Raw genomic sequence first — 114,885 nt, 5'->3', positions numbered from 1 at the left:
AAATACTAAACAAATACAAATACAGTAAAGTGACCGGAATTAGGGGTGAAATGTCCAGCATTGAGCTACATAATAGTTTGCTAGGAGTTAGCTGGTCTCTCACAGAGATCTCATTTGTAGCCCTGTTTTTACCTGATACTTTCATAAAAGTACAAACACAGTGAGAGGTATATACATGCTTAAACTTAATTTAAAACATGGTTAACCTGAAGCAGGACGGAGTCATGACTTATAACACCAAAGCAAGGCTTCTAGCTCAGGCTAGCTAGCGTTAGCAAATTACCTTCAAAGTTGCAAAGAAATGACGAAACGTAAAATTTGAAGCCTTTATTTAATTTGCTACATGGTGTTGTACTGGATGGCCGGACGACCCTCCGTATATCATTAACAGATACTTTAGGCAACTCCAGCAAACACCTTGTAAACTTCATCTTTGCCATCATAACAGTCTACTGTCACTGTCTAATGTTTTCTTCCGGTAACCGGGAATGTCCAAACATCCTTACGCCAATGCGTGCATAGAGCTGTGAAGTTTGCCGGTGTTCGCGCAAGCGTAGAACTGATCAGGCAGTGCACAGAATGGATTTTACAGGCGGTACGGATCGGGTACTGACAAAGGAATAAGATTTATACACACTTTTAATTTCCGAGTTCCAGCTACATCAAAGAAAATCGGATAACGAGATTGTTTTTCGTTTTCCGTTTTTTAATATCAAAACAAAAAACGAATAATGGGTTGTTTTCCGTTTTTTGTTTTCCTATTTACTAATGGTAATTGGGAAACTGGCCATTTTTCGTTTTTGTTTTTTTCCTTTCAAAACGAAAATCCGTTGGCCACCAAATACACGGACCATCTAGCTAGGCTACCCTTTGCTGCACCTTTACTTATCATCAAGCTGCCATACTTCCTCGTAACACATCCTGCTGCTGCAGGCTGCAGGCATGATGGAGAAAGACAGCAGCAACACAATTCTGAATGCCGCTTTTTATTTTCCAAAACTCCCGGACGGCTCAGTAGACAAGTCGAAAGCCATATGCACATTGTGTAAAGCCGAATTAAAATATCACCGAAGCACGTCAAGCTTGAGCTGCCACCTACGAGCTAAGCATAGTAGTACAGTTAACGTGACTCAGGTTGATGCTAGCAGACTCAGGCAAAGCACTATTTTGGAGAGTGCTACTTGCCGACCTTGTGGATGAAACCAAATCCCAAAAAATTACTACAGCTCTTGCAAAATGGGTGCCAACTAACTGCAGACCTGTCAGCATCGTAGAAGACTCGGGTCTTAAAGACGTACTATGGTTGGCATGTTCTGAATTGTGCAATAATGACAGATTCACACATTTTTCTTTTGTTTACAGTAAATAAATAATAAACAAATACAAATCTTAAAGTCAAGTTCATAAAGCAACTTTCTTTGCATTCATTTGATGCAAAATAATAGAATTTTAATCATGTGATAAAACACGCGATTATCCATCCATCCATCCATCCATCCATCTTCTTCCGCTTATCCGGTAACGGGTCGCGGGGGTAGCAGCTCCAGCAGGGGACCCCAAACTTCCCTTTCCCGAGCCACATTAACCAGCTCCGACTGGGGGATCCCGAGGCGTTCCCAGGCCAGGTTGGAGATATAATCCCTCCACCTAGTCCTGGGTCTTCCCCGAGGCCTCCTCCCAGCTGGACGTGCCTGGAACACCTCCCTAGGGAGGCGCCCAGGGGGCATCCTTACCAGATGCCCGAACCACCTCAACTGGCTCCTTTCGACGCGAAGGAGCAGCGGCTCTACTCCGAGCTCCTCACGGATGACTGAGCTTCTCACCCTATCTCTAAGGGAGACGCCAGCCACCCTCCTGAGGAAACCCATTTCGGCCGCTTGTACCCTGGATCTCGTTCTTTCGGTCATGACACGCGATTAACTATAGAAATTCAGCGATTAATCGCAATTAAGAAAAAATGAATCGTTTGACAGCCCTAGTTAAAAGTGTTTTGTCTGAAAATATATTAGATCTGCTTTACCTCAGGACCACAATTGTATTTAATGTTTAAAATAATGAATTTAAACCACTTCAAAGATTGATGCAAGCTGGATCTTGAAACAACAATAACTTCCTCTGTTTCTCTAGTCTCCCTCTGCGTTTCTGGATCAATATTGTGAAGAACCCTCAGTTTATCTTTGATGTCCAGGCATCGGACCACGTGGATGCCGTGCTTTCTGTCATTGCCCAGACCTTCATGGACTCCTGCACCATCGCTGAGCACAAGCTGGGACGGGTGAGGCTGGATGGGGGAGGAAGCCAGTAGAAGCTTCAGGCACATTAGAACTGATTCAAAACACTTTCCATTATATGTTTTGTTATTTTAAATAGTTGTGTGTGGTTTTCAGTCTACAGTCACAATTGAAACTGAACACAAATGATGAAAGGCAAGAAGATGCTTCAAAGGGCTCTAAATGATGTTTCAGTTGCAGGTGGCGACTTTACAGCAGTCAGAAATAGTTGACATTCAGACAGCAGCCTCCTGTTCCTCCTTCTCTCTTTGCTTCTCATTCCCTCTTTTCTTTGTCAACAGGACTCTCCCATTAACAAGCTGCTGTATGCCCGAGACATCCCCCGCTACAAGCAGATGGTAGAAAGGTTGGTTGGGATTAAAACTTATTCTAAAACAGCTCCTTGGCTAATATGACTAACAATTCACACCAAATATAATTTATGCATTGGAATTTAATTATTTAATATGAATTGCTCTATAATATAATAAATCTAATGATTTTATCAAAAATTCTGTTTGGCTAAATTTTCTCTACATTTATAAAAGATTTATTTTTTAGTATGAAATCAGCTTTCATCAGCTTATTAAAATAACAGCGTCTTTATTGATTTTTCACTCACAAAATGTTATACTAATAAATAGTCTAATACTAATAAATACTCCCATTGATCATAATTGCATTAATAATATTAATGTTATTATTATAATCATTATTGCAGGTACTATGCTGACATCCGGCAGACCATCTCAGCCAGTGACCAGGAGATGAACTCTGCTCTGGCTGAACTGTCCAGGGTGAGTGCAGCCAAACCTCAGAGCCCACAGTACAGAGACATGCAGATACAGAGGTCCACATCTCACCTCAATGCTTTGTGTTTCAGAACTACTCTGGAGAGCTGAACTACCTGGTCGCACTGCACGAGCTTTACAAGTACATCAACAAATACTATGACCAGGTGTGTATATCACTCAGTCGGACTCAACAGTAGAGATGTACAGTATATCATGACACAATATAAAGATGTGATGATGTGCACAGTGAAGTTGTAAAATGGATAAAAAATATAAAAGTAGGTTGTTCTTCTGACTTTAGTCGTATAACACATTGTGACACTGTGGCAGACATTTAAAACATGTAATTGCAAAGGTCTTTGGTTGCCTTTTGTAATGTGACCGACCAATCATGAAGTTGTTAGATTTTCACAGCCAGGATGAATGTACGAATAATACTTATTCAGTGGTGGGGTTCGTGTCTCAACAAGAATGGAATTGATTTTTAGTTTTACTCTTAGTTAATGTGTTATTTTTGCAGTTTGGTTAGGTTTAGGAAAGAAAATTGGCTGCAAATAGTGTTGTTGTTTGCTTCTGTAGCCTAAGTCAGTTGCATACGCAAAAAAATGCAACAGGCCTGCGGCGAAAAGTTGAGACCGACTCAACTTTTAGAGAAACACAACCCCACGTCACGCTGCGGTGACCAATCATGTAACCGGTGATCAGACTTGTCAGTCAGTTTTGAGGCGCTGTGAGAGTCCCGTACAGTAAACAGGAAACATCACTGTCTCTATCGCTGCCACAAGAAAGTTTTAAAACACAAGCACAAGTTTGTGTAACAGCTGAATGTTTGCCAAACAACAAAGCACAGTTGATCTGTCTCGCTCATCTCTTTTCTTTCACTCTTTCCCCGTAAAAGTAAGCTGCCTTTAAATGCAGTTGGTACCTTATAGTTTATATCCACAACATGTTTTGAAGCAAATTTGGATCGTGCAACAAGGCAGGCCTGCTTGGTTCTTTCAGGGAATGATTGTAAAGATTTACAAAGAATATGTTTACGGTGTTGGCCCACTTCAACCCCTGGTGTTTTTGCTAAATGTAAGTTATGTAAACTCCCTCAGCCATTCCTGTCGGAAACAGGCCTCTTCCTCGTTTTTCAACAAAAATTTAAAATTTTCATCAAATTTGCAGGTTGCACATGTGCGAATAGTTGTAAAAAATACTTGCCTTGTCTTAAAAAATGGTTGGTTGCAGTCTGGAGCCCTGCTTGCATTTGTTTCGGAAGCCTTTCCACCTTCTGTGCTTTTTTTTTGAATCAGAAAAAACAAACGGGAAATACAACTACTACTTTTTTCCGTCAGTTTTAGAAGATTGGTAATGGTGGTTTATGTGTTTCTTTCAGTATTTCTGCTTATGGGAATGGTACAACTTATTTGTGTGTTTGTCACATCTCTTTTCCTCCTCTTAACCTCTCTCTCTCTCTCTCTCCACCCATCCTTGTGCCATCTTCTTCTCATCAGATCATCACAGCGCTGGAGGAGGACCCCACAGCCCAGAAAATGCAGCTCGGCTACAGACTGCAGCAGATCGCAGCCGCTGTGGAGAATAAAGTCACGGACTTGTGACAGAGGAAACACCCATCAGAGCTACAGCAATCGAGGAGGCAAAGAGTGGGACACTTAAACCCTGCAGGTTGAACTGAAAAGCAGAAAGCAACCGACAGACAAATTGGAAGACAGTACCAACCTTTGTTTTAGGAAGAAGGTTTGGAGTCAAGGAGCTGTGAGTTTTTTAAGAAACTTTTCAGAAGTATCGGAAGATTCAGCTTAGCATTGAAGTTCACATCCCAGCACCTTCAGTCCTTTGTTGGTGTTGGCTGAGGATGCATCAGTGACTTTAGTCTGAGCTCTCTGTAGAAGCAGGGCACTGAACAAATCTGGACAAAGAAAGTGTAAAAGACACCAGTCAGGCCTGCTGTCCCTCTATTAACTTTATAAAGAGACATTTGGAGGAAGAACATTGTGTTTTATCCAGGGTACAAAATTAGTGTCTGGTAGATTTGCTTTCTCACCAGCCAAAAAAACAATAGTAATCTATTGAGTGTCTGGTAAAATTTGAACAGTCACTAGCCATTTGGATGGTGGACAAAAAAGTTAATTTTGCACCCTGGTTTATTCGCTACAGAACAGTGCTGGACTTAAAACTTAATCTTATAAAGCAGCTGTTCCACAGTCAGCTGATCTGACTAAAGACTGATTACATTTTCCCTTGAGTGAATTTTATAAACCGGTACCTTTTTATGCCTTGTGTGCTTTTCGCTGCTGTCTAGTCAGAAGTTATTTCTGCGTGCGTGCGTGTGTGATCCATTTTTCCCTGGTTGTCAATCTACATCTTGTATTGTCACATTTCTGGTTTCTAGTACAAAGTATTGAAATAAGTGGTTATTATATTTTAGACGTTAAGACATTCACAAAACAGTGATCTGAAATGTCTCTGAATGTTTAAGAATGAAACCTTGATCACAACATTGTTCATAACCCCTTTACACAAAGCCAATCGCTAAGAGTTTAATAAGTCACTGCCACTCTCTACCTCAGCCTACAGTGCTGCATCAGATACTCTTCAGATATTTTTTCAGTGATGTTGTTCGCAACACTACTATGTACATGTTAACCAGCTACAACTACCAGTACAGTAGCACAGCAAAGATCTGGCCTAACTCCAGCTGGACTCAATTGTAGCAGTAGGCCTACAAACACATTTTCTTTCCTGTGTGATTGGAAATCAGAGCATGCTTGTTTTAAGGTACTTAAACCCCAACTGAGTGACAGTTTACTCTGTTTTTGTTTCTTGCTTTTAAACTTATTCATGCAGATTTGTCTATAGTGTACAAATCATGGGAAAGATGTTAGAGGAAAAGAAAAACTCCTTCCATAAAAAAACTCCATGAAATGGATTCTTAGTGTGCACCACAGTGTTTTATTGTGTAAGTCAGTCATATGTCTATTTTGTATATTTTTAACATTCCTTTTGGGATCAATACAAAGTAATCATTGTGGGTGGAACGGTACATGTATTCGTTTTGAACCGAAACGATACGGGCGTCTCGGTCCGGTCCATGAATTTACACGCAGAATACACGGTATAAAAATAAATAAAACTTGCGTGCAAATTAATTAAAGCAGCCATATTATGCTCATTTTCAGGTTCATAATTGTATTTTAAGGTTGTACCAGAATAGGTTTACATGGTTTAATTTTCAAAAAACACCATATTTTTGTTGTACTGCAGTGCTCTCTCTCACTGCTGCAGATCCTCTTTTCAGCTGGTCTCTGTTTTAGCTACAGAGTGAGACCTCTTTTCTTCTTCTTCTTCTGTACTATCTTTGATTACACTTGCACATGCCCAGTAGCTCAGATGTAGATCATGTCAGCTAGCTAGCTCCATAGACAGTAAAAGACAGGCTGTTTCTACAACTTTGGTCAGTTACAAGGCAGGATTAGCTGGGAGACTTCTAAATGAGGGCGCACATGTAAGTAGTTCTTTTGTAAATTATGGTGAACTTGTGTGTGTTGTAGCAGTGCTTTGCTATTGAGAACGAGGTAGCATGCTAGCGTTAGCATTAGCGTTAGCATGCTAACGAGCTAATGGTTGCGGTTAGCCTGCTCGTTTCGGCTTGTGACGTCACAAGCCGTGCCGATTTTGAACAGCTCACCCAGAGACTGAAAGCAGGACACGTTCAGAAACTGTATCTCACTCTAAACAGCATGGATGGATTTTTTTCAAAGTTTGTATGTGTGTGGAAGCACCAGAGACACAACATAACACCCCAAATCCCAGAAAAAGTGATTTTTTCATAATATGGGCACTTTAATGTAATGCGGAACTACTGTTAGACACGCGTTCCTTAGGGACACCTAATCTGTAGCCCTGCCCTTAGCTCGGAAGCTCCCGAGCTCTGCCTACATGTTGAGTCAGTAATACATCTGTCGGTACACGATCCGTTCTGCCTGCACGATCCGTTCTGCACATGCGCAAGATAATACTGTTTTACCGAGGATACGACCTGCACGATCTGTTCCACGCTAGCCTATGGCTAGCCTCCACCGGGAAGTTAACGTTAGTTTAGCTAACAGATAATTCGGCTAACCGCTAGCTGACAGCTAGATTCAGTCTAAAATAACGTTAACTCAAACGTAATGGGAAAAGCAGGCTACAGCTAAATTAAGACTTCACAGTAATAACAAAGACAAGTATTGAGTGATTGTATTTTAAATGAGCACAAGTAAAGTAGAACTGACGTAACAGCTGTTATATATGTTAGGTGTTTGTTATATATGTCAACGTTTATTTTCAAGTTTTATTTTGAGGGTCTTTTAAAGTTATTACATGCTGTCTCAGCTAGCAGTTAGCCGAATTAGCTAGCTGTTAGCTAAACTAACGTTAGCTTGCCTGTGGAGGCTAACGGCAGACCGCTACAATCAGCTAGCGGTTAGCCGAATTAGCTGTTAGCTAAACTAACGTTAGCTTGGCTGTCGACCGGAAGCGTGGAACAGATCGTGCAGTGTCGTAAATCCTCGTACAACCGCGCATGCGCAAACATTTTGCGCATGTGCAGAACGGATCGTGTACCGACAACATCCATGGAGTCAGTCAGTCCAGTGAGTCCACATGAAGCAAACTAGTCCCTCCCATATACAACCAAACACGGACGTAGCTGTATCCCTTCTCGCCTCGACCACAAATGGTCTCCAGGTCCGTTTGCTCCGGTATTAGCTGTAAGCTCCGCCGTTAGCTCTTAGCTCCGCCGTTAGCTGTTAGCTTCGCTGTTTGCTGCTAGCTCCGCTGTTAGCGTGTGAAGCTAACGCCACAATTTGCCAACTGCTCTGTGTAACCGAAGCTGCTCTTTTAACACCCCTGCTCTGTGCATTCACATATGAGAGCAGCGCTTGTCTCCCATATCACACTACTAGCTGATTGTCTTATTTTGTTTACAAGTTACAGATGGAGTCTGGAGATGATGCAGGGTAGGCCTACTTATTGTGTACTGTTTACATCTTACTTTACACACTTCAAGCTGTTACAGCTAGCTCAGTGGACAGTCTGAGACATGCACAATAAAAAAATTTGCCTTCTGCATTTTTGTCTTGCTTTTCCCTCCATTGTACCGAACCGAACCGTGATGCCTGAACCGAGGTATGAACCGAACTGTGACTTCTGTGTACCGTTCCACCCCTAGTAATCATGGTTCACCTTGTTCCACTCCAAGCTGAGGTGATGGTACGTGTTTTTTGGTATCGACATCATGGTTGGTATACAGTTGTATTGAACACAAGGTATTGCTTCATGTGCTGAAGCTGTGTATGACATTTTATTTTTGTCAAGTTGATACAGATTATGCATTGATTATACTACTACTGGTTCAGAAGGTATATTTGTGCTCTGAAATCAACAGTGTCACAAGATCAGAGACATTATGAGCTCATGTTTGCTGATGTTCTCATTTAAAGGTGGAATCTCTGATTTTAATCAAATAGGCTACACTTTTTGTCAAATTCAGCAAATATCTCCTCACAGTCTGTTTGCTGTCCGTCCATACACAGTCCTGCTCTGTGAATGGGAAACAAGCAAAACAACACTGTGTTGGTGCTGGTGCACAGGACGTGGGAAAGGCCATGATGTACACTCACCTAAAGGATTATTAGGAACACCCTACTAATACCGTGTTTGACCCCCTTTTGCCTTCAGAACTGCCTTAATTCTTCGTGGCATTGATTCAACAAGGTGCTGGAAGCATTCTGTAGAAATGTTGGCCCATATTGATAGGATAGCATCTTGCAATTGGAGATTTGTGGGATGCACATCCAGGGCACGAAGCTCCCATTCCACCACATCCCAAAGATGTTCTATTGGGTTGAGATCTGGTGACTGCTGGGGCCATTTTAGTACAGTGAACTCATTGCCATGTTCAAGAAACCAATTTGAAATGATTCAAGCTTTGTGACATGGTGCATTATCCTGCTGGAAGTAGCCATCAGAGGATGGGTATATGGTGGTCATAAAAGGATGGACATGGTCAGAACAATGCTTAGGTAGGCTGTGGCATTTAAACAATGCCCAATTGGTACTAAGAGGCCTAAAGTGTGCCAAGAAAACATTCCCCACACCATTACACCACCACCAGCCTGCACAGTGGTAACAAGGCATGACGGATCCATGTTCTCAGTCTGTTTACGCCAAATTCTGACTCTACCATCTGAATGTCGCAACAGAAATCGAGACCAGGCAACATTTTTACAGTCTTCAACTGTCCAATTTTGGTGAGCTCGTGCAAATTGTAGCCTCATTTTCCTATTTTTAGTGGAGATGAGTGGTACCCGGTGGGGTCTTCTGCTGGTGTAGCCCATCCTACTCAAGCTTGTTTGTGTTGTGGCTTCACAAATGCTTTGCTGCATACCTCGGTTGTAACGAGTGGTTATTTGAGTCAAAGTTGATCTTCTATCAGCTGGAATCAGTCGGCCCATTCTCCTCTGACCTCTAGCATCAACAAGGCATTTTCGCCCACAGGACTGCAGCATACTAGATGTTTTTCCTTTTTTAGACCATTCTTTGTAAACCCTAGAAATGGTTGTGCGTGAAAATCCCAGTAACTGAGCAGATTGTGAAATACTCACACCAGGCCGTCTGGCATCAACAACCATGCCACGCTCAAAGTTGCTTAGATCACCTTTCGTTCCCATTCTGACATTCAGTTTGGAGTTCAGGAGATGGACGACACCCCTAAATGCATTGAAGCAGCTGCCATGTGATTGGTTGATTAGATAATTGCATTAACGAGAAATCTTACAGGTGTTCCTAATAATCCTTTAGGTGAGTGTATAAAGAGAAAGGTAGTGATGGTAAATCTGGCACATGAAGGAGCACTGACGGGAGTGGGTTATTTGTTTGGGTGTAGAGTTAAAAAATAAACGTCTTTCTCCAGAAACAAAGACTCCACCTTTAAATGACAAAGACTGAGATGGCTTCCTAGGGGTTAGTAGGGCTGGGTGTCGAACTCTGTTTCCCTTTTTAAATAGTGTCCCCCATAGCACTGCCCTCTGTGGTTAGGGCTGAATTTCAGTTAATATTTAGGTTATGGCTAGGCACTGCAGAGATAACTGGTTGGGTTCAGGTGAACAAAAGGGGAAACCCAGATCCACAAAGATACTGACTTTGTGCCAACTTTGATACTTGAGTTCGTCAATACTCAAGTCAGTGCTTTAGAAACAGTATAGTCTCTACTTTAAAAGTAATGAGGTTTTATACCCAGCCCTAGTCATCAGTGACCAAAAAAGATGAGTGTTGAAGAGTGTCAGCTGAGCGTAATGCCTAATATGTGTCATTCCCAGGTCCAGGCTCAGCATATCCGAATGTAGCCCGTAGGTTTATTACTACATTACCTAACACATACAAGCAACTAATGACTCATATGAACAGATGGTTTGTTCTGTCACACACTGTCAGTTTAGATAGTGGTGAAAGTTCAGTGATGATAAAGACAAGCCATTTGAGGGAAAACTATAACTGTTATTAGGCTGTATAAATTTGGCAATGTAGAGCAGGCTCTGCAAGGAGCAGTTTTAAGGGTGTTTCTTATTCTTATTTTGTGTGTTAATATCATTGTACATATTGATTTAAAATGTAACTAGTGATTTACCTGTTTAATAAGAGAATTGATGCTAATTATCACAGATACTGATGTAATAAAGTATTCTTAAAATTATTTGTTGTGTTTTTCTTTTGAAACACTCACTTGAATCCCTCAAGATGTACATATGTACGTGTCTGAGTGTATCAGGGCTGCAGGGCTGCAGTAATAACGTACAGGATGCCTCTGATGGTAAATTATCCGGGGCCAGATCTGGTGCTATGCGTGTTCATGATGCCGGGATCACCATGGAGATCAGGAGGCAGAGTCAATACCTGTTTAACAAATATATGGAATTATCGTTACTAAACTGCAACAGTATAAAAGCGTAAATACATTCTCACCTGTTCACAGGTTCAAAATATTGGAAGGGATTGTCATTGTGGGTTTAAAGGTCCAATATGTAATATATTTACTGTAATACATCCAAAAATGACCCCAATGCGTCATCAGATATAAAGGAAACATGCTAAGTTGAAATAGCCTACTATCTTTTCTGACAGCAATGCTAATACCAGTATTTTCTCCTTTTGAAATTTCAGTTCCGTGACGGAATTTCTGTTTGTGTTTTGGCCTGTTTGTTGTTATCAACTGCCCAGTTTGATAGCCAGGCCGGGTTGCCAGATATACCTGTAAAAACGTAAACCCAGCGCGCTGCAGCTATAAGGTTAGTACAGCCATAAAAGCAGCAAACAAACGAACAGGATCAACGGAGATTGATTTTACCCAACAAAAAAACCGGCATGTTTCTAATAATTGCATGACCAGATAACAAACCCGTCTGGGTAAATACTGGATATGTAGGCTATTTGAAAGATGGAGACAGCTTAGAGCCCAAAAGGACGCAGAGTTGGCTAATTTCCTCCTGAACAGGTAAGCGTTAGCTTCAGGCTAATTTATCACAGCTACTAGGGACGGGCATTTTATGTCATTTCAACATTTGTGTAGCTACTCACGTTGAATTATATAGCTAGAGTACCCGAGTTGGTTACTCGCAAAAACATTTGAGACACGACCAGTGAAGTGATCCCGACTGGTCCTGGCTAACGCCGCCATGCTAACGTTACCGGAGGACCAGGGACCTATTCCATCAAACAGGCTAAAGGCAAAGCCAAGCTTAAATGGCCAAGTCTGGCTAATATGAGTGAGAGTTCGGTTCCATCAAAGAGGCTGAGATTAGCCCCAACTCAGTAACCATGGAAACTATGACTCTGGCTAAGCCTCAACCATGGCTAAGCCAGCCTCAACCCTGTTCCACCAAGGTGGCTAATGTGAATGCCAGCCAAGTAACCATGGTAACTTATGCTGCCGGGCAAACCTGGTCTGTAGCAGGCTAAAAGTGAAGCTTAGCACCATCTATGATCAAAGAATGTCCAATAGACAGAAACAGAGTCACACAACTGTCATGGAATGATAAAATAATATGTAAAACATAAAATATATAATATTTTGTTTTTATTATTTATACTAATAATCATATATTATCTATAAGTACATTAAAGAACATTATCACGAAAATAAAATATAAAAAATAAGACACAAATAAATACAAAATTAAACTAATTAGCAAACAAAATATAATAAAAGGAAATTGAGGCATTGAAAATAAAGGATTGAATATGTACACCAAACCAATTAGATGTAAATGCCCTCCAATCTCCACCCCCACACACCCTCCTTGCCTCCTATTGGCTGGCAAAGCCAAAGCCAATTGAGGTCAATTGACAAAGGCCAAGACATTTAAGCAGTGCATTCAAGAGAGGGAGAGGGACACAGAGAGACAAAGAGAAAGAGAGATTGAGTGAGACATTCCAACATGGCATGCCCATTCATTGACAACCCAGTGAATGAAGAGGCCCGGATAATTCAACGGGCCTTCCGACCACCACCAGCACCAAGGGTCTTCCAGGACAGGACCAACCCGTTTACCCACACAGATGCGTACCTGTGGGAGAGGTACCGGTTCAGCAGGCAAAGCATTGTGTATTTATGCAGTTTGATTGAACCACACATTATGAGGGTCACTCGCCGCAGCCAGTCTCTGACCACTGTGCAGTCAGTCTGTATTGCACTGCGGTTCTTTGCCAGCGGTACATTTCTCTACAGTGTTGGTGATGCTGAGAAGTTAAGCAAGGCAACTGTTTGCAGAGAGGTAACAATTATATGTACTCTATTCATTTGTGAGTATCACATGAGGGTGTCCATGATGTCATATTGTCATAGGCCATGACTAATTGGAAACAGAGACAGATGGCAATGAAGTAATATACTTATTTAAATAAAGTAATTTCCATAGTTATCTTTCATATTTATACATTAAACATGACACAGAGCAAACACATTACAGGTAAGAGCAGTCTACCTGGCCCTGAAGCAGTTCCTTAACATCTACATCACCTTCCCTGGCCATCATGACCCACAGCGGATCAAGGAGACATTCTATGCAATTGCAGGTTTGTGACATTCAAATGCATTTGATGGAAAGTGTAAAGTGGCCCACAGGTTGATGATGTTGTAACTTCATTTTTCCACATAGGCTTCCCCAATGTCCTTGGCTGCATTGATTGCAGCCATGTGAGAATTGTGGCCCCATCCGGACCAGTGGAAAGAGATTATGTGGACCGGAGAAATCACCACAGTCTGAATGTACAGGTATGTAGCCTACTACTGAAGCCATGATTGTCCCAACAGTAGTCTCAAGCATAACTGATTGTTACCCTACATGCTGACAGATGATCTGTGATGCCAATTATTTAATCACAAACATCGAGGCAAAATGGCCTGGGGGGGTACATGATGCCAGAATCTTCAGGTCAAGCTCAGTGGCACAGAGGCTTGCTCAAAGTAAGAGAATATCTTAAAATTAACATTCATTATGTTTCAATGTGTCATGTCACGTACATGACATTCATTCCTTTCTCACCCTGCAGGGGAGTTTGAAGGTATCCTCCTTGGAGACAGGGGTTATCCCTGTCTTCCTTACCTTTTAACGCCATACAGCGATCCAGGGACTGAGGCAGAGGAGGCCTTTAACGGTGCCCTCAATTCCACCAGGGCACGAATTGAGATGGTTTTTGGCAAACTAAAGTCCAGGTTCAGCCTCATATTCAGATAATAGCCTTCAAACTACAATACTGCCCAGACAACCCTACAGTTTCAAATGTCTTTTTGCTCCAATACCTACAGGTTCCAGTGTCTGAAATACCTATGTAATGAGTACAGCAAAGTTAAACGCAGTTGGTCATAGGTGGGTTGGTGAACTGTCAGACTTCCGTTTTGACATCAGATACCGGCCCGGAAAGTCAAATGTGGACGCGGACACTCTGTCTCGCCTCCCCCTGGATATGGAGACCTACCAGATGACTTGCACAGAGGAGTTCTCAGATGAGGCAGTGCGGACAACATGGGATGGAAGTCACACAGCTAAATGCAAAGATGTGGCCTGGGTGGCAGCACTCAACACCTCCTCCCCAGACCATCACCAAGAGCCATATTCTGACCTGCCAACGATCAGCCATGATGATCTTGTAAAAGCACAAAGAGAGGACCAAGCAATAAACCGGATAATCGAATTAAAGGTGTCAAACACCAAATTGACAGATGAAATACGGAAAACTGTAAGTGGGGCCGCTCAAAAGTTGTTTCATGAGTGGAGCAGGCTACATCAGGAAAATGGCCTCCTTTATCGAAGAACGAATGGACGGAAGCAGTTGGTTCTCCCTTCCAAATACAGACCACTAGCTATGAAATACCTACACAATGAGATGGGCCATGTTGGCACAGAGAGAGTACTTCACCTTGCTAGAGAGAGATTCTACTGGCCTTTTATGGCAAAAGAAATAGAGGATTATGTCACACGAAAATGCCCATGCATTAAAGCCAAGAAACCTGTCGCACACGTTCGTGCTCCTATGGGTAGCATTACATCTAGCTTCCCTTTAGAACTGGTGTGCATTGATTACTTACACTTGGAAGCCAGTTGTGGAGGGTATGAATATATTTTGGTAGTGATTGACCACTTCACCAGATTTGCTCAGGCATATCCCACAAAGAACAAGAGCGGAAAAACAGCTGCCGAGCGTATTTTCAGTGACTTCATACCCCGATTTGGATATCCATCCAAACTACCTCACGACCAGGGCCGTGAATTTGAAAATAAGTTATTCGAAACATTGCAACAACTGTCTGGAGTTGGTCACTCGAGAACATCACCCTACCACCCACAGGGAAACCCCGCTGAGCGGTTGAACCGCACCATACTTCAGATGCTGAGGACATTGACTGAAAGCGAGAAACTGCGGTGGAAGGATCACCTCCCGCATGTTATACACGCTTACAACTGTACCAGACATGAATCCACGGGCTACTCACCCTTTTTCCTCCTCTACGGCCGTCATCCACATCTTCCTGTTGACTTGCTGTTTGGGTTCAGAGAAGAAAAGGAACCATACTCACCCAGAGGATATGCCGAAAAGTGGGCTGGGAGAATGTCAGAAGCCTACCAGATTGCTAGTGAGAATAGCAAAAAGTCCAGTGCAAGAGGGAAAGTAACTTATGACAGGAAAGTCAAGGGAATGGTGCTGCAACCAGGAGCCCGGGTTCTGGTCAGGAATCTCAGTGAACGTGGAGGCCCAGGCAAATTAAGATCATACTGGGAGAAGACCGTTTACAAGGTCAAAAAGCAGCTTTCTGATAGTCCAGTGTACATTGTCTGTTCTGAAACCGGAGACCAGGGAAAAACCAGAACACTGCACCGTAATCTCCTATTGCTGGTAAATGATCTACCTGTTGAAATCATCTCACTTCCGGAAAAGAAGCAAAAACATAAACAAAGACGAGAAAAACAGACAGACATACAAAAGGGAAGAGATGAGAGCGACAACTCGGATTCAGATGATGACTGTGCCTCAGGTTACTGGTTGAGGATACCGGCAACAAGAACAGACAAGAGACCGCTTACCCTGCATGAACAACTGACTCTGCCTCAGAGAAATCCTACCCGTACCTCGGTAACAGATCCAGCTGCTCCAGAACCTGTAGGGATGGAAAGCCATACTGTACCTGAACACTTACCAGACCATGTCCTGTTACCTACACAAGATGAAACTGAACAAAGCATTGATGAAAATCTACCTGACCCCCCCAGGCCCGAAGAAGAACATGGAGCCAATGGGCAATCGGACTCAGATACTGAAAGCGGACCCTTGACTCCTACTGTTGAGCACAACCAGACGGAGGTTAGAAGGTCTGTACGTGACAGACGACCACGTAGATTCCTCACATATGACTCATTCGGTGAGCCGTCAGTGGAGTCACATGCTAACATCCATTCAGTTTCTATTCACACAGATCCATGCTCACCTGCTGCAGTTGCTACTGAGCACACTTCATCTCCACACTCACTTGTTCCATACGTGCTGCCTTGCATACCGCACCCACGCCATATCATATACACCCAGGCACTGTACATGCCATATATTTACCCTATGCAGGCTGCATACATTCCCCCTGTTGTGCTTCTAAGGTGCACTCCCAGGTGAGGACTTCTTCACTGTAATAGATAGTAATAACTTCACAGACACAGTAAGTTAAACACACAATAGGCTTCAGCTGAAGGAGAACAACACTTCTTTTTACAGGCTCCGCAGCCTGCCCTATCCAAGTGAGTTCTGGTCTCTCTTCCTCTTACCGCCCTTTTTATTGGGGTTCAAACACACACACATACATTATAGGCTACACCCATATGTTGAGGCTCGGGTCAAAAGGGCACGACATGTTCTTTAACCTACTTCAAACCAGTTTTATGATACTTCCCTGCTCGGACCCCCTGTTGCTACATCCTGTTGTAGATGAAGAGAAGAGATATGTGTGCATGCAATTAAGTGAGAGCAACATATAGGAACTGAAGAATATATAATAAAACTGAAGTATATAAGAATATTTGATGTATTATATTCCACAATTCCCCCTTTTGAACTCTACTAGAGTTCAACCAACTCAGAGGAAAGAGATCAAGGAAACAAGATAGAAAATAGAGAATCCACATCTAGGTAATAAACATTTCATAATATTTTGTAAAATCATTCTTTGATGATAAGCTAGTTAAGAGTTGATTATAGTTCATCTGCCCATCCTGATTCAATAAGGTTTCACACATCACTTCTAATGAGAATAAGGTCAACATATCAAACATTTGTTTCAATAAAGCATGTCAACAAAGCGAAAAACAACCTGAAAAGAAAAAGTTCAAACACCCCCTTTTTGACTCACCTAAGTGAGTCAACAACATTCACCTTATCTGCATCGCAACTCCATTAACAATAAGGATACAGATAACAGTTACTAGTACCTTAAGGCACATTAGTCCTTTCAATGCTATAGGAATGCAAGCTTAACTTTTCTCCGAACGGTCTTCTAGTCTCAAGTTCCTTATAACAGCACCGCTTTATAAGTAAGGTTACAACCCTCTATGCTTGGACCCCGTTCAGAAAACTCATGCAATTTTCAGCTAGATAGAGTAGTATACAATGTAAAACATGAATAACACACGATGATGCGATAAGAAGGTATTATTGGCGCTCGGTGGTAGCTTGGCACGCTACATGTAGGAGAGAAAGCGCTTATTTCACCTCTCTCTCAGGTGATTCTCTTCTTCAGGTCACAGGGGTAGACTACCCTGGACCTTGTTGGACACTGGAGAGGATTATTCTGCCTCTTTTTCCCTAGTGTCTGGCGGAGAGCCCTCCGCACTGGCAGCCAGATCCCTGGCTACTTCTTTGGTGGAGCGCCCTGGCTCCTGTGTGGCAGCACACTGGCTCCAGTGGTACCACTGTTTACCTTTCCCTCCGAGTTGCACTGCGTGGGAGGTTCGTGCAGTCACTCTAAATGGCCCCAACCACCGAGGTGCAGACCACTTCCTTTTGATTACTTTCAACAACACCCACTCGGCGTCAGGCGCTGGTTTTGGTTCTGCGTCCTGGTTTACCGCAGCTACCTGTCTAGAAAACAGAGAGACTGTGCCTTGTAGCTGGCGAAAAAAAACTTTATGAGAGATGGTAGTGGAGGGAGAGTCAGTGAGTGGAAGTTGTGACCATGGTCCTGGAAAACACCTCCCTGTTTGTAGTTCATATGGAGAGAATCCTGTCCTGCTGTTAACAGACATTCTAACTGACATGAGAGCTAGAGGCAGGGCTTGCACCCATTTCATTCCTGTTTTGCTGCAGATTTTGGCAATTTTGTTTTTTAGGGTCAAATTCATTCTTTCCACCTTACCCTGAGACTGTGGATGATACACTGAGCCAAACTTGTGTTTTAGTCCCAGCATGTCTTCCACTTTTTGCAGGTCCTTGTTCCTGAAATGTGAGCCATTGTCTGATTTCACTCGTTCAGGGAAGCCATGTTGGGGAATGTACTGATTGATCAGGAACTTTATTACTGTTTGGGCATCTTCGTGTTTTGCTGGGACAGCTTCTGGCCATCCTGTGTACGTGTCCACACATACTAACATATACCTGCAGCCCTGTACTTTGTCAATCATGTCAGTATAATCAATCACAATTTCTTTTCCCGCCATGGTTTCTAGGGGATAGTGTCCCCCTTCTGGTTTTACTGCTGACCTGGGGTTAAATGCTTGGCACTCTGTGCAGGTCTTGGTGACCTGTTCAACCATGGGTTTCATAAATGGATGCCACCAGTGTTGTAGATTTCTTAGCATCTGGCTAACCCCTACATGTCCTACCCCATGAGCCTCTTCCAAGGCTGTTTCCCTCGCCCCTGGGGGCAGAATGGGTCTGCCATCTGGGCCTCGCCACAGTCCTTCATTTTGTGTGGCTCCCCGGCTTTTCCACACTGTTTTTTCTTGAGGGGATGCTAGTGCTTGTAATTCAATGATTGTTTCTCTGTTAAGCTCAGCTCTTTTCTCTAGGTCTGTGGTTACCACCAGTTGATGTGCATGATATCCTGCTGCGGTTTTTGCAGCACAGTCGGCTGCTTCATTTCCTTTGCTCACGCCGTCTTGGGTGTTGCTATGACCTTTGCACTTGACTATTGCTACCTTGGCTGGTAGGAGGATTGCTTTTGCTAGCCTTCTCATTTCCTCCTCATGTTTGATAGGTTTTCCTCCCGCTGTTAAAAACCCAGCCCTCTGCCATTGTGGTAGTTCAAGGTGAGCTGCCCCTATTGCATAAGCTGAATCAGAGTAGATGGTCACTAGTTGTCCTTCCCCTATCTCCAAAGCTCTAATGAGGGCTTTTACCTCTGCTCTTTGTGCTGATTGTGCGCCCTGCATCCTTTCTGCCTCTAGCGTTTTCACTTCCTCTCCTGTGTCCTCTACTACTGCGTATGCTGCTTTCAGTCCCTCTGTCTCATGTCTGAAGCAGCACCCATCTGTGAATAGCACTCTTCCTTCCTCTAATGGTTGTGCAGCTAGGTCAGGCCTGACTTTTTCCACTTTCCTGGTTTTGTCCTCACACTCATGTGGTTCCCCTTCCCCCATTTGATCTGCCATATTGATGCCTTCATGTGTAAAAGTTAAGTTCGGGGCCTGTAAGACTTTGCTGATTCTTCTTTGTCTGGTTGGGGTGAGCGAGAACATGGCTGAGTTGACGAAGGACACTATGCTGTGAGAGGTCAGTATTATCAGTAGCGGTCTGTGGGTTACTAGGACGTTGAACACCCTTAATTTTAGAAGTATTCAATGCAGAAGAATGGTCTGCTTACCTTATTTTATGGCGCCAGATGTTCAACGTGACTTTTCACCCTTGGACCGAACTTTTGTCAATCAAGTCGAAGAAACCTCTTTCCTACAAATCCCGGATGAGCCCCCAATTGTTGTGCTTCTAAGGTGCACTCCCAGGTGAGGACTTCTTCACTGTAATAGATAGTAATAACTTCACAGACACAGTAAGTTAAACACACAATAGGCTTCAGCTGAAGGAGAACAACACTTCTTTTTACAGGCTCCGCAGCCTGCCCTATCCAAGTGAGTTCTGGTCTCTCTTCCTCTTACCGCCCTTTTTATTGGGGTTCAAACACACACACATACATTATAGGCTACACCCATATGTTGAGGCTCGGGTCAAAAGGGCACGACATGTTCTTTAACCTACTTCAAACCAGTTTTATGATACTTCCCTGCTCGGACCCCCTGTTGCTACATCCTGTTGTAGATGAAGAGAAGAGATATGTGTGCATGCAATTAAGTGAGAGCAACATATAGGAACTGAAGTATATATAATAAAACTGAAGTATATAAGAATATTTGATGTATTATATTCCACACCCCGCAGAGGCTTGGCTGTTAAGTAGTGTTTTAAGTACCTGAGGTTTCTCTACATAATGCAAAATGTTGTGAGTTTAAAGGGGGCATGAGCCAATTTTAATTGAAAATGTCGGGAACCATTTTTGTCTGTCGGGATGAATGTGATACTCACAAAAAGGGTTTTGTGATACAAAGGTATATTTGTTTTTTTTTAAGAGTTTATTGTTTTGCTTTGAAGATGGATTTTCATATTTTTGGGTACTTTAATTTATAGTTTGATCATTTAAAAGTAAGGAGAAAAATAAGCTAATCCATATTGCGCCAGTAGGTGGCAGTAGTAGCTTTTCACAGCATCTGGTATACTTTGGGAGTGTCGTACGTGAGTTCATAATCCAGTTGAATGGAGAAAGAACAACACGTCGTTGTGTCTCACTTCTTGATGTGTACTTTTTCCTGCTGTTACAGGTTAGTTTCCACCACATAAAACAATACAGACATTTATAAGCTGGTCCTAGTTATAAGCAATATGGTATCGGCACACTAATGTGCTGCTAATTAAGTTGAAAGTAACGGCAACCTTGCATGTCCCGTAATGGCGTCATGTCTATTTTCCCCGTTTAGCTACATGGTTTTGTTTTCTACTGTGTTTTATCTGTCAGTGACTTCTGGACATTGTTAAAATAAGAGTCAATGTGTAGCAGCTTATTGTTGCAGCGGAATGTGTATTAGGTTTTAGTTGTTTACCACGCTAATCACTGCTATTTCTGTTCCGGCTACAGTAGCTTGAGCTAACGGGTTAGCCTATTGTTCTTGTAGCATTTGCTGTTTAGTCATTCGCGCCAGCGCCGTTTCAATACGGGCTTACTAGGTTTTTCTTGCTTGTGTATTTGGGCCTCGGAGTTACTCTATGTTAGGCAGTTAGTAGGTAAATGTTTTACTATTGAAATGTGTTGATCGATCTCAGATGTAAACTCAGTCTCTTCTGTTATAAATAGTAATAAATACTAAGAGAAATGGTGAAAGTATTCACATTAGACACCTTAATGAGAAGGTTGATGTGTTACTGTACTGTATATTACATTTGTAGTTTCAATGAAGGTATAATATACAAAGACAGACATATATGTTTTGTGTAGAAAAGGTTTGTATTTTGTATATCAATGATGAATGAGTATGTTTTGTAGCTATGTAATAGATGCAAATTGATCTATGTACCGCTACATTCTCTTGTAAAAAGCTATATCTGGTTTTGACCAGTGCATTTATGCAAACATAATATAACAGAAAGAAGAGTATTCATGTGAGAAATAAACATAATCCAGTTGAATGGAGAAAGAACAACACGTCGTTGTGTCTCACTTCTTGATGTGTACTTTTTCCTGCTGTTACAGGATTATTACAATAACCTGCTAACGGGTGCCAAGCCGGTACCCGTTACAATAGCAACAGTCCTCTGAGAGACCTTGGGTTCCGGAAGTAAATTTCCCATTCATTTCTCCCATTGACGTCTGGAAAAATCCGTATATAAAGAGTTTTAGACCATGCCTTAGGCTAACCAGATGGTACGTGACTCATAAGCATACAACGTATCATTAAACAGAAAATCCCAAAAAAGTAAAAGGTACAAGACTGTGTACATATTGTCATCTCAGAGCGAAGGAACTACTCATCCCATAAACCACCACGCACCACTGAATAAAGGAAGCTACGTTAGTTTAGCTAACAGCTAATTCAGCTAACTGCTATTAAGACAGCATGTAATAACTTTAAAAGACCCTCAAAATAAAACCTGAAAATAACCGTTAACATATATAACGGCTGTTACGTCAGCTGTAGACGGCTTTACCCAGTGTTAAGTTTGAGTTAACGTTATTTTAGACTGAATCAAACTGTCAGCTAGCGGTTAGTCAAATTAGCTGTTAGCTAAACTAATGTTAGCTTCCCGGCAGAGGCTAACGTCAGAAGCGTGGAACAGATCGTGATTCGTGCAGTGTCGTAAATCCTCGTGACGGAGCGTGCAGGCAGCAGAGATCGGGTACTGACACCCCCCCCTCTGTGGGATTGTGGGATTGTTCAGGATTGTGGGTAATGAAGTACTTATCCAAGACATCGCAAATAAAAGACATTTATCTCAAAACAAGGGTAGTGCCCCATGATTTGTGGTGTCTATATGAGCATATACAATCGCTGAGTCATGTCGGCATGCTGGTTTTAAGTCTATCAACGATGGTTATGATTTTATGGCTTATACCCCAATTTGTCAATGGAGAAATTGCATTGTATTTTTACTTCCGGAACCCACTGTGGGCGGGACTGTTGAGCTCTATTACTCCACAGCACAGCGGAGTAGCTAACGTTTAGGGCTGCAACTAACGATTATTTTAATAATTGATTAATCTGTCGATTATTTTTTCGATTAATCGGATAAAAAAACAAAAAAGCATTAATTTACTAACTCAACTCAATACATACTTACATACTTGTTGTTTTAGTTAATAGTTGTGTAAAGGTAAGTAACCAAAGAGCAGATACAGAACGAACACACACACACACACACACACACACGTTCACTTGAAGCTTATTTATTAAATTATTACCATCATTGTAGTAAGTGCAAGTTAAGTTCATTTGTACACCACATTTAAACACAGCTTAAGATGCCCAAGTGCTATAAAAGAACTTTAAAATGAAATTAAAAAGTAAAACACACACAAATATATTTGTCAACAATAACTGATATGGGACAAAGCAAATAATATATACATGACAATAGATTGAAAAATGAATGGGCCAAAAAAGGCGAGTGCATAAAAACGTGTCTTTAGTCTTGCAAATCATTCCACCCCTGCTTTACTACTGTTATTAACGAGCTAACGCTAGCTTGTCAAGCTGGATAACGAGTAAACGCCACACCAGCCAAGAGGTCCTAGCTGCAGGCCTCCACTGTGAGGTAGCCACCGCCGCACGCTCCACTGTCAGGACAAAAAAATGCACGGGATACATTTCAAAATAAAATCGCAAATGCACTTCCGGTTGAATTGCTTTCCTCACAAATGCATTAATTAGTAAACAATATGACGTAAAATCTATCAATTCCTTGTCTATAGTATATATCGTTTTTATTTATATAGTAAACTTTTGTTTTGTTTGTCATTTTTGTTCTGTGTTTTCCTTTTATGTTGCGCATGAGCCCCAACGTGGGCATTTTGATTTATTCTGTCCAAATCTAGGACAAAAAGCCATCCATAACCTGTATTAACTCAAAGAAAAAAATAAAGCTTTTGATTTGGACAATTGAAGCATTAGCCTTTGTCTTTTCAAAACACTTCTCATTAATGATTGCCATATATGTAGACTAATATACACTGCGTAACTTTACAACTTAGTCATTATGAAAAACAAACGGTGGGTGATATGACGGGGCTCAATTGTCTTTGTGGCCTACTATAAAGCTGAGGATCTTGAAAAGAGGAGGTAAAATAGTTGATCAATGAAAACAATGTAGGGCAGGAATAACATTGGTCAGTGCACAAATTCTCTTTTAAGTTATTACTCATATTCATAAGCCAACATCTCATAAGATGTCATAGGCCTATACATTTTGTGTACTATACCGTATATACAGTACTTGCTGCCTTTTCATTATCATTTAACTGACTATCAGTTTTTTTTTTCAATTTTTCTGTTGTATTATTCTGTATTTTTATTCTTACCCACCATAAATTTCATTTTCGGTTCTATGTTTATGCTAATTATGTTCTTGTGCTGCTGGAACACCTAAGTACCACTAGATAAAACCCTAACTCTTGATATCTACAGTATAATCCAAGTGAATTATTAGGTGATCAATGAGAAAAACATAAAAACACACCAAGTCACAACATGATCAAATGTTCTGTAGCCCTTTATTCTCGAACACAAACTCACTCATCTGTGTGACATTCACAATAGGCCAAATTATTTCTTTTGTCCATTATTTCCTCACAGAATTTCCACATGTCCTCAGTGCTGTAAAATGTGAATTTGAAGGGCTCCAGGATTGATTCATTTCATGGTCATCCACTTGATCCTCCCATACTGCAGAGCTGTCTCAGCCTGATTCTCCTTCCCCATGTACAGAACATCAGACAGGTCCACTTTGGCAGAGAACAGTTGTTGGCCTCAACCCACTCTGCTGCATGTCTGCAATCGCGAAGAATGCGATCTTCAACCGAGTCCTATGGAAAAGTCGGATGTACCATAGCTGCTGCACCAACAGTATCTGACCAATAGATACTGCTGGTAAAGCTTACCCCTTCCACTGGTGTGTCCACGTCGGCAGGTCTGACTGAGACCTCAGCCTGCTGCTCTTCTTCCTGAAAATATATAGATAAGCAAAATGACCAGTTGTAATATTCAAAACACAAGCTCCAAAAAGAAGAAGATCCCATCAGTGCCCTCCTCTAATATGTCCACCTAGACATATTAGAGAGCTCAACAAATGTTAATTTTCCAATCATGCATTATCTAGACACTTTATTTTTAAACTGCAGACAGCAGGTCTGACCTTAACTTGTGAATGGCATATTCTTTAAAGCGACCCCACAATTGCAGTACAATTGGAAAAAAGATTGGTAGGTAAAAAAAAATAAATAGGGAAATGGAAATGCTGGTTTCTGACCTGAAACAAAAGAAACACTCAAACAAAATTAAAATCTGACCTCAGTTATGTTATCCACCTTCCTTTTCATCAGCCTAAACAATGGTGGCACCTCACAGGAGGGCTTTTGATGCATCTGTCCAGTGGGTGAACAGCTTTCCATGGCTCAAAAAATGATTAAACAATAGAAATAAATAAAAATTTCTTGTAACAATTTCAAGTCACTCAAATATCAAAATCTTTGCGGTCTCACCTTCCAAGGTCAAAATTTTCCAAAAGGATGATACACCACCACTGTCGCAAAAGTGGCATGTCCATCTGAAAAATGAAGATTTAAAAAAAAAAAAATAAAAAAAATAAACTCACACTATGTCATAATAAATGTTTTGTTGTTGTAATTTCGAGCTTACTTTGATTGCATGAATCAACTTACAATAGAAAAGTCATAGGGAGCATCCAGTGTGGTGTAAAGGGCATTCTAGGAATAAAACATAGTAATTTTAATTTAATGCTGATTTCTTTAACGCACACAGAATTACACAAATAATTAATATATAACAAATAATGTCTGCTACTATCAACATGAAGATGGCACAGTCGATCCCGTACGGTTGTCGTGGAAAACCCTAGATATCAGAAAGAAGTCAATTATGTAATTATTGTTTTACAGTATTAAAGTATTCAACTATTAATATACATACATTATATATTATACATAATTTATACTCTGTGGTGGCAAAATTATGTTTAAGCATGATTCTTTATATTTTTGTCTTATTTCTGTTTTAATTTGTCTCACAATGCTGAGGGTTTTTTTCTTCTCTTATTCTCACATGTTGAAAGTAAGAGTCACCAAGTCTGGGAACGTAATATGTACGCTGAACAGATAGGGACTACAAGGTCACCTTAAACTATCTGTTATTTCTGCCTGGATAGTTGAGACTTCTCACATAGTTGAGATAAACGGGATGTCTAAACTTTGGGGTAGAAAGTGGTACAGAGGGGAAGAAGTGAGGTGGCTCCTGAATGTCTGACTATGTTTGATTGTAAGAAATGTGTGAGTCATGTTTAGAAAGAGGGGCATGCCTTTTCTGTCTCACTGAAGATGCATATAAACTGTTTTCTCTCATTCGTCGAATACACTTTCCCACTGTGCTGTTGTACTTGTGAAACCGTGTTCCTATATTTGCAAATATAAATAAATACTCAAAGACTAAACTTTGGATTCATTCTCAGTAACTTAGTTTCATTTCTTGTGTTTCTAATCTACCCTCCTGCTGTTAATAAGAAAACTTCCACTACAACTCTTACCTGCATTTGTAATCCAGTTTTCTCTGTCCAGTTGCCAGGATTTAGTGACTGGGAAAGGTTTCTAAAAGACAGTTGCATAAAAAGATAAATAATAGTCATTAAAATGATCAATATGGGCTCTTTACATGAACATGCGTCACTGGTTCCGATTCGGGACAGACCATCCATGCATCCCTTTCCATGCAGTCACACTCCACACATTTTAAAAGGCTTTTTATGGTGCCAGTTTCCAAGTAACTGAACATTCAACCTTTTTCAGTTTGGATTTTGGACCTTGAGTCTCTTGGGCAGTATGTACAACAGAAGAGGAAACCAAAGGAGAAGACAATGTCATATGTGTGTCTGCTGAGGAGTGGATGGTAGATGTTTGAATTGATTGGGCAGAGGAAATAGTACATGTGGTTGTATCTTGTTGCACAAGAAGGTCTGGAGATGGGGATATTATGGTTGGTGGAAGCAGAGGAATAGCAGATGAACTTGGTTGCAGGGAGGGCAAGGATGAATCCTGTCTTCCATGTCTGTCCTAATAACGGTTTTGTCAATAGGACAATGATAATGTCTGCAGCGGCAGATCTTATCTAAGAGTAAGTCCAGAAAATGTTCATATTAGACAATGACAAACAAGTCACATGAACACACGCACACAAATCTGTGTGTGTGTGTGTGTGTGTGCGCGCACACACGTGTGTATCTTTTAATCTAAAATGCAATGGCATTACCTTCAAATGCAATGGCATTTTTCATGTGGACCTCCAAATGCCGCTGAAGTCTGGCTGGTTGGCTTGGTTTAAACATGCCTTTGGGACAAAGGGGGCAGTGGAACTGACTGCAGCATGTTGTGCAGCGTTCCACTGCAGGCTTCCCACCACATGGAATGATTGAATGATGCATCTAAAAAGGATATAAAATGCATCATGTTTGAATTATAGTACATGAACTTCAATTCAAATGAATGTATACAGCCTGCTAACTTAGATTGTCTTTGCTTACAGGTAAAATGGCCACTTGCACCAGGTAGTGTAAATGAGGCTTTACTTATGTATAAGTAGTAATAATGACTACGAAAATACTTCACTACGGGTTAAAGTCCGGCATTCAAAAACGTACTTAAGTGAAAGTGGCTAAAACAAGACACTTGAGTAATTTAGTATGTTATGTTAGAAGCAAAATATATTCAAGTATCAAAAATAAAAGTACTGATGGTGCAGAGGCATGCTATTTCTCAGTAATTTCAGTTACTATTTGTTTGGTTTATATACAATAGAGGTGGAAAAATAAAAAAATAAAAATGTGCCATGTAGTCCAGCCACATTTTGATTCCACTTGTGCACTTAAACAGGTGATATCACTAATTAGCTAGTCGACCTCTGGCAAAACATCATGGTGTGTTGCATTGTGTTGGTAGCTTGGCTGTCTAACATATCACGTTTGTGAGTTCAGAAAGACACGTTTTCAACTTTGTGACGATGCCCAGCTAATGCAAGGGGAGTTTACAAAAATGTTTTATAATGTTACATACAATCAAATGCGAACAGTTACTTTACGTTATGCACTAAAAAGTTAATAATCCCTGAGAACTTAAGGTGTTGATGCTAACCGCCATTGGTGAAAGTTAACTTTGACGTTATCTAACTTAGCTAACTAGCTTCAAAACGACAACCCAAACCGACATGTAACATTCGGTAATTTGCATCATTAATGACTTCTATAACGTTACTATTTCACGGCACCTATATTGACGAAGAACACAAGAAACCATGCATTTACTTTCTGTGGATAAGCAAAAATCAGCTACTCACTGCTACTCGGGACATATGCTGACTCGCTGGTCTCCCTAGATTTAAAAGGCAGGTGAAATCGACATTTAAACGTCCTCACTCTCTTCTCCTCCCCCCCCCCCAAAAAAGGCCGCACTTCCCGTCCTGACAGTGGAGCCTGCACTGGAAGCGACCTCACAGTAGAGCTGAAGATCTTTTCCCGAACCCGACGGGACCCGACGGGTTCGGTCTTAATTTCTATCATGTTACACGGCTCGGGCCGGCGCTCCTGGTTGCGCAGTAAACGAGCGGTCAGGTGAAGCGTTTCGATTGGCGTGTAAATGGATGCTGAGGAGGTGAAACAGAGGCTGGCTTCTAGAGGACTTATTTTATTTCTTTGTTCCAACTTCCAACTGGCCGATAGCCTCCGTTAGTCATGAATAAATGATGTTAAAAAAATGTATAAATTACTCATTCTTGACGGAAAACAGCTGTTTGCGTGCGGCGCAGTCTCTTTTTTCTTTCTCTCCCTTTTCCGCCGAGTGGTGCGTGTGCCCGCTTGCGGTGTGAAGAGCTATTTTCCGACATGCACTCTAATAACTGCTCTAACACTGCTGATAGACGGCCTTTTGTACAGTCGGGCTGTAAACGGGTTCGGGCTTTTAAAAATCTGTCACTCAAAATGTACTGGTCGGGCTCGGGCCGAATTCTGTCGGGCTCGGGCCTTGTCGGGCCGAACTTTTAAGGCCCGATTACAGCTCTACCTCACAGTGGAGGCCTGCAGCCAGGTGCCTCTCACACCAGCACCACTGGAAGGACGTTACGTTCCTCACTTCAAAACGGAACAAAAGTAGGATTGTGTAGTGACTTTACCCTGCTGTTGAACTCCCTTCCTCCTCATCAAGGACTCCAACATGTTTACGTTTTAGGTGCCGAATCATCACCGTGGTGCGCCCATGCCATGCCGTGTCGCTTTTGCTTATCTTGCAATTAACACGTTTTCGATTTATTTAGTGTGAAAGCTCCCACACCTTGGATGACTTAGGTCGTACTGATTTCTCTGCCTCCGCCATGTGTTTCAGAACAACGTTAAGGGTCTCTCTCCATATTTCCTCTACCCCCGCTCTGCTCTTTTTTTTTTTCTTTCGCTCTGCACGGCACTCAACTCAATTGCTTTTATCTCCGTGACTGAGTGGCGTGTCGCGCGACACAACGAATCGATAATGAAATTCCTTGCCAACTTTTTTAATAATCAATTTTATCGATTCGTTGTTGCAGCCCTACTAACGTTAGATGCTGGCTATATTGACAGTCATAAAAGCCCGTGCTCACGTGGAGCTCTACGGTCCGTGTACTTGGTGGCCAACGGATTTTCGTTTTGAAAGGAAAAAAACAAAAACGAAAAACGGCCAGTTTCCCAATTACCATTAGTAAATAGGAAAACAAAAAACGGAAAACAACCCATTATTCGTTTTTTGTTTTGATATTAAAAAACGGAAAACGAAAAACAATCTCGTTATCCGATTGTCTTTGATGTATTTGTAGATGGAACTCGGAAATTAAAATACGTGTATAAGTCGTATTCCTTAATTTTGCATTGGTATTTTTTTCGTGACCGGAAGTTACTCCCGCCACGCCAAGACCCGCCCTTCAATAGCATTTATTGGCCAGTACCGCCTGTAAGATCCGTTCTGTGCATGCGCATAATTACGTAGTAGAAAACTAACAATGTCCCTGTGCGATTTGTAACTGTCGGTACATGATCCGTTCTGCCTGCACGATCCGTTCTGCACATGCGCAATCTGTTCCACGCTTCCGGTCGACAGCCAAGCTAACGTTAGTTTAGCTAACAGCTAATTCGGCTAACTGCTAGCTGAGACAGCATGTAATAACTTTAAAAGACCCTCAAAATAAAACTTGAAAATAAACGTTGACATATATAACAAACACCTAACATATATAACAGCTGTTACGTCAGTTCTACTTTACTTGTGCTCATTTAAAATACAATCACTCAATACTTGTCTTTATTGTTATTACTGTGAAGTCTTAATTTAGCTGTAGCCTGCTTTTCCCATTACGTTTGAGTTAACGTTATTTTAGACTGAATCTAGCTGTCAGCTAGCGGTTAGCCGAATTATCTGTTAGCTAAACTAACGTTAGCTTCCCGGTGGAGGCTAGCCATAGGCTAGCGTGGAACAGATCGTGCAGGTCGTATGGATACGTAAAACAGTATTATCTTGCGCATGTGCAGAACGGATCGTGCAGGCAGAACGAATCGTGTACCGACAGTAACCATAGACTGTATATAAGTAACGTGTCAACACTTTACGACCAAACATTACAACTTTTTTATTAAATCTTTATTATACAATAGTCATAGCTACAAACATTCGAAACTTGTCACTGATCCAAAACCGTGTAGCGACATCGTTGTTGTGTTGTTTACGTTAATGTTTTTACCTAATACTTCGTCTTGACTAATAACCATAGACTGTCTATTATTAATGCTTGTGAAGTGTAAACGTACATAAGTGTCCTTTTGAAGATGGGATGACAGCTCTCCCAGCCACCACTGCTGTATACCACTATAGTAGCTACATGCTAACGGCAGTAAACACTATAGTAGCTACATGCTAATGGTCATCTTAGCTGGCAATGTTGTTAAATTCTCCCCAATTCCGAGTCACATTCCTGCTGAAACATGTCCGATTGTGTAGTGTTTGGTCTGCGATTTTTGACGTTAGAAAGTGCTGCTTCGTTCCACTATAATCTAACGTTAGCATACTCATAGCTAACTATTGTAGCTGCATGCTAACGCGACATAGCGGAGCATATATAGCTAGCTATGTACGTATGTAGCAGGACTTTGTACCGTAAAAAATCACCAATAAAGGCTTCTAAACCAAATACTAAACAAATACAAATACAGTAAAGTGACCGGAATTAGGGGTGAAATGTCTAGCATTGAGCTACATAATAGTTTGCTAGGAGTTAGCTGGTCTCTCACAGATATCTCATTTGTAGCCCTGTTTTTACCTGATACTTTCATAAAAGTACAAACACATGAAGTGAGAGGTATACACATGCTTAAACTTTATTTAAAACATGGTTAACCTGAAGCAGGACGGAGTCATGACTTATAACACCAAAGCAAGGCTTCTAGCTCAGGCTAGCTAGCGTTAGCAAATTACCTTCAAAGTTGCAAAGAAATGACGAAACGTAAAATTTGAAGCCTTTATTTAATTTGCTACATGGTGTTGTACTGGATGGCCAGACGACCCTCCGTATATCATTAACAGATACTTTAGGAAACTCCAGCAAACACCTTGTAAACTTCATCTTTGCCATCATAACGGTCTACTGTCACTGTCTAATGTTTTCTTCCGGTAACGTCCAAATATCCTTACGCCAATGCGTGCATAGAGCTGTGAAGTCTGCCGGTGTTCGTGCAAGCGTAGAACTGATCAGGCAGTGCACATAATGGATTTTACAGGCGGTACGGATCGGGTACTGACAAAGGAATAAGATTTATACACACATTTTAATTTCCGAGTTCCATCTACAAATACATCAAAGAAAATCGGATAACGAGATTGTTTTTCGTTTTCCGTTTTTTAATATCAAAACAAAAAACGAATAATGGGTTGTTTTCTGTTTTTTGTTTTCCTATTTACTAATGGTAATTGGGAAACTGGCCGTTTTTCGTTTTTGTTTTTTTCCTTTCAAAACGAAAATCCGTTGGCCACCAAGTACACGGACCCTCTACCCAACTGACAGACACGCTTTTTCAGCTTAGAATTACCGTAGGAACTGCTAAAAAGTACCACAACCTCGCCATCCTCTCCACTGCCAGACAGACACACTTCCTCGGCTTAGAATTATGATAGGAACCGCTAAAAATACCACTACCTTGCCGTCCTTTTCCACCCGACTGAACACACTTTATTGGCTTAGAATTACGGCAACAATTGCTAAACACACTGCAAACTCAAGGTCCTCTCTTTCCGATTTACAGCACACCTCTCTTGGCTTCAAATAACTCACAGTTGTCGGCTACAGCCGCTGAACAGGCTACACGTTGTAAACAGCCGTGGTTGCTTGCCTGGTCCTCCGGTAACGTTAGCATGGCGGCGTTAGCCAGGACTAGTCGGGATCACTTCACTGGCTGTGTCTCAATTGTTTTTGTGAGTAACCAACTCGGGTACTCTAGCTATATAATTCAATGTGAGTAGCTACACAAATGTTGAAATTACATAAAATGCCCGTCCTTAGTAGCTGTGATAAATTAGCCTGAAGCTAATGCTTACCTGTTCAGGAGGAAATTAGCCAACTCTGCGTCCTTTTGGGCTCTAGCTGTCTCCATCTTTCAAATACATCTCCAATATTTAACCAGACGGGTTTGTTACGTCTCTGGTCGCAACTATTAGAAACATGCCGGATTTTTTTGTCGGGTAAAATCAATCTCCGTTGATCCTGTTCGTTTGTTTGCTGCTTTTATGGCTGTACTAACCTTACAGCTGCAGCGCGCTGGGTTTACATATCTGGCAACCCCGGGCCCTGTTTCACAAAAGCAGAATATATAAATCCAGGGGCCTGTTTCACAAAACCAAGATAAGGGATTAAGCCGGGATTTATCAGTTATCCTGGATGATTTAAGCCTTGACTCGGTTTCACGAAAGTGGAGGCACATAAATCACCATGGAGATTTATTCTGTGCAGCTAGCCTGCTCCCGACCAGGCTAACAGCCAGGATTTATTTAATCCTGGAGCCTTTTCTGATCACCCAGCAGTGGTTTTACCCTATTGTTATCAGCCTGGATTAAAACACAACAAGTGCATATTGCTGTTCATTTAAGTACTGTTATTATTTAAAGTTGGGACCATAATTTTTTTTAATAATTATTCATGTGACAGTCATTGTTACTGTTATATTGCTATATGAAGACTGCTGTTCATATTGTTGTTAGAAGTTTGATGAATATATTATGGCAGTTATTGAGATAATTAGAAAAGGCTGATAAAATTTCAAATGTGTTTTAAATTAAGTCTATTACTAAGGGCAATACATACAATGCTGTACATTTCTATAGTTGACCAATGCACCTTGAATTAATTTAGTTGATTCATTTTTTTAAATTCTTTAACAATAAGGATCATGTTTGTTCCACTTCCATGTGCATTGTATTTGGCATTCTTAGCACACAAATTGTGTTGTCCAGTAAACTGGGACTATAATTTGGGAGGATTGTACAATTTAAAGAACATATCCTAATTGTACAATCCTCCCAAATTATATTCTTAGTTCACTGGACCAGTAACTATCTAGTGATGTAGGCTACTGTACATTCATGTTACAACAGGGAGAGGACACCTCAATGGTTTTTGACCTTATGTTTTGCTGGGGGGGGGAAATAACTGATGAATATACTCTGTTCCATTCATGTTTACAGTGTGCATGGAATTTATCACTTAATTATCTTTATAGTTTCTAGATTTTAGAGTCCAGTTTCTTCAGTGTCTTTATTTTCTATGTCCACAAGGGAGCAAGGCATATAATATGTAGAGAAGGAAACTCGTCCTCTATAAAAAAAAAATAAAAAAACGCGAGAAAAAGCATGGCAGATAATAGCAGACAGACTGAATGATAGTCTAAAAATATACATTGATGAACTACTGCTCTTAACCGAAACCATTCAATGAGTCCCTTGTCATTTGCAAAAGCAAACAGTTGTACACTTTGCATTAAAAGCGAGCAGTGGAAGTTAATATGACTTAGGAAATTTATATTTTAGCCCATGAAAGAGAGGGAGGAACAGAGTGAATTGTTTGTTCCACATGGAAGTGGAACAAACATGATCCTTATTGTTAAAGAATTAAAAAAAATGAATCAACTAAAATAATTCAAGGTGCATTGGTCAACTATAGAAATGTACAGCATTGTATGTATTGCCCTTAGTAACAGACTTCATTTAAAACACATTTGAAATTTTATCAGCCTTTTCTACTTATCTCAACAACTGTCATAATATATTCATCAAACTTCTAACAACAATATGAACAGCAGTCTTCATACAGCAGTATAACAGTAGCAATGACTGTCACGTGAATAATTATGAAAAAAAATTATGGTCCCAACTTTAAATAATAATAGTACTTAAATGAACAGCAATATGCACTTGTTGTATTTTAATGCAGGCTGATAACAATAGGGTAAAACCACTGCTGAGTGAACAGAAAAGGCTCAGGATTCATAAATCCTGGCTGTTAGCCTGGTCGGGAGCAGGCTAGCTGCACAGAATAAATCTCCATGGTGATTTATGTGCCTCCACTTTCGTTAAACCGAGTTAAGGCTTAAATCATCCAGGATAACTGATAAATCCCGGCTTAATCCCATATCTTGGTTTTGTGAAACAGGCCCCCGGCCTGGCTATCAAACTGGGCAGTTGATAACAACAAACAGGCCAAAACACAAACAGAAATTCCGTCACGGAACGGAAATTTCAAAAGGAGAAAATACTGGCATTAGCATTGTTGTCAGAAAAGATAGCATTTCAATTTAGCATATTTCCTTAATATCTGATGACGCATTGGGGCCATTTTTGGATTTATTACAGTAAATATATTACACATTGGACCTTTAAGTAACATTTTCAATGCAGGACTTTTACATGTAACAGTATTTTTATAGTGTGTTATCAGTACTTTTACTTAAGTAAAGGATCTTAATACTTCTTACACCACTGCGTGGGGCACATGTGCATCATGCACACGCATCATCATCACTCAAGTTACCACATATCACCAGATCTGTAACACCACACTCGACAAGAGGCAGCATCCTGTGCCAACAATCAGAAGGGTCCAAAATGGAGTAACGTTAACGCTGAAGACAGTGCAGTCGGAATTACACTTACTGTAATTTCCCATTCACACAGAAATTGTTCTGTCGCAGGTGAAAACTAATACTTCTAGAAATCGCGTCGTTGTTTTGCGCAGAAGAACAGGTAACTAACTACCATGTATAAATATGTGTATGGGTAACTGCAGGCAAGCTGCTGGACTGAAGCTAACGGTAGTCCAGTTAGCAGTAGCGGCTAATGTTAGCTACCTCTGTACCAACAGCTGTTTAGCAAGGAAGGATGTCCTAACGTTAATCAACTGTCAAGAAAGCATTAGCTTTAAGCATCGTAGTGCAGTTATTATTTGTATTCTCACTGAAATAGTTTAGTAGTCTAAACGAAAGCTAACGTTGTTATGGTTAGCTGCTTTGTTTGCGATGCTAATTTTAATGGTATGTAACGTTAGCCATTGTTGTGTGTGTGTGTGTGTGGCGCTAGCTAGCTACTTAACGTGTGTGTGGTAAGCTAACATCTGTCAACTAGAACCAACGTTAGCTAGCTTAACGTTGTGTTTCTACAGCTAGCTCAGGACTTGTGTTTGTTACACTTTGTGGCCGTATGTTAGGGGTTTAGTTCACTTAATATTTCCTTCTCGCATATTAAGAGAGCGTTGTATCACACTTTCTTAAATCTTTAATACGGCCTTGCTCGGTAAAGTAACGTTACCCTAATCTACAACGTTTTCCAAAATTATACAATTCAATTCATATCTAGGTTAAAACACAGTGTGACCGTTTACCAGTAACGTTAGATATGCATTTACGATATGCATGTGTATTTCAAGGCTGCAGACTTCAGTTTAAGAGCCTGAGGAATACATCTGAATATGCTTTAAATGTCTCTCTAAACAGCACACAGTCGTTGATATGAAAAAATATCAATTGTGGACCTGAGGTATATTTGTCATTTTTAGTCTAAGATGGTCAATTTAGTTGATAATAGTATCCTATTTAACGTGGGTTAGTGCTGAGCAGGATGTTCAGTGTTACTGTTTTCCTATTACAGTCAAGAATGGAGCCATCAGAGCAGTCAGGCCCAGACTCCGGCTCTCAGGATGTCAACCCTGTTTTTCTGCAGCAGCTCAGAGAGCTGGACATCCCAGAGGAGGCAGCCAAACAGGTGGGACAGTACACTCAGGGTGGGCAGCTGGTTTTAGCATGTAGGCCATATTTACATAAACATTCAATAATTTGTATGAATGGCAATGTAGCATGCTCCCATTGCTGACCTCCAATGATCCATACTATATAATGTGTGAACACTGCATTACTTGACTGCTTTCATGCTAAACATTCCAATTCACCGCTGTTAGAATATTACCTCATCAGATTAATTTGAATAGCATACTTTTAATAGCTGGAGCATACGATAAGATACAACTTTACTATCAGTTAACACTAAAATTAATTTTGTGTTTCCGAGCAGCTCTGCTCAAAAAAAGAAAAGTACTCACAAAGTTAGACAACAATTACACATATAGTACAAAAGATGAAAACACATCAACAGCTATAACAAAGAATCATGCATGATATCCTGTGATCCAGATCTTAATTCGCAGCACAGTGGTTATGGTTTAGCAACAGGATAGACTGATGTATAAAAGAGTTCTTGAGCCTGTTGCATGTCTAAAAGAAGGGACTCTAAATCGCCTGTTAAAAGGCAGAAGTTGGTATTCATAGTTTAAAACATGCATGGAGTCAAAAGAGATGCTGTTAGCAAGCCTGAGCATGCTCTTCTTGTGGGTTGCTTGAAAGGCGTGTGCAACAGGTTGACTAATGATCTTAGCACAGACTTTGAGTTGATTATATAATTAAGTTTTCAGTTTTGCAGATAGGCTGCTGAGCCAGGCTGTGATGCAGTACAGCATGACACGCTATGTGTCCTCAGGGACAGTTATACCAGGATTGACGTATGATACAAGGCTAGAACCTCAGCTAAAACGAAAAGATGACTAAGCTGACATTGTGACACTTCACCTGGATGAACAGACTTGTTCAGATGCTGTACACTCTGCTGGCACCTAGCTGGTTGTGCAAGATCATCGGTTCCTGGGATTTTGATACCACTGCTCAATCAGGTCGTAGCTAGGCCTGTCACGATAACAAATTTTGCTGGACGATAAATTGTCCCAGAAATTATTGTGATAAACGATAATATTGCCGTTCTGAGACCATTTTCATCTAATATAATGATAATGGCATAATAATGCAGGTACACCTTTTCAAAGATCAATATGCTTTTATTTCTAAAGAATATTTAACACTGGAACTGGAAGACATTTTAAATATCAACAATATTTCTTTGATCTCCTTTAGTATGTCGTCTTTCACGTTGTTGTACAGTTGTGGAATTGCCGTTTGTGACACGTATGTTCTCCCAGGCAATTCGTACTGGCTGTCAAATGTTTGCAGCATTCGTCGAGTGTTTGTGCGATAGACTACAGACTCTGTACTACATTTAACAATTATTTATTAACACTAAATAGTCAATTTAAATAATATATAATTAATAAATTATATCTATCTATATCTGTGTGGCTATCTGCCACATGGCGAGTAAATGTTTGTACCAAAATAGTTCTATTTTTCAGTCTTCATTTTGGTGAAGGTGCAGCTACTTTTTTCCTGCTCCTCTGCTGTCTGCAGGTCGGAGCTTCACGGGGGCGGGCCGACAAACACACACACAAACACTGGCGCCACTTTCCTGAAACTGCTTGCAAGACATAGTCCACAGCGGCGTGTATGTCCGAGCCTGTCTCCACCACCTCCATCTGCAGGTTGTCAACTGTGTGCTTTGGAATGAAAGGGAGAAAACAGGACGCCGAGTAACACGGCGGATATCGCTCGTATAATTTTATTTATTTTTTTGACGGCGCCTTAACTGTAAAGTAAACCCTGCTCCAACTTTCAACTAGCGTTTTCTCTTCTGTCTCTCTCTCCGCCAGGAGTCCCGCCTCCCTATACAAAGACCATGCGACTGACAAGAGGGTTCACTCCTCGTTGCACTAAGGAACCGAGAGTGGTCATCCAGTCTCTTAGAGAGAGAGAGAGAGAGAGAAAAACAAGCATGCAAATGGAAATTATCGCGGCCGGAAAAATTATCGAGCTCATTTTTCTTATCATGCGATTAATTGATTTATTGACTATCGCGACAGGCCTAGTCGTAGCTAGGCTTTTCATTAAAGGAGAATTCCGGTTGATTTCAACACGTAGCTCTGTTGTTTGTAAATTTGGAGTGCTGTCAGTAGTGAGAAAAACGAAAACAATCGGTGTTGCCTACACCTTCCTCCTGCTAGTGTTAGCACCCAGGAGGCTGAAACCGGGCAAGTTTTAAACAAGCTTTTAAAATATTTTTGTATCTCTTTTCGGTGTTGTTCTTTGTAGACGGTCCCTAAGCACTCGTCTTGCCATCTCAACACCGGAACTAAACAGAGCTAAATTAGAACAACTTTTATGCATTTCTTTCACATCTAGCTACTGCAGTCAGATTCACTGTGTTCACTTGGAAGGAATCACTTCACATGGGTAGGCACTTTTAGTGACATTTCGAACATGTTAAGAGGCTAAAAGCATGTTTAAAACTTGCCCAGTTTCAGCCTCCTGGGTGCTAACGCTAGCAGGAGGATAACACGGTTTAGGCAACACTGATTGTTTTGGTTTTTCTCGCTACTAGGGCTGGGCACCGAACGTCGATACTTTTATGGCAGCAAAAAAAAATACCGGATCCTATGAGTATTAAAAAATGATTTATCTTTCGGTGCCAAATTTCGGTTCCGACCGACACACACACACAAGCACGCGCGCGCGCGCGCAGAGGTGTGGACGGAGTAAACTACGTCGGCTCTGCAGTTTTGTTGAAGTCACAGTGAGTCACGGCAATGCCGATAAAGTGGTTTCAAGTGTGGTTACAGTTTTCAAAACTTCACGCAGACAGCGTTTGCGTTAATATGATATTAATGGCGAGCCGAAAGCGGTTGCGTGCTGTTGTTTTACACTTCCTCTGAGACAAGCAGGCACAACAGTGGTTTCTGTGCCCTGATGACTGACTGACAAGGCTGAGGCTGTAAGGAAAGGCAACTTTACTTCTACAGAACCTTTCAGCAACAAGGCAATTCAATTACATTCCTTTGCAATTAAAGGTCCCATGGCATGAAATTTTCACTTTATGAGGTTTTTTAACATAAATATGCGTTCCCCCAGCCTGCCTATGGTCCCCCAGTGGCTAGAAATGGCGATAGATGTAAACCGAAACCTGGGTATTCTGCTCTGCCTTTGAGAAAATGAAAGCTCAGATGGGCCGATCTGAAATCTTGCTCCTTATGAGGTCCTCCTCAAGACCTACAGACAGAAATGGCACATACTAAGGAAAGCTCATTGTGGGACTGGCTCTAGTGGCTGTAATTCTGCACCGGGGCTGAATTTTGGGAAAGAGAATTCAGATATAGTATTAGGGGACCACTAAGGTCTATATAAAAGCATCCAAAGAGCACCATGTCATGGGACCTTTAAGTTAGTTCTTCATTAGTTCAATGTTGACAACAGGGCAGTCACCAAGTTTATTGTTAAAGGTTTGTGTCATTATGCAGTTTGCACTAAAAAGTCTTTGTTCCTTACATTCCTTTGCATTTTAGTTAGTTCAATATTAGCCTGTACACAATGTAATTTGTTTATTTATTTATTATTTATAATATGTTCATGTTGTGGCAAAAAGGTTTCTCTTTTTTTTGTTAATTTTTAATCTGACTGGCGCACCCCTATCGAAAAGCACAACCAGTTTTATTAATGTTACTCTGAGTGAACAGTGTTACCAGAATTTTTTAATTTTGATAACGGTTTTGATTCACAATTAAGGTGGAAAATAAAAGTTTTTTTAATGTATTTTTGTTGATGTTGAAATAGATTTTAAAACATATGGTATCGAAAAAAGTATCGTTAAGGAACCGGCGCACAGCACCAAATTTACAAACAACAGCGCTCTGTGTTGAAATCGACCGGAATTCTCCTTTTTAATATTAAGAATAAGGACTTATTTGATTTATTGTGGTTACATCCACCAATAGTTGAATATCCCAAATAATAATTCAGTTTTAATTGAGCAGTGTGAATAAACAAATTGTGAAAAATGAGATTTTACTGAATATATGTATTGCTTAGTTAATTGTTTGTCAGCCAAAATAAATGGCAGGCATGACCACACTATTACTTGTTCTCTGACCCTTTTCATTGTTTCTCATCACTTCAGGCACTTCTACATACTCGGAACGTGTCTGCCGAGGAGGCGGCAATGTACTACTTCAACAAGCTGGAGAATGAGGTGCCCATAAGCTAGCCTTAGTCCCCACAGGTACACATTGGTACATTAGACCTTGTGGAGTTTGTCCAAAGCCAAATCTCAGTGTCTCTTTTTGTATGCTCTTACCCCTTTAGGAGGAGGGAGACGATGACCTCATGTTCAAGATGGTATTTGTGGTGAACATGGACCTTGCCATGGGTGTTGGAAAGGTAAGTTCAGCGGTGCCAATGTGTACTGTCAGGGATATATGCTGTGTTAAATTACACAATCCATCCTAAAGAAAGTGTCCTAATATTTAACAGCTCAGTCATGGTTTGCTTCTCCACTGGCAAAAAATGAAGGAAGGACTTTTCAGCCAAGTTAACTTTTAGGCTCTTACTCCTATATTTAATCAATCATATATCTACTTTTACAGTGACGTAAAGCCGCTATGTGTTCTGTTATTTCACAAAGCCAATGTCTTTAATTTGCATTAGTCTGGAATTTCCCACGTTCTTTCAATAATTATTACCTACCAGGTTCTGTTCTCTTTACTCGGAGTGGGAGAAATGTATGCCAATATCAGTTGCACTACAAATATTTCATGCAAATAGAGTTTTTAGGTTGATTCTAATAGAAAAAAATGATTTTGTGCAGAGTTATCTTTTCAGTGTGTAACTTTATTTGAACTTGGTCAGAAACATCACATATATGGGCCCCTGGTTAGCTCACCTGGTAGAACGGGCGCCCATATATAGAGGTTTACTCCTTGACGCAGCGGCCGCAGGTTCGACTCCGACCAGTGGCCCTTTGCTGCATTTCATTCCCCTTCTCTCTCCCCTTTCAAGTCTAAGCTGTCCTATCCAAATAATGGCCTAAAAATGCCCCAAAAATAATCTTAAAAAAAAGAAACATCACATATAGGCCTTTTTCAGTACGGCTGAAAACTCCAACAGATTCTCGTGTAGGTGTGAGCTCAGTGCTATGTGTTTGTGCAGGTTGCAGCCCAAGTTGGTCATGCTGCTGTGGGTTTATACCAGGCTCTACAGGAAAAGAACAGCTGGAGGGAGATGGCCTGGAAGTGGGACCACAGTGGGTAAGGCCTGTACAGTATGTAGGTATAGAGGAGATGCACTGAAAAGTTGTGCATTTGTTTTATAGCTCTGTATCTGTATGTAACAACCACTCACTTTGTGATGATGTCAGTTCATTAGCAAAGCCTTAAAATTAATTTACTTGTTTTACACTGAATATCTACTAATGTTAAGATTATGTAAATCGTTGTTAATTCACTTTTAGTGACCATACATTTAACAAAAATAATTAAAGCAAAATGAGTTGCATGCAGTGAACTTTTGAAATTTAGCAATTTAAAAACGATTAACATTAATAATCTCAAAAAGCCATAACAATGCCATTCCTTTAACTTTTACAGTACATATATCTTTTACATTTGATATTCTCCTTTAAAAAAACATGGTAAAAATATACCATGGAAAGTTAGTGTCCATATCTAAAGCTCTGCAACCTTCAAGGTTCATTTATTGTAATTGTAAAACACTAACCTGACGCGCCAGATGGTTTGTTACACAGAACCATTTGAGAAGCTGCCATTGGAAACTGTATGGAAAAGGGCAGGCACTTAAAAAAAAAAACCTGTTTAGCTATTTTTGGCATTAAAAAAATTCAAGCCTGGCAGGGGAATCCCTGTACAGTTATAGAGGAAAGACTTAAGCGTGATTAATGGTTGTGCGGAGGCTCCACTCAGAGCTTTCGCCGTAACCTACGTAAGTGGCCAGAAGTTTATACTTGTGCATTGGTGTGTGTGTGTCGATCTCTTTAAGAGAGTAGCAGGGCCGGCATGTGTGTGTGCCCCCGTGGGGAGTGTGTGGTAGAGCGAGTGAGAGAGTGAGTGATTAGCTTCAGAGAGAGTAGCGACTCGAAAGACATAGTGAGAGAAACAAAGTGTCTCCCCTGTGCTTTGTGACCACGGTGGGAAATCTGTAGCACGAAAAGTTAACCCTCTCCTTGATTTCATGTTGTTTATGGAGAATGAGAACCAGGAAATGAGTCGGGGGGGGGGGGAATGCAATAGCCGCTTTCCGACCAAGTAGTTACAGGAACGTAGTTCTAGGAAAAGTCCACTTCTAAACAGTTCTACTAACTACTCTCCACCAAAACCATTTTTTCCAATTGCATTCGCACTGGCGAAGTGGCCATAGGGACTGGTAGGAGGGGTAAGGGAGTGACGCAAGCACAGCAATGGTCTTTATAGCGTTAAAATCAGAAAACAAATACACCAAAAAAAGTATGAACTAAATAATAAATCTAATGTATATAGCATATTTGTCATAATTTAAACAAGTCTCCCGAAGAGAAACGGGTATCTCTCTCCCCCTGCTGCGCTGTGTGTGTGAGTGTGTGAGTGAGTGAGAGTGTGTGTGCCGGCCGGCCGCAGGACACGCTTGTGGAGTTTAACTCCGAAAAGACAGTTAACCATAGGTTCCCGTTAATCTTATGATGGACATGTGTTGTGGTATTTAAACAAACGAACCGTCAACGGTGAAATAAAAGCCTCTTATTTACGAGACCGGTCTGACAGACCTCCAACTTACCTCGGGGTCTCTGAGCATGACTGGCCGAGCGACGAGCTAGCGGCCGGGGCAGGCGCCTGCTGGCTGTCGACTCACTTCATGGAGCTTTTCAACTCTGAAAACTTGGAAGCAAATTGTCAATTCGGCATACATTTTCGCAAGACTGCCTATATTCAAAATCTAAACAATAACAATAATAATGATAATAACAACAATTTCTCACCTAAAACGTTGTCAGAAGTGAAATTAGTGATGAATAAGATGGCGAAAATTGTTAAAATTGTCCCGTTGTTGGTCTGTCTGTACTGGAAACCCGACCCTCGTTCACCTAGGTTCATATGCTGAAAAGGGAAAAGAGAAAAGACCCTGCCCTGAAGTAGGAGCTGAAAGAGTTACAGGAACTGCGGCCAGAGGGACTTAAAAATCCCCAAATTGGTCCAGTCGCAACAAAAGGTAGGAATTTTATGTTCTAGGAACTGCAAAAATCCCTCCGGTCGGAAAGCGGCTATAGCTACAAAGCCACGGCTGAGCCACGTGCGTCGCCACGACGTGTAGTTACATTTTTCGAGAGGTGCACGTCAGGCTACGGTGTAGGGTCCGTGTCTCGTAGCCACGGTGTAGATTTAACACGGGAGCATAAATCACGCTTACCTAACGAAAAGTAAGGCATAGAGATTGTACGAATGTACAGAGCTAAAAAGTCGTCCATGTTCTCCCATGGATGTATTATAAGACCCCCGCTTTCCAATTTGTTGTAATTTTGACAAAGGTCTTATTCTGACCAGTTGTACGTTAGTAGAGCGCTACCTACTGTACCAGAGGAAGAGTTACTCCCGTCATTTTTTCCCCATAATTCCCCCGTACACACAGGGAGAACTGGTATAACCCGGTTATTCACTTACTGTTTTGCATGTAAATGCACTGACTGATGCAAACAGAGTCCGCCTCCCCTCACCGGAGTCCTGCACTCTGTCAGTATAGAAGATGCCAATCTGGGATGCCACGATGAAGCCGGGTCTCTGCAAGATGTGGGCACAACAGTCTCCAATCTCCTGTTGCTGGGCCAGCCTGGCAACATCACAGTTCATTTAGCAGGACCAAGCATGTTCTACTGCCGCTGTTTGCAGAAAACCAAAATGTTACTCCATTCATGCTCCAGTTCCTGAAATGTTCACCCTTGTCACCCTTTAGTTTTTTGAATTAAAAAAATGCAATCCTTCAACTGTGTCAGGATAGCTGTATAACTTTTGCTTTTTTATTTTCCAATCATGTTCTGGCATCTTTCTGGGCTCTCCACACTGGGTTCTTAGCCTGGTCCTATCAGTCTCTCGTACATTTCATTTGTACAGAGAGTCTGGCCACTCTCCATTGACGAGTGTTAACTTCCTTGAAGGCGGGTACTCTGTTGAAGTTTAAAACTATTGGATCTGCCCAGAGCCACTCTGGATCTGCCATAACCAATCGCTAACATTTGGTCGTGACGTATGTAAATCGAGACCGACAACAACACTATCGGCTTATATTTAGCATTAGCATCGCTAGCCTTAGCCTTAGCCAACTCCTTCACCACTAACGGAGCGAGCTGGAAAATCAAACTTTTCCCAAACCCTGTGGGGAGGAGGGCCACAACATCATGGCCACCAACAAAACTCAGCAAAGATTGTTCTTGCTCGGGCTTTAACTTCTGGATATTCGGCAGCGTTGCTACAAAGGACCAAATGGCTTTGCTCGCATCTTTCTCCGCCACCATTACGGTACTACAACTCAAACTAGCGCACGTCATGACCTCAACATCATCGTTCTCAGCCACTCCCTCTGTTCGCTGATTGAACCGCCAAATATTTGGCTGGAGAAAACCCAACAATATACCGCGAACCAACGGAGTACTGAAGGGAAAATGAAATGAAATGAAATTGTTTGTAGAAATGCTCAGTTCAGTCAAGTGTGTTATTGCTGACGTTGCTACATCTTTTGCCAGCATTTATAATATTGTTTAATAATTAAGTAAATTCTAATGATGAAAAATAAATGTGCATGGTGTTGATACAGAGCCAAGAAGGTGGTGGTCCAGGGCACCAATGTGGCTCATCTATTGGAACTGCAGGCCCTGGCCATGAGCCTCAGCCTGCCCACTTACCTGGTCCAGGATGTAGGGCTTACCCAGGTGAGTGGAAAAGGCCATTTTCAGATTATTTTGTATGTAAATGTATTTTAGAGGCACCAGTAGTTATTCCCAAAATATTGTCTTATGATTATTGTTACTAATATATTTGGTAAAAAAATGTTATGATGTTTTTCCATTACATGGTACCTGCTCGACTAGCCTCGACTCGCCTTTTTTGCTTTTCCATTATGGAAAAAAAGTCCCTGGTACCTGCCAACAGGTACTTGTTTTACTATCACCTCCGTTGAGGTTCCAAGCGATACCAAAAGGTGACGTGAAAACCTGCAGACAACTGATTGGTCAGAGAGAATTGTCACTAATCACTGTCATCATTGTTAGGGACAGACGGGGGTGTCCTGAACAAACCTGCCATTTTTAAATAGTTTAGCTAGCGGTGTTTTTTTTGCTGCCGCCAGCTTCTTTTGAAACAAAATTTGTCTTCTGGCTGTGGCAACAGCCACATGCCGAGAATAAAAAACAACACACCTTCTACGTTCTGTGTGTGTTGCGTTAGGTAACGGCTGTTTACTGCTGCGTCGCTATGATGACCAGCCACGCTCGCCTCACGCATGAGGCGGTACTAAATCTGCAATGGAAAAAGGAGGACAGGGTACCGCGGTTGAGCCGAGCCGAGTAGAGCTGGTACTAGCAGTGGATAAGCGCCATTAGTCAGTGTTGCCCAGTGACTTGACATTTGAGTCTTAGCACAAAACTAACCCCACTTGTCTTTGGCAGGTGGAGGCTGGGTCCCGCACTGTCCTAGCCATCATGGGGGAGGAAGAGATGGTGAACAATGTCACTGGGAGTCTGAAGCTGCTCTGAGGGGCTCATTCTCACTGTGGGGAAGGCATAGCTTTGCAGTGCCACAGTGCATCCAGCAGAGGGCAGCATTTCCCAGCGGCAGGGAGAGTCTTGGCATGCAAGTGTGTAACAACCTTTAAAAAAAAAAGGCCTAAAGAACGAGGGAAAACAAGACATGTCCCAACACCAGAAAACACCCTCGGCCATTTATTTTCCTTTCATTCTTTGTCTGAGCCGCTTAATCGGCTGTTAGAGCAGGAGAGAAGAGCCGGTTGTTCACAGGGAAGCGAGGCGAAGGCAGTCCAATTTTCTTTTTCTGGTGACCTTTCTCTTTTCCAAACAGGCTATCTACTTAGAAGATAGTCACATTAGAATCTTAATCCATTTTCAAACACATCTATTCTGTTGTCCAGTGTCAGATATGGCAAAGTAAAATCAAGCATTTTTGGTCTTTGACCAATATTGTAGTTGTGCTTATTCAAGGGGCAATGCGTTGTGGACTAATACATAATGTAATTATAATTATACCCATAGCAGATGTATGTCCGTGTTGGATTCTCTACTCCTGAGTGAAGGATAACTTATTAACTGATAATATATGAACACTCATTTTTGACGTTTAAATGATTTTGTGTCTGTCTGCAACTATTCTCCCAAAGATCCCTATCCTATAGAAACAATAATATTACTCATTATTGATAAATGGCTATATTTTGTAAATGCCTGTTGGGGGCCATATACTGTATAATCTGTGGTGTGCCATCCTAAACAGTATGCACAGTTACTGAAATGTGTTGTATTGTTTTTTCTTTGTGCAAAAAGAAGAAAGTACTTAATTATAATTTTTTGATGTATTGGTAGAATTTGATGGTGGACGAGAGGTCCTGTGGAGCCAAAATGTAAAGATAGTAAGGATCTGTGCTGGGCCTAATTTTTATGCACTCTGACTGCCTGTGGTGGATAGTTTACACTAATGAAGTTCAATTTACAGCTTGACAGAACACAGATAATTGTGCATATATAACAATTATTGTGGACTTGGTGACTAATCATCTTAACACACAAAGAATGATGTGTATGTTCTCACTAACAAATATTTGTGGGCATGAGCTGACACTCCCAAAATTCTTAGGTTAATGTCAAAGATTTTATTTGTAACAGAAAACTTTAAAAGAAAATGGCAGTGGCATGCATGCAATATGAAATCTACATTTTAACAGACATTTGGAATCCCAAAGTTATGTCAACTTTAGTAACATGTCCACACTTTGATACCTCCTATGTTATACAGTCATTTGTGTGAATGTTCCAGACTGTGGAGACCATTAAAATGCCTCCAGGTTAAGTAAACAAGCAGCTTGAATTGTGTTTTACCTTACAGACTCAAACACACACTGCATATAAAAGAGATTTGCTGGAGCTGTGGCAGTGAAAGCAGTGTGGGGGAGGGTTGAACAGCCATATTGCAGTGCGTGGTTTGGACTGACCATATGACATTGCTTTTTCACCACAGTTGACCACTGCCTATCATGGGAGGCTGGCTGGGAAACGTATGAACTGTCTTTCAATTATTAACCTCATGATTTGTCGAAAATTATTCTGGTGGTCAAGTTTATAAAGGGCAACGTCACGAGAAGATGCACAAAAAGGATGGGAAAGCGTATTCTAAGAAAACTCATACTAGTGAAATTATGAGGAACGTCAAACATAAAGAAGTCAATTCACTCATATCTACCTTACTGCTGTGGGCAGTTTGTTCTTTTATATAATTCGACTATTAAAGATACATTTTTGCCATCAGCTGAGCTAGCTTGTGTTAAAACCTATTTCAAATACATTGAAAAGTGTACCTTGACTGATTTAATATTACGTACCTCATGGTTACTACATTAATTACATACCATTATGATGGTCTGTCATTTCTGATGTCAAGGTATAGCGTACAGTTGTGCCACTATGACATATGGAGCCTAGAGTATACTACATCCGTATACTGCTTCGTTCGGCCTACCCTAACCGTGATTTCCTGATTCTGATTTATGAAACTGAGTGAGTTCTATTATGGAAGTCTCACAGCCGCAACAATTTTATTATTCCGCTGTCTAATGTCGTAGCCATAGCTCATCAGACCTCTGCAACATATGACGTTGGCATTTAGTACCACAGCCAATCAGAGTCCCACCCCACCCCACAAGTCTCATGACAGGACAAGAAACCGTGACTATTCGTTTATAAAAATCGCAGTCGTCCATATGTCAAAATTATTTTTTACTTGTATCTGGCGAAAATAACGACTCCGCTTTGTTTGTAAATCCAGTGTGCGTGGTAGCTAAGCCAATAACTAGCATTACATCACGGCAAAGCCATGGTCGTGATCGTTTTTTCGCCTGTCCCTCTTGTAAACTCCCAAAAAAAATTTGGGTCCGCTGCTGATGGGTATTTAAATTGTGTCCGTTACTTTTTCAGTGTCTGTTGCAGAGTGTGGGAATAGACTGATTTCGGCAGCGAAAACAGAAGTTGATAGATCATTAAAAAGTATTTGCAAAGCAGGAGCAGTTGTCAATTTCCCTGTCCAACCCATATACTGTATATAAAGAGGTCCAACCACTTCCGAAATGCTACCAGAGAGCGACACCTCATACCATGGATATATTATAAGCCTCACGCTCCATTCATCTGACATACCGGTAGGTGGGGCTGACCCAGTGGGCTAACCCTGCCTCTGGTGTCCCTGGAACTGGGCCCCGGAGACCCCGTGTTGTAGCTAACGCTTGCTACTATGTAATTGTATGATAGCTCCTTCCTCATGAAATAGATAAATATAACCCTCAAATAAAAAACATTAATCCCAATTCCATGGCATTTGAATTTAATAACGAGCATTTTCCGAAATTCTGAAGGTAAAGATCCTCTGTTGGGTGTTAGATTATCTTCCGAATCCAGCCACTCTCTTGCTCTCCTTGTACGCCACCAGTACACACACATCATAAATGGAACTGAAATTTCGCAGCCGGAAAGACCTCCTCAAAGCAGTGCCCGCCCCGATTGACGTAGTTCACGGAGAAAAAAAATCGACGCTGGAATTTACCAAAGACTTGCACGTATATCGCGTGTGTAATATGACTGACACATTGCTGTCGAATCATTGGCGAGAGGCGGAATATCGCAGCAAGGGCCGCCCAAGGAGAGAGCCCCTGCACTGTCGCCAGGGAAACCCCGTGGCGTGGTTGTGTGTCAGTTTCGCTGGGACCCGCGGTCGATGCCGGTGAGGAGGAGGGGGATGGGCGCCTCTGCGAACGTAAGGACCCGAGACAGAATCAGAGCCCTGTATCACATACAGCAGCATATACCCCATTAAAAATAGCGACTGTATATATATATATATATAATACACTAAAAAACATTATCCACCGGGGATCTATAATAGACATTCAATGGATGCAGTGCACCTGAACAGGACAGGGGATTTAACTTTCCGCCTATGCGTGGGAGACACTGAGAAGTTTGAGTCCTACCCCTGGAGAGGGAGCTACTTTTAAGGGCAAAGGATACAGGAGACTCCGAGGCCTACCTTTAGGCCTACTGGTCTGGTTGGATTTGATGTTGGGATACTCTAAGGACCTCACATTGTACATGCATTTGCCTCGTTTGCTGAAGTTTGGAATGCCTCTTTAGGTGAGTACTTTAAATATGTGTTAATTGTGAATATCACCTTCTATAAATGGGGGCAGTAACATAAATATAATATACATTTACTGATCAAGTAGTCAACCAAACATAGCCATAAAGCTTACCAACTTGGCTAAAGCGTCCACTTAAGTTTATTAGAACAAGTTGGTTGCCCTCACTATTCCACTTTTAAGTCTTTTTTGCTTGGCTGGCTAAAAAGCCTCCCGTGTTGATGGTCAGCCTTGCAGGGCTGCTCTTAGCTGTGTCTGGACGGATCTTCCATGACTTTTTGATCAGCTCCTCGTGTTGTTTTGATAGCTAGCTTGTTAGTCTGGGAATCCACCACATTACTAATTTTATAATGGCCAATGTCATAGCAGTATTTTAAGCAACCATGTCCCAAAAGCTCTCAACACCATTCTGCAAGTTTTCAAGAGTTTGACTCGTGTATTAGTTCATTAGGGGTGCCTTTAGTTCAGTTTATCAGTTTTCATACCACCTTTTGCTATCGTTATTAACGTGACATTACCCTTAGAGATATTATGTTAGCCCTGAGTCCACTGAATTAAACATTTGTCGTTTGTATTAATACATAAATCATTATCATTTCGATAATGTGTTTCCGCAGAGGCTTATTAACATACCACTAACGTAACACAGTCAAAACAACTCCAGCAGCACATATCTACTCCATTCGCGTTTGTTGCATAGTTGTTGTTGTTATGCTGAATTGAGAGTAGAATAATGTAGACATAGATCCCATCTCTTAAGGTAAGGAAGTTCAGAACCAGACCGCGTAAGGTAACGTTGTTAATGTGCACTTGTTAAAACCAACCCTGGCGTTGTTCTTTTGACAGCAAAGGGTTACATGTTGTTATGGGACCACGAAACTGTCGAATGTTTTTAAAGTTACACATGACACAACTTGCAATTTGATCATTATTGGCGACTCATGTTAGCTAAGCAACCAGCTGCTGTATTGGTTAACGTTAGCCACAGGCAACAAATGCTATAGTAGCATTTTAGCTAACTTTTTGGATGTTTTCCAGTTGATTGTGTACTTATTTTGAACCAGTAACATTACTCTAAAGCACAAACTCTGTGAACCTTTAGCTATACATACACCTAAAGACACGTTTGTAAGTTGAAGTAATTACTGCAGTACATTTCTACTACTAATAAGTAGCTACTAATACGTTTGGTTTTATAAAAAAAAAATATGGTGTCTGCATCATGATGGTGTTTGGCTGCATAATGTTAATGCATTTGTCTTTGGCAACATTCGCTTAGTCGTGTGAATCAAGCTGAAAGCTCGGTTGTGTTTTCTCTATTTGTGCTTGTTGTTTTTTCCGTGTGTGTGGAATTCAGCAATCAGAAATCCAGATCTGTTGGGTAGTGACTTGCTCTTCTTCACCTCCCCCACCTACCAACCCCCAGCCTCGGTGGCGGTTGAGAGGAATGGGTGGCATGTTAGAGGGGAGCTCTTGTTTCCTTTTTTAGCCTCCATTTTTATTTCAACGTGTGACTTAGTGCAAGCAGCATTGTTGAGTCGGAATGCAGCAATCACAAGTTTCGACTAAGTGAGAGACCTCAGCTGTTATGTTTTTTAAGACCGTTGCGTGGTTTGGTAACGTTAATTCGGATCTTTTCTAAATTATGGGAGAGCGCTACAATTTCATATTTACCTCTATTGGGTTGATTTCATGAATAAAGACCTTTTTTTAAGTTTCAGCTACGCCTTGTCATTTTCAGTGCAGTTGATAATCATTTTAGGTCAAATAAAACACATTTAGAACTGTGATCTAGCGAAAACCACAGTTGACAAGGAATGCTGCTAAGAGATTAAATAGTGCCTTTGCTAGCTTGCAGTATGTTTTTGTCGATGTTTTATATTTGTCAGGACCCGTTTTCCGAGCACTAATGGCTGCCCTTACCGTCGCCTGAATAGCTGTGCTCCTTTAAGCTACACCACGTAGCCTCGCATTGTGCTGCGCCAGTAGTTCGGAGCAGTGGACACAGAAAGCAAATAGAAAGACGTTATCGGACATGGTTAGATCAATGAATGTGTAACTACCTCTCTGCAGTGAGCATTTTTGTCTTACCTGTCATAACTCAAGATGGCCATACTTAAGATATATTACTCTTTCTCCTCAGTCAAAAAAAAATTCTTGAATTGGATTGAATACTTTAATATTACAACATCTGGTGTCAGGGTGAATCATATTTGGTGCTTGGTTGCTCACTAAAAGTAGTGTGCTCTCTAATCAAGCACATTCGAACCAATAGTTAAACCGATAGTTAAAAATAAACTTAATAAACTGATATGAGATTGAAAAATGTATTTAGGGCTTCAAGTAACAGTGTGTTTTTCTGAGCTGTTGTCAACCTTGCTTCATGAGTACAAAGATTACTATGCTCTGCTGGGGGTGCCAGTACCAAGTATTGGTATTGATCTTGATGCCTGTTGGGAAGCCTGATTGCAGTGTGCTGAGCCTTGGTTTCATTGGTTGCGACTGACATTCTCTGAATATGTTTTACATCTTTTAATAGACTGTGTGGGCTGCAGCATGCAAACCTGGCCTCTCAGAATCATTGGAAACATGAGCCCCTCCAGCACTTCCCCTGACCCTGACGTGCCTTATTAACTCACCCTGCCACCCTGGGAAAGCTTAGAATGAACTGCTTGGCTGCTGGTTGCTGCTCTGTCGGGAACTGACTCGCCATGTTGGTTTTCCACGCCTCTCAAGCACCTTCAGATTATGTGTTGGAGTGAGATACGTGTGTTGGGGGTGTTGAGTTAAAACAATTGGTTAAAGAGGACTGCCTTCAAGAGTAGAGCTGTGTTAGTGTTTGGAGCTGTCTGCAGGATGGGCCCTGCTGTCCCAATATGTGCCTCTGAAACATTGGGGATCTGAGGAATGCGCAGACATGCAAGGCCTAGTTTTTTGTTTACTAAGGAAATCAGGGCTGAAACGATTCCTTGAGTAACTTGAATAATTTGATTACTAAAAATCCTTGATGCAAAATCATTTGCCTCGAAGCTTCGTTTAATTAATGTTACCAAAGTTGTATCGCTCACGGTGTTTCTGCACGGAGGATTATTACTGTTGCACACTGGGCTGACACTGCTTGCGACACATGCCATGCAGACTGATTACAAAATGAAGAAAAAGCGCAAGGGGCTAAGAGAAGAGACAGGCTGGAGAAAACGACAGAAAGTGTCCAAAGTTTGGAATCAGTTCAAACGTAATTAAAACGTAAACTCTGTACAGTGTGTCTACTGCAAAATCGAACTAGCTTACCACAATAATAGCACCAACGTCAGTGCATCTCAACAGAAAACATTGAGTCTAACTCATCCATTCCATGAAGCGGACCCAACAAAAGTAAATCACAGAGTCGTATGAACGATAAAACTACACCAAACACAACAACTACCAAAAACAAAGACAAGAAAATACGTAGTGGTGACCACAATTTGATCTAAAGAGCCGACTTGTTGACTATTCCTTCGGAAAAACAGCTGATTGTTGCACACCATTTTCTCTCACTCTCTCTTCACGGAGAAACAGCTGATCAACGATCTACTAGCATAAGTGTAACAGAGCTGTGTGGCATTGTAATCAAATATATAAATAAAAATAGGTTGAGTATAACTAATATTTACGTATAGGCCTATATACAGATCAGTCTCAGGTTGAAACTTGTAGTTCTGAAAGTTAAGTTGCACAATTTAAAGTAATGTTTATGTATGTTTAATGTATGCCTTAGTTTGAGGTTATTGCATTTCAGAAAATGTTTTCTTTAAAAACAATGTAATATGGCACTTAAATGCACTTAATATTTAGTTTTTTTGAGAGATGATATTGTAAGCAATGTAGGCAATAAAAATGTTGCTTTTTCCGAAAATTAAACCAAACTATTGTGTATTATTGCTCTTCAATAAAACAAAAGTATTTCTTATCTGATTAATCAATGGAATAATCTGTAGAATACTCGATTACTAAAATAATCGATAGCAGCAGCCCTAAAGGAAATACCTCTGTCTCATTTTTATTCACATTTACAGAGTGGTCACAAACTAAGAAATTTAAATGTTAGGTGACATGCCCTTGAAAACATAATAAAAATGTGTGAGCGCTGTGTTTTAAGATGGAGTGAAGCATGATATTGGCACATTTCCAAAAGAAGACAGGATTCTGTCTCAATGCAGGCAGTTGGATAAGAGGGAGCAGGGGGGTGCTGTGAGGAATAGGAATAGGGGGGAACCCTGTCTTTTTTAGTTTCCATTTGCATGCTGATGACACTGCATCATTACATGGAGGGCAGGTGTAGCTATTGATATGTTAATAAGGTTCAGTGTGTGTGACCAAGTCAACTAAGCCAGTATTGTGGATCTACACCTCCTATGAAAGCAAAAATATTAAATTCACATAAGTGATAAGCAACCATGTGCATTTTCTCTCTGAATTTATTGTAGTTTGACCACACTCTATTTTATTAGCGTATAGCAACTGAAGCTTTCTTGTTTCTTGAAGACAAATCAAGTCCTGTTTCTTGTATAAAAATATTCAGCTGTTAAGTCACACCTGTATGTGTGTATACCTTTAGCATAAGAAAAGTAACGCTTTTAAAATGTATATCATGTAGATATGCATGTGTGACATGCACCTACAACACCAAAACAAATTCCTTGTATGTGTAAAAAACGTACTTGGCAATAAAGCTTTTCTGATTCTGATATGGACAAATATAGCACCAGTCCATCTACTTTCCCCTCTCTGTATCTTCCCCTCTGCAGCTGCTGTGTGTTGTGTGGCTTGCCGTCTTGCACAACGGGGTTAAAAACAAGTCGCTCTGACGCCTGCCTTATCAGTGCATTCCCATTGGTGCAGGAGCTCTGGAGCTGCTCCAATCAGGCACAGCATTTCCTCTGCGTTGGTGGAGTGGTGTTGCAGAGGGCTGTGCTGGTTAATTCTGTTTCATGCCAAGAAGCAATGCTTCTTGGGAGAATAATGGAGGAGGAGGCTGGGGGAAAAACAAGGCCAAAAGGGGGGTGAGGCAGGCAATCTATGTAATCATCTCTCTCTCTCTCTCTCTCTCTCTCTCTCTCTCTCTCTCTCTCTCTCTCTCTCTGTTCTGATCTTTTTTTTGTTACTATTATATTTTTTATTGCACTCTTATGTTTTCTTTATTTACTTGACTTTTCTGAAAAAAATCTCAGACATTTTAGGCTTCAACACATTAACCCTCCTGTCTTTCCTTTCCCCTGGTCCTGTGTCTTTTCCTTAATGTAACTAAGGAGACCAAGTAATGATTGATTAAAATACTAAATACTTTATGGGAGGTGAAACCAAGATTGCAATACAAGCACATTTCCAAGTGTGTTTGCTCAGAGGGTGTTGTCAGGCAGAGAAAGAGAGAGAACAAATAAGCAGCAGGGCAGAATAAAAAAAAAAACCATGATGAGAGTCAAGCCACTCTACACCAACCTGCTCGCATCTGTCTTGTTTTGTAATGAACAGCAGCATGCTAAAAAAAAGAGGAAACCATTGATTGGTGTCAGGTTTTTCCAGTTCATAAGGGCCTTGCTCTGTCACCTTGAGCTTTTGTCTCCCCCCCCCACCCCCTAACAGTGGCCCTGAAGGGCACTAATGTGCAACAAGACATCCAGTCTGCTGGAAATCCCAAAAAATAAGTTCTTCCGTTTGCTGCAGACTTGACAGATAGTGCATCCAATCAGCGATGAGGAATCATTGTCCAATACATACCTACCTTTTACTGTTTGAATCTCACCAAATGCTGTCGTGTTTTTTTTTTTTTTTTTTTTTTTTTGCGGTTATGTTTTCTGAAATGTTGTTCTTTGCAAATTGCTGTTGTGTTTTGCCCATCGTACACACACACACTTTCGTGAATGTGGGACAACTAAAGCCCTACAACAGTTCAAAATGTCTGCCAATCCTGAATGATTTTACTTTGTGTGACATCTTGCATTGTCTAGTTGTCTCCCCTATATGTTGTGCTACAAATGTTATTGCAAGGTGAGCCAGGGCAAGCCCTCAAGTCGCTCTGAATAAGACTGTTGGTCAAATGAGGAAATGTAAATGTGTTTGTTATGCAGTGAGATCACGTGTGAGAGACAGAGGGTTTATGTTATGCCAGAGCATGAGTTTATCTAACAACTAGATGGCTGTTAGGGACTTCTTGCCTCTGTGAGACTACTACTTAAAAAACTATCCTTCTCCACATTTTGGAGTAGACATTGCTTACAGGGAATACTGCCATTATGAAGACTAAGTGTCTTTCCCTCTAAAGCCCTTTTAAATATAACATGTTAATCTCAGATTAGGTTAGGTTTTGACTTCAATATCTGTTATTTTCTTCTAGCTTGGCTGGTTAGGTATGTATGATAAGGGTTAATTAATTAATTCCATAGAAGTAGCCTGCTTTTAGCTTGACTTCAGAGGGAAAAAGGAAACGGAAGTAGATCAGAAAGAGGTAGTTAAGCTAGTCCTTTCTTTTTTCCTCCCCTAGGTTACTGAGCCTCAAACGGACTGTGGTTGGCTTGTTTGCCCTGAAACAGATGATTGATTTTGTGTCATGCTGGCCCTGCTGTCGACTGCTCCTCCCCACCCCCACCCCTCTTAGAGCACCTAGTTGGCCTTTGTTCTCCATTGTGTGTCTCTCATCCCGTCTGGTCCCGGTCCATGCAGGCAGCTGGACATTGCTGTGTTAATGGCGGGCCACACTGTGTTCCCAGGACACTCAACCACTCAGAATGACAACAGCCACATGGGTGCTAGAGTTCAAGCATTATCCAGTGACGATATATCCCAGTCTCATCTCCAGCATGTGCAGACTAAGCTTAATTGTTTATATTTGTAAGCAGTTGGATAAACAGTTGGCTGCTGTAATTGTGGTCAAGGCCTGTGATTGCTTTGCTATAGTGAGAAGAAGTTTCCAAAGTTCCATTGCACCACATAATTGTTTTATTAAGCCTGGTTCAGAGAGTTTCCGAAAGACAACTTGTATACCGTTATGATTAAAGCGCTGTTGAAATAGGGCACTTTGTTTTGGCTGTGTGAGTGCTTGCACGCAATTTTTTTTTCTCTCCTTGGTTGTGCTCAAACTGTTATGTCACCATGACAATGGAAGCAATTGTGAATCATATTAGATTGTAATATTAACAACATAGATCAAGGTTCATTTATTGCCATTGTACAACACAGTGTTGCGCAAAGACATGCAGTTGTAGTCCCATTATGCTACACAATTAAAACAAAACAAAAACAATAATTCCTGTAGTGCCTTTTTAACCGGTTAATCCAATTTTGACCAATTAATACTGTTAAACCGTTAAAATAATATTTTAAAAATAAAGTTATGAAATTTTTTTGCATGACAAAAGAAAAATAGGCTGTACAATCAATTGTACAATTTCTTAGCTGCCAGTTAACTTGCTAGAGCTAACTTTGCACTTTAAAGGAACACGCCAACTTATTGGGACTTTAGCTTATTCACCGTATCCCCCAGAGTTAGATAAGTCCATACATACCCTTCTCATCTCCGTGCGTGTCGTAACTCTGTCTGACGCACCCACCGCTAGCCTAGCTTAGCACAGATCCTGGAGGCTCCATCTAGCCTACTGCTCCCAATAAGTGACAAAATAACACCAACATTTTCCTATTTACATGTTTACATGCGTGTACAAATAACAAGGTCACATGAGACACAGCTATCTTCTAACCGTATACATACTGGGAACTATATTCTCAGAAAGCGAAGCACTGCTACTTGGGCGGAGTGATTAGCGCAACACCTGAAAAGCACCGTTGTTACACTCTGCTCCTCACCATGGGTTTTCTCAGGTGCTGCAAGCAAATCACTCCGCCCAAGTAGCAGAAGTATCACACGATGCAAATCACACACAACATGTAAATGTAATGTAAAAATGTTGGCGTTATTTTGTCACTTATTGGGAGCAGTAGGCTAGATGGAGCCGGTTACCTCCAGGATCTGTGCTAAGCTAGGCTAGCGATGAGTGCGTCAGACAGAGTTATGACACGCACAGAGATGAGAAGGGTATGTATGGACCTATCTAACTCTGGGGGATACGGTGAATAAGACAAAGTCCCAATAAGTCGGTGTGTTCCTTTTTTAAAGGAGAATTCCGGCCAATTATTTATGTTAATCCTGATCACTATAAATATGCGAGTACAGTCGATTGAAAACAAAAAAAAAAAAACGAGCCGAATCAGTGCAGTCAACAAGGAGTAGCTGCAGCTGCAGCTACGTCTACGAGCTTCTACATAGCTAAAACGGCAGTTGTCGGGCCAAGTTTTAGAGTGCCTTTGTGCCTCTTAACAGACACAAAATGCAATTAAAATGTCTGTGCAACATGAACAGGGCCCTTACGTGACAACAAGATGCGTTTTCAACTCAGACATTATTTAAATTCACCTACCCTGTCTCTATCCTGCTGGTAGCTAGCTCACCCTGCTAGCTGCTAGAGCTGCTAGCTGCCGTGTGTTCAGCCAGGCTTATTCTGTGATAATCATCACGCAACAGTTCTGTGTGTATTTGTAGCTCATCCGTTTTGTTTGTGATCGATCTGGTGTTGGTGAGTAGGAGGCTTGGTATTGTCAATCTGTGTGGTAGGACCGGGATCCTTCTGATTTCTCCCTGCCTTTGTCGCCTCCCGCTCCCGAAAACAATCCAGTGAGCGCCCGGTGGTCTGGCTATGTCCTCCAGAGGACAGGTCATGCCTTCGTGACGAAAAAGTTTATTCCCCCTCAAAAATAGGTAATTGAGCACTGTAGTGGTTATGACCATATCAGTGACTATGTAACTACATGGAAACGGGCCAAATGATGCTAGCTGTAGTCTCGCGCTGAAGTCTATATATATATATATATATATATATACACACACACACACACACACACACACACACACACACACACACACACACACACACACACACCATGGATAAACAAATAAGTTTTGATTTGAAATACCTCTGCTAAAGTCCACATTATCGCACTACAATCTTGTTAACCTGTTGTATGGAGTGTTTCCCATACATTGATTTACTTGTGGCGGCTCGCCACAACATCAATATTGACCGCCACATTTTAGTATAAGAAACAAGACTGAACTGTGATTCTAATTCATAGGTTTACTAAAGAGTGACACACCATTATATATCCAGTTACACCGCCTGGTGGAGTCCCAATACACTACCAACAGGCAAACTGGCCAATACTTTACTTTGCTCATTGATTATCAAAAATCTGTATCGGAGGCTAAAAACAAGATTGGGGCATCTCTATCTACAGCAATGGCTTTCACAAGTTAACCTGTTTCTCTCTGCTTTTTCGAATAGAGCCTTAAGTTAGCTACGATAGCTTACCTAAAATGAACGTTAGCTAAAGTTAGTGCTTGTTTCAGCAGACCAGCATAATGTCAGTTAACTTTAACCAGCCTGGTTCAATGTCAAAAAACAACGGCAGAGAGAAACAGACTTAACTTGCCGTTTGGGAGTTCCAGGTGTACTCATTGAAGACATTACCATATGGTAGTTGTGTGGTGATGCCTAGGGCTGCTCGATTATGGGAAAAAGCATAATTAGGGGTCAAAGCCAGAGGGGGCTGGGAACCGCGGTAGCAAAGCTACGCAGTTCACACAGCAGGGCTGTGGAACCCTATTGTTTTCCTAAGGATGGGCTGTCACAATAACTCCTTTTTGTTGTGCGATATATTGTCCCAAAATTAATTGCAATAAACGATATTATTGTCATTTTAAGACCATTTTATGCCACTGATTACATAATGACAATATGACAATATAATATTATAGCAAAATAATGCAAGCACACTCTTTCCAAGATCAAAGAACGTTTAATTCTTAAGAATATTTAGACATTGGAATCGGAATGTCAAAAAAAATATCCTAAATAAATAATAAATACACCTTTGTTAACAGAAAGTGCTGTAGTGGCAGAGTAAAGGGAGATGTCTTTTATCTCCTTCAGAATGTCGTCTTTTATTTTGTTGTACAAAGATGGAATGGCAGTTTGGGAGATGTATGTTTTCTTTGGCAATTCGTACTGTTCGTCAAAAGTTTGCAGCATATTTTTAAATGCTAGTTTTTCGACCTTGTTTAATGGCTGCATCTCTTTGGCTATATAGCGAGTTGTGCAATCTGTGAGCGTGCGCTATTTCATGCTGTCACGTTTATATTTGCACTGCCGGGAAAAAGCATTTGTAACAGATAACTGTCTGGAAGACCCCTCTCCACCTCCAGCTGCGGTTGTTGTTCCCAGGTTGAAAACTGGGTGGGATGGTTATATTTTAGGTGAGATTTTAGGTTAGTTATGTTGCCTCTTTCGCTGCCACTGTTTTTAAACAAAGTTGACATACAAACGTTAATTGGCTCTCCTCTCTCATTCGGCGTGCGTGCGTGTGGAGACGCTGCCTGAGTCCCTGTCTCCGACACAGAAAGCAGACGAGATGACAGAGGCGGAGCGATCGACAAAAATGTTAACATTCATTTCTATGTCAAAATGAATATACTCTTTATTTTCAATTAGAACTAGAACTGCAAGCAGTTATGACGGGGTCCAAGCCTCCGATGCCAGTCGCCCCCGACGCCCGGGGGAATGCGCGAAAGCGGAACCCGAAGCCGAGCGGCGGGGAGGCAAACGTCGATAAACATCGAGAGGCGCGAGCCGCGACGTCTGCGGTACGTCGCTGTTGCAAACGTAGCGGTCAACAGTTCACCTCCACGCATATACGGACTACCTTTAAGAATTCTATACAATAAACAAACTTCTTAACCCCCCTGACCGCGGGAGACAGCGGAGAGAAATGAGAGAGTGACCGAGAGGGTGGAGGGGGGAGGCAGGTGTGGTTGTTGAAGGAGCAGGGGAGGTGGTCAAGTTGTTGCAAATGGCGTCATAGGCGCCGATTTATGTTTTCCTCCGTGGGTGCTTTGTGGGAAATTAAGCATCAATGCCACCGACATAACCAATCACGCTATGACAGACGCTCCACTTAGCACCAACTGCAATGTTTAATTGCACGGTATCGCCGCCTATGAATGGTGTTGATATTAGATTTAAAAAGTGAGAGAAAAGAGTTGAATTTGTCCACTGTGAAGGTTGTAGAAACTTTGTCAGGTGGGTTAAGAAGTTTGTTTTATTGTAAAAAACCAAAGGAGCAAGCAAAAGTAAAAACCAAAACCTAACGGTAAGAGGCAAACATAAGTAAATATTGAGAAGTGTGAGCTGCAAGGTCTGTGGTATATTTCCATTACAAATATCCCATTAAAATTGAGTAAAAGGGCCAAAACATGTATACGTTGATCATAGCGCCCCCTAATGGCCGATCTTCGCCATATTTGGTACTGAGCCTCAGAGCCGCATGCTGAACAAGCACCACAAGTTTCGTGTTGATTGCATGTACTGTGGCAGAGATATTGCAGTTGCAAATTCCCCATTCAAAAGCATTGAGTTATTGGCCAACACAAATAAAGGTTGCTTATAGCGCCCCCTGAAGGCCGATCTTCGCCAAATTTGGTACAGAGCATCAGAGTGGCATGTTGAACAATGACCTGAAGTTTCTTGCTGATAACATTTAATTTGGCCCAGATATGATATGATACGTGTGCGGTAGCTAGCTATGAAAATTTGTTTGGTCGTCAAATGCGCATACTTTAACGTGGCAAAATTCCTTGAGTAACTTTTGGTCAGGTCCATCTGGAGATGCTACCTACCAGGTTTCGAGCTGATCCGTCGCACGGCCTAGGACGAGTTCGAAAAAGTTGGTTTTGCGCATTGCGCGATATTGCGAAAAAGATTTTAAGCAAAAATGGGCGTGGCCTATATCATGTGATTAGCTTGATTCAACGAACACGTGGATGTATGGGTTTTTAATGTGGGATGTGTAATGTGGGAGTTAAAGGCAAAAAAACATTATAGCGCCACCTAGTGGTCCACATGTGTAATTTTTGGTAGGTGTGGTCCATGACCCATTGTCTATCTACCCTGTAAATTTAAAGTTGTTCACATTAGTGTAAGTGGTGAATCTAGACTTGGGTCCCATAGGCCACGCCCACTTTGACCCCTCAGTACCCCACTCTAGACATGGCCTCAGGAGTGTCCCTAGATGGTGCCCATCAAATTTTGTAAAAATCGGATGAGCCGTTCATGAGATATAAACTTTTTGTACTTGTAGCGCCCCCTAGTGACCAATCTTCGTAAAACGCGTGGGGCACCTCCAGAGGGTCATGGCAAACACGAATCTAAAGTTTGGCGTTGATAGCCTTTATTTTGGCTGAGATATGGCAAAGTTGGTGTTTTCATAGTTAGCTACACAAATTTGTTCGTGCGTAATATGCGCAATTTTTATGCTATAAAAATTCTTTTTATTAACTTTTTGTCAGGTCGGTCTGGAGATGCTACGGTCCAAGTTTCGTGCAGATCGGTCGCACGGTCTAGGAGGAGTTCGATTTTTCACGCATAAAAGTCTAGGCGGAAATGGGCGTGGCCTATATCACGTGATTCAGTTGGATCCAGGGAACACATGGATATACGGTTTTTAAATGTGAGGTGTACGGTGTGGGAGTTATAGGGCCAAACGCGTTTTTTCTGCTATAGCGCCACCTAGTGGTGGAAGTGGGTCAATTTTTGCGCCTGAGGTCCTTGCGGAGTTTGGGACCAGTCCTGAAAACGGCAACCCCCCCACCATGTACGGTTTAGGCTGTAGTCGGAGTTTTAGGCGGAGAAGAATAATAATGAAGAAGAAGAAGAAGAAGAAGAAGAAAAATCAGTAGAAAAACAATAGGGTTCTACAGTCCTGCTGTATGAACGGCATAGCTTTGCTATTGCCCGTTCTTACAGACTCGGGCTTGGACCCCTAAAAATTAGCAATTGCAATATATTGTGTCACCAAAAGCTAACGAGTACATTTCCACATATCGTATATTATGTGCGAAAAATCACGTTTTATCATAAACCTACTTTTTCGAACTCCTCCTAGACCGTGTGACCGATCTGCACAAAAAATTGCGCAAATTACGCACAAACAAATTTGTGTAGCTAGCTACGAAAACATTAACTTTTCGAACTCTCGATATTTCCTGACGTTTGCCTCCCCACCGTTGAAGCTGTTTTATGGTTCTGCGGAGGCTCCACACAGAGCTTTCGCCGTAGCCTACATAAGTGGCCTGAAGTTTATACTTGTGCGTCGAGCTGGCGTGTCTGTATGTGTGTGGAGTGGGTGATAGAGCGAGGGAGAAAGTGAGAGAGTGAAGGTGATTAGCTTTGGAGCGAGTAGCGACTCTAGAGTCATAGCGAGAGAAACAAAGTGTCTCCCCTGTTCTCTCTGACCACGATGGGAAATCTGTAGCAGGAAAAGTTAACTCTCTCCTTGATTTCATGTTATTTATGGAGAAGGACAACCAGGAAATGAGTCGGGGGAAATGCAACGCTACCAAGCCACGGCCGAGAGACGTGCGTCGCCGTGCCGTGTAGTTATATTTTTCAATTAATTAGCAGCACGGTAGTCTATATCCACGACGTTCCACTTCTGGGATTGCTCCGGTGCCGCCTGGAAATTCCGCTGGATGCATGTCTTTTCGTCCGATTTCCGCTTCCTTGCGCTTCCTTCCGTTTTCTTGCGCTTCCTTCCGCTTTCTTTGTGTTGGAATTTTAAACTCAAGGTTATTTATAAGGACTATGGTTAACTGCTCCTCAGATCTCTGCAGGTTAAATCCAGACAGCTAGCTAGACTATCTGTCCAATCTGAGTTTTATGTTGCACGACTAAAACAAGTTTTGAACGAACACATGTTCCACCAAAACAAGTTCCTTCCCGAGGCTATTTTGCAGTGGCACCAATGCTCCGTTCCGAGCTTAGTGCCGCCCATGATGATTGTGATTGGCTTAAAGAAATGTTAATGAACCAGAGCACGTTTTTCTCTAATCCGGGAATGCTGCTGTGTGGACTAGCCAGACCCTCCTCCGCAGCACTGTTGAGGAAGGTCTGGCAATGCGAAACTAGCAGCATGGAGGTCAATGGTTAGCACTGTGGCCTCACAGCAAGAAGGTACCGCGTTCAAACCCTGGTCGTCCCAGGCCTTTCTGTGTGGAGTTTGCATGTTCTCCCCCTGTATGCATGGGTTTTTTCCAGGTGCTCTGATTTCCCCCACCACTAAAAAACATGTTCCGGAGGCTCTCTACTGAGCTGATTTGTGGTGAGCGTCTGGCGTCGTAAGGCTACCGTGCATCACCCAGGTGGGTACTACACACACTGGTGGTGGCAGAGAGTAGCCCCCCCAGAAGTGCTTTGAGTGTCTATGATAAAGCGCTATATTAATGTAATTAGGGGTCCAAGCCCGAGTCTGTAAGAACAGGCAATAGCAAAGCTATGCCGTTCATACAGCAGGGCTGTAGAACCCTATTGTTTTTCTACTGATTAATCAGACATTATTTTTAGGGGTCCAAGCCCGAGTCTGTAAGAACGGGCAATAGCAAAGCTATGCCGTTCATACTGCAGGGCTGTAGAACCCTATTGTTTTTCTAAAGATTTTTATTTTTCTTCTCCGCCTAAAACTCCGACTACAGCCTAAACCGTACATGGTGGGGGGTTGGCATTTTCAAGAATGGTCCCAAACTCCGCAAGGACCTCAGGCGCAAAAATAGACCTACTTCCACCACTAGGTGGCGCTATAGCAGAAAAAACGCGTTTGGCCCTATAACTCCCACACCGTACACCGGACATTAAAAATCCATATATCCACGCGTTCCCTGGATCCAACTGAATCACGTGATATAGGCCACGCCCATTTCCGCCTAAACCTTTATGCGTGAAAAATCGAGATTTATCAAAAACCTACTTTTTCGAACTCCTCCTAGACCGTGCGACCAATCGGCACGAAATTTGGCAGGTAGCATCTCCAGATGGGCCGAACAAAAAGTTAATAAAAAGAATTTTGATAGGACAAAAATTGCGCATATTACACACAAACAAATTTGTGTAGCTAACTATGAAAACACCAACTTTGCCATATCTCGGCCAAAATAAATGCTATCAATGCCAAACTTTCGATTATTGTTTGCCATGACCCTCTGAAGGTCACCCACACGTTTTACAAAAATTGGCCACTAGGGGGCGCTACAAGTACAAAAGGTTTATATCTCGTGAACTGCTCATCCGATTTTTTCAAAATTTGATGGTTACCATCTAGGGACACTCCTGAGGCCATGTCTAGAGTTGCGTACTGAGGGGTCAAAGTGGGCGTGGCCAATGGGACCCAAGTCTAGATTCACCACTTACACTAATGTGAACAACTTTAAATTTACAGGGTAGATAGACAATGGGTAATGGACCACACCTACCAAAAATTACACATGTGGACCACTAGGTGGCGCTATAATGGTTTTTTGCCTTTAACTCCCACATTACACATCGCACATTAGAAAACCATATATATATCGCGCAATGCGCAAAACCAACTTTTTCGAACTCGTCCTAGGCCGTGCGACGGATCACCTCGAAACCTGGTAGGTAGCATCTCCAGATGGACCTGACCAAAAGTTACTCAAGGAATTTTGCCACGTTAAAGTATGCGCATTTGACGACCAAACAAATTTTCATAGCTAACTACCACACACGTATCATATCATATCTCGGCCAAATTAAAAGTTATCAGCAAGGGACTTGGGATCCTTGTTCAACATGCTACTATGATGCTCTTTACCAAATTTGGCGAAGATCGGCCTTTAGGGGGCGCTATAAGCAACGTTTATTTGTTTTGGCCAATGACTCAATGCATTTAAATGGGAAATTTGCATATGCAATATCTCTGCCACGGTAAAAGCAATCACCGCGAAACTTGTGGTGCTCGATCGGCATGAGGCTCTGAGGCGCTGTACCAAATTTGGCGAAGATCGGCCATTAGGGGGTGCTATAATCAACGTAGACCAGTTTTGGCCCTTTTACTCAATTTTAATGGGATATTTGCAATGGAAATATACCACAGACCTTGCAGCTCACACTTCTCAATATTTACTGATGTTTGCCTCCTACCGGTTTTGGTTTTCACTTTTGCGTGCTCCTTTGGTTTTTTACAATAAACAAACTTCTTAACCCACCTGACAAAGTTTCTACAACCTTCAGTGGATAAATTCAACTCTTTTCTCTCACTTTTTCAATCCAAAATCAACACCATTCATAGGCGGCGATACCGTGCAATTAAACATTGCAGTTGGTGCTAAGTGGAGCGTCTGTCATAGCGTGATTGGTTATGTCGGTGTCATTGATGCTTAATTTCCTACGAAGCACCCACGGAGGAAAACACAAATCGGCGCCTATGACGCCATTTGCAACAACTTGACCACCTCCCCTGCTCCTTCAACCACCACACCTGCCTCCCCCCTCCACTCTCTCGGTCACTCTCTCATTTCTCTCTGCTGTCTCCTGCGGTTAGGGGGTTAAGAAGTTTGTTTGTTGTAGAGCATTCTTAAAGGTGGTCCGTACACGCTTGGAGGTGAACTGTTGACCGCTACGTTTGCAACGGCGACGTACCGCAGACGTCGCGGCTCGCACCTCTCGATATTTAGCGACGTTTGCCTCCCCGCCGCCCAGCTTCGGGTTCCGCTTTCGCGCGCTCCCCCGGGGCGTCGGGGGCGACTGGCGTGGGTGGCTTGGGCCCCGTCATAACTGCTTGCAGTTCTAGTTTTCCATTATTCTTCCCCGCCTAAAACTCCGACTACAGCCTAAACGTACATGGTGGGGGGTTGGCATTTTCAGTAATGGTCCCAAACTCCGCAAGGACCTCAGGCGCAAAAATAGACCCACTTCCACCACTAGGTGGCGCTATAGCCGAAAAAACGCGTTTGGCCCTATAACTCCCACACCGTACACCGGACATTCAAAAACCATACATCCACGCGTTCCCTGGATCCAACTGAATCACGTGATATAGGCCACGCCCATTTCCGCCTAAACTTTTATGCGTGAAAAATCGCGATTTATCAAAAACCTACTTTTTCGAACTCCTCCTAGACCGTGCGACCGATCGGCACGAAATTTGGCCTGTAGCATCTCCAGATGGGCCCGACAAAAAGTTAATAAAAATAATTTTGATAGGATAAAAATTGCGCATATTACACACAAACAAATTTGTGTAGCTAACTATGAAAACACCAACTTTTCCATGTCTCAGCCAAAATAAATGCCATCAACGCCAAACTTTAGATTCTTGTTTAACATGACCCTCTGAAGGTCACTCACCCGTTTTACAAAAATTGGACACTAGGGGGCGCTACAAGTACAAAAAGTTTATATCTCATGAACCGCTAATCTGATTTTTACAAAATTTGATGGGTAACATCTAGGGCCACTCCTGAGGCCAACCCTAAAGTGGGGTACTGAGGGGTCAAAGTGGGCGTGGCCTATGGGACCCACGTCTACATTTACTACTTACACTAATGTGAACAACTTTAAATTTACAGGTTAGATAGACAATGGGTCATGGACCACACCTACCAAAAATTACACATGTGGACCACTAGGTGGCGCTATAATGTTTTTTTGCCTTTAACTCCCACATTACACATCGCACATAAAAAATACTTACATCCACGTGTTCCTTGAATCAAGCTGAATCACATCATATAGGCCACGCCCATTTTCGCTTAAATTTCTTTCTGCAATATCGCACAATGCGCAAAACCAACTTTTCGAACTCGTCGTAGGCCGTGTGACGGATCAGCATGAAACCTGGTAGGTAGCATCTCCAGATGGACGTGACCAAAAGTTACCCAAGGAATTTTGCTACGTTGAAGTTTGCGCATTTGACGACCAAACAAATTTTCCTAGCTAGCTACCACACACGTATCATATCATATCTCGGCCAAATTAAATGTTATCAGCAAATAAATTCAGATCGTTGTTCATCATCCCACTGCGATGCTCTTTACCAAATTTGGCAAAGATCGGCCTTTAGGGGACGCTATAAGCAACGTTTATTTGTTTTGGCCAATAACTCAAAGCATTTAAATGGGGAATTTGCAATTGCAATATCTCTGCCACAGTAAATGCAATCAACACGAAACTTGTAGTTTTCGGCATGCCGCTCTGAGGCTCTGTACCAAATTTGGCGAAGATCGGCCATTAGGGGGCGCTATAATCAACGTAGACGAGTTTTGGCCCTTTTACTCAATGTTAATGGGATATTTGCAATGGAAATGTACCACAGACCTTGCAGCTCACACTTCTCAATATTTACTGAGGTTTGCCTCCTACCGTTTTGGTTTTTGCTTTTGTGTGCTCCCCTGGTGTTTTACAATAAACAAACTACTTAACCCACTTGACAAAGTTGCTAAACCTTCACAGTGGACAAATGCAACTCTTTTCTCTCACTTTTTCAATCCAAAATCAACACCATTCATAGGCGGCGATACCGTGCAATTAAACATTGCAGTTGGTGCTAAGTGGATAGTCTGACATAGTGTGATTGGTTATGTTGGTGGCATTGATTCTTAATTTCCCATGAAGCACCCACGGAGGAAAACATAAATCGGCGCCTATGACGCCATTTGCAACAACTTGACCACCTCCCCTGCTCCTTCAACCACCACACCTGCCTCCCCCCTCCACCCTCTCGGTCACTCTCATTTTTCTCTGCTGTCTCCCGCGGTCAGGGGGGTTAAGAAGTTTGTTTATTGTAGAGAATTCTTAAAGGTAGTCCGTATATGCGTGGAGGTGAACTGGTGACCGCTACGTTTTCAACGGCGGCATAGCGCAGACGTCGCAGCTCGCGCCTCTCGATGTTTAGCGACGTTTGCCTCCCCGTCCCCCGGCTTCGGGTTCCGCTTTCGCATGTTCCCCCGGGCGTCGAGGGCGACTGCCGTGGGTGGCTTGGGCCCCGTCATAACTGCTTGCAGTTCTAGTTAATTATTATTATTATTATTATTATTATTATTATTATTATTATTATTATTATTATTATTATTAATTGCAAAGCCCTTGTGATGCCTGGCTTCGGAGCAGGCAGTGGGTCCAAGACTGACGTTGAATATGTAATCTGGGGAGACAGTCATGTAAATTGCGCTGTCCTTGCCCCCTCCCCTCAAACCCCTCCCCTCAACACCAAAACAATTTCCAGTTGAAACTGGAAAAAAAGATTGAGAAATAAATTACAGAGTGTAATGTAATTGTTTTGTAGTGTATTGTATTAGCAATCATCAGCACAGTATAGAACCTATGTAACACCTATGTATGTATTAGGGCTGGATCCAAATATTAGAATATTCGGTCGATGGGTAGGTATTTGATTTTCTTTTTCTTTTTTTTTAAACATGTAACAGGATGAAATTCACTGTGGTGTTTTGTCGGTATTAAGCAGCTAGCTTTAGCTAAATGTCTGCTAGCCGCTGGCTTATTTTATGCAGCGCTATAGAGGGTTTTCACCGACGTCACATTCTGGGCGGTAACCTGGATGCGCAGCCATGTTGGAGGCACTCGGTGTAAACAACTGAATGGAGTAATGGAGTATTGTGCCCTTTGGATGCTTTAATACTTTATATCTAAACAACAGAAAAGCTCATCAAAACGCGTCCAAGATGCAAAGGCATATAGGGAAGGACTTAGATCACAAAAAAGGCGTGATATTTTGAGAAATTACAGTTTACTGGCGGTGCAGATCCCTACAAGTTGGCTCCCTCTTCTTGGACCGATGGCGGCCGGTGATTCTTCCTTCAGTTGCATATCCCGATATAGTCAACTACCTGGTTTTCTCGCCGAGCCCATACACAGCGGAAGACCTTAAATCCTACAAAAGTTTGGAGGCCTATAACCAGATGGTGTGTGGATGGGTGAGGGAGACGCAGTACCAAGTCATTAACGACCGTTATGTTGTGAAGGCCTGAGTAAGTAATGCAATAACGTCTTTAATCAACCTAACCTTAACTGTATGATATCATTGCGATACTCAAGGTGTAGCCAAGTGACTCTCAATCGTTTATTTTCATTTCAAAGACCGAACAAGACACATTTTTCCCTCGTAGATCCTGGTTGAGCTTTGCCAACCACAAGCGCCTCCTTTCCTCTGATAACTTCTGGCATTCCTCTCCCTGGTTTTTAATAACTTTTGGAAGTCGATAATATTCCAAATGTTTTTCTTGGTCTGACCTATTGGTACAACCTAAAACACGGCAATAATTAACCATTTTCCTTGACATCGTTCGGGATCTACTTCAGTGCCTGTGCTTTGTTGTGATGCGGAGTACCTCCAACATGGCGACTTGGGTCTGATGACGCGTCGTGAAAACCCTCTATTTCGTCCATCTCAGCCAAGAACGGAGAAATGTTAAGTTACATGCGAGCAGTCTTATTTGTGTAGAGGTCTGTATGGTTATACTGTAGCAGCCTGGTGTCGTTTTCAGGTGATTTGATAAAGGTAAACATTGTACGACCGTTCATACCGCTAACGCTCTAGTGAGGCGCTGGCTGAGCATTCATTCACAAACACTGCGTCGGTCGTCACTGGTCAGACAATCCGGCAAAAACGCAGGTATTTCCATTTATTTTGAATGCCGTCAGCAAAAAGTTGAGTCTAATTCAAGAAACCCGACATCACCCTGCGGTGGACAATTACGTTACCAGCTATCAGACTCGTTTGTCCGTATCTTGGCGTCAGAGTCCCGGTAACGTTACAGAAACAGGAAAAATCACTGGCTATCGCTGCCACAAAAAAGGTGTAATCAAATATTCGCTGTTGATAAGTACCGAAGCTTTGAAGCTCAAAAAATGGCATTCGGTACAGGCCTAGTATGTATATGAATCTTCTGTAAACTGCCGTTTTGTTCATGCCAATTGAGTTGAATTGTTTTTACATACATATCAATACAATCAGTTTTAATTCCTACACGCTGAAGCAGGCTAGTAGTGAGTGGCTAAGTGTGTGTGTGTGTGTGTGTGTGTGTCTGCGTGCGTGTGACTCTTTGTGATATTGTAAATGTGTTTTGTTGAGTGGGAAATAACATCTACAATGAGCCTTGCTTTCTCCCTGGCTACATATCCTGTTTGTCTTAAAGGCAGGCCCTTTTAATTTGCCTGTTTTTCATCTTAAATTTCCTCGTGCTGTAGCTCAGAAAGTGCAGCTTGACCTGCGCAGTTGTGGGGAATGGCTGATATATCCCTATCCTTCCTGCAGCAAGCATGTGTGCGGGGGCGGAATGAGGGGGCTGGTGTATTCTCACTGGACTGGATGTGTTGTGGAGGATTTGAAAGGCACAGGTGGACACTGTGCAAGCATGGACATGCTGTTCAAACTGTGTATGTATGTTCATGTATAACCCTTCTAGCGGTCTCCTTGAAGCTATATGGGGAAACGACATTGTGGATAGACCACTTTGCGATGTTGGGAAGTGATTGACACCATCCCGCCAACCAATCAGATACATACCTTGCAGTGTTTTACTATACATTAATTTATTTGCGGCAGCCCACCACAATATCAACATTGACCAGCTCGGTTCTAGAGGTCGACCGATATGGGTTTTCTCTGGCCGATGCCGATCTTTAGAAATCAGGGTCAGCTGATGGCCAATAAATGCTACCGATTTATTTTGGCCGATATGTGCTTGTTTTTAAACCTCTATTTGAAAGATAAAATGTAACACTAATATACACAGAATTTCTCAACAAAAACATTTATTGAACACTTCAACAATCTACACTTGTATACTTCAATTAAAAATGTATACTGTAAAAACATACTGTAAATTGTATAAATAATGTATGAAAAATATATTAAATAAACGAAACAGGAAAGAAGAAAATAAACTTTGTCAAATAAACTTTTAAATGAAAAAATAAAGTTTAGTGCACTTAGCAGCATTTATTAAACTTGTGAGAATACAAATCTGCAAGCTTCACATAAAGTGACGTTATTATTCATCTCAACACTATTTCCTCCTAACTCCTGTTGAATCACATAAGACTAGGGCTATCTAAAGTCAATTCTTGTTCACCTTGTTTGTTAGATCATTGTTCATTTGTTGAAGTGTTTTATCTGTGTTTTGGATCCTACTGTTACATGTCCTCTTGCACTCATTAGGATCTTATCTGAGTAGATTTCTGTCATTCAAATAACTCTTAGTTGTAATTTAAAACTCGTCCAGCCAATTTAATAAAATTAAGGGTTTTATTCGTGCTCGAGTCCATAGATGCAGTTAATGGATACAGGCATGGAGAACTGAAGGCTCTGTTAGCAACGATTAGCTCCGTTAGCGGTTAGCTCCAGTTAGCTCTGTTATAGGAGTGGATGAGACTGCCACGGACAGGGGTAACAACCAGACTCTGATAAATGACATTCTGGGAGCTTCCACAGCGGTGTGGCCGCGGTGTTTTGTACGGTTTTATTAGTACAGTTAATCCCAAGGCAAGAACATCAGCAATATGCTACTGCTAACGGTAGCGTCTGAGCCTGAAGTGACTGTGCGAGACACGGCGCAATACTTCACGAGGGGAGGGGCTGGAGGCAGCTGGTCTGGGTGCGCTGTAAAAAATGTCGCCTATTCATGTTTTTAACACTAGGCTGCCCGCAGATGCGCCTGCCTATTAATCGGCTTGATATACTGGGATATTGGCCGATACCGATTATGTAAAAAAAATGCCAAAAATCGGCCTCTACTCGGTTCTATGTGAAAAAAACAACCGCAGAGAGAAACTAACTTAACATACTTGCTGTTTGTGAATTCTAGGTGAACTCATTGAAGACATTACCGTATGATAGCTGTGCGAAGCGTGCTGTGTACCAGGAGAGTGATGATCTCTTCAGATTACATAAATCATAGTCTCGCATTGCCAGACCTTACTCCACAGCGCTGTTCCTCCACACATACATTGCAGGAGAAAGGAGAAAAAAACCCCGCATGTTTTCATTTCTTTAAACCAATCACAATCGTCTTGGGCAGTGCTAAGCTCCGGACACAGCGACGCTGGCTCTGCAAAATGGTCTCAGGAAGGATAATATAAATATAAAAGTTAACTGTTCACACAATACAGTAAAATGAGTTTTTTTTTAAAATTAGCTGGTTACATGGTTAAACATAATTTGCTCTTACCAGTGTATTACCCTTTGTAACGTTACTTTGTCGACAGCAATCCTGCCATAATCAACCCCAAAACGTCCCAGTTAGATAGCAAATGCCATAACGTTTAAACATATTCTTTGTAAATCTTCATAATCATTCCCAGAAATAACCAAGCAAGCCTGCCTTGTTGCACCATCCACATTTTCTTCAAAACATGCCATTTTCAGGGTGTAGCTTGAAGTTTGTTGTTTCATGAAACAAACAAAGTTTTGTAAGGTGAGGGACATCCGGCGGAACATCCGGCGATTATCCTGGAAATGAACTGTCGTTGATCCAGTAAATCATGCTCTCCTTTCCCCCTCCCCTCCACGCCAAAACAGTAACAGAAAGGTGAAACTGAAAAAAAAAAATTCAGTAGTATATTAGTGACATCATCACACACTAGTTGTTTGCATAAAGCGTAATGGTTGTCAGTGAGGTAGAGATTACTTAAGCAAAACTTGGAGGAGCAGCTTGTCACTAAAATGATAATTGTGTGTGTGTGTGTGTGTGTGTCTTTGTCTTTGTGACACGTCGGCTCAGTGTTCCAATGCTCTCCACATTTATTTTTTTACATATGCTTAGGTAGTGCGCAAAAACTCTTAAACCTGGCATATATAAGCCATATAATGGCAGAGAAAACCCTGAAACTAAAAGAGTAAACCCCAAAAAGCAGCTTCTAACGGCTAAGGTCCCTGTCCCCCCTGGTCTAATTCGGTGGGAAACACCGCACACACATTTTAATGTATTTGCTAAATCTGTTTCCTTTGCACTTTGTAGCATTTTGCTTTTATCAATACACCAACTTTTCCAATTCAGCCAAGCATAAAAACATTTTTGCAAAGACATGAAGTAAAATTGTGGTCATTTCTCTGCTCTGCTCTTAAGCAGCAACGCAGCAGTACTCGTGCAAGTCTGTGTGTAGGTCAGAGCCCCAAGTGCAGGGGGAGGGGTTAGACAGTGCCCCAAGGATATACTACTTTCAGATCTTGCTTTAATGTTAACTGAATAATGTGTAAATTAATGTAATATTGAGTCCATGGGGTGGGCTACACTTTTTATGTACTGTATATGTGTCTGATAAGCAAATTGCTTATTTTAGGACAGTACAGTGCACGTCTGTCAGTACTTAATTATGTCGGAACACTAGTGCGTTAGAAAAAAGAAGAGAGGGGAGAGTGTTATGATGAAATGAGAGTAAGAGAGGGTATCCTTAGCTGTTCATTTTGTGTGTATGTTCCTCCCCCTTGGACTTGTCTCCAAAATGGCCTCTGTTCTAGTGGAAGTGAAAGACTTTGTCGAGCCTGCTGGTAATTTGAGCCCGGTATTCATGGCCAGAGGAACAAACGAGGAAGGGAGGGAGTTGCTGGGGGAGGAGGAGAAGGAAGCAAGGTAAAGAATGGCGTTCCTTCTTTGTATGGAATTTACCTCCCTAGTTCACCGTCTGGTTCTTTTGGAAGAGGCCCAAATAGTGTCTACCTTTGTGAGTTAGGTAGGACTATGGTGGCTATTTTTGTGAGGCAGCGATCATAGGGATAATAAAAAGCCAGTGGTTTAAAAAAAAGATCTGGATGGGGCGCCATGGGATCCACTACCTCCTATGTACATGTCTAAGTATATTACAAACTCACGTTACCCCTTCATGCCCACTTTCATGCTGTTGTCTAATCAATGTATCTTATGAGTCATGTTTAAAGAGGAACAGTCTTTGAATAACCAAACTCCGCCTTCCTGTAGCGTCTGAATGCCCACACCTGTGTGTCTCTGTTTTCATTGAAGCCATTTGAGTTGTAACAGAATGTTCTGCTTCTGTAACCAAGAGCTAGCTGACATTTCTTGTTGCTACAAAGTTTACCAGTGTGTGTGTAGCCAGCTGGATAGGGTTGACATTCTCTGTTTGACAGTGAGCACGGTTGAACTGACCTCGACATTATAGAAAGTCCCCAGCCTTGCTGGGTTGCCCTGGTGCTGGAGAGCCAGGGCATCAGTCGCTGTAGCCAGGGGACCACTACAGAAATGTCATGCATCCTGTTGCTGTGTCTCTCTTCTGGTAAACCAGCATATGTTTTTAAAGTTAGGGTTATTTTTTGTTGTGTAAGACTAGCTTTGCTTTTTTGGAAATTTATAACGGTGAATCCGATCAGTTTGGTTTATGGGGTAAAGTATTTGCATGTGTTTGCCCAGGAAATGATCTTGGTATAAGCCAAATTGTCTCCTTAGTGTGTGAACAGAGCACAGGAGGGCCCGTTTCTCTTTCTGCAGCCGTGGGATCTGTCTCTGGCTCTGCATCTGAAAGCGAGGCAGGGAGGATAGTGCGGAAGAGGGACAGATGAGAGCAGAGGAGTCTGGGTCAGTGTTTCAGCAGAATGTGGTCACCTGACAAGAGGGCTGGGCCACACGTTGGATGAATCCGTCCAGGCATCTGGGAGGAAGGCGCCTCCTGCTGGTTGCCTTTTATCAGTGCATCCTGTTGGAAGGCTCAGTGTAAGCAGAGCTGTAAAGCCCCTTGTTTTTTCTGCTCTTTGAATAGCCTCCCCATCCTCCCCTCCATGCTGGAAGCCTCTGTATGGGTGAGAGCTTTCATTCTTAACATGAGTCAGCATATCGTGTTCTTCATTAGAACTGTAAGGATGGTTTACCTGTGTCACTCTTCAACTGAAACGACTGTTGTGTCCTCAAGTAAAGGAGCCCTGTTAATATGAACATTACTTTTAACAAAAATGTTCTGTTAAAAGTAATTTACTAGTCAGTACCTGAATTGTGTCTGACTGAGAATTTGAATTAGCTGTTCTTCAATTTCCACCTGTACCTCTCCCCAAGGTGACCTACTATTGGTAAATTGGCTTGATGCTGGTATTCCTCATACATTTATTTGCACAGCGTTTTTAATGATAACAAACTGCGCTGCTTGTCATTTAGCAACCAAGTACATTTTCTAAAGAAAAAAGGATTAAACTGGGTTGCCAATGGCAGATACTCATGTACAGCCAGTAGTTTTTTTTAAGGCAGACATTTTGTCATTAATAGCAGGAAAAGCACAGGAGTAAATTATAAAAATACTAACAACTTCCATGTAGTTTCATTTGCAGGACCCTGGTACTGTGCATGCTGGCTCATTTCAATGGTTTACTGGTACACTGTTATTTAATTAGTTAGTTAATTACTAGGGATGCACCTATCCAACTTTTTCAGTCCCGATACCAATACCGATGCCTGGGCTTTGTGTATCTGTCGATACCCGATACCGATCCGATACTGTTGTTGAATTACTAATAAACTGTATACCTTCCACCTTATACCTTCCTTCCACCATGTGGAAGAGACTAAAGGCACCAGACTTTCCTAACTAAACATTACTTTCCTAACTAAGACTAAATAACATAGATGTAATGTATTGAATTCTTATTTATTTGTTATTTAAAAAACAGTTGTGCATTCAAATCGAAAATATAATGTAATCAAACTTCTTAAAATTAATTTAGATAAATAACAATAATGGGCCTTTTATATAGGTTTATACTGGCTTATTCTACTGTCAGGAGTACATAGAATATCACAAAAACATTTTAATGTCATGTTTACTAAAAGCTTTGATTACTAAAGGGTTTGCTTGGCTCATCAACATTATATAACGTTATATGAAGAAGAATCCATGAAACAGTTACAGAATCTAAACTATTTTTTTTTCTGCAAACTGCAAAGTAGTAAAACTCAAATCGAATTAATACACATACAAACAACTTTAACATTGTTTCCCTTTCAAAAGAAAATAGTTGTAAGCTAGTTGTATAAACACTACCTTGGCCACAGGTAAGTTAGGTTGTAGTGTGGTTGTAGTGGGCGACTGAACGTAGCTCCACTGTCAGCCTCCGTTGCTGTTTTGAATAATATTTGTAGGTTGGCGGACGTATTTCAGCGAAAGGCATCTTAAATCCAGTGTTTTAATCATTGCTCTGAACCCGTCTTTCTCAACGGTCTGTAGCAGGACCGTAATTGGATTGCGTTCATAATGTTTCTCTGCTGCATGCTTGAAGTGACTTTAACGTTAGCACGGTAACGTTAGCATGGCCGAGTAACGTTAGAGCGACGGGCAACAACAGTGGCTAAATTATGGCCGATTTTTTAGAAACAAAAAACCTTGCAACAACAGATGGCTCCTCTCTTGAGCATACGTTGTTCTGGTTTATCTCCGGTCTTTCTTCATCCTCTAACTTTCTTCTCTGTTCTTGAATGTGCAGTAGTGACCGGAGCCTCTCCCAGCTTAACAGACTGTTATGCTACCTGGCAACATGCTGTTCGGCGGTGTAGCTACATTTGTAAATGTAAAATTATTAGTGTTAGAAACTGTTTAAGTCACAAATTGTTATGTGGTATGGTGTTTTATCCTTTTAAAGAAAGTTAGTTGTGGGTTATTAATTGTTGCGTTATGAAGTTGCTACCATGAGTGAGAAGGGTACGCAATTAACAGGGGTCCCAGTGCTGCGACGGAGGAAAAAAAAAAAAAAAAAAACTGGATCGGCCCGTGGATCTGTTAATTTCTCCGATCCCCGATCCAGCTATTTTGTCAATATCGGGCCGATATCCGATCTTAATATCGGATCGGTGCACCCCTATTAATTACACCTGTGCTTTTCCTGCTATGACAAGTTTAAATGCCTCTCTGCCATTAAATCTGTTCTTCCTATACTGCAGACTATAAACCAGTCTATAAAAAATATCACTTCACTTCACTTCATATTGTCCATGGCTGGACAATATGTAAGGGATAATGTAGAGAGACCCCTTCAGGCTGATTCAAGACCCCTTCGCTTCGCATCGGGGTCCTGATCTCCCGGTCACAGTTGTATTCGCTATAACAACCGCCTCGCTCTACATTATCCCGCTTAATACATGGATATATATATAAAGAAAGAGAAAATCAGATATCACAATATTCTTGACCAAATACCTCAATGTCAATATTGCGACGATATTGTAGTGTTGACTGGTATTGATGCTTTCACAAAATATTGTATTGTATTATCGCAATATTGACATTGAGGTATTTGGTCAAGAATATTGTGATATCTGATTTTCTCCATATCGCCCAGCCCTTCAGGGCGCCCCATATTTACATATTGGCTCACCGCACCTGGTTAAGCGTGCACCCCATGTACCAAAGCTCAGTCCTTACAGCAGCGGCCTGGGTTCAAGTCCAACCTGTGGCCCTTTAGTGCATGTTGTCCCCACTCTCTTTCCTGGCTACAGCTGTCCTATCAATTAAAGGCATTAAAAAAACAAAAATAATCTTTAAAATAATTATTTTTATAAAATAAATAAATGAGGAAAAAAAATATTCATATTTCTTTCATTTTACATATGAAAAAACTCAAAAACACAATGAGATATATCAATGTTCTTTTGGGTTGCTGACGCTCTGTCATGGTGTAATGGTGGTTTTTGTTTTGTTCTTTTTAGCGATGCTCTGATACTGATATCGGTCCGATACTGAAATAGCTGGATCTGGTATCGGTGACATTAGGGCCGATCTATTCAATTCCATGTTTATAAACATTATTTTCTAGAAATTGTATTTCCTGTTTAAGTTTGACCAATTTGTTGCTGCATTTAAAAGGTTTAAACTGACACATAAAAATCCCAGTCACTTCCACACAGCTGTTTGATTTGATTGATGCTCTCTCTCCTCAGGCCCCCCATGACCGTGAGCCGTGGGCTACGGCTCGGCGGTGCCCCACCTTTGGAGTGGTCTGTTGCTGTAATTGGGACCCTGTGATTCCTCACCTCTCCTCCTCCCCTCCCTCCCCCATCCCATCCTCTCCCTCCCCTTTCCCCTCTTCCCCCCCTCCCACGCGTCGCTGTGCTGGACGTCATGAGCATAGTAATCGCGCTGGGAGTCACCACACCTGAAACGTCTTACTCAGATATGGCTGCTGGATCAGAGTAAGTACTCATTACCTGCTGGTGGGACTCAAATACGTAGCTATGCCCTCATATTAAAGAAAAAATCTGTTAATTTACAACCAGGGTCTTATTTTGGTAAGACAGCAGTTTACCTGCCAAATTATTTGCTGATATCTGTGATGCTGCAACATTACTCAAATAGTCACAGTGTCGGAGGATCACATGACCGACTATCGCAGTGGTTGCTAAGAACTGAGGCTCCGCACCCACCTCCGCATTTTCATTAAAAACCAGGTCTATTCAGGGGCAGCCTCTAGCTCACCCAGTAAGAGCGTTCGCCCCATGTTGGCTGAGTCCTGCAGCGGCGCAGGGTTCAAGTCCGACCTGCTGCCCTTTGCTGCGTGTCATCCCCCGTCTCTCTCCCCCTTTCATGTCTATCCACTTTCAAATAAAGGGAAAAAAGCCCCCAAAAAAATAATCTTTAAAAAACCAGGTCTATTCTTTCTTATTCAACGTCAATCATTTTGTTTAACCACAGTGACTTAGTGGAATGCCTGCCGGCGCAAAAAAGCAGGTAACACTACCGTTTACCCGAGCACAGAAGCCTACCAACATGGCAACGGCTAGCATGGCTACTGATGCTAACGCGGACCTACACATGGAGAACGTTATAATCAAGGTCCTGGAAAAGCAACAAAATATGCTTCAGTCAGCGGTCCGCATTGCAGTGAAGTTAGCAGAAATTGACACCTCGCTGCAACACATCAGGACAGAGCTTGAGAGGGAGGGAGCTACGGTACGGGACCTGGTGCAACGATTGGACAAGACGCAGGGAGACAACAGGCAGATGAGAAATACGGTGAGAGCCTGCATTGATGACCAGAAGAAATTTGAGTTTAAGCTAGCCGAAATGGAGGACAGATCGAGATACAACAATGTGCGCATCATTGGACTGAAAGAGGGCAGCAAAAAAGATGACCCAGTTGGATTCCTGCAAAAACAGTTACCGGTGTGGATCCCCTCCTTAGAGAACAGGGCTACCATCGAAATTGACAGAGCACACAGAATATACGGCAAGGGTACAACGACATGTACGCTGATTTTCAGGTGTTTGAGATACCAGGACCGCCAAGCAATCGTTCAGGGGGCGAGACAAGTACAGCAGACAGAACCGATTCGTGATGCCAACGCAACGCTGCGCTTTAAGCCTAACTACAGTGCTTTCACCGTCCAGCGGCGCCAGGAATTTATAGGAGTACAGTGTAAGTTACATGCGTCTCAAACTTTCTTATTTATTCGGCCACCCTGAGAGTGACCCACGGAGAGAGTACGCTCACATTCACTACAGCCAAGGATGCAGACATGTTCTGTTGGGATCTGGATACCGAGGATGACGTGACACCCACGCGAGGCGCTTCGCGGCTGGACCGGGCGCTGTCATCGGACCCAGAGGACGGCGGGGGGACCTCTTGTCTGGTGCTGGAGCCGGGGCTGGCGTACCCGGCAGCTGTGGGTTACCGGTGTCTGGAATACTGTGCAAGATCGACTCGAGGGTACTGTATGTAAGTTTGGGAGCCAAGCTTTAAAGGAACATTCAATTAGGCTGAAAACATGATATCCGCGGACTGTTCGATTTATAATCTGTTTATTACTCTCACTAGGCTGGTGTGCTTTTTACATAGCCTATTGCAGAGCTGGTTGGAACATAGTAGGTGAGTTTGGGAAACAAGCTGTAAAGGAACATTTAATTAGACTGAAACAACATGATGAACATTCATCTTATAATCTATGTTTACTACTCTTACATGGCTGTTTTTTTTTCTTCACAAAGCCTATTTCAGAACTTAAATAGATGGTTGAGACCTAGTTCTAAGGTTTTTGTAACATTGTTCATGTTTAACATAAGAATGCACTAGACCTGTGTCAATTAACCTATGACTTCAGACAGGAGGGGCAGTTTTGAGTTGGAGTTTTGCGCAAGCAGCGTTCAATACGGCCACGTATCTTACAGAGAGGGAAGGGGGTCTGCGGTCTCAGAGGGTTAGGGGATTTATTTTATTTTTTATGTTTCTACCACACTTTGCTTAGATCTAACAGTTCATCCTTTGCTACAAATTTACCAGCGAATTCCGGTAGGGTACTCGAGACATTGACTTGAGAGACTTGAGACTAGACTAGACTTCATCTAGTGATGACACCAAAACCAAGGGTTGCTGTCACGGAAATGTGCACTCACCATAGACGAAAGTAGTAGACCTATCAGGCAGGATATCTTATATATGTACCACGATAAGGAGTAGGAAGATAGCCTTTGTTTCGGTATATGCACCGTCTACATATGATGAAAGCTTTTTCCCGCGCCTAACCAATTAATTGCTTTCTCTCAATGAATATTCGCTGATTATAGGGGGAGACATGAATGCGGTACTAGATTTAAATCAGGATAAATCGGGGGTCAATCACACGAAAGCCCAAAAACATATATCGGACATGTTTAAAGCAGCTGTGGAATCCCACCATCTTACAGATATATGGAGGATGCACAATCCTACTAGTAAGGATTACACCTTCTTTTCCACACATCACCTCACCCACTCCCGCACTGATTATTTTTTGTGCTCCAATGAGCTTAAGGCAATGTTCCACACGATAGCAATAGAACCAGCAATTCTGTCTGATCACTATGCGCTGATAACCACATTCCATTGTGATATGTTAGGAGAAAGATCTAGAAGGTGGCAATTCAATAACTCCCTTCTCCAGAACACAACTTTTGATGCAGAGTTTAGAGCCAGACTGCCTGAGTTTATATCAATCAGTACGGATTCCGTTTCGGACCCGGTGTACATTTGGCAAGCAACTAAAGGATTTATTAGAGATTTCACATCTTCCTTTGCGGTCAATTTGAAGAGAAAAAGAGAGGCAAGGATTGCGGAATTGGAAGAACGTTGTAAATCTCTGGAGCAGTCTCTAAAGACGTGTTTTTCTAAATCTACACATACTCTTCTAGTCACAAGTCGAGCAGACATGAATGATCTGCTAAGAAGGAGACTTGAGTTCATAATGCACAGAGTGAGACAAAATTACTATTTAAATGGTTGTAAACCAAGCAAATAGCTGGCTCTGAAATTAAAGCAAAGCGAGTCCAGAGCTGCTATCAACAGCACGGACCGAGGTATCTCTAAAGACTTCAGCGCCACTTCTCAATCTTTTTATTCAAAGTTGTATGAGTCCTGCAACTCCCATCCGACACAGTGCCAGGAGTTCCTAAAAGAGCTAAACCTGCCTCTTCTTGACCCAGAGGAGGCAGAAGAACTGGTCACTAACTAACTAATCATTTTACAAACTTTAACCTCGGCCATAGAGATGGGCACTTTTCATCAACAAACCAACACTGCACTAATTTCTGTCATACCCAAAAAGGGCAAAGATCTTACGAAGTGCTCAAACTACAGGCCCATCAGCCTCATTGGGACTGATATTAAGCTCCAAAGTCTTGGCATGCTTTATTGAGAAGCTAGTCCACCCCGACCAATCAGATTTTATACCAAAGCATCGCGCTGCAGACAATGTACACAGATTATTTAATGTAATAAAGAAGCCAAAAACCTCCCAACAACGGCAGCAGTTGTATCAGTGGACCCGGAAAAGGCTTTTGACCGCCTAGAGTGGAACTACTTGTGGCAAGTAATGGAGAGGCTTGGTTTGGGGGTCAACTTCATTGACATGGTACGTACTTTATATGCGAATCCCACAGCCATAGTATCAACCAATGGCTTGCGTTCTCAGCCATTCCCCATCGGACAGGGCTCGCGACAGGGATGCACAGAGCGGGCATGGGAGAGAGCCTCCCATGCTATTTGCAATCTCTCTTGAACCGTTAGCCCAAGCCATAAGCCAAAATAAAATATGTAATGTCCAGATTAAATCCAATAACAGCTCAATATCGTTATTTGCAGATGATATTGTGCTGTACATCTCTGACCTTGAGGACTCTGTTCCAAAACTTCTTAAGATCTTCAATGAATTTGGCTCAATTTTCGGCTATAAAATTAATTGGAATAAATCTAGTCTTCTTCTATTGAACAACAGACAGGTGACATCAGCTATTACTGGTACAATACCAACCCAAAGCAAAATTACATATTTGGGCATCACCATACACGCATCACTACAGCGAGTTGTCCAGGACAACTATGAAACTATATTAAGTAGTGTTCAAAGGGATCTGGCCAATTGGTCTGCCCTGCCAGCATCACTACGGTCCAGGATTGCTGTTGTTAAAATGAACGTAGTTCCTCGTGTGAATTTCTTAAGTACAATGATCCCCTTACCCCCACCAATAAATTTCTGGAAGAAACTTGATACCGTAATCCTGCAGTGTATTTGGCATTTGAATACCCCAATATGGCATAATGCACACTTGATGTTTGGGAACAAACCCTTTGCTTGTAACCAGTGGAGTGACAGAGGTATTTATACTTTAGACCAGCTATTCAATGAGAAAGGTATGTTGAGTTTTGAAGAACTGAGAGCTAGTTTTGAGGTCCCCAGGACATCTTTCTACCTTTTATCTTTGCCTAAGATCATCCCTAAAATGCTATGGAGTGCCATGGGGAAACAGTATTGAGGCACACCCAGTTATTAAATGGTTTGTTGATTTTCCTGTGAGATGATTGGTGTCCATGATATGCTAAATTGATGCAAGTATCTATAGGAGAACTCCCAATAGTAAAGAAATGGGAGCGAGAGCTGAGCCCTGAAGGGAACGCAATTAATTGGGAGACAGTTTGGGATAACATTTTCCACTGTTCCAAGAACCCAAATCACCAGTATATCCACTTCAACATATGCCATAGGACATACTGGACTCCCCAAAAGAGATACGTCTCTAAAGTCACTCCCTATTGGAATAAAACAACATCAATAATATCTGATGTGATAGGATATCAAATTCCTACTGACCCGATTGTTTTGTTACTTAATGACGACTCTAAATTACACATGCTTGGGAGGCAGAGGAAAATTTGGCTAGCCGGCTCAATGCAACCAAGAAAATTATAGCTCAACGCTGGCTCCCCCCTCATTCACTTTGTATAAAACAGTGGTTGGTGTACTTTCTAGAGTAGTAGATAGTCATGCTTGAGCTCTCTACAGCAAGGATTAACAAAGTCAAATCAACGACTATCAACCTATGGAAAAATACAGCAGAACAAATATCAGACCTAATGACCTCAGCGCCACAAGAACTAGAGCAGAGTGATTAGGCAAGGTGTGATTTCTGTTTGTTTGTTGTTTTTGTTTTTTTCTCGAGACCGCAGATGGTGGGGGATGGGAGAGGGTTTTTGGTTCCTGTTCAATTTGTGTTTCTTTGTTCTGTATGTTTAAAGAAAAAAAAGAAAAAATGTATCTTAAAATAAAATTGTCACAGGTGGTCAACAAACTTCCTGTTTAACCTGAGGCCTGTACTACGAATCAAGATCAACATGCCCTGGATTTATTTCAGTTACCCAGCTTCACCTAACCTAACAACCGGGGTCCTGCATAAGCTGTGTCACGATGGTGGTTAACAACTAGTTCAATCAACCCATGGTTTCCCAATCCAGCAACACGCGGTGTTTGCACAGCATGACCAATTGCAAACAGCTACCAGAGCTGCATATTTTACATAAGAAGAGCAAACTATAATTCTACATAAATATGGAGAACACAGATACGGTTTTACAGACAAAAAGCAATACAATTGCTGCTTTCTAAAACGGGAAGGAAAGCTGGCAAAAAAATAGCCGACGCTGTAAATGCGTAAATCACAACGCTTATCAATATCACTTCCCCATCAGTCAGGCACAAGATCTGACCATAATTACACTTGTGCTTTCCATAAACTGTCATTGCTTTAGCCTATTATTTCAGTTGCAACCCTAGCAGTGGTAAGCGATCGTGAGAGCAAATAAAATATAATTCAAACCAATGTGCGCATTGGCAACGCACGGCTCAAGAAGCCGACAAATAGCCTATACGTAATTCCCTCCGCTGAAAAGTCTATATCTTTCATAAAAATACCCATCAGGGAATGTTAACGGGGCTGTTGGTCTCTAAATGTTTTGACTTTCATGAGCGCACTTCTCTCTCTCTCTCCGCGCACCGAGCTCCACCAGATCTCCTAAGAACGGTGATGCTGTTATCAATTGAGTGAGTGAATTGGTGAGTAGGCGGTGCTTTTACACTGGTTGATCTTTAATCCACCGGGACGACTTGCAGAGACAGGTGAAAAGGGAGTTGCAGTAGTCAAGCCGTGATTATATAAAACCCTGAATGATCATGGTTTGGCAATGCTTCTTAATTGAAAGAAACATGTACAAGTCCACGACCCATCTGTTTTACTCCGGGCCGAGGCAGCAGCGGACACCAGGAGATGGCTAAACAGATTGTCCTTCTCCGGGGCTGTTAAAGCTGTGTCTTGCCAAAAAAGTGGAGGGACCGAGCAGCCCCTCTGGCTAACGCTGGCTAACGTTAGTTACCTAACATTCCACCCGGCACTGGGCGACACTAGTGCCGCGTTTTATTTACCTTGGAACTCGGAAGCCGGAGCTGGGAATGACGTCATACCCGAGTTGAATGCGTTCTATTTAAAAGTCAGATTTTCATTGTTTTCATTAGCTCTAGCCCGGTTAGTGATTGTTAGCAATACCAGTTGATAACAACGCATTACGCCGTTTTTTTGTGCATGCAAACAGCGTAACAACATGTCCACAGATAGAAGTTGGACATGCCTGTGTGAACAACTGATTTAGTGACACAAATAAGACAGAAGTGCTTATAACTTTATGTTACTGCAGCTTTTCACAACTGTTGATACAGGGGGCAGCCATGTTGGATTTTGAACTCGGGCTACTGCGAGTGTCGGTACACGATCCGTTCTGCCTGCACGATCCGTTCTGCACATGCGCAAAATGTTCGCGCATGCGCGGTTGTACGAGGATTTACGACACTGTACGATCTGTTCCACGCTTCCGGTCGACAGCCAAGCTAACGTTAGTTTAGCTAACAGCTAATTCGGCTAACCGCTAGCTGACAGCTAGATTCAGTCTAAAATAACGTTAACTCAACTGCTGTTAGCCTCCACAGGCAAGCTAACGTTAGTTTAGCTAACAGCTAATTCGGCTAACTGCTAGCTGAGACAGCATGTAATAACTTTAAAAGACCCTCAAAATAAAACTTGAAAATAAACGTTGACATATATAACAAACACCTAACATATATAACAGCTGTTACGTCAGTTCTACTTTACTTGTGCTCATTTAAAATACAATCACTCAATACTTGTCTTTGTTATTACTGTGAAGTCTTAATTTAGCTGTAGCCTGCTTTTCCCATTACGTTTGAGTTAACGTTATTTTAGACTGAATCTAGCTGTCAGCTAGCGGTTAGCCGAATTATCTGTTAGCTAAACTAACGTTAGCTTCCCGGTGGAGGCTAGCCATAGGCTAGCGTGGAACAGATCGTGCAGGTCGTATGGATACGTAAAACAGTATTATCTTGCGCATGTGCAGAACGGATCGTGCAGGCAGAACGGATCGTGTACCGACAGCGAGGTTGTCCGAGTTCCGAGCTCATAAATCCGAGGTCAGGGGGCGTGTTTACGACTTTGGCCTTGCATAATGAGCCAAACAAAGTTGTCAGTCATGTGGCAAGAGCACTGTGCTTCCCTATGCTGTGACAAGAGTGTGTGAATCAAGAGTGTGTGAATGAACAATTAAGTTGTAACATTTTTACTAATTTAGTAGCCGGTCAAGAAAAAGCTAGTTGTGCGTTGAAAGAGCGCCAACTACTGTACCGGAGGTAGAGTTACTCCCGTCATTCTTCCCATTTTTCCCCGCTCATGTATACGGGGAGAACTGCCATAACCCGGTTATTAACATAATAATATGCTTAATAAAATATGCTTCCTTCCAATATTCTGTCATCCACAAAGTCTGCTGGAGAGACCTGAAGAGAAGGGAAGTGCAGTCCACCAAAGACTAAACTTTACCAGACAGCTATAAAGGAAATGCAGTATGTGATGCTTCAGTCAGGCTGGTTGCACTCAAAACCGTCTAAACTTAAGCAATGTAACACTGACTCCTGTACAGGGCTGGACTATAAATAAAAATACCACTACTGGCATTTTGTTTACCCCATCAAAGTCACTTCAAAGTGAAACATTTTAGTGATTGCAGTAAATTCACTGCATACTGCAACTGTTCTAACCAATCAAAATGGAGAGCACAACATCCTCACTTTTATTTTTAATTTATTAACCAGAATGTGCCTGTCTGTTAATCTCTTAATTTGAAACTATCACTACATGTTATGTGATATTTAATAGTCTGGGTGCAGTGTGTAACTGGCCTGCGCAATTATTTCTTATGTATTCAAAATGTAGTTTAAAAACAAATAGTTGTTAATAATGCTAATAAAGGTTTCGGGAGCCTAGTTATCACCTCTGATTCTTCTGTTATTGTAACCACTGACCATTGATTCTGTATCGCCCAGCCCTCCTCCTGTGTAAGGTAGACTTGTATTACATCTCCATATCAGTCCTTGCTGTGTTAAGTAGTGTCTGAGGAAATGTCCACAGACAGCTTAAGTAAGAACTGTTGCCACATCTCTGTAGGTCAGCCTGCTTACGTGACTGCGGTTATGTGGAATGCAGCTGGTCTCTCCCATTCACCTGTTCACAGCCCCTTTTTGGAAACAGCCCCTTTTTGAAAACTCCAAAATTCAGGAGGATTGATTCACATAAGAAAATGCACCGTCTGCTTAGATATACAAAATCCCAGGATTTAAATGTAACGTTTTGTCATTTTGATTCTTTTGCCATTTAATTGCCCTAGAATTGGAGGACAAGGGGGGAATGCAAGGTAATGTACTGTCTGGTCAGACCTCAGCTAAAGGGCAAAAGGAGTTGTATACCATAATGGCTCTCACATTCTATTTTCCTAAATTGCTGTTCTTCAAGGCTTGGGAGCCAGTTCAAGGTTGTGGTGCCATCTAGTGACAGATTAAAGTCTTTAGTTTAAAACGTTTTTGTTTTTTTACAAAGCCCTGGAAAATCATAGTGGAAAATATCTACTGTTTTATGCATATCATTTCTGTTCTATTGTCATTCCTTGGATTTTGTTATTTTCCAGCCCTGAGTCAGTTGAAGCAAGCCCTGCCGTGAATGAAAAAAACTACAACAACCACAGCTGTGGGAGTGCACAGAGTCATGGGTATCGGGGACTACCATATGCTGTGAGTTCCAAGCATCAATTCTAATCATAGCATGTCTTATTATATGAAATTAGTATTGCTCTCTTTTACTCAAAGATAAGTTGGCTACAACTTCAAACATTTTTAGAAGCTAAAATAACTCACTACAGTAACACTATAGATAGGCAGTTTAAAAAAAGACATGGATTTCTATTCTGTTATAAGTTCTTTGTTACCACAAACTACTTCCATTATTAACAGCTGTACTGTTTCACATACCTGTTGTTTTGCCCTCATTTTCATTCGTCTCCATTTTCCATTTCCCTTTTGCCTGAACACTCGTTGTTTGAAGATGCAACAGTCTTCCGTTGTGTGTTGTCAGGATCACAACTATGGCGCGCCCCCTCCCCCCACCCCACCCGCCTCCCCACTCTCCCAAACCATCATTCCCCGTATGGATCTCAACGGCGTGGTACGTGGCTCCCGCTATCATGAAACTACTGAGGACAACTCAGCCGACAGCGACAGCTCATCAGAGGAAGACGGGGCTGTGGCCAGCTGGTGTCACTGCAGCCTGACTTCGGATGACCTGCTCATCAAATGTGACAACTGCAGGTGAGAGATGGAAAACCTGCCCAGTCTGGATCCTTAAGCATAAGTTCCAGCTGCTGCATCAAGGTGCAAGTGTGAAATGACTAGACCTTCCAAACAGTCTTGCAAATTTATGAGAAAGGAAACAAGGAACTTGATTTTTTTTTAATAGTGTCAAACTCTAAATTCTACAATATATCGCAATATCATTTGTCATGTCCTTGTCAAATGCAGCATAGAGTACTAATGTCACTAACCTCTTTCCATTTGTCAGCTATATAATCCGAATAAAATATCTTGTTTGTTTCTAAACCTCAAATTTAGGCGTGATCGCTCCTCAAACTTAAACAGCCATCTCAAAAATGTTTGGCAAGCAGAATCTCTTGCCATTTTCAAACATCTGCGCAATTGTTGATTCATGTGCTTGGCCTTTTAGTCTGTTCAGCAATTTCATTGCTACGATCTTGTAACAATGGTTTGACTTCATGTTTTGCTTTTTTATGGCCCATTTATCTCGTGCTGATGTGTTTTATTGCCTATTTTGTTGCTGGGGACTCAACAGGAGGAAAGGAGCAGAAGGCCAACACAGAAAATCAGAAAATGTCTCAGGTACATTGTCTCATGTCTTTTTTGGTTATTTAATTTCCCTATAGGAGTTTGTAAAGTTCTCTGATGATTATACCTGTGTTTTGTTTTTTCGTTTGTAGCTGGAGAGAGCAGTGCCACTGAGAGTGGTGACGAAGAGGTCGAGCCCTCCACCATCTCTTACACTGCCACCCAGCATACGCCCACCAGCATCAAACTCACTGTCAACCGGGTCAAAAGGAGCAAATCCAAAAAGAGAAAGAAGAGCACAGAGAAGGCCCGTGGAACGCCAAAGGGCAAGAAGGTCAAGGTATGCAAACTCTTGCAAGCAGAGTGTACTAAAATGATTATAGCAAAGAATCCATTGGCAGATAGAAGCAAATGATAAATGCTAAATCAAAGCCCAATATGCAGCTGTTATTTTTTGTTAAATACCTTGCCCCATTGAAAATACCTCTCATTTGTTTTTGATTGTAGAACAGCTGCTGTATTCTACATGTATGCATGTATTGATATGTGTTCATTTTCCTTCTTTCAGGCTTTCAGAGAGGGTTCTAGGAAGTCTATGAGGATGAAGGTAAGATTGGAGGTGTATGTTAAGATATGCTTTACTCAGTGCTATCAGCCGCAATGCTTCTATTTTCTGTAACAAATAACTTCTGTCATAACCTGCGTCATCTTGTCTTCTGTCTAGAACTCAACAACAGAAGTTAGCGTGTTGGATGAGAACACATCAGAGGGATGGGAGAGCAGGATCCGCCAGTGGACGGACCAGTATGAGGAGGCTCTGGCCAACCAGTACAGCGCTGATGTCCAGACCCTCCTCCAGGTCCACCGCACTGCCAGCACCACTGTCTCAAAGGCAGAGGGCGACACTGCAACACCCCCTTCTACTACACAGATCCACGCCTCAGGTGATGCCATGGACACCATCAACCGCACTGAGCTGACCTGTAACAACACAGTGCTCGGCTCACAGATGCAGGTCAGCCCAAGTCCTGAACCAAACAACAATTGCACTTTAAGAGCAAGTTAGCTTTTAAAAAAAACAGTCACAATTGTGTAATCTTGCCTTGTGTAATATTTTCCTGTTTTTGCAAATAAGTGGTTTGTGATTTGCTGTTTGTAGCTACAGTTGGGGCGGGTTACACGGGTGCAGAAACACAGGAAGATCCTCCGTGCAGCCAAGAACCTGGAACCAGACACACTCATCATTGAATATCGGGGAAAGGTCATGCTCAAACAACAGTTTGAAGTAAATGGCCATTTCTTCAAAAAGTAAGACATTATGGTGTTTGTGTTATTGGGCTACTATGCTTTATACATTCAGGGGATCAAAAAGCATTCACAAAGATTCTAGAGTTGTCTCACCTGTTTGATGTCATTGTATCTTCCCAGACCCTACCCATTTGTGCTGTTCTACTCAAAGTTTAATGATGTAGAAATGTGTGTTGATGCAAGGACCTTTGGAAACGACGCTCGCTTCATCAGGAGGTCCTGTACACCCAATGCTGAGGTCAGCCACCAAGTTTTTTTTTAAATTTCAATGCCTGCCACTTATGTTTCCCTTCTGTGTAGCTTTGAGTTTTGTTGCTGTCTTCAAAGATAACTCATTAATCTGTTTCCTTTACCAGGTAAGGCATATGATTGCTGAGGGCATGATCCATCTGTGTATCTACGCCATCAGTCAAATCACAAAGGACGCTGAGGTCACCATTGGATTTGACTATGAGTTCAATAGCTGGTCAGTACTGCTCCTCAACCCATATCCATATTTCCACCTGCCTTTGAACCATTCACTAGAAAGCATCAATCCACAAAAAGCAACACAGGTCAATTTCAATCAGCTGATTAACTTCCTCCATGGTGGATGTTGTTGCTGCTGCTGCGGCCATTAGTTTCAACGGTTTTCATGCATGGGCTTAGCAGCACGGGCAGAGTAGGCTTCATGCAGGTGAAGTGTGTGTGTGTGTGTGTGTGTGTGTGTGTGTGTGTGTGTGTGTGTGTGTGTGTGTGTGTGTGTGTGTGTGTGTGTCTCTCTCTCTGGCCCTCTCTCTCTCTGGCCCTCTCTAAATAAATGTGTGAAACAAGTAGGCCTGTGTTTTTAGAAAAAAAAATTAAATTGCCCGGTTTGAGTGAAAGAAAAACTACTCAAATAACAAAGGAGTAGGCTTAAACAGAAAGGATAAATCATGTTTAAAATTGAACCATCTGAAAGTAGTGCAAGGAAAACAATGGCAATAGGACATAAGTTTCACTTTCAGTTTCTCGTGGGGATATTAACATCGGGCCACCTAGATCTAGCCTGGCTTTGCCCTCCTACGTACTTCCGCTCAATTTTCATTTTCCTTCAGTACTCCGTCTGGGTTTGCGGTATATTCTTGCGTTTTCTCCGGCCAAATATTTGGCGGTTCTATCAACGAACAGAGGGAGTGGCTGAGAACAATGATGTTGAGGATGTGCGCTAGAAAGATGCGAGGGAAGCCATTCGGTCCGTTGTGGCAACGCTGCCGAATATCCAGAAGTTAAAGCCAGAGCAAGAACAATATTTGCTGAGTTGTGTTGATGGCCATGATGTTGTGGCCCTCCTCCCCACGGGGTTCGGGAAAAGTTAGATTTTCCAGCTGGCTCTGTTAGTGGTGAAGGAGTTGGCTAAGCCTAACGCTAGCGATGCTAATGCTAAATATAAGCCAATAGTAGTTGTTGTTGGTCTCCCCTCTTGTTGCACATGCGCATGACATACGTCACGACCAAACGTTAGCAATTGGTTATGGCAGATCCAATAGTTTTTAAACTTCAACAGAGTACCCACCTTCAAGGAAGTTAACACTTGTCAATAGAGAGTGGCCAGACTCTCTGTACAAATGAAATGTACGAGAGTCTGGTAGCTTCACCAAAGTAACAATGATTACATAATAACACGTTAGATAAGTAATGAGAAATCCAGAACAATAAATTGTTGAAAATAGCTTGATTACATTGAAAAGTAGTCCTCATGATTTGTCTCAAATGTATCTTAACCATGTCATATGATATGCTACTTTAGTACACAATAAAACAAATATTACTGGGACCACTTGATCCCACACTAGGGGAATTCCCTTGTTACAGCAGCTCAAATGCAAACACAACAGATAACACAAATAAAGATTAAATAGAAGTAGAATATAAAAGAAATATCTTAAAAAAAAAAATATATATATATATATATAAAATAGAAATAGAAAAATAAGAATAAGAGTTATAATAGTACAAAATGGTATTGAAAATGTACATTAGACACCTCTTTTTATATACAGATATACAGTACACGAATAAGGTGCAGATGAATAAGAAATGTTATTGCAGAGGTGACAGAGATTAACATTTAATATCTATATTCACATAATAGACAGCACCACTGACTATCACTGTAACAATTTGGCCACAATTAAGCACATTGACAATATAAGGCCTAGTCCTATACTAGATTTTGACCTAGTCTTGTTAGCTTGTTGCTGCTACAGAATGTGTTTTGTGTCTTTGTGTTCAATCCTCCGGCTTTTTCTTCAATGTGATCTTCTCTCTCTTAACAAACCACCAGTAATTACAAAGTGGACTGTGCCTGCCATAAGGGAAACCAGAACTGCCCGGTGCAGAAGCACAACCTGAGGCCCATGGAGAGCTTCCCCATTACCACCTCACTGCCACCTTCCTCCCCTCTGGTTGGTGCCGAGACCCGACGGAGAAAAGCCAGAAGGAGAGAGCTGGAGAGCTATGTTGCCGATGACAGCAACCAGATCCTGGACCAGGAGGCCAAAGAAATGCAGGGGAACAGTGACTTAGAGGTGTGTGTGTCATTTGCTCCAATCAGTCCAATGATGGCTTAGATTAAAGTCCATCAAATATTAATGTTACCACAAAGGGAAAAACAGTGTTCTAAAAATTGGCCTTGAAGTTTTTGAAAATGCCTATATTAGCCAAACATTGCTTCTATTTCCAGCTGTGTAGGATGTTTTCCCTCATGTGCTGTCTTTCTGTGTAATTAGGAGAGACTGCTGGATGAGTTGAAGGTGGAAGATGGAGAGGAAGGAGAGGTGGATGAAAATGGGGTCGCCATCTATAGTAAAAGAGTATGGCATTTTAACTATTTTCCGATACAGTTGTTGTACTAATCTAGCATACTTTTGCCAGATATTTTTGTTCTCTGTAGAAATAGATTTCAATTCCAGCAATACATCAGTAATTCAAAAGACAAAATGTTTCATAATTCTCTGACCCTGCCTGTGTAACTCCCCTCTTGTGTCTGTGCTTATTCATGAAGACACATAATAGCCTGGAAAGGAGGCGAAAGAGAGTGGGAGGAGCAGAGGTGAAGGAGGAGGGTGTGGAAAGTGAGTTCGGGGCAGGAAACCCTGCTGGTAACAATCCAATACCCCATAACACTGGAGTGGGGATCAGCACACGACGCACCACCTATGTCATGGTCAGTAAGAGAAAACGGGTTGTTTCATCTGTATATGTTCATCTTTTAGTTTTTGATTTATTCTATTTATACATTCTCTTTCAGGAAGTGCCATCTATTGAAGAAAAGATCTTATTACCCAATCTGCCTGCCCCAGTTGCTCCCCCTAAACCTGCTAGACCTACCAAGCCTCGACCCAAAAGTCGGATCTCTCGCTACCGGTCAAGTTCATCCCAGCGTGCCCGGCGTCAGCGCCAAGCCCTTGCCCAGCAAGCAGCAGCAGCTGCTGCTGCAGCCATGGCAGCAGCACCATCATCAGCTGATCAGGGTGCTTCTCTGGACGAGGAGGGACCTCAGGGCCCATATGGTGCTGAACATGGCCATGGAGAGAGAGGTCTGGGGGGTCATCTCCTAGATGGAGATGGCCAGGGTTTAAACTGCATAAATAGAGGCAACTTGCGCTACCCCAAGACTAAGAAGGTTAGAGGACATTAGACTTTGTAGAAATTATTTGTGGGATTTTGGTTGTGCTATGGTCGAGTCAAGCTTTCTTAATCATATTAATTATTTTGTAAATTCCTAGCAAATGCAGAGTTAATCATTAATGTTTTGTCTCAGTACCTGGTGACAGAGTGGTTGAATGACAAGGTCCCTGGAGGGGAGAAGGTCCACCAAGAGGTGCCTGTTGAGCGCCCACTACGGATAACCACTGACCCCACGGTGCTGGCCACCACCCTCAACATGCTGCCAGGCCTCTCCCACTCATCCCTCATCTGCACCACACCCAGACACTACGTCCGCTTTGGCTCCCCTTTCAACCCCGAGAGACGCCGGCCCCGCCCGCTCCAAATAGACGGGACTTATGGCTGCTACAAGAAGGTGAGAGATGCAGCAAGGTATTATAGAGAGACAGAGTATATGAATATAAAATATATAATGATGTTGTCTTCCTTAGCGAATTCAAATGAAGTGCTAGTGTTACAAGCCTGTCTGCAGGTCCTCAAACAATTAATCAAATGCTGAAAGCTTAAAATGGATGAAATGCAGTTAAATATAAAGAATTTACTCTTGAATGTGTTAAGTGTTAAGTTTTGAAATGTTGCACAGTATGCTGTTCTTTTTGGTGAAAAGGCGACCAACAAGTCTTGGTTTTACCGTCATTGTACCTTAAATTGGTCAAAAAAAGTATTCTACTTGTCTATAAAGAATGGGTGTGAATCTTCACTGATCTCCCGATTCAATTACGATTATCATGTCTTCGATTCGATACACTGGTATCGGTATCGGGAAGTACTAGAGTTTATGCACCGATCCGATACCATGTAATAAAGCCCTAAAGAAAATTTACGTTAAAGTAGTTATTTATGTTCTTTTTCCGTTATAACTGACTGTCAAATTGGATAAAAAAAGAAAGTTCTGTGGCATTCATTATTTGTGTTTGTTCATATTTCACAAAGAGTTTAACCTGAGCCAGACTGACAAAAAAGATAGAAATCATATCACATCCATACAGGGATAGTAGTTGTTAAAACATAATAAAATATATCACACTGGTATCGGATCAGTACTCGGTATCAGCCGATGCGCAAGTTCAGGTATCAGAATCGGTATTGGGAAGCAAAAAATGGTATCGGACCATCTCTACCACTTACATCACTCCAGCTACACAAAATTATTCCTCCTTACAGCAGTTTCAATGTAAAACTTACTCAAACCCTATTAAACCACTGTGTTACGACACACACAACTCTCCGCCGTTAACTCCAACTTTAGCTTTTTGTTCTAAACCACTGCCGTTAGACATGAAAAGTGCCATAGTGTACATCTCTCCAGCTTCGTTACTGTACTTAGCTCTTCTCCAAGCTAACTATTCTAATGTCTCTCGATGTTTCTCAGTGTTTTCTTTCCTCTTCTTGATTTGTGATCCTCTCCACTCTCCTCCTCGTGTCTCCGCTCAGCCGTTTTGTGTGTGTGTCTGTCTGTCTGTGTGCATGTCTGCTTGCCTGTCTCTGTCTGTCTGTCTGTCTGTCTGTCTGTCTGTCTGTCTGTCTGTCTGTCTGTCTGTCTGTCTGTCTGTGTGGAACGGGTTAGGCTACTGAGAATGTTATTTTTCATTTGAATGTTTATGGCGCGGCCAGAAAATTAACGAGTGTCATCATTGCGTTATAATAGATTATGGTCGGCCACTGCATCGATGCAGCATTGTCCACGTCCGCATCCCGATACATCAATTATTTGATTAATTTCAACACCTCTACTATAAAGACACAGTTGTGAATACATGCAACTTACAACCTTGTAATATGTTATATTCTATAATACAAACATTTCATCTTTTATAAATCTTAAGACTTTCTGAGGTATTGGGTCAAGTTTAATTACGTTTTTTCAATGTCCTCTAAATGTTTCAGTTTTAGTTTTTTAACCCAACATTACTGTTGTTTTGATGCAGAGATGGATAAAGCAGGCGGAGGATGAAAGCTGTTCAGCCAGTGTGGAGGATGGCACAGAGTCCACCTCTTCCCAGCAAAGTACCAGTAGCAGATCCACCCCCAACCCCCTGTCCAACGGTACGTACATCCCCACTTTCATCTGGAAAACTCATTTACTGCTGTATTTTCGCCAAAGATCAGAACCAAGCAACTGGGTGATATTTTTACTGAAAGTACAACTAAGTAAAGGGTGCAGTCCAGATAAAAATATGTTGTTACTGTTGTGTCTTGTCATCTTCTCCATACTAGAAGTGTATTGTTTCCTGTTTTTCCAGCTCACTTGTATCATTTCCACAGTTTTTAAAATCACAGAACTCAACGCACCATTTAAGAAGCGCCGCTCCAAGTATATGTTAGAGACGATAACAGCACCCTCGGACCACCTGCTTCACCCGCTGTCACCAATCACACCACCTCTCCCAGAGGACTCCCTCCATCCGCCGTTCCACGCCCCAAGCAGTTCCCTGCTGCCCAACGGCCTGGCCTACTCACCCATGCCCTCACTGCCTGCCAGCCGTTGCAACACACCGCTGCAATTTGAAGTAAGGGCACAACCACATAAACACCTAATGCCCACCATACACTAGAAGACTTTGAACAGACTTTGAAAAGACTACAGTCTGACACCATCCCACATCTAAAGACAATCATCTCACATCTAATGTTATAGACTGTCATAATATGTAAAAATTGGGGATCTTGCAGGGTCACACATTGCAAGACTACAACTAGCTTTGTTTAGAAAAATGTAACCTAGCTAGCTAGCTAGCTAGCTAGCGTTAGCTAGTAACTTAAGGGAAAGTTCGCCAATTTTCTGTTCTGCCGTACATGCAGATGAATGACGGCAGTACCCGGAGGTCCAGGTTTTTCTGCCGGTAAAACTCCTGTTGAACGAGGCGCTTCAGAAGGGTTGAAAACCGGCAACTTTTTCTCTTTGGCGTTTAGCTTACATACCTGCAAACGAGTCGCTTTTCGGCGAAATTCGCCGTTTTGAATGGGAAAATGTCATCCAAGTGAATCGTGTAGAGCCCAAGAGTTTTTATTTGGTTTTAAAAACCTACTGCGATCTTCTTCACAATAAAACATCTTTGGTGATACGTCACGCGAGTCATTTGGCCAATCACAATCAAGATAATGGCACCAAACAAGGAAGGCAGCAAACGGTTAGAACCGTTTGCTGCCTTCCTTGTTTGGTGCTGGAGGGAGCGCACCCATTGGTTGTTGACAATATTAACATGATTTAACTTCACTACTAACAAAACTATCATAATAATATATAATAATATCAAACACGTTTGATTATGTCGGAACGTGAAGACGGGAAAAAGAAGACTCAGTTTTATGAGTCACTCTGAGTTTTATGACCACCTTACACCAAACAATTGAGACGACTCGAGCGTGGCCCAACTCTAGCAAGACTCTCATGATTTTATTCCGAAATTTGTCAAATTAAATTTATTTAAAGCAGCCATATTATGCTCATTTTCAGGTTCATAATTGTATTTTAAGGTTGTACCAGAATAGGTTTACATGGTTTAATTTTCAAAAAACACCATATTTGTGTTGTACTGCAGTGCTCTCTCTCACTGCTGCAGATCCTCTTTTCACCTGGTCTCTGTTTTAGCTACAGAGTGAGACCTCTTTTCTTCTTCTTCTTCGGTACTATCTTTGATTGCACTGCACATGCCCAGTAGCTCAGATGTAGATCATGTCAGCTAGCTAGCTCCATAGACAGTAAAAGAAAGGCTGTTTCTACAACTTTGGTCAGTTACAAGGCAGGATTAGCTGGGAGACTTCTAAATGAGGGCGCATGTAAGTAGTTCTTTTATAGATTATGGTGAACTTGTGTGTGTTGTAGCAGTGCTTTGCTATTGAGAACGAGGTAGCATGCTAGCGTTAGCATGCTAGCGTTAGCCATAGCGTTAGCATGCTAACGCTACGAGCTAAAGGTTGCGGTTAGCCTGCTCGTTTCGGCTTGTGACGTCACAAGCCGTGCCGATTTTGAACAGCTCACCCAGAGACTGAAGGCAGGACACATTCAGAAACTGTATCTCACTCTAAACAGCATGGGTGGATTTTTTTCAAAGTTTGTATGTGTGTGGAAGCACCAGAGACAAAACATAACACCCCAAATCCCAGAAAAAGTGATTTTTTCATAATATGGGCACTTTAAAAAATTAAATAAAAGTTGTTTGGTGTAAGGTCGGCATTAGCCGCTTTTCAACGGCAGGAACTTTCACATGAAACCTTCTAAAGGACCGCAGGGACCAGGGTCCAAATTAAGTTCTGGGGACGTTTTACGGGGCCTTTTTACCCCCAAAAAACTATCTGATCTGACTTTCTGAAAGTTCAGGAACCTTCGGGGTGGGGTTTGCGGGGATCACCGTAGCTGATTGGTCAAACACAATCCAGCGCAGCTGGTTCTATCTCATCGACAGCTTTATTCATAAAACAAGGGAGTACTCTAGTATTGATTTAGGATGAGGGGAGAACATTTCTCTTTGTTTGAAGAAGACACACTTTATTAATCCTGCAAGGGGAAATTACATTAAAAGTAAAATTGGGCTTCCTTACTCCTTTTTTTTGCATTTCATTCATACCTGTGCAGCAGTTAACAAGGAAGTAGGCATTGATTTAGGACCAATGAGGGGGTTCTAGGAACATTTCTCTTTGATTGAAAGAGTCATGTATTACACGAACTGAGTACGGCGTACGAGGCAGGAGCCCCGTTCATTCTAATGAGAGTTGCTTAGTGACGCACAAAGCTATCATGGAGCCAAAAATTACCCAGATGACCGGCACTGCCTACGTATGTCCCATAGAGCAGGCACATTAGAGACCTCTGCTGGCCGAGCTGGCCAGTTCCAGTTTAGCGAATCCCCCTTCGCTAACTTGAATGGGGATAAAACTATTTCCAAATATTATCAGACCCAGTGGATCGAATTCTGATAGTGAAACAAGTCATTTCGGGGGGTTGATGGCGGGTCTGGTGATCCCCTGGATGTTATCACAGAGCACTGTTTCTGCTAGGCATCCCCAAGCATGAATCTACAATGTTACTGCTGCATCGCTTCCTGATTTTCCAAACTACAGTACGGCCTGATGCCCAAATCATACGTGCGTGCGTTAATCGCAAAAAAATGTAATGCCATTAAAAGAAATTTACGTTAACTCTATCATAAAGGGGAAATCCATTAACATCCATCTAATTTCGTAAACTGTGCCAAGTTGTACCACATGAACACAATATAGGTAAACATCTATCTCAGACAGCTTGCCTGCTTTAGTAAAGTAATTATTATATAATACCTGTTTTAAATGAAACAGTCTGGTCTGGTCCCTGTTGTAAGGTCAGTCACCCCAGCTGGTTTGGGTTTTTGGTTTATATATGGGCCTTTTTTGTAATCGATTGGCAGAGTAGTGGCTGCAGATAGTAATGTATAGTACATGTTTATCTAGTCTTTATCCTCGACGTTCCACTTCCGGGATTGCTCCGTTACCGACTTAAATTCCGCCGGATTTCACTCATTTAGGCCGGATATCCGTTACCTTGGGCTTCCTTTGTGTTGTCATTTTAAACTCCGGTCGATTTATGAGGACAATGGTTAACCTTTTCTCAGATCTCTGCAAGGTAAATCCAGACAGCTAGCTAGACTATTTGTCCAACTAAAACAACTTTTGAACGTTCACGTTCCACCAAAACAAGTTCCCTCCGAGGCTATTTTGCAGAGGCACTGTTGCTCCATATGGCGCTTAGCACCACCCAAGACGATTGTGATTGGTTTAAAGAAATGCCAATAGGACGGCTGGGTAGCTCACCTCGTAGAGCGCGCGCCCATATATAGAGGTTTACTCCTTGACGCAGCGGCCGCAGGTTCGACTCCGACCTGTGGCCCTTTGCTGCATGTCATTCCCCCTCTCTCCCCCTTCATGTCTTCAGCTGTCCTATACAAATAAAGCCTAAAATTGCCCAAAAAATTATCTAAGAAAAATGAAATGCCAATTAACCAGAGCATGTTTTTCTCCCATCCCGGAATGCTGTGTGGACTAGCCAGTCTGGCAAAGCAACACTAATGTTTATCTAAATATAAAGTAAACATGTAATCAGGTCAGTTAATTCAACCTTCCCCAGAGGATGTTTAGTGTTTGCAACTTTTCAAAATTATATCTTGAGAACGTTGTTAATCATTGAAGATAAACTAAGAAAATTAACCTTTTGGTTAGAGTGAGGTAATTAAATCTTCATTTTAAATTAAACACAGTGATGAGAACTGATATACTTTAACACCTACATACCAATGACACTTAATTTGCTGTTAATCTGCCTGGGAAGGCTGTCCAAATCAGCCTTAATATTTGGGACACACCATGTGTGATTGACTCTATGAAGTTTCCAATAGCTTTTGCTTTTCTCTTAAGAACATATCATCCCCTGAGGCGTCTCCTGTTCACAGGCCAGAGTCCATCTCTCCTGAGGTATGTTCCTATCTCTGTGCTACTAATCCTAATTGCTGATGCAAACATTTAAATTCTAGTTACGGCTGACTTGTTCCTCAAATTTGTCTATAATTAATTTTGTCCTCTGTTCTTTCTCCACCTTCAGCCATGTCTTCAGACAGACTTTGACATCCCTCGGCCCCAGTTCCCCGACCTGTCACTTTCCTCCAGCTTGGAGAGCCCTGTGGCTGTGACCTCAGATGACTTTTCCCTTCCTGGAGGCCCTTCAGGCCACGATTCCCAGGGCCCATCATCCGTAGGGACCAGTTCCCTTAACCCAGTGTCCTGTCCTTCCTCAGACCTAACCTCCCAAAACAGGGAGCAGGCTTTCAGGACAGAGTTTAACCTCATATACACCTGCTCGCCACTCAACGCAAACCTGGGGAACCCTGTGGCCATGGACCGCCACCTCTCCCAGTCAGAAGGTGGCTTTTCCCCAGCAGAGTCCTTTCACAGTTCCGTAAGCGGCCAGGGGCTGCTGGGAGATGTGGGCCCTGGCTCCATGTCACCATACGGCGAGCTTCATTATGGGGGAAGCTACCCAGATAGTTGCACACCTCCTCATACCAGCAACCCACCACAAAAGAAGAAGGCAAGTTCTCCACATCTTAATGATAAGAATGTAAAAAATGTTTTTAATCAGGTAGTTTTTCAGCGTTCATCTGTTCTTCTCAAGCACGAATGACTTTGAGTGTGATATGTGCAAACTGAAAAGCCAAACATCATGATGTGCTTTTCCCCTTGCTCTTGTGTTTGCTCGTTGACTTTGTCTTAAATATCAATTGATCCCTTGTGTCAAGGGGTCAAATTCAAAACAACAGGCATTTAAAAACATATTTAACCATTTTATGTTTTTATCTGAAATGATTACGACTCTGTAGCTTTGACCCTCCCCCCCCCTTCCCTCCCCCTCCTCTCCCTCAGTCCCCTTCCTTCCCCTCGCTGCTCCTTGACACTTTTTGCCAAGTCTCTCTTCCACTTTTCTTCCAAGGCAGAGGGCCAACCAGCATACCATTAGTCTGCTGACAGGGAAGCCAGATTACCAGGCTATAGCTGTAAGAAGTGAATACAAGCCAGTACAAAATATGGTGAATATTCTCCCTACAACTACATCTTTAGAAGTGTGCATGTAAATATTGTTTCTTTGCATCTGCATACAACACCCACCCCATGCTCCGACAGCTCCGTCCTCTCCCCTCCTCCAAACCTACATTGAATTATGACTATAGTTTTGAGCAGCAGTTTTAAGTTATGCCATTTCAGTCAAATTCATTGAAGTGTGTAAAGCTTCATCCATTGCCTTCAACACAAGAAGCCGATGGTTCATGAATTCTCATGATGGTGTCTAGATGAAGCCCATGTCTCTTTGCAGCATATCATCCATGGCTCCACCTATACTATAAGCACTATCACAAGGCACCATGGGAAAGTTCCAGCGCTCAGGTTAAATTAAGGATGTATTCCTAGTAACATGATTCATCAGTCTTCACTCGGCAAATGTAATGTTAAACTGAGCTAACATGTTTATGCAGCTGGTCACATCACATAGTCCTGTAAATGTGAGGGCTGAAATCAATAGCATTGTTGCCTCAGAACTCAGGATATGTCAGACAGGCCACCCATAAAATACCTGTTCTTCCATCGATGCCCACTAGATATTTTAAAGGAACAAATATCAGTCCAGTATAAAGATTCTCACTTGCCAAGCAGCTTATATAAATTAGTGGTTCAGATTAATCCAGCCAACATTACTGATATCATTTTTTCAACTGTAATTCATCTTTGTAAATAGAATCACGGCCTTTCTGAGATTCAGACAGATTTAGAGTTGTTATTAAGAATCTACTCACTCTTTTATGCATAGAATTGGGTCTAAAATGTAGCCTTAATGACTCGGAAACTATGGTTTATTGCAATCTAAATGTTATTTTTATAGCCCCAGCTATTGGTTATATCAGTTATAATAACATTATACTCACCCTACTAATGGACCTTTTTCACAGCAGACATTTTGACTTATCATAGTAGGAAAAGCACAGCTGAAATTGATAACCTTAACGATGGCTCAATTCCATCAAGTGTCCCAGTAACCTATTTCAGTGAGTCAGCATTGTTTTCTCTTTAAATGTTTCACTAACCTACTGGATGTTTGTCTCATCTCAGCAATTGCTTTTTATCGTTCACAATGTTATCAAAACCAGTGATGGCCACAGTTATAAAAAAAGTTGCAATTAACCATAGTTTTCCTTTAAACATGTTTTAAGGTTAACTGGAACAGGCAAGCTTTTTGATACAAAACTATCTTTGGTTTGACCTGATTTGTAAGAAGCTTTAACAACAGAAAAATACTGTATTTATATCTGATACATGTAAAAAGTACTCAAAAAAGCTACTGGCAAGTCTAGCAGGACACTTATTGTGTCCACTGAAGACATCATTGATATTTGATGCTTGGTGGTTATTTCAGACCCTGACTTCCAGTCCTTGTGACAACACAGCTGCCTTCTGCAGTTTCACCTTTATGTAATATTATGTTGTTGCAATAAGATCCATCCATGTCAGTATCTGACTGTGTGGTGATCATCCCACCCCCCTGCCTCTTTCATATACCCCCCCCACTCCCTCCCCCCCACTCCCACAAGGCTGTTCTCATGACGACATTAAGCTGGGATGAGTGCTATCATTCATTGTTTAAGCGCAACTCTCGCCTAGATGCAACCTAGGGTGTTTTTGTGAATGTACCCGAGTCAAACTTTTGTTTAAAAGCATAATTAGGACAGAAAGGCCACTTTTAAGATTTACCGTATTCTCGTTTTCAGTCAAATGGCCTTTTGAATGGGAGTGCTAGAGGCACTACTATGATAGCATCAAAATTGATATTTTTAAAACACAAAGAAGGATCGACACAACATGAAACTTTGCTTGCTCTACACTAGAACTGCTGGTGAGATCGACACTTTTTGACTGCCGAGATCGCCTGTCAAAAAGTGTCGATCTCCGAATGCAACATAACAGGGAGGAGAGTAAAGATGGGAAAGCTTCTAAAGCTTAGTTCCATATAAATGCACGGATAATTCGTTGTTTTGTCGTTAGTGAAATACAATATTGATCTTGTTGAAAAAGGAGCCTCATATAAGAATGACATTTACTCCTATGGAGTCCGTTCATTTGCATTCAGAGATCGACACTTTTTGACTGGCGAGATGGTAGCGACCAGAAACAACAACTGCTAAAGTAAGTCGTTCAAAACCTTTCTTTTTAGTAAATTGTAGTGTACACAAACAGTGTTCTCATGCTCGAGTTCATATGTAGAGCCCCTGGTGATACTTCAAGCAAAGTTTCATGTTGTGTTGAGCCTTGTTAGTGTTTTAAAAATAGTGATTTTGATGCTATCATAGTAGTGCCCCGAACTTAGCCTCGCCCACAACATTCGAGGTCGGGAAGTTCGGTCTGGACTTGATCCGTTGTGGAGCAATTATGCTCGAACAAGAGCTGTTCGGACCAATCAAATTGTGAGGGCGGGCTTTATGCGATGGACAGACACAGTAACGAACAGTAATGTCTCTTTCACATACATACATACACACATACACACACACACACACACACAGCTGATGGTGTTGCTGTGACTCAGCCGTTCAAGTCACAGAAGCTGGTTTTAGAACGTAAGAGACTTCACCTGTTTCAACGGCCAATAGAGAAGTCAGCTGGTAAAGTCAGCTAAAAACTATAGAAATTAAATTATCAATAATCAATTTTATTTCTACGTTACAAACAGCTTTACGAAATGGCAGAGATTTAGACAAAGCCTCCGCACGGTAGCGTTAGCTATATGGTGGAGCGAGCTAGAGAGTGACTGAAGAGAGGGATGTGATTCATCTCTAGAAATGCAACTGTAGCAAGCACGTCACTATCACTAACGGTATCCACATTTATATTTAGACGAAACAAATGATATATCCAGCTTCAAAAAAGTCTAAAAGTCGGGAGTTAGGACAGAAGTGCATTGTGCAAAGAGTGGTTGCTATGGAGACGAAACACTGTCTCGTCTGTTGACAGCTGAGTTGAGTTCCGTTGCTCTGATTGGTTATAGGTCTATCCAATGAGTGCAGAGGAATTTTCTTTCCCTGTTCGGTTGAAACACGCTCCATAATCACAGCCCAACGGAGCGGTTTCAGACTCACATTCTGACTAGAATCTGAGTATGACGATGTCAGGCTAAGTGCCCCTAGCACTCCCATTCAAAAGGCCATTTGACCGAAAAATACGGTAAATCTTAAAAGTGGAGCTTCCGTCCTAATTATGCTTTTAAACGAAAGTTTGACTCTGGTACATAGTATTGTGGGTACATTTTGGCGAGAGTAACGCTTTAATAGTTGAAGTGTGTGTATATGTTGTGTGTGTGCTTGAACTTTCTGTGGAAGTTGATATGAGTGTTTGTGTAGTTGTTGTTTCAGCGTGGTTGCATCTGGTGTGGTGCGTTTAAAGTTGCCTGCTCTTTCATCAAAGCTGTATGTTACTAACATTCAGAACACACAGTAATCTACAGTACAAGCCTTTCTCATGACTACGAGTGTGTAGAATGGAACAAAAAAAGAGATGCATACAGTGTCATTTTCATGTGAAAGGTGATTTCCATGGTGATTGAGGTGTTTTTCTTTTTGTTGTATTGATTAGTTGTAAATACTGTTCCCAGGTGAGTCCTCTCTGGTGTGGTGCATGCAGTCTGCCCATCACTTAGTGCAGTTTTGGTGAATGATGTGATTCAGTCAGCGGCCCAGCATCAGTGTAAATGACATGAAGTTGTATGTTAAACATTTACATCAGACTGTGTGTCAGTCCTTCAACAACAGGTATTTAATAGCACCTCTCCTCCCTCTGCTGCCTCAGGTGTCTTTGCTGGAGTACCGCAAGAGGAAGCAGGGCAGCAGCCGTGACTCAGACCTAGCCGGCAGCAGCTCTTCTCTGGGTGGTACCCCCACCAGGCCTGGCTCCCACTACAGCCAGGACTCCCATCATCCCCATTGCCATCAGCAGATGCAGCCCCCGGCCTCCCAACACAGCTCCTACTCTTCCTCAGCACACACTTTCTCCATCCCACAAATAGATGAGGTCAATCCTCCAGACCACCAGGGCTCTTCAGTGCAGTCCAGACGCCAGGACAGCAACAACCAGTGGTGAGAAGTCCAGAATGATGGCTCACTACATTTAAAGATATATTTTATAGATATTATAGATATATTTAAATCCAGCTCTGTGTCATGGTAGTGTGGGCAATATGTGTCTTCCCTCCGTGGCTGCAGTGCACGGAGCTCCAAGCAGCCGAGGTCTGCCAAAATCTGCTCTGGTGACACGTCGTCCTATGAGATCCTCCAGAAGATTAATCTGCACACACTGCCCACACAAAGATGACACAGAGCTGGATTGAAATCGGCAAAGTACCCCTTTAAGACATATTTTACTACGTGTCACATCACCTGGAAGTTCTTAAGTCATGTTTTTTTTAATTTTTTTTTATGATCAATTTTTTATTAGAGCCCGAGCACGAAAGTGCGAAGGAACCTATTGTTTTTGGTCAAATTATTTTAATCCAATTCTTCGTCGCATTTTTGAGGGGGTTAGAATGCACGAAAACTCAAAAAAATTTGCACACATGTCACAACTGGTGAAAATTGCAAAGATTCAAAAAATATTACACATATCCACTACTAGGTGGCGCTATTGCAGAAAACAAGCATTTGGCCCTATAACTCCCAAACCGTACATATCACATTCAAAAACCATATATTTTCGCGTTCCCTGGATCCAGCTGAATCTCCTGATATAGGCCACGCCCATTTCTGCCTAGACTTTTATGCGTGAAAAATCGCGATTTATCGAAAACCTACTTTGCCAAACTCCTCCTAGACCGTGCCACCGATCTGCACGAAACTTGGCAAGTAGCATCTCCAGACGGACCTGACAAAAAGTTATCCAAAGAATTTTTATAGGATAAAAATTGCACATATTACGCACAAACACATTTGTGTAGCTAAGTATGCAAACACCAACTTTGCCATATCTCGACCAAAATAATTGCTATCAACGCAAAATTTAAGATTCTTGTTTGCCATGACCCTCTGGAGATGCCCCACACATTTTACGAAAATTGGCCACTAGGGGGCGCTACAAGTACATAAAGTTTATAGCTCATGAACGGCTCATCCGATTTTTACAAAATTTGATGGGTTTCATGAGGCCACCCCTACAGTAAGGTTCTGATTGGTCAAAGTGGGCGTGGCCTATGGGACCCTAATTGGTTTTAGCCCTTGGGCACATTTTTGACGGCCTCAATATATACGAAAACTCACAAAAATTGGCGCCCACATAAACACCTGGGAGCTTTGCAAGACTGTACAGCGATTTTGCCCAAACCTGTAAGTGGGCTCCATAGCGCCCCCTAATGCCTGGAAGGCCTTAACTTGGACAAAGTTGCTCCGATCTTCACCAGATTTAATACCCATATTGCTCTAATCATTGCGGACATATTTCCCATTTACCTTCATTAGCTCCGCCCAATCGGAAGGCGGCCATTTTTAATTATGCATTTTTCATGTGTTTTACATTCTTTCGAACTCATCCTAGGCCGTGATTTCAATCTTCTTGAATCTTTGCAGGTAATATCTGTTGACCCTCATGACGAAAAGTGCAAAAAATGCGCAAGTTACAGCAACTTCCTGTCTAAACATTGCTTTTTTAGCCAGATATTGAGCCAAATTCGTTAAAGATCTTAGGAATTTTTGGAGTCCTCAAGGTCAGAGATGTACAGCAAAATTCATCTTCAAATAATGATATTGAGTTGTTATTGGATTTAATCTGGACATTACATATTTTATTTTGCCTTATGGCTTGGGCTAACGGTTCAAGAGAGATCGCAAATACCATGGGAGATAGCGGGCATCCCTGTCGCGAGCCCCGTGCGATGGGGAATGGCTGTGAATGCAGGCCATTGATTGAGACTATGGCTGTGGGATTCGCATATAAAGTACGTAACCATGTCAATGAATTTGGCTCCCAAACCAAGCCTCTCCATTACTTGCCACAAGTAGATAGATAGATAGATAGATAGATAGATAGATAGATAGATAGATAGATAGATAGATAGATAGATAGATAGATAGATAGATTTTTTATTGATCCCAAAAAAATGGGAAATAACATTGTTGCAGCAGCAAAAATTTCAGACACACAGCACACGTACAGAGTAAACATTAAATAATAGGAAAAAATATACATGAGATAATAGAATAATACACTAGCAATATTTAAAAATATATACAATTTGGAAATAAAATGTACAACTGTTTCGATATATAGATAAACTTAATGTGCAAGTTGGGGAGTAAAAATGTACAACTGTTTCACTAGTAATGATTGTGCAAGGTGCATTCAGTGCAGTTGTGATGTATATGAGTCTTATCTAACACTCAGAGATGAAGTGTTAAAATGTTTTATTGCCCGTGGTAGGAATGATTTCCTGTAGCGGTCCGTGCGACATCGAAGCTGTCGGAGCCTCTTAGAGAAGGTGCTCCTCTGTTGGACCAGTGTGGGGTGGAGAGGGTGGTCGGGGTTATCCATGATAGATAACAGTTTGTTCAGTGACCTCCTCTCCACCACAGCTTCAAATGTCTCCTGTTTGCAGCCAATAACGGAGCCAGCCTTCCTGATCAGTTTGTTCAGTCTGTTTGTGTCGCTGGCTCCGATGCTGCTGCCCCAGCAGATGGCGGAGGAGAACAGAGCGCTGGCCACAACAGACTGGTAGAACATCTCCAGCATCTTGCTGCACACGTTGAAAGATCTCAGCTTCCTCAGGAAATAAAGTCTGCTCATCCCCTTCTTGTAAACAGCAGTGCTGTTGACTTTCCAGTTCAGCCTTCTGTCGATGTTGACACCCAGGTATCTGTACTCCTCAACCATGTCCACATTTCCACCCAGAATGCAAAGGGGCTGCGGAGCCGTTCCCTTCCTCCTGAAGTCAATCATCATCTCTCTGGTCTTATCCAGTAGTTCCACTCTAGGCGGTCAAAAGCCTTTTAAGTGATAAAAGTGCTGCCGTTGTTGGAAGGTCTTTGGCTTCTTCTATTACATGGAATAATCTGTGTATATTGTCTGCAGCGTGACTCTTTGGTATAAGCCCTGATTGGTCGGGGTGGACTAGCTTCTCAATAAAGCGTTCTAGGCGTAGTGTCAAGACTTTGGAATAGAGCTTAATATCAGTCCCAATGAGGCTGATGGGCCTATAGTTTGAGCACTCCGTAGGATCTTTGCCCTTTTTGTGTATGACCGAAATTAGTGCAGTGTTAGTTTGTTGATGAAAGGTGCCCCTCTCTATGGCCGAGGTTAAAGTTTGTAAAATGATAAATCCTTTAGTGGCTTGCCAAATGTAGGCCGGGTCCAAAATTGATTGATTGATATAAACTCCGCCAGCTTGGCTCTAAACTCTGTATAAAAATCTGTGTTTTGAGAAGAAAATTATTAAATTGCCACCTTCTAGATCTTTCTCCTAACATATCACAATGGAATGTGGTTATCAGTGCATTATGGTCAGACAGGGTTGCTGGTTCAATTGTTATCGTGTGGAACATTGCCTTAAGTTCACTGGAGCACAAAAAATAATCAGTGCGGGAGTGGGTGAGGTGACGTGTGGAAAAGGTGTAATCCTTGCTAGTAGGATTGTGCATTCTCCATATATCTGTAAGATGTTGGGATTCCACCACTGTTTTAAACATGTCCGATATGTGTTTTTGGGCTTTCGTGTGGTTGACCCCTGATCTATCCTAATTTAGATCTAGTACTGCATTCATGTCTCCCACTATAATTAGTCATTGAGAGAAAGCAATTCATTGGTTAGGCGCGGGAAAAAGCTTTCATCATATGTAGCTGGTGCGTATACCGAAACGAAGGCTATTTTCCTACTCCTTATCGTAGTACATACATATGATATCCTACCTTTACTTTAACAGGTCTAGTGCTTTCCTATGTTTTAACAATGTTAAAAACAATGTTACAAAAAACCTTAAAACTAAGTCCCAACCATCTATTAAGTTCTGAAATAAACTGTGTGAAAAACAAAACAGCCATGTAGGAGTATTAAACATAGATTATAAGATTATAAGAGTCTAATCAAATGCTCCTTATAACTCTGCTCCCAAGCTCATATATTATGTTTCAACCAGCTATTAAGCTCTGAAATAGGCTGTGTGGAAAACAAACCATGTAAGAGTAGTAAATATAGATTATAAAATAAGTGTTTATCATGTTCTTTCAGTCCAGTCAAATATTTCTCCACAGCCTGGCTCCCAAACTCACATACCATGTTCCAACAGCTATTACTTTCTGCAGTAGGCTATGTAAAGTGAGCAGACCGTGTCCATCATGTTTTCAGCCTAATTAAACATTCCTTTAAAGCTAGGTTGCCAAACTTACATGCAGTGTCCTCGAGTTAAACTTACACAGTGTTCCAGTCGCCGGGTCCGCCCGCCCAGGTTCCCGCATCAGACAAAGAGGTCTCCACGCCACCCTCTGTGTCCAATGACAGTGCCCGATCGGGTCGCGAAGCAGCTCGCACGGGTGTCACATTTCCCTCCTCCATATCCCAACATAACCTGTCCGCCTCCTCGGGTGCAGTGAATGTGAGCGTTCTCCCTCCGTGGGTTACTCTCAGAGTTGCCAGATAAATGACAAAGTTTGGGATGCCTTTTGCGCATGCTAAAGGCATCCCAAATGTTCTCATTTCTTACGCTGCACTCCTATAAATCCCTGGCGTCGTTGGACGGTGAGAGTGCTGTAGTCAGGCTTAAAGCACAGCGTTGCGTTGGAATCACAAATTGGGCCTTCCTGCAGTACTTGTCTCGCCCCCTGGATAATTGCTTGATGGTCCTGGTATCTCAGACATTTGAGAATCAGCATGTGCGTTGTTGTACCCTTGCCATAGATTCTGTGCGCCCTGTCAATTTCAGTGGTAGCCCTGTTCCGTAAGAGGGGATCCATTTTGGCAACTGATTTTGCAGAAATACAACTGGATCATCTTTTTCGCTGCCCTCTTTCAGTCCAGTGATGCGCACATTGTTTCTTTTCGATCTGTCCTCCAGTTCGGCTAACTTCAACTCAAATTTCTTCTGGTCATCAATGCAGGCTCCACCGTGTTTCTCATCTGTCTGTTGTCTCTTTGTGCCTCATCTAGTATTAGGTCTCTTACTGTAGTTCTGCCTCTCAAGCTCTGTCCTGATGTGTTGTAGCGAGGCTAATGCTTCCTTCACTGCGATGCGGACCGCTGATTGAAGCCCATTTTGTTGTTTTTCCAGGACCTTGGTCATAATCTCCTCCATGCGTAGGTCCGCGTTAGCATCAGAATCCTTGCTAGCCGTCACCATGTTGGCAGAGTTCTGTGCTCGGGTAAATGGCAGCGAGCCCTGTTTTTTCGCTCCTGTAGGCATTCCACACCGCAGTAACAAATGAAATGGTTGACGTTGAATAAAAAAGAATAGACCTGGTTTTTAATGAAAATGCGGAGGTGGTCGAGGAGCCTCCGCTTCGAGCAGCCATGCGATCGTCGGTCACGTGATCTCTCCTTCCTTAAGTCATGTTTTTGAAACTGTCTGATATTATGTTCAGGATTTGGTCCTGATCAGAGTTGGCAAATAACCTTTTAAATTTGTGTTTTTCCAAGGATGGTCCCCACTACTGTTGAACGTCTAAGGGAAGGTCAGGGGGTCCTGGAGCGAGTGCTAAGAAGCATCAAGATGGAGCGGATTCACAAGAGGAGTGATGGCTCTACAGAGAAGGAATCTGGTATGACGATATTAGAAACTTTAGGAATCCCTGCAGAGAAATTGAGTTGACAAAGCCACAACTACAGTGGTGCTCATAAGTTTATGAACCCATGCTAAAGTTGACTAAAAAGAGGAATAAAAAAAAAAAAATCATCTTTTGGAAATTGGAAATCTTAATGCCTTAATTAAAAAAATGTTGGCATGGTTTTATTTCAGGTAGCCTAATAGCTGGTTTGATTTGCATTGAGAGATGATTTTATGTAAAGTACCCCATGCCAATCTCTAGGTATGGTGAAGGGTATGTGATGATGTGGGGCTATTTTAATTCCAAAGGCCATGGGAACTTTTTCAGGATGCATAGTATCCTGGATCCATGAAATAACTGGCCTTTAAAAATAAAAATCTGCCTGCCCCTATGGGAATTTAACATAGGGGTGTACTTACTTATGCCCCCTGCATTTTAAGGAAGAACGTTTATTTATTTACGATACATCATTCATTCACAAATAAAATGGTGTATTAAGGAAATGTTGTATTTTTCCTAATTTTTTTTAATTAAGGCATTGAGATCAATTTCCAAAAGATGATTTTTTTATTCCTCTTTTTAGTCAACTTTCATGGGTTCATAAACTTATGAGCACCACTGTATGATGTACCAAAAAAAAGAATATTTTTTTATTAATAACTATAGATAAGTAACATATTTTTCTTCTATCTTCGTGCTTTAACTTCCCTGATGATAGTATGTTTTCTAGTGCTGGAGTTGACCCCTCTTTCTCTGTTTTCAGATGCAGATCGATATGAGATGCAGGCAGCGTCAATGGCTTCTCCCATGAAGAGCCCACACGGATATAGTCCCTCTGTGTACTCACACCAGGTAGCCAGTGGCCAGTGAATGATAACATTTCAGTTGGTTTTCAATGCATTTTGGCAGCATTTTCATTTAAAATTGATGTGTTACCCTTGATGCCATGTCAATGCAATACTGCATTTAAATCATATAGAATTAATTGGCATTTTCTGACCTATAACATTTACATAAACTCAAATGCTAATAATTGAGTTGGAATCCTACATTTTTTAACGTTGTACTAAATAACACAGAAGTATGTAATAAAAGGTTTATAATTTAGCACTATTTTCAATATTCATTGATTTTAGTCCCACAAACACAAGATAAATATTCACTTTGTAAATTAAACTTTTATTGTTAATTCGTACCTGTAATGGCATAATACTTGCATTTTGTAACCATGGGAATGTTTCAGACCAATACCTTGTTTTCCACATAACAATAAATACAGCCTTAGAAATATGCCACACTAAATATTGAGTGTGTGTGTGTTTTGTGTGTGTTCAGTCATCAGAAAGCCACCGGCAGACCGACAGCCCGTCGTTCCTCCAGCAAACCTCCAACTCTCCATTCCGGGGTTCCTACAGTCCCTCATCAGGCCATAGCTTTTACCCACGCCTCTCCACCTCTCACCCTGAAGTGTTGCAGGACCACCCTCCATCCTCCTACCCCGGTGGCACCCCCACCCCCACCTCCTCCTCAGACTCCAGGCCGCCAGCGTGCTCTCTAAACCAGCAAAGTGGCAGCAGTAACTTGGACGGAGATCTTGGCTACAGCAGCCCCTTAAAAACGAGCCTTTTGAATAGCAGCAGCCTGGTAGGGACTCCCACCACGGGACACAGGGCCCACGGGCAGACTAAGATAGACTCGGGCGCCCAGGCCTCCAGAGAGTGTCAGCAGCAGGTGTCTCGCAGCCTGAAGTCCAGCAGCCCAGGCCAGGCGGCGCTGCAGGCCGGCTCCAGGTTGCTGTCGGCCACTGGACCGACACACTACCCACAGCGAGGGACAAGCCTCAGTCAGTTCCAGCACTCCCCCCTTCAGGGACCTGGAGTAAGGACACAGTCAGGAAGCTTTTAGGACATGTGTGTGTGTGTGTGTGTAAGTGTGTGTAAGTGTGTGTGTAAGTGTGTGAAGCTGCGTTGAAATGGGGAGCAGGGAGTTTGGGGAGGGGAAATGTACAGACCTAAGAGGAGCAAGGACTTCTTTAAGAATTTCTACGTTTCTTTTTTTTCTTTTTTGTTTCTGTCTCTCTCTTTTCAGAAAAAAAATCAAATGACCACATTCTGCACAAAGCCAGTCTTTGACTTTGGACATCATTACAGAATTAGTGGAAAAAGCGATTGGGATGACACATTCTAAAAGAAAAACAAGAAATCACATGTAACTTGAAATTTTACTCATGTGCCGGACTGTGCAAACAGGCTCTATAATGTCGGAAAGTAAAACCTTCCACACAAATGTCTGTACAAAGTTATTAAAAGCCGTACCTCTCGCCATGGTACCCAGGTTGGATAAATGCATATGTAACTGAAAGCAAGAATTGTTTTATTTTTTTATTTTATTTTTGTCAATGTTACTTTTTTGATTTGGCAAGGGGCCGAGTCTGTGCTGCAGTAAAAAGTGTTTGATTTGGAAATGATGCAAGCAAAGATGCCATGTTAATCATCCGTTCTAAAGATGAATTAGAGAGGTGGGGAGGAGGGGTTCTCCCTGGATAGGATCATTCCATGTGATTGCCAGCTTCCGTGTTCTCTCACTAAACATGACAACAGCCCTTTTCTCTCGAGGTTCTCCGTTGGTTCCAATGTTCCGTTTTGTTTTGTTTTCTGTTCTCTCATCCCCACTGAACTGTTTTGATTTCACATTAGGACTACTTCGCTGTAAACCTCTGATATTGTACTTGAGACAGACAAGTCTTATGATTCATGGTGCTGCATTCTTGTTTTTCCAATAAATTTGAAATCCAGTTATGTTCCCCACATATGGCTGCATTCATCTTGTCATATCAGTTATAAATAAGTTTTTATTTTTCTCCAAATTCATATTAATCATATATATAATATTATAGTGATGGGATGCAGGAACAAAATAAGAGGAGAATAATCCAACTTTAATTCTGAGTAAAAATGTTGGGTTTGAATGTTTTTTTCCTGCAGAATTTCTTTAAATATATATGTATGTTTTTGTTTTGTTTTTTTACCAATCCTTGCATTCCATATGACACCACAATAAAACCAGGAAAGGGATCTCTGAAGGAGTGTTTGGATTGTTTATAAAAACCTAGATTAAAAAAAGCTGCTATATTCTCCTGTGAGAGCTGCTTCTTTTTCCACAGAATGCTGTATTTTTATTTTTCCTCAAAAACTTGACTTGTAAGAAAGATGTTCTGGCCACCTCAAACCTACGTTTAGCTGACAACTGGGCGGCAGCAGGAGTCGCCTTCTCCTCCCTCTGAGACTTTTATTCTGACCGGCTGTTTGTGTGGAAGACTTCAAGGACCGAGGGCCCGGTCATGAGACTGGACCCCACCCATCACTACACCCACTGCCCCTTCCCCCCCCCCCTGTCCATTAACACACATAAAGGTACTCATGTTACATGAATGTTTGACAGATTGAAAACATAAAGTTGTGACCCAAAATTAACCAGCACCTTAAAATGTAAGAAGTAAAGCCTAAAAGAAAATCTAGGACAATATGTATGATTGTGTACTTGTATGGAAAGAAATGTGATATAGACTTATATGGAGAAAATGTAGTACACTGAATTTATCGCATGATTAATGTTTTCAGGGTCTGAGTGACCAACTTTGTCAGATGGTTAACCATTGGGTCTATTCCTCCAAAAACCAGACACTGCATTCTCTTTTTGTTTTGTAAAGATCATACTGTTGTTTTGTTTTATTTTTTGCATAGATCATAGTAGTAACTATTTCAATTGTTCCCCTCTAAAAGGGTTAAGAAGCAAGAGATGTAATGCATTTTGATAATAAAATAATCATGATGGTAATGTATTTTTAAAACTACCAATGTGATGTGTCATTGAGGGACTCAATTTTTGTTTTGCACGTCACATCAGTCCAAGTGAGGAAGAAAATGGTAAAGTGTTTTATTTACTTTTACAGTGTAACTTTATTATTGTGACAGGCACTTTCTTTTCCCAGATTTGTTTTGGTAGTACAGTGGAACGTTGCGTTATACTTTGAGAAGGCACACCCAAGGTGCAGATCAGCTTC

General features: G+C 41.8%; 3 protein-coding genes and 1 long non-coding RNA gene across 10 annotated transcripts in view; all 4 read left to right on the top strand.

The window, feature by feature from the left end:
• The window catches only part of plxnb1b (plexin b1b), a 195,492-nt gene extending 190,379 nt beyond the window's left edge, over positions 1–5,113 (top strand). For 2 of the 3 annotated variants that reach the window (XM_031277173.2, XM_031277172.2), the window contains 5 exons: positions 2,128–2,275; positions 2,573–2,637; positions 2,992–3,067; positions 3,154–3,228; positions 4,564–5,113. In XM_031277173.2, the coding sequence (XP_031133033.1) occupies positions 2,128–2,275; positions 2,573–2,637; positions 2,992–3,067; positions 3,154–3,228; positions 4,564–4,668 (469 nt within the window). In that variant the 3' untranslated portion in view covers positions 4,669–5,113. The remainder of the gene's footprint in view (positions 1–2,127; positions 2,276–2,572; positions 2,638–2,991; positions 3,068–3,153; positions 3,229–4,563) is intronic. The other variant, XM_036001850.1, reaches the window with a different exon arrangement.
• Positions 5,114–5,255: 142 nt separating this feature from the next.
• On the top strand, positions 5,256–25,988 carry LOC116034489. Its single transcript, XR_004101112.2, has 3 exons — positions 5,256–6,102; positions 8,283–8,480; positions 25,978–25,988. It is a non-coding gene; the product is annotated as an uncharacterized LOC116034489 (long non-coding RNA).
• An 8,440-nt stretch (positions 25,989–34,428) lies between these two features.
• si:dkey-19e4.5 (UBA_like_SF and PTH2 domain-containing protein) lies at positions 34,429–46,777 on the top strand. Its single transcript, XM_031277334.2, has 7 exons — positions 34,429–34,703; positions 35,604–35,717; positions 39,840–39,911; positions 40,025–40,099; positions 40,868–40,965; positions 44,513–44,627; positions 45,363–46,777. The coding sequence occupies exons 2-7, from the start codon at positions 35,610–35,612 to the stop codon at positions 45,447–45,449; spliced, it is 555 nt and encodes a 184-aa protein (XP_031133194.1). The 5' UTR covers positions 34,429–34,703; positions 35,604–35,609; the 3' UTR covers positions 45,450–46,777.
• Positions 46,778–48,626: 1,849 nt separating this feature from the next.
• setd5 (SET domain containing 5) lies at positions 48,627–114,663 on the top strand. Of its 5 annotated transcripts, none has more exons than XM_031277333.2 (25): positions 48,627–49,103; positions 77,931–78,182; positions 87,317–87,419; positions 87,760–87,992; positions 88,519–88,577; positions 88,676–88,863; positions 89,092–89,130; positions 89,248–89,538; positions 89,683–89,831; positions 89,952–90,069; positions 90,188–90,297; positions 92,137–92,380; positions 92,582–92,665; positions 92,857–93,018; positions 93,103–93,477; positions 93,616–93,876; positions 95,450–95,567; positions 95,787–96,031; positions 99,909–99,965; positions 100,093–100,578; positions 100,982–101,074; positions 104,877–105,163; positions 110,695–110,816; positions 111,586–111,674; positions 112,158–114,663. In XM_031277333.2, exons 2-25 carry the CDS (start codon positions 78,112–78,114, stop codon positions 112,725–112,727), a joined length of 4,554 nt encoding a protein of 1,517 aa, XP_031133193.1. In that variant the 5' UTR covers positions 48,627–49,103; positions 77,931–78,111; the 3' UTR covers positions 112,728–114,663. The 5 variants fall into 5 exon arrangements, with proteins under 5 accessions (XP_031133193.1, XP_031133189.1, XP_031133190.1 ...); XM_031277329.2 differs by having other exon boundaries at positions 87,730–87,992; positions 88,531–88,577; positions 88,676–88,896; XM_031277330.2 differs by having other exon boundaries at positions 87,730–87,992.
• The last annotated feature ends 222 nt before the right edge of the window (positions 114,664–114,885 follow it).

This window comes from Sander lucioperca, chromosome 6 (assembly GCF_008315115.2).
Source record: "Sander lucioperca isolate FBNREF2018 chromosome 6, SLUC_FBN_1.2, whole genome shotgun sequence".
In the NCBI taxonomy this organism is placed as follows: Eukaryota; Metazoa; Chordata; class Actinopteri; order Perciformes; family Percidae; genus Sander; species Sander lucioperca.
This window is presented reverse-complemented; position numbering and strand designations above follow the sequence as displayed.

Excerpts from the sequence above, each read along its gene's own strand:
- si:dkey-19e4.5 (XM_031277334.2), top strand. The coding sequence starts at position 35,610 with ATGGAGCCATCAGAGCAGTCAGGCCCAGACTCCGGCTCTCAGGATGTC. Across the intron at positions 40,100-40,867 it reads TTGCCATGGGTGTTGGAAAG|GTTGCAGCCCAAGTTGGTCA; the intron begins GTAAGTTCAGCG and ends GTGTTTGTGCAG. Across the intron at positions 40,966-44,512 it reads TGGAAGTGGGACCACAGTGG|AGCCAAGAAGGTGGTGGTCC; the intron begins GTAAGGCCTGTA and ends GTGTTGATACAG.
- setd5 (XM_031277329.2), top strand. The coding sequence starts at position 78,112 with ATGAGCATAGTAATCGCGCTGGGAGTCACCACACCTGAAACGTCTTAC. Across the intron at positions 78,183-87,316 it reads GATATGGCTGCTGGATCAGA|CCCTGAGTCAGTTGAAGCAA; the intron begins GTAAGTACTCAT and ends GTTATTTTCCAG. Across the intron at positions 88,578-88,675 it reads AAAATCAGAAAATGTCTCAG|CTGGAGAGAGCAGTGCCACT; the intron begins GTACATTGTCTC and ends TTTCGTTTGTAG.